Source organism: Rhododendron vialii, chromosome 6a (assembly GCF_030253575.1).
Source record: "Rhododendron vialii isolate Sample 1 chromosome 6a, ASM3025357v1".
Taxonomy (NCBI): Eukaryota; Viridiplantae; Streptophyta; class Magnoliopsida; order Ericales; family Ericaceae; genus Rhododendron; species Rhododendron vialii.
Genome location: NC_080562.1, coordinates 24301760 through 24435313, shown reverse-complemented (window position 1 = coordinate 24435313; position 133554 = coordinate 24301760). Strand labels below are relative to the sequence as shown.

At 37.8% G+C, this 133554-nt stretch overlaps 6 protein-coding genes and 2 long non-coding RNA genes across 9 annotated transcripts; 2 read left to right on the top strand and 6 right to left on the bottom strand.

Moving 5' to 3' along the window:
* Positions 1–40227: 40227 nt before the first annotated feature.
* Positions 40228–55723, bottom strand: LOC131329121 (nitrate regulatory gene2 protein). The gene is made up of 4 exons (XM_058362195.1): positions 53073–55723; positions 50256–50470; positions 49033–49256; positions 40228–41428 (listed from the first exon to the last, which is right to left on the bottom strand). Exons 1-4 carry the CDS (start codon positions 54907–54909, stop codon positions 40651–40653), a joined length of 3054 nt encoding a protein of 1017 aa, XP_058218178.1. The 5' UTR covers positions 54910–55723; the 3' UTR covers positions 40228–40650.
* A 15431-nt stretch (positions 55724–71154) lies between these two features.
* On the bottom strand, positions 71155–84708 carry LOC131329120 (probable L-ascorbate peroxidase 6, chloroplastic/mitochondrial). 2 transcript variants are annotated; one of them, XM_058362193.1, is made up of 12 exons: positions 84418–84708; positions 84154–84297; positions 80950–81070; positions 80773–80873; positions 80582–80669; positions 78606–78673; positions 78435–78521; positions 75189–75263; positions 75033–75110; positions 74844–74948; positions 71688–71762; positions 71155–71545 (listed from the first exon to the last, which is right to left on the bottom strand). In XM_058362193.1, exons 1-12 carry the CDS (start codon positions 84691–84693, stop codon positions 71540–71542), a joined length of 1224 nt encoding a protein of 407 aa, XP_058218176.1. In that variant the 5' UTR covers positions 84694–84708; the 3' UTR covers positions 71155–71539. The 2 variants fall into 2 exon arrangements, with proteins under 2 accessions (XP_058218176.1, XP_058218175.1); XM_058362192.1 differs by having other exon boundaries at positions 71155–71386.
* Positions 84709–94332: 9624 nt separating this feature from the next.
* On the top strand, positions 94333–96482 carry LOC131329119 (uncharacterized). The gene is made up of 2 exons (XR_009200635.1): positions 94333–94496; positions 96193–96482. It is a non-coding gene; the product is annotated as an uncharacterized LOC131329119 (long non-coding RNA).
* Positions 95480–98147, bottom strand: LOC131329116 (uncharacterized). The gene is made up of 3 exons (XM_058362190.1): positions 97854–98147; positions 96879–97441; positions 95480–96483 (listed from the first exon to the last, which is right to left on the bottom strand). The coding sequence occupies exons 1-3, from the start codon at positions 97986–97988 to the stop codon at positions 96039–96041; spliced, it is 1143 nt and encodes a 380-aa protein (XP_058218173.1). The 5' UTR covers positions 97989–98147; the 3' UTR covers positions 95480–96038.
* A 3492-nt stretch (positions 98148–101639) lies between these two features.
* Positions 101640–106166, top strand: LOC131329115 (aspartic proteinase Asp1-like). The gene is made up of 8 exons (XM_058362189.1): positions 101640–102061; positions 103256–103376; positions 103455–103681; positions 103860–104087; positions 104709–104847; positions 105151–105342; positions 105429–105501; positions 105721–106166. The coding sequence occupies exons 1-8, from the start codon at positions 101868–101870 to the stop codon at positions 105798–105800; spliced, it is 1254 nt and encodes a 417-aa protein (XP_058218172.1). The 5' UTR covers positions 101640–101867; the 3' UTR covers positions 105801–106166.
* On the bottom strand, positions 105902–109092 carry LOC131329118 (uncharacterized). The gene is made up of 4 exons (XM_058362191.1): positions 108937–109092; positions 108151–108344; positions 107024–107124; positions 105902–106916 (listed from the first exon to the last, which is right to left on the bottom strand). Exons 2-4 carry the CDS (start codon positions 108246–108248, stop codon positions 106411–106413), a joined length of 705 nt encoding a protein of 234 aa, XP_058218174.1. The 5' UTR covers positions 108249–108344; positions 108937–109092; the 3' UTR covers positions 105902–106410.
* Positions 109093–114340: 5248 nt separating this feature from the next.
* LOC131329114 (proteasome subunit beta type-3-A) lies at positions 114341–122112 on the bottom strand. Its single transcript, XM_058362188.1, has 7 exons — positions 121954–122112; positions 121649–121830; positions 121345–121452; positions 117444–117533; positions 116594–116678; positions 115742–115836; positions 114341–114714 (listed from the first exon to the last, which is right to left on the bottom strand). Exons 1-7 carry the CDS (start codon positions 121957–121959, stop codon positions 114666–114668), a joined length of 615 nt encoding a protein of 204 aa, XP_058218171.1. The 5' UTR covers positions 121960–122112; the 3' UTR covers positions 114341–114665.
* An 8201-nt stretch (positions 122113–130313) lies between these two features.
* LOC131329113 (uncharacterized) lies at positions 130314–130730 on the bottom strand. Its single transcript, XR_009200634.1, has 2 exons — positions 130508–130730; positions 130314–130474 (listed from the first exon to the last, which is right to left on the bottom strand). It is a non-coding gene; the product is annotated as an uncharacterized LOC131329113 (long non-coding RNA).
* Between the last annotated feature and the right edge of the window lie 2824 nt (positions 130731–133554).

Genomic DNA, 133554 nt, shown 5'->3' with positions numbered 1-133554 from the left:
TTACAAGAGGCTAGGTTGCCGAGCAGAGTGAAACACGAAACATTCATCATCTATAAGACAGATGCTGATCCCGTGGCCCACATACAACATTACCAGCAGGCAATGTTTATGCATGAAGAAGACGATGCAATTATGTGCAAGATGTTCCCATCGAGTTTGGGGAAGGTAGCTTTGTCTTGGTTCCATAAGTTGGGACCACGCTCCATCCAAACATGGGTGCAGTTGGCTGAAGAATTCACTACTCGGTTCTTAACGAGCAGAAGAGCTCCAAAAACTTTTGAGAGCCTCTCCTTTATGAAACAAGGCGAGGACGAGCCGATCAGGAGTTATGCAAAGAAATTCTGGGAGACTTTCGAAAGGTTGCAGTGAGGAGTACGTGATAGCCACGTTCAAAACCGGGTTGCCTGTTCGGGGAGAACTGCGTAAGTCCTTGAACATGAGTCTAGTGGGAACACTAGCAAAGTTAATGGAACGGATCGAGCAGCATGCCAAGAACGAGGATGACATACTACGGGAAGACGACAAAGTAGTTGCCTAGCAAGTCAAAGGCCCTACAAAGAAAGCAGATAAGCCAGAGCCCAAAACCTATCGAGAAAGGAAAGACTATGGGCAGGCTAAGAGAGAGCCGTACAAACAACCACCTGATCCCAAATCTTTCTTTTCTATTACCACGGTTTGGAAAGAGCCCATCTATAGGATTCTTTATCGAATAAAGAATCAGCCTTACTTCAAATGGCCCCCAAGTCTAGGTGGAGATAAAACTACGAAACGTGCTACGAATCAGCACTGCAGCTACCATAAGGATTGAGGCCACATGACTGAGGATTGTGAGATGTTTAAAAGGTACCTTGACGATTTGGTCTCACGAGGCTATCTCAAAGAATTTATCCAGGAAGATCCCAAGGATAAAGAGAAGGCAATGGAATTGGATTACGAGTAGAATCCAAAAGGCATAATCCATATGATATATGGATTGGCCGTGCCTTATACGAGGAATGAAGTGAGATTACTCCAAAGACAGATCAAATATGACCAACACGTAATGCAGCTAGGAAGAAGAGAGGGCGTGACGAAGAAACATGCAACAAGGGCATAGTTTTCACGGATAAGGATCTGGGAGGAGTCCAGGTACCTCACAATGATGCTTTAGTCATAACCCTACGAGTTGGGGAATATGACATGGAAAGAATCTTGGTGGATTCAGGGAGTTGCATCGAGGTGCTATATTACGATGCATTCAAGAAGTTGGGACTGACTCAAGCAAATTTGGTATAGTCAGTAACCCCCTGGTCAGATTCGGGGCAGGAGCAGTTTGGCCATTAGGAAAGGTAACTTTGCCTGTACGGGCTGGGACAGTGGTACTACAAACTGACTTCCTAGTGGTGAATGTGCCATCCTCCTATAACATGATTATAGGGAGAACATGGTTACACAAGATGAGGGCAGTCTCTTTCACCTTCCATCAAATGGTAAAGTTTCCAAGATCCAATGGGATTGAAAAGATCAAGGGTAACCAGAAGGTAGCTCAATAGTGCTTGGTGTCCATTGTAAAGAGAATCCAGCATGTCCATACGGTGGAAGTCCCGGATCAACCGACTATCGAGGACGTCGAAAAAGACCCAACAGAGAGGGTAATTGAGGGTTTGAAGAAAATACAGATCAACGAGACTGATCCAGAAAGGTATTTCCTCATTGGAGAATCATTACCGGCTGAGGAATAGGCTGAATTGGTAAATTTTCTAAAGACATACATTGACGTATTTGCCTAGATACCGGAGGAAATGCCCGGGGTGGATGCAGATGACATCTGCCACCATTTGAACATTGATCCATAACATAAGCCAGTCATTCAGAGGAAGAGAAGGGCAGCCGTGCAGCATGTTGACACTGTTATCGAAGAGGTAGATCGTTTGTTGAAGGCCAAGGCAATACGAGAGGTTTATTATCCAGAATGGTTATCCAACACAGTGGTAGTGAAAAAGAAGAATGGAAAATGGCGTGTCTATGTAGATTTTACAGACTTAAACAAAGCATGCCCAAAAGATAGCTTTCCTCTTCCCAGAATTGACCAGTTAGTATATGCCACTGTTGGATATGAGCGGATGAGCTTTCTCGACTTATGTCGAGGATATCATCAAATTGCTATGTTTGGGCCTGATCAGGACAAAACTTCTTTCATTACATCACGAGGGTTGTACTATTATAGTATCATGCCCTTTGGACTGAGGAATGCAGGGGCAACATACCAAAGACTGGCAACCATCATGTTCAAAAAGCTCCTTGGTAAGACCATGGAGGTTTACATTGATGATATGGTGGTAAAAAGTAAGACTCGCCAAGGACACATAGCAGATTTAAAGGAGGCCTTTGAAATCCTGAGGAAGTACAAACTAAAACTCAACGCCTCAAAATATGCATTTGGAGTAAGATCTGGAAAGTTCTTAGGTCACCTTGTAACCATGAGAGGGATTGAGGCAAACCCTGACCAAATAACGACCCTACAGAATTTGCAAAGTCCCAAAACCACAAAGGAAGTCCAGAGATTGACCGGAATGGCTGCAGCACTCAACAGATTTATCAGCAGATCAAGTGATAAGTGCAGACCCTTTTTTCAGTTGCTAAAAAAAAGGGAAGGATTTAAATGGGGAACAGAGTGCGAGCAAGCCTTTCAGGACCTAAAGAAGTATTTGGCCGAAGCCCCACTTCTGTCAACTCCACTACTTGGTGAGTCTTTAATTTTGTATCTGGCAGTTTCTGAACATGCTGTAAGTGCCGTCCTATTAAGGGATACAGGATCCGAGCAAATCCCAGTTTATTACGTAAGCAAAACATTGCTAAACGCAGAAATAAGGTATCTGCCCCTTGAGAAGCTGGTCCTAGCATTAAGGACAGCAACAAGAAAATTGCCACATTATTTTCAAAGTCATAAGGTTGTGGTTTATACTGAGTTCCCATTGAAGTCGCTGCTACGAAAAGCAGACTTCTCGGGAAGAATCTCAACTTGGTCCGTCGAGTTAAGCCAATACGATATTGATTATCAGCCACGCACGGCAATCAAAGGCCAAGTGTTGGCTGATTTTATGGCAGAATTCTCGCCTGCAGTAGCACCTTTGCCTCCTACGAGAAAGGAGCAGGTAGCAGGGCCACCAGCAAAGAAGAACCAGGCCCCAGCCGAACAGAATCCCCTAGAATGGAAGCTATTTGTTGACGGATCAGCATGTAACACGGGGTCAGGGATTGAGATTGTGCTCTTTCCCCCTGATGGAGTGATGTTGGAGCTGTCTGTTCGGCTAGGGTTCAGTGCATCAAATAATGTGGCAGAGTACGAGGCACTCCTAGCTGGATTAAGAAGTGCATGAACATTGAAAGTAAAACGGGTTAGGGTATATTGTGATTCACAGCTCGTGGTCAATCAACTATCCGGGGAATACGAAACCCGGAGTGAAAAGATGGCAGCCTATGTGCAGGCAACCAAAGACCTGCTTGATACCTTCGAAAGGGTATATATTGAACAGATAAGTTCTGGACAGAATGCTCACGCAAATTCATTAGCTTGGTTGGCTACAGCTGTACCAACTGAGTTTAAAAGGAAGGTGGCAGTAGAGTATCTGAGTGAGCCGAGCATTGGGAGAAATGTGGAGTTGGTCTTGGACGTGAACCAAGGACCAAGTTGGATGGACCCAATCGTAGAGTTTTTACGAGACGAAATACTCCCTTCTGACAAAAAGGAGACTCACAAGATAAGGACCAAATCTACTAGGTTTTGGCTGTCCCCAGAGAGAAAATTGTACAGGATGTCTTTTACAGGTCCCTATTTGCTTTGTGTGCATCCTGAGATGGTGCAAAAATTCCTACACGAAATTCATGAGGGAACCTGTGGAAGCCATGCTGGGGGCAGATTCATAGCCCACCGAGCAATTACCCAAGGTTATTGGTGGCCACACATGCAAGAAGATGCCAAGGTTTATGTGAAAATCTGTGAAAAGTGTCAGAAGTTCTCACCAATGATTCGGACACCAGCAGAAGACTTGGTGCCATTGACAAGTCCTTGGCCATTTGCCCAATGGGGTATGGACATCGTGGGTCCACTCCACAAAGCAACTGGCAATAGGAAATTTCTGTTGGTGGCAACGGATTACTTCACTAAGTGGATTAAGGCAGAACCATTGGCTAAGATCACTGAACCTATGATAGAAAGGTTCGTGTGGAAAAGTATTATTACTCGATTTGGGGTCCCTTATTCATTGATTACAGACAATGGGTCCCAGTTTCAGAAAAAGTTTAAAGCTTTTTGTGCCCAATATGGGATACGAAATTACTACTCAACCCGAGCCTACCCTCAGAGTAACGGGTAGGCAGAAGCTTCTAACAAAACCATTCTTGACGGGATCAAGAAAAGGTTAGATAAAGCAATGGAAAAGTGGCCAGATGAATTACCATTGTTACTATAGGCGCATCGAACGACGCCTAGAAGGTCTACGAGAGAGACCCCCTATTCATTAGCATATGGTACAGAGGCAGTTATACCCCTAGAAGTTGGCCTTCCAACCAATAGAACTACATTGGTTGAGAATGGGGGCAATGATAGGGCGCTTAAGATTGAGCTTGACCTTGCCGAGGAAAGGAGGGAAAGGGCTCTGGTTCATTTAGCCTCATATCAGGAGTAGCTGATAAAAAGCTACAACAAAAATGTCCACCCACGAGAGTTTGGTGTTGGAGACCTTGTACTTCGAAAGGTGCTCGGTAACACCAAGGTGGCCAACGAGGGCAAGTTAGGGGCCAATTGGGAAGGCCCGTATTGAGTGACCGAGATTGTGGGCATAGGGGCTTACAGATTGACAGATTTGGAAGGAAACCAAGTACCAAGGCCTTGGAATGTCCATAATTTAAAGAAGTTTTTTATTTAAAGGCCTCCAGTCTTTTAGGGCTGCATATCGTGATTATGTGGGAGTTACGAGTAAAATTCTTATGTTTTTATTACTTGTTAGTTGCAAGGGGTACGAATAACGCCTTCTTAAGTTTCAAAGATTATGAATAAAATCACTTTTTGCAGTATAATATTGCGTTCTTGGTATTTGTCCTAAGAATACGAACTACGGGCTTGGTTTCCCCCATTTGTATTGGGGAGCAGGGAACAGGCACCTATACACTAAGTACGAGAAACTTAAAACTGTTGAGTACGTGAAACTTAGCGAGTACAAGTATGAAACACTTGTATGGTTTGGAATTCATTTCAAGTACGAGAAACTTAGAAATATTTAAATACGAGAAACTTAGATACATACAAGTACGAAAAAACTTGGTTCGCATACGAAAACATGCTTGAACACTTGCAGTACATACAAGTATGAGAAACTGAGGATTGTATAAGTACGCAAAACTTACAATTTATTTAAGAGTACGAGCAACTTAAACATCATCTAAGTACGGGAAACTTAGATGTGCAGGATTACTGAGTACGAAACACTAGGCTAAATAAACATAACGAGCATATGTTTAAAGGGTCAATCATCAAAAACTTTGTTTGGATAATCTATTTGCATCCGAACACATGCAAACACATGTGGAAGTCGAGCAAAATGTATAGTTATGCTGCAAGAGGCCGAATACCTATGTTATCAAAAGTATAGAAAGTACGGGTGCCACGCAAGGCTCGAATATCACGGTCACAAAGGACCGGCCAAAATGTTTTAAAAAGTATTTTATGCAACCTTACCAAATCAATCCAAGTTCTGGACCTCTAAATGCGTTTCATCTGGGACCTCTCCACTGACTCCTGCGGTAGTATCACCTTCAGTTGCATTCTCCTCCAGGTTAATGGGCTCGATGGTTGAGTCTCAAACAGGTGATTGCACAGGGTGAGAGTCAATTGGCGTATCCTCTCCTGCATCAGCAAACTCTTCAATCTGCCGCTCAACGTCATCCTCTAGGGTCTCCTCGTGTTTTTGAGAGGCTGCAAAACGCCTGCTCGGTAGGTCATTCTCCACCCAGAGGACTGAGTCTTCGGCAGTGCCAACCTTTGTCAAATAGGCCTCCCAGCTGGCGACCCAGATTTGGTCTTGTATGGCTGGCATCTGCTCCACATAGCTGGCTGTAGCAGCATCGAACCCCTTCTGGTAACCTTCTTCATAAGCAGTTTGTTTGGTCCTGTCCATTTCTAACAAAGCCTGGTTGAGGCTGTCTTCAGCTGTTCCGAGTTTTCCTTTCGCCTTTTCAAAATCAGCCTTGGCTTTGTCTCTTTCTCTCTGTAGTCTTGAGATTGTACGGAGCAGCCTAGTGTTGTCGTTCAACAACCTAACCTCTCAGCATCTGCGTCTTGGAACTTCTCACCCAGTGTAATCATCTTTTGAATGAACTAAGAGATGTCCAAGAATAGTGACAATACTGTAATAGTGAACAAGGGGAACATGGAGCGTGCATAAAGTAATGATAATACTTTACCTTTATCCCACTGATGAGACCAGTGGAGATGAGCCGATCAGGTGGAGATCCAGACTCCTTCTGCATATCGACAGGCAGCAGAAGGCCTTGGGCAAGTACTAGTGCATGTTCCTCTCAGCTGCCGCATCCTTCCGTAAAATCTCCCCTTTCAAAGGCAATCGATCTGAATCCAGGCACCAACAAAGCATTCATGGTATTCTGGGCCCGCGGCCAATAGAATTTATAATCAAATCTAGCCTTGGAAGCATTCCCAAGCATGCATGATATCAAGCACAAGCGTCAGAATGAATCAAAAGCCTTGCATAGATTGTCAAATTTCGGCCAAAAACACTCAAGTCTAGCCTCACGATCATTCCAAGCATGAGGAAATTAGCCTTGGGAACATTCCCAAGCTTAAGAAGGATCAAGTATCAATCAAAGCCTTGCAAGGGCTACTAAATGTATAAATTCAGTCTAGTCGTGGAAGTATCCCAAGCATGTGGAATTCACTAGGGAACATTTGGAATCTAGCCTTGAGAACATCCCGAGCATGTGGACATCCCCGAACATATGGAATCTCAAGCAACCAGTATCAAGTCCACTTTGGAATTCTCCAAAAACTCTCCCACCTAATCAAGGATCTCCGATGTCTCTGATCACCGTACTCCAGAAGTACTCAGCTCCACGCCCTTAAATTCACTATCACAAGCATCTCTACGCTCGCTCCCTCAGTAGCTCTAAAAGCAGCTCTAGGCTCACTCAACACCGCATGCTCACTCAGCAGCTCCGAGCTCGTTACTATCAAGTCACTCAGCGGCTCCATGCCCATAAACTCACTGTTTGCACCATCAACAACTCTAAGCTCATCAGGCTATCTAGCAGTTCTATGCTCATGCTCGTTTAGCAGCTCTAAGCTTACCATCACTTAGCAGCTATAAGCTTGCTATCAACAGCTCACAACCAACAACTCGCCTATACTCATACCATATCAAGCCACTCTGCGGTTCTACGCCCACTATTTAGTGGCTCTAAGCCTGCGTTCACCACCTCAGCGGCTCCACGCTCGTATTCACCATCTCAGCGGCCCACGCTCGTATTCACCATCTCAGCGGCTCCACGTCCGTATTCATCGTCTCAGCGGCTCCATGCCCGTATCCACCACTCAGCGGCTCCATGCCCACTATCTCAACTGGCTCTATGCCGTAACGATTCTCAACAGGCTCTACGCCGCCCCAATCACCAAAATATCATCTGTTCTCAAGCTCATGCTTGAATGCTCAGAATCCAACATTTTGAATTCTCAAAGCTCTTCGAATACCCAACCACTGTGTACTGGATGCTCAAGTTCTACACTTGAATGCTCAAGCTCTACGCTTGAATGCCCAGCCACTGCGTACTGGATGCTCAAAGCCTGTACTTTGAATGCTTGGACTCTACCCTCCGAATGCTCGAGCTCTATGCTCTGAATGCTCAAGTCCAGAACTTCAAAGAAGCTCTATGCTTAAAACAAATACACACACACGGGCCCATGCACATAAGCATCAATTGCATCACCATTGTCACATCGAGTAAGTATCACTAACATATCTGCTCACACCTAACCAACCATCATCACATATACATATTTTGCATCTCTCTCACTTATGAAACAGGTCAATCCTACAGTCAACCGGCTCTACGCCTCGGTTTTATTGATCGGTCCAGTGCCTCGATCCTTTGGTTCTACGCCAAAAATTTATGATGGGAAAGCTCCATGCACAAACCTTCAGAATGCAATCGGCTCCGCGCTTTGGTTCTATCCCTACAAGCTCTAAGCATTGACTCCTTAGGCTCTCACCTTATGACTACAACCAGCTCCGTGCCTCGGTTCTCTCATCTCAAGCTCTGCGCTCTAGTTATTGGCCTTGTGCCCCCCATATCTCAAAACCGGTGTCCGATTCATCCCCAACAAATGGTTTGGATTCCACCCAATTACATCTATTCCATCAAGCTCATTCGCAATGATAAGCTACTTTACCGAGCTTCCCCCAGTCAAAGTAAGGATGATCGAGAAAAGCATACGACTCACCCACTTTGTATTGATCTGCCCCAAAATACTAAGGATGCTCTCCGCAAAAATTTCCCCAGCAACCCCGCGCTCCTTCAGCTATTTTCCGCCAAAATGCTGGCATTGCCCAGGTACGTTGCACTACGGCCTTTTATGCCCGAAGGTACGTCTTCTATTTCTAACCCTCCAAATTTTTTATTTTTCTTTTTGCCCTCCGAACTACGGTTGGTCTGAATTTCCTTTGTGGAATACATAGGCAGCCTTTCGGCCCGACCATAATTAAAACCTTTTTCAAAAACCCTTGGAATAGTGGTTGGCCCAAATTGAGTTGCTTTTACAGCTTTGACTCTTACTTAAACATGTCTCGCGATCTGTCTAAGTTTAGTCAAAGAGGGACATCTGTAGACACCCCAATTTGGCCTAACGATTATTTCAAGTCCCACCTTAGGGACCATCCCAATGATGATATGGATACAGTGATTGCTGATTGACTTCTCGTGAACTTTAGAACTTATGGTGAGAACTTCTAGCCACTTAGAGGACCCAATCCAGAGCCAAATAACCTTCCAGACAGAAATACCAAATCCTATGAGAATCTTTCTATCGGCCGTAACATTGATCTCACGGCCTCAACATCATTTCTTCACCCGTGAAGCCTATTACTTGAAAATCTCCCTGAGAGATCGATCACTCGGCCGCCAGGTCTATCCCTCAGCCGCAACATCAATTCCTCAGCCGCCAGATCGTCTATTTTTCAGATTCTGGAACGTTCTGTCAATCGTTTGATCCGTTCACGAAACCCTAGCAACCAAATTTTGATGCGTTCGGGCTACGCAAGGAGATTACCATGAGGAGGTAGAGTTGCCCTATTAATTCCAATTTCAATCGTGCAATGTAATTGGTTGGAGCGATGTCATTCGGTGCCTATAAAAAGGAGCCCTTAGGGCTCCGAAAATACAACAATTGATACACTCAATCACTCCCAAAAGCCAACAAAACTCTGCACATATACTCTCTCATACTCCCTCTACAAAAGCCCTAGACTTCCGAAGGCAGCTGCAATCCGACAATCAAACCCTAAAGTACAAACCCTAAACCTAGGGTTTCGAGAAGTAAAGTCAGTCAATCATCCCTAGTCCGAAGCAATCAAGCAACTACGGGATCAAGGTGGTGAGGCCCAGGGGCCTATGGTTTAATTTCTTTTATGTTTTTGTACTTTAATCATAGTATTTTGGTTTTCTATTAATCGTTTAAGTCTGGTGTGAGGAAGAACATCGGCTGGGTCTTCGATCCTTCGGCCTGTACATTGATCCAGAAGGATTCCTCGGCCGTGACATCCATTCACTGGCTGAGGGATCAATTCTCTGGGACAGTTTGTTTTCTATTTTGATGCATGTTTTTATTACTGTTTTGGCTCACCTTAACAACTGTTAAAAGTTAAATAACCAGATTATGTGTTTAAAATTAAATAAAGCAAATACTAATCATATGTCGAACGATTATGGGCCAGTTTCACGACTGGGCAAAGAAGGGTGCCTAACACCTTCCCCTTATTGTACTTTTGGCTCCCATACCCGGAATCTCTATCTCTTTTCCTAGTTTTTATAAACTAGATGGCGACTCTATTTTGATGATAACCGTTATCGTGTGGTGATGTTCCTAGCCATAGGAACATCCACGATTTTGGTTTATGAAGTGGAACCAAACAAGCATGATCAATTTGTATGGCGATGCCCCGTTTGGGAGGTGTCTACAATGGTATTGATACCAAAGGGCCAATAATCATTCTAGACGCAAGGGTATCGATACCATGCAAAAATGGTATCGCTACTAAGTCAATTCGAGCAGATTTTTTTGCAAATTTCAAAGGGTTCAACCACAACAATAACTATAACAACAACAACAATAGGCACGATTTAAGGCAAGAAAACACATCTTTCCCATACATTGAGAGGTAGAATCCCTACCTCGAGGTAGAAGAACAAAACCAACAAAAGTTACGAGACCTAGCTTTCCGAAATCGAAACCCGAACACAATATGACTCATCCGAACTTAAACCAACGAAATACGGACCACAATACGCATAGGGATGAAATATTGGAGGTAGTTTTGTGTGGGTTTTAGGTGATTTGTGTGGAGTTTGAGTGAGAGAACAAGAGAGATGGGGAGAGCCGAGAGAGGGAGAGAGGCGTGAGAGGTGGAAAGGAGAAAATGATTCTCTACTCTCTCACACTCCTATATATACTCGTATATCCACAAATCACACTTGCACCCTTTCATAATTAATTCTATCACTCTAGCCCTAAATCACATAAACATATCATATTTCCCATTTCCTTCAATTATAAAGATTAAAATTAAGTAAATTAAATACGGGTCTCTATAGTTTGTCAAAACACTGACACAAGCAAAGAATGACTACGCTGTCTTGGTTGCACTAGCAGAGAGGTGGCACGACACGTCCAACACCCTCCACCTGCCGTTGGGGGAGATGACTGTGACCCTTTTGGACTTTGCGGCCATCATAGGCCAAAGATTTGGAGGAGAGCCAATCCTATCTGACACGGGAATTTATAGAGACAAAGTGGCTCTAAGGTGGTTCTTGGGTATAGAGTGCCTGACCGGGACAAGGAGATGGTGAAGTACGCCTAGTTCGAGGAGTACTTGAAAAAAATCCCAACCACTCGACAGGAGGAGGAACAGATGGTAAGAGCCTACTTGCTGTACCTGTTTGGGGCATCCTTGTACCCGAACAGGCTCAACATGGTGCACTTGTCTTTTTTGCCAGCCTTGTGGGACCTTAGCAAAACGTCGCAGTTTGATTGGGGAGCAGTCGGCAGCTACTGGAGAGTGTGGGAGTTATGATTTCAGACTTGTGTAGTTCAATTTCAATACGTACTTGTACCCTTGATTTGTGTAAACTGTTATCTGATACTTTGACTGCTTGAAACCTTGGAGCTGTGGGACTATGAGGTCTTGAAGATGTACCCACCAGAGAACAAGTGTCCAAACATGAGAACTATCCCTCGTGCGATGATCTAGGGTCCTTTGCACAAAAGGTAGAAGAAGTCAAAGGGGAGCCTCCAGGCCTTCAAAGTTTACCTCGATGAGCTGTCGAGCACCTAAGTAATCTGAAACTCTGTTAGTAGATTTCACCTTGAATTGCTTTAATACTGTCACCGATGTCCTTTGTCTGGAATTTTTGATTGTGTTGATCGCAAGTGGAATGGAACCTATGGGGTGGAGAGGTGCCAAAGCCAGAGTACTTGGTGAGGAGCAGGGTAGTGACACCGAGCCGGGTGCTATTGGAGTAAGCTTTTGGGTGGCAGTGGTACTTGGGCGATCGAGTGACACGACAATCACTTGATTTGCTCGAGTTCTAGGTTCTAGGGCCACTTCCGCCTCGTGCTTCACACACAGATAAATACACGCTGGACAAGCTGCAACGATTCATGACGCTGGCAACTGACCTCAGCTCTCGTGAGTCCTGAGCGTGATTACACCATTTACCACAGAGGCAGCACTTAGCCAGACCACTAGGGGTGATGAACTATGGAGAGGCACTGGGCCAAGCCCTTATGGCAAAGGAGGAGAGGTGTGAGGCGGTTGACATACAAAGTGGAGAGCCTGCTCGCCCTAGACAAAGGAGAGGAGGTGCGACAAGAGGTGGACTTCCCCGGCTTTCTTGGACGGTGGGCATGAGCAACCCTCATGGAAAGCGTACCACGATCCAGCTTACCCTTGCCAGAGCAAAGCCTGAGCCAATGACCAGTCTGGTAAGATTTAGCTTTCATTTGTACCATTCGACTCCTTTGCAATTGTACTCGAACTGTATTCTGGTTCCCAAACCATGTATTTCAGGTGCCAGTGGAGTGGGCGATGGAGGCTGTGAGCTTGAGAAAACATTGTAGGAGAGCTCCTAAGAAGACATTGGTCCAAGTAATTGATAAAGGATCAGTTACATGTGAAATGACTAGTCCAGGCAGTCTGTTCGACGATGAGATAACCGAACAAGGAAAGAACTCCAATCAAGTGTTGGAGCGGTGGAAACACTCTAGAAAGGTCCAGAAGCAATGGTATTCCATTAAGGAATGAGATCCCGAGAATGTAGGATCTGGAAAAGATACCCAACGGGAATGGGATGTTCGGCCAATTATGGAAAAGATTTCTAAAAGGACTAAGGTAATGAACTAATAAAGGAACGAGAATCCAAGATATCATGGGTTTCCTATATGAGATAGGAATCCTAGGGCAATAGGGATGCTTAGGCAGCAAGCATCTATGAATCTATAAATACGAGATAAACCTAGAGGTAAAAGGTACACAATACGTTGCATTAATATGGTTCTCCTACTAATAATTAAGGATTTCTCTAGTACGTAATACTAATTTAAGCATCGGAGGGTCTTTGCCACGAGAGGCAAAGGTGCGCTCACCCCTTTTCTATTTTGCAGATTAGGGTTCTCGATGACGTGCTAGAGTTCCGGTGAAGAGGCACGAGAAGCCGTTACACTCTTGTGCTATTCAAAGCCTCTTTCGTTTTTCTCTACTTACAGTTTGTACTTTTGGATGGATTATGGGAAAGCTATTTGGGTATTATGATGTAACTTAGTGATGATTTTCCTTATGGAAGATTATTATTATTATGTTGAAAATCAATGGCGTGACAAGCTTGTTGTTTGGTTATATGTGTTGTGGCATGAGCATGATTACTTGATGCATGATCTTACTTGACTTGAGTTCAAAATTTTGGGACAAATTTTTTTAAGGAGGATAGATTGTAGAGACTCGGATAATTTTAATTATTGAAATGCTTATTAAATGTCTAATTGGGAAATATGGTTTATTTGGTGGTTAATTGGATTGGGATTGAAGTGGTAGAATGAAAACTTGAGGAAGTGTGTGTGTGTGATATAAAGATATAGTATATATATATATATATAGTGTGTGTGTGTGTGTGTGTAAGAGATAATTATATCTCCCATTTCCTCCCCCCCCCCCCCCCCCCTCTCTCTCTCTCTCCCTAGCCGTGTATCTCTCTCTTTCTTTCACTCAAAACTTCACTCCATCTCATAAGAACCTCAAGGATCAACCTCCCATCGGCCTTCCAATCACATCCTTGAGCTCGAAATTCCTTGGGTTAAGCTTGGAAGGAAGCTTTTCTCCGATTTTGAAGTTTGAGGAGGTTAAGGCTCGTTCAAATCACTTGGATCTTGGTTATTGTTGCAAGGTAGAGACTTCTTTACCTCTTTTATGTGTTTATATATCGATTAGGTGTAGAAATCGAGCCTTGATCATCTTTTTTTGCTCTCTTGAAAGGTGTCAAATTCTGCAGAAAATCGCCCAAAATTGCCTTGGAATCGATCCCCCATTTTCCTCTCTAGCCAGTAGACTCAGGGATTGATCCCTGGTCATGGGGGGATCGATCCCCCTCTCCTCTAGACAGCTTTGATGCTATTTTGTACTCCTTCGATTGTATCAATTCCCGATCACTTCTAAACCCTTTCAGACACCTCTTAACCTATTCCAAGTATGTTCAATTGACTTCCTTTGATTGTTTGATGTCATTCTTGATTCATTGGCCTTCCGTTTGTAGGGAACGAATAAGAACTTAACTAATTAAAACTTTGTTGAAATGCATCTTGTTGATTGATTAAATACTTGTAAATGTTTATGGCACATTGGTGGCATGTTAGTAGCATAGTTGGCATAACATATGATGTCTCATGTATGAATATAATGATGGGGAAATCTTAACTTGTATATTGATTAAGGAAGTAGTCGTGAGGGTCGTAAGTTGGGATAATGAGTCTCGTAGCGCAAGGGGTGGTAATACGGAGACTCAAGTGGGTCTCGTAACGCAAGGGGTGGTAATATGGTGATCCAAGTGGTTAGGATTCTCATAACACAAGGGGTGGCAATACAGTAACCCACGTGGTGTTATACTGTAACGCAAGGGGTGGAAATACAAACAATGGAGATTAGTAATAGTGAATTGTGTAGAAATCGTATAGTTGCTTGAGTTTTATGAACAATATGGCTAATAGTGATAATGGCATGTTTTGGAATAATCGAAATGAGTGATTGGCATACCTATGAGTTGATTGGTATCCATCGATTGAGTTATATCTTCATGTCTTCTTCCTTCTGCATTTATCATCATATTTGCATATAGAATTGGTAAAGATTTTCCTACTAGGCTAGTGTAGCTCAACCTTTCATTCTTTTCAGGTTCAAATGTCGAGCTATAGCATGCATGCATCATGTGTTGGAATGTGAAGACTTTTGGAAGCTAACTTCATTTAGTTACTTAATCATTTTGTAATGACTTTCTTCTGACAAAGATGAGTTTGTAACTAATTACTCTAGAATTCCTTTGACTAAATCGTTTGTAACAAATAACTTGCTTGCATTTGTAGTTAAGCTTATTTTGGGGCCGGTGTGCCAATGTTGTATATCCTTAAACTTAAGGACTTACTTTTGTAAAATTAAACAGGTGGGAACTCTTTTGAGAATTATTTACCTTATGCGAGGATCTTTTATTGAAATAGTTTATTTATTTATGTTAAAAATCGAGGGTGTGATAGCAATTCTGCTGCAGGTGCCTTTATTTTGACAAATTTCCTTTTTGAATGGAAAAAGGCCTTGGGGCTGCCGAGAGCAAGACAAAATATCAATTGACCTCCGAGTAGATTTCGTTGTGCTTAGAATAAGCTGTGAGTCGGTAGGCCTTGCAAGCATTTTGTTCTCTTTTTCATGCCTCAAATGTTTTAGGGCTTTATGCTCAACTTTGTAATTGAAGTAGTAGTTTAAAATGAAATCGAAAGATGAAAGGTTTTCCCCTTCTAATTCTCTGACGAAGCTTGTCTTGTTCTCCACCTTTTCCGACCTTTGATGTGCACCAAAATGTCAACCATGGGTCAAATTGATAGATTTAGACCGACCCTCAAGGAGAGGTTGCCTACGTATCCCTTTTCAAAGAATGAGGTCAGAACGTAGTTCAGGCCAAGGTTCTCTCGAGTGTTTTACCTCACCTTTTACGCTCTAACTTTTTCCTAATACTGCCGTCCAGGTTTTCGGCCTAGCAAGCTTTTCGACTATTGCCTATTTATTTTTGCCCAAACCGCCTTCATAGGTTTTCGGTCTAACAGGCTACTGTAACTTTTTCTTAGAACCGCCCACCCTTGGATTTCGGCCCAACGAGCTTTTCTCAAAGAAAAGTAGTGCTTGAGTTGATCTAGGTTTACCAAGGTATTGAATTTCATTGCCATCGAGATGGATGAGTTTGGCTGTACCCTCAGATAGGATGGTTTTGATAATGTAGGGCTCGGAGCGCTTTGGTTGAAACTTCTCGCATGGATCGAATATTGGAGCGTGGATCTTTTTTGTAATTGTATCCCCCTCTGCCAAGTCTCTAGACTTTACACCTGAATTGGATGCGCGGGTGATCCTTCGTTGATACCCTTGAACATAATATGAGGCTCGTAGCCTTCTGCTTCTTCTTTCTTGTTTGGCATCCAGTAGCAAGGAAATTCGATGCTCCACTATCTCAGGATCAATGCCAGACATGTCTTGAGGGTTTCAGGGATGGATGATGAGTGTTTGGGTGTGGGTAGTGTATGAAAGGGGCTGCTTGCTTACTCTTTCAATGGGTGGAAGAAGAGCAAACAAGAAGCCAAGGAAGAAAGGAGAAGAAAGACTTATGAGCTTTTATGTTGGTAACCCTTTGCATATAAATGCAAAGGGAGGTATTTATAGGGCAAGGAGTGAAGGAGAAGGGCTATAACCAGTTGGGTTTAAGGCTGGTTAGCCTTGAGAGGGAAGTCTCCATGCATTAAATGCATGGGACTAGTTTGATAGAAGTTGTAGGAGAGAGGGGGGAACATCTCCTACAAGAATATACCAACCAGACGAATGTACAGGATCTTAGGGGGCCCAAAAGTCTTGTGCACGTGGTTGAATAAAAGTGATTTGACTGGCTTTGACTAGCGTACGCCTGTAAAGAACCTGCATGCGCCAGTAAGAACCTGGTCAACGATCGATGACTGACACGTGGCAATTTTACCAGTGCATGCCGGTTGTGTACCAGCATATGCAAGCAAGGTTTTGCTGAGGCCTTTTGGTTCTAACTTGAAGGATTTGAAAGGGCTTTCAAGAATGCTCAAACGCACTAACATTCTTGGGGTGTTCTTGACCTTATTCATCATTGGGGAATCAAAAGACTGTAAGTAAACTAATCTGGATAATCCAAAATAAGGTGTCTACAGCCAAGAACTTTCGATCAAGGGAGCTTGGATCTGCTGTTCAAAGATTTCTCTCATGTGGATTGGACGGAGATGCTGAAGAGGCTGAAGTACTGAGGCTTGTGCCCGATACCCTCGAGGATCCTACCTCTCTCTTCGTAGATGCCAAAGGTAGCTATATAAAAATTGCATTTTCAAACCACGTTTAATTTGCATTGACGACACATCTAAGTCTGAGTCTGAGTCTGACACGAAGTATTTTGAGTTGTCTAAGTCTCGCTCTGAGTCGAAGTTTGTGCCTCTTGGCTCTCCACGTCGTAGCTTTTATTTCGAGTTTGAGTCTGTCGTACTTGGGAGCCCCGAGGTTTTTATGAAATGAATTATCCTACTTCTAAGTACTTTGCTGACTTTTATATTAACTGTGTCGATCTTGACGACAAAGGGACAGATTTTGATGGTAACATCCCCAAGGAAATGCGTTCCCTCGCTGAAAGGGAAAACGAGAGGTATGCTCATCCTATAAAAGAAGAAGTAATTTCAATAAACTTGGAAGATGAGATAGACCCCTGAATGGTTCAAATTGGTTCAGCGATGTCCCTAGAGGAGCATTGCGCCCATGTCAAACTTGCTCAAGGAGTTCGACACAGCGCCAGTCCCAGGGTAAGCCCAACAAGCCTCCGGGCTTGGGCAACCCCCACCACGAGGCAACCAAAAATAAAATTAACCATGAAGTATGTAAAAAATCTAAACATTAGCGCATAAAAAATAGACAAGGTCTTGGCCAAGTGGTGAGGCCATGTGTCTCCATTGAAAATAGGTAGTCTACTTTCCTTATTTTTTTACCCTCCAAGGGAGCCCCTTCATCTTTGTCTTTCCCTAGGACATCTTTTTTTTTATAAAAAAAAATTTGCTTAAGCCTCCTACTATTACTTATTTTTCATTTAATTTTTTCATGTGATTTCTACTATTAAAAGTAAAGAATTTGTTAAATTTTGTTGTAATAAATCTTTTTATGTTTCGGTCAAACTATTTTATTTTTATATTTCTTTTGATTACAATACTTCATATAGAGGTTAAAATGTCTATATTAGTAAATCTACTCATTTAATTTTAACTTTAATAGGCTTTTTTGCTAAAAAAGGATTTGTACTTCTTTAATTTTTCGAGAGTTAGTGTTATTAAGTTGTTCAAATTTCATTCAAATGTATTTTTCAATTGTGTGATTATAAGATTTTATTGGGAAGATGGTAGTTTCCAAATGGTATGTGGTTGCTTATCGAATATAGCTTAATATTCATATTACAATTGCTTCGGCAAAGAAGAGTTTTTCTTAGTTGAAGTAGGTAGAAACTTATAATCGGACATCCATGATTAAAATAGATTGGTTGTGATCTCCATTAAAATATGAGGACATGAATTAAAGTACGATGACTTAATCAAAGAAGTTGCTTCAAGAAATGCAAGGGAAAGTTTACTTTGAACCGGATCGTGGTAATCATACAGCAATACAACCGGGATTATATTTTAATTTTTTGATATACGTGCATTCGATCCTTTTTTATGGGTTGATACGACACTTGATCTTAGCCAAAAGGCCGAGAACAGATGCTACACTTGATGTTTTTTCTGATCGGTGATACTACACTTGATATTTTTTTTCTGATTGGTGCTACTACACTTGATTTTAGCCAAAAGGCCGAGAATAGATGCTACACTTATTTTCCCCTCTTTTCAACAAATTGCTCTAAAGTCCAAAAGAAGAGGTCCCAAAGCAGATTTAATCCAGCTTAAGTTTTAGTGATGTTTAAAGTCCATTAATGAAAATGTTTTGGAGTTTAAGGTCCGTGAAAAGACCAAATTGCCTTTAATGTGACAAGGGCCTTGTTTGGCTAACACAAAAAAAAAAAGTCTTTTTCATTTAAATTGACTTTAATGAGACAAGGGCCTTGTTTCGTTAACACAAAAATGTCTTCTTCTTCTTTTCTTTTTTTTAACCGTTGACTGCCGTTGACTAGTGTATCTGTTCACTTTTGGTATATCTGTTGGTTTTTTTTGTTTTTTTGACCGTTGACCGGTGTATCTGTTCATTTTTTGTGTATCGTTGATTTTTTATTTTTTTGACCGTTGACCGGCGTTGACGTTGACTGGTGTATCTGTTGATATATTTGTATTTGAAGTGGAGGTTGTGGTGGTAGAGGTGGTGGTGGAAGTGGAGGTTGTGGATCTGTTTTGGTATATCTAATGTTGATATATCTGTATCTCTTTTGTGCTGGTGTATCTGTTTTGGTGTGTTGGTATATCTATATCTGTTTTGTGTTGTGTTGGTGTATGTGTTTTGGTATATTTATATCTATTGTTAGTATATTTGTATCTATTTTGGTACATCTGCTATTGATATAACTATATTTGTTTTGTGTTGATGTATCTGTTGCGGTATATCTATTATATCTGTTTTGGTGTATCTGTATCAGATAGATCTGTATCTATTTTGTTTTAAAAAAAAGAGAGACTTTGTTGTGGCGGTGGTGGTGGCTGTGGAGTGGTGGTGGTAGACATGGTCGTGGTGGTGATAGACATAGACACCTTACCCTAACAAAATATTATATAAACACTTGACGTATTAAAAACACTCATCAATTAAACTCCTACCGTCAACCTCTGTCCAAAAATAAACGAAAAAGATGTTTCTTTCTCCAATTTTGCAAGAGAGAAGCTGGAGCAAACCCCAGCAGATATTGTTGGTATATTTGATATATTTGTATCTGTTTTGGTACATCTGCTATTGATATATATATATATATATATATGTGTGTGTGTGTGTGTGTGTGTGTGTGTGTGTGTGTGTGTGTGTATTGTTGAATATAGTCTAGATCAATAGTATCATTTTGCATTTTTTGTGGGTAACTTTCATTTTTACTAAGCCAACCGGCTGGTAACTGGATATCACTCCAAGAGATGGTTTTGGGTACTTGTATATTAGCATTAGTGCTACTTTGTATGAGTACAGTTTTATCCTTTGGACTTTTGACTAAGGCATGAATATTCAAATTAGTTTTCATACATTTATGATAAATACGGTAAATTAAGGCAATTGATTGACTTCCTTCGAGCATTTGAGTAATTGCTCCAGTAGTTTGAATATTTAAAGTTAAGACTTTCAAAATATTCTTATCTTTTAGACTAAGAGGTAAATCACGGTAACAGTTAAAATAAACTGGACCATTATGTAAGCTTGACTCCATTAATCCTAACAGACTATCACTATAGACTGTGAATCTACTATCTCTTAAAGATAATAAGACTAAAGAGTTTAGTCCTTTTCTTGTAAGGGGTTTAATGGCTACTTGTACTAATTCTACATGAATATAGCTATATCCTCTTTCGAGGTGTCATTTGACTGATTCTTTACTAAGAAGTGTGCATCTTTCTTCTTGTTTAGTAATAACATAAACCTGTTCTACAGTTTTTGCTACTTGATCAGTTCTAAAAGTATCTTCTAAAAAACTTGTTTTGTAAATTTCTTTTACTGGGATTTTGGGTATATTCCAATTTTCTAATTCTGTATCTAAATCTTGGTACTCATGTTCTTCTTGGTTGACTATGTCTGGAAATTCATATCTATAATCCATTTAGGAGCTGGCTGAAGAACTACACTTGAATAATCTATTCATTGTGTTTAATCCTAGAGATTTTTCTTTCAATATTTTAATCCTAGATTATCATGTTTAAGACCTATCTTGTATACACGCATACTCTAGTTTTAATCCTATCCTTCACAACTGCCTCACACTAGGACTTACAAAAACGGATAGATAACAACTTGGGTGGCCATTGACAGAATGCTCAAACGATGATAGCAGAATTAAAATATTAATTGAAAATTCAAGAGGAATAAAAACAACTTACAGATTACTTAATATTATTAAGAATTACTATTGGTTTATTATATTGGGGGTTTTTACCTTGTTGTACTAGAAGTTGTTTGAGTTTTTTAACATATTGTTGTTTTAACTCGGAATCTTCTATCCTACTGATTAGATCAATTAATAATTCTTCTTCTGGTAATTCTTTGGTAAGTACATTTATTTTTTTGCAGTAGTTATCAGCACATCCAATATCAATTTGATCATCACTTGGGCTATCATCAATAGAATGGTATTCTGAAGATTTAACAATTTCTTCTTCATTGTCTAAATTACTTAGATTTTCCATCCTAAAAATTTCTAAAATCTGTTGTTTATCTGTATCAGATATATTAAATTGACTGATTTTTGCTTTAACTTTACATTCATTTTTGTAATGTCTTTTTTTACCACAGTTGTGACATGTAATATTACTTTTGTCATATTTTACATCACTGGTTGTATTTTTCTTTTTATTCTTTTGACCTTTAGGTTTTTCGTAATATTTATCTTTATAGGATTGTGGTTTACTATCCCTAGAATACTTGTGATTTTTACTCTTGTTCTCAACTTTCTTATGATGTTTATGTTTTCTTCGTGATGGTGCTACTGGAGGTAGACCGTATTATTCACAAAAGTTTTCTAGCTCATACTTGGCTTTATTTTTATCTTTCTGAGCTTGTTTACTAATTTTCATATCAATACACATTCTTAATCCTTCTTTTTGAATGGTACTAATAATGTAACCATATGTGAATTTATCATATTCAATTACTCATATTGGTTGACTAAGAACATCTCTAATTTTATGAGCAAATAAATTAGGGAGTCCGTTAATAAATTTTTCTTTCCAAAATGACTTTGTACAATCATCTCTAAGCATTACTCTAGATATAAAAACATCTTTGTACCATCTAAAATCGCTTAGTGTTGGACAATGTAAATTACTTAATTGATCATGTATTCTAGAAGTAATGTTACTAGGTTTTCCAATGAAGTGTTTAATTATGGTATAGATAAGAGTGTTAACTCCATCCGGTGCTCCCATCCCAATATCATTATCAAAAATTGGGAGACCATTTTCATCAATTTAGATAGCATGTTTTATTTCTTTACGTGACTCGTTGGTGAGATATTTATCCCACCATGCTTTTAGCATTCCAGTAAACCCAGAAGTTAATAATTCAACAATTTGTAGTTGATTAAGGTCAGTGTTGCTCAAATAACTATTAGCAACCATTGATATGTGATTTAGTTTTTTTAGTATTTGGTGTTCACTCAAACCATCAATATTCCATTCATATAACTTATTTGGGGAAATAGAAAATTGATTAGTTAAATTATTTTCTTCATACTGTAGGTCAGGGGGGTTGGCCTAGAATACCAATTTTTGATGAGACTGATAGGATTTGTTGGGGGGTTGAAAAGACGATTTATCCCTTGGGCAGAAAATTGTTTTTGAAGTTGTGAAATTTCTTCATCAGAAGAAGCGGGTGAACTTTGACTAGAAGTACTAGTACCATGATCTTTTGTAATTGTGGTAACTTGGGGTGTTTCTGGTTCCGATTTGATAGTCAATTTTGTCAATATTTCTTCAATTTTTTAAATATTTTAATTCTGATTTATACTAATTCTTGATCTTTTTTCAGGAAGGTGTATAAGGGGTTTTTCTATACTTTTACTAGATGAGGGGATGCTACAAGATGATCCTTCCTCAATTTTAGTTTCAATTTTATCCAATTGTTTACTTATAGTCTTGAGACATTGATTAGTATAATTAATTTGTTCAACGATTTGTTTATACTCAGCTCTCTCATTTGGTAGTTTAAATGGAGATGCTGTTATAGATGATCCTTTGTAATCAATAATTATTGAATCTAAAGGAGGATGACTTGAAGTTATGATAGTGTTATCTGACTTTTTTTATTTCATTTTTGTAATAGTGTTGACTTTTTTATAGTAATGCTCTAAGTAATCGAAAAAATAAACTTGATTTCTGGTCTCTTCCATAAATCTTTCCCAATGAGCTATTTTTTCATATTGTTGACAATGTGTATATTTATTAGCATATTCTTTTCTTTTTTGTTTATTTTCTTTTGACTTAAATTCTAAGAATAATTTGTCAATATCAATATTAAAATCTTTATTGATGACAAATAAAGATGGATCAATAGGGTTTGAGGTTACTTCTTCAAAATCAGTTTGAGTTGGAGACCCTTGGGAGGTGTCTTCTTCAAATTTTAACTGTGTAGAATAACAAGGTTTACTGATTTGTGAACTTGATTCAACACCTTTTAGCTTAACTCTAGGATCAAGTAAATTTCTATCTTGCCTAGACATAGCGATTGAACTATTTGACCAGCTTAGTTCTTTAATTCTAAGAGAAGGATTTACTCTTTGTTGATCAAAACTTATCCTAACTGTACCATCTAGGTATTGTTGAATATAGTCTAGATCAATAGTATCATTTTGCATTTTTTGTGGGTAACTCTCATTTTCACTAAGCCAACTGGCTGGTAGTTGGATATCGCTCCAAGAGATGGTTTTGGGCACTTGTATATTAGCATTAGTGCTACTTTGTATGAGTACAGTTTTATCCTCTGGGCTTTTGACTAAGGCATGAATATTCAAATTAGTTTTCATACATTTATAATAAATACGATAAATTAAGGCAATTGATTGACTTCCTTCAAGCATTTGAGTAATTGCTCCAACAGTTTGAATATTTAAAGTTAAGGCTTTCAAAATATTCTTATCGTTTAGACTAAGAGGTAAATCAGGGTAACAGTTAAAATAAACTGGACCATTATGTAAGCTTGATTCCATTAATCCTAACAGACTATTTCTATAGACTGTGAATCTACTATCTCTTAGGGATAATAAGACTGAAGAGTTTAGTCCTTTTCTTGTAAGGGGTTTAATAGCTACTTGTACTAATCCTACATGAATATAGCTATATCCTCTTTCGAGGTGTCATTTGACTAATTCTTTACTAAGAAGTATGCATCTTTCTTCTTGTTTAGTAATAACATAAACCTGTTCTACAGTTTTTGCTACTTAATCAATTCTAAAAGTATCTTCTAAAAAATTTGATTTGTAAATTTCTTTTACTGGGATTTTGGGTATATTCCAATTTCCTAATTCTGTATCTAAATCTTGGTACTCATATTCTTCTTGATTGACTATGTCTGGAAATTCAGATAACGAAGCCATTGAGGAGCTGGCTGAAGAACTACACTTGAATAATCTATTCATTGTGTTTAATCCTAGAGATTTTTCTTTCAATATTTTAATCCTAGATTACCATGTTTAAAACCTATCCTGTATACACACATATCCTAGTTTTAATCATATCCTTCACAACTGCCTCACACTAGGACTTACAAAAACGGATAGATAACAACTTGGGTGGCCATTGACAGAATGCTCAAACAATGATAGCAGAATTAAAATACTAATTGAAAATTCAATAGGAATAAAAACAACTTACAGATTACTTAGTGTTTACTCCTTCAACTATATCCTACGTGGCTCTGATAACAAGAGGGGGTGGAAGCACAGACACAGTATGGAAGAACAAGAGAATCAAAGTATGACTAATTAAACGTGTGAATCGGTGGAAGACACAATCGGTTTACTTAAAAGGGAAAAGTGGAAACACCAATGAATACTAGCACAATGCTAGAATTGGAATTTTAAAAGCGCAAAAGCAAAAGCAAAGCACTATCAATTGCAATTGTCAAATATCCATATAGCATATTATAATTACTTATTAAAATAAATAAATGGAAAACATACTGATTACATATAGTATATTATAATCTATAAAGTATATTATATACTTAAACTATAACGTATAGTATATTATAATCTATAAAGTATAATATATATTAAACTATAAAGTATAATATATATTTAATAAAATAATATATATACTTATAACATATCTTTAATAAAATAATCTAAATTTAAGCATACAATAAGTAAGTAAGAAATCACTTACTGAATCTGTCCGATTTCAATTGCTGAATCAGGAAAGATACGTGATTGAAGGTTTACAAGTGGTTTAGTGGGTAGGAAAGCTGGAGTATTAACAAACTCAGCTCTTGACTAGGGTGATTACAAAAGAAGCAAAACTTCTGAAAATACTGACTTCTCTCTCTAAACTAAACTTCCTTCCTAACTTGACCTGTTTACTACATAATTCTCGGTTCCTTTTATAGAGTAAGGACCTGAGATTTCCAAATGCTGTGTGACTCAGCCATGTGACTAAAGCTAGTAACTTTTCTCTTTCGGTGGAGATGTGACTAAAGTAGGTGCTTGCTGTCTTCTGAAGATGCTGCCTGTCTCCACTTTCGGTGTTGAAATGACCAAAAGTAGGAAAGTTTCAAGAGTGCCAAAAATAGTGCTCTTGTCATTATGATTAGCTTTGACTAGAATATTATCCTTCCTTCATGTTGTCGATAGTTTGTAACTCCTCATATGTCAGATTATCCCAATAATCTTGCCCATTATCTTCACTGGTGATCTCTTGTCATTATCTTCACTGGTGATCTCTTGGTTAGACACCTGGTCTTCTCGATCTTCAAGTTGGTGACTTTGGTATTCTGTGACTAATTTTTGAAATTTGGTATAAAAAATGAATGGAACTTCTTGAATATGCTCAGTGGACCTGATTTTTGGATGGAGTCTTCACAAATTAATTTATAAATACTCTCAAGGAAATAATCATTATCCCCAAGATTATTTGCAATTGACTCGGCTCTGTGATGCTTGATCTGTGCTCTAAATGTCTTGGAACATGGCCAGGGACATTCATCTTGAATAAGTTCAATTGGTGGATGGACCCTACTGAAAGGCCAATTTGCCGAGAGATACATGATGTGCTGTGCTAGTATCACATTCCTTGTATCTGTCCATTCTGGCATTTTACTTCTAATCAATACTTGGCAACTCAATGCTCCATATTTTGCAAAGAGATTGTTGATACATACTGCCAATTTTCTGGTAACTCGATCAGTCTGTTCCGGAGAAGTGAAGATTATTTGCCTAAGGAACCTATAATCTAATAGGGTCATTGGACTGACTTGGATAATCTTCCCCTTATATAAAAGAACAAGGTCTTGAAAATACTGCATGTCAATACAGGCTTTGGGGACACTACAAATTAACTGACACGAGCAATCCATTCTTTCTAATGGGATTTCTTGGCATAATGGATTAGTTTTGGGGCAATTGACTCTATCTTGTTCTTTATAATAGTGGGTTTCCCAAGTGATGGATAATCCTAAAGGTGGTTGACTGGCTATATTAGTAAGGGTTTCAAATAGAAATTCTTGAAAATGGTGACCATCCTGTCTGGCTAGATGTTGAATATGGCTTACTATCTCTGATGGTAGTGAATTAGGGATGAGGGATAAGGATTTTGGTAAAGCCAAGGTTTTGAAGGTCTTCTTTTGAAAGGTTTCAAGCACATTCATGCTTTCATCATAATTTAGTAAGGATGACTGTCTTTTCTCTACTTTTACTAGTGAGGTAAAAGAGGTCATCTTTCTTTTTGACTGATGCTGTAATATATAAACTTCTGCTCTGAGCTAGTTATTCTCATTCATCTGATGGTGATACCTGTAATTTAAATCTATGAAATTGCAAGGCATTGTTTCATAATGCTCACAAGAAGGGAAGTTAGTATATAAACTACTACTGGTGCTGGCTAGGGATGGGTTTAAGGAAAGTCCACCCAAAGATCTAGGGAAAATAACTCCACTAGTCTGCTTATTCTTATTTTGCTCATTAAAATAAATACTCAAACTATTTAGGCTATCTAGAAATCTGCGATTATCCCCACGCACCTTCCAGAGGTTATCTAGGAAACATTGTTGGGTTTCATCAATGTTGTCTAAGTAATTTAGCTTTCTAAATTTTGCATTTGCTCCATCAAGAATCACTGGCAGGATGATTTTCCCAAATGGGATGACTTTCTGTTGATTTTGAGACATTTGTAAAATAATCAAATAAATCATTAGTAGGATAAATAGAACAGTTTTTTAATTGAGTTAATTCACATTGTTCTGGTGTGGATAAAAATTCAAAATTTATTTGCTGACCAAAAGATGTAGTGGTAATTTCATCACTAGTGGCTGTGAACGGATAAAGCAAGTAAATAAAAGGTATTCCTAAGATTACTTTATTAGTTAAGTTTTGGACTAAAACAATTGAGGTTTTGAAACAAACTTTATTTTGACAAACACAAACTTCAGGCAACTTATATCTAATTAGCATTTTACTACCATTTGCAGAGCTCAATCATTCAGTCATTTTTTGATAATATTGCCTTGGTATTATCCCTTCTTGGATACAATTTAAATCTGCTCCTGTATCGATAAGAGCAGTAACATCAATTTTATACTTTCCTATTATTAATTTGACACGAGCATGCCATTTTTGTATATTTATCCGATTTATTATGTTTAATCTTTTACTTTCTGGATCACTATTTGGGTGATCAATAACTTTTTCTTGACCAGAATATTATTCTGGATTACTAGTTTCATTATCTTCTGAGGATTCATCTGAAGATGGGTTGCCCATTTTAAATTTAACAAATCTTTTGCTTGGTTGTGGAAGTTGGTCTTTGATTTTTGTGATTTCTTTTTTAATAAGATCTATCTCTTGCTGTAGATCCTGTAAAGTAACTTCTTTATAAATTTTACTAAATCATTCTATAGTATTATTAAGACTTACTATATATATATATATATATATATATATATATATATATATATATATATATATATATATATATATATACATACATATATATATATGTATATATATATATATATATATGTATGTATCTATTTTGTGTTGGTGTATCTGTTGTGGTATATCTATTGTATCTGTCTTGGTGTATCTGTATCAGGTATATTTGTATCTGTTTTGTGTTGTGGTGGCGGTAGCGGTGGAGTGGTGGTGGTGGGGGTGGTGGTGGACATGATTATGGAACTGGAGTGGTGGAGTGGCTATGGAGGTGCTGGGGGGTGTGGTGGAAATGGTGGTGGTGGTGGAGTGGTGGTAGAGGTGGTGGTGGAAGTGGAGGTTGTGGTGGCATGGTGGTGGTGGCAGCGGCATCGTAGTGGTGGTGGTGGAGTCGTGGTGGTGGTGGTGGTGGTGGTGGTGGTGGAGATGGAGGTGGTGGCGTGGTGGTGACGGAGTGGTGGTGGAAGTGGATGTTGTGGTGGCATGATGGTGGTGGAAGTGGTGGTTGAGTAGTGGTGGTGATGGAGTGGCAGTGGTGGTGGAAGTGGAGGTTGTGGTGGCATGGTGGTGGTGGTGGTGGCGACAGCAGCGTGGTGGTGAAAGTGGTGGCTGAATGGTGAAGGTGGTGGTGGAGGTGGTGGTAATGGAGTGGTGGCATGGTGGTGGTGGAAGTGGAGGTTGTGGTGGCATCATAGTGGTGGTGGCGGCGTCGTAGTGGTGGTAGTGGAAGTGGAGGTTGTGGTGGCATGGTGGTGGTTGAGTGGTGGTGTTGGAGGTGGATGTGGTGGCGTGGTGGTGATGGAATCGAGGTAGAAGTGGTGGTAGAAGTGGAGATTGTGGCGGCATGGTCGCAGTGGTGGTGGCGTCATGGTAGTGGTGGTGGATATGGTGGTTGAGTGGTGGAGGTGGTGGTGGAAATGGAGGGTTTTGTGGCATGGTAGTGGTGGTGGTGGTGGAAGTGGTGGTGGTGGCGTGGAGGTAATGGAGTAGTGGTAGAAATGGTGGTGGAAGTGGAGGTTGTGGCGGCATGGTGGCATCGTGGTGGTGGTGGTAGAAGTGGTGGTTGGGTGGTGGAGGTAAAAATAAAAAATCAACAAATATAACAAAAATAAACAGATACACCAGTTAACACCGGTCAACGCTAGTCAACGGTCAAAATAAATAAAAATTAAAAAATCAACAGATACATCAATAATGAAGAGATACGCCGGTCAAAGCCTGACGACTTCCGAGGGTATATTTTTGAGAGATCGAGTGCCAATTGTCCTGGAGACTATAAGGGAAAAAGTAGATGGACTAATTGTGGCATAAACACCTAGACTATGTCCTACTCAATTTACCCCAATTTGATCTTCTTCTTTTTATCATATCGTACACTTGAAATTAGCAAAAAGGCCGAGAACGGATACTATAGTTGATCTTTTTTTTTTTTATCGGCGATTCTTCATTTGATCTTAGCGAAAAAGCCGAGAACAGATGCTACAAATTTTTTTTATCGACAATATTACAATTGATTATAGCCAAAAGTCCGAAAAAAGATGCTACACTTGATTTCTTTTCTGATCGGCAATAGTCCTACACTTGATCTTAGTCCAAAGGATGAGAATAGATGCTACACTTGATCTTTTTTTTGTTCGGCGATACAACACTTTATTTTAGCCAAAAGGTCGATGCAACATTTGAACTTTTTTTATAGTCGGTACTACACTTGAAAATAGCCAAAAGGCAGAGAAAATCTACACTAGAAATTTTTTTGTTATTGGGATACTACACTTCATTTGAGCCAAAGGGCTAATAACAAATGCTACACATGATCTTTTTTTGATCTACGATACTGCACTTGACATTAGCCAAAAAGTCGAGGACAGATGCTACACTTTATCCTTTTTTTTGATCAGCTATACTACACTTGACATTAACCAAAAGGCCGAGAATGTATACTACATTTGGTCTTTTTTTAATAGGTAATACTATACTACGTACACTTGACACTAACCAAAAGGCCGAGAACAGATAGTATACTTGATCTTTTTTTTAATTGGTGATACTACACTTGAACTTTTTTTATTGGCGATACTACACTTGATCTTAGCCAAAAGGCCGAGTACAAATACTACACTTAATCTTGTTTTAGAATCGCCGATACTACGCTTGATCATAGACAAAAGACCGAGAACAGATACTACACTTGATCTTCTTTTTTTTATCAGAGATACTACCCATGATCATAACGAAAGGCAGAGAACAGATACTACAGTTGATCTTTTTTTTAATTGGCGATACTACATTTGATCTTAGCGAAAACGCCAAGAACAGATGCTTAAAAAAAAAAATTTATTGACGAGATTACAATTGACTGTAGCCAAAAGTCTGAAAAATGCACTACGCTGGATTTTTTTTTTGATTGGCAATAGTCCTACACTTGATCTTGGCCAAAAAGATTAGAATAGATGCTACACTTAAATCTTTTTTTTTTTGTTGTTCGCGATACTACAATTTATTTTAGCAAAAAGGCCGTGAACAGATGGTACATTTGAACTTTTTTTTGATCGTCAGTACTACACTTGACAATAGCCAAAAGGCAGAGAATAGATGCTACACAAGGTTATACTTTTTGTTATTGGGATACTACACTTCATCTAAGCCAAAAGGCCAAGAACAAATGCCGCACATGATCTTTTTATTGATCGGCGATACTACACTTGATTAGCCAAAAGGCCAAAAACAGCCGAGAACATATGCTACACTTGATCCATTTTTATCAGCTATACTACACTTGACATTAACCAAAAGGCTAAGAACAGATGCTAAACTTGATTTTTTTTTTTTTGGATCGACGATGCTACTACACTTGATCTTTAGCCAAGCCCAAATGATGAGCACAGATGCTACACTTAAATTATTATTTTTTATTAGAGAGACTACACTTTGTTTTAGCCAAAAGCTCGAGAACAAATGCTACATTTGATCCTTTTTTTTTATCAGTGATACTACACTTGACAATAGCCACTCGATACTACACGGACAATAGCCAAGAGGTCGGGAGCATATGCGACACTTGATTCTTTTTTATAAGTGTGGGCACGCGCCCCAAAAATTCTCGGTTTCCGTTTTAAAATCGGGTGCGGCCCTCTTTGTAAAAGCGCGGCGAAACGCTTCGATTCAGAGTCGCCACTCGGGTTTTAGCGGTTATGCACCCAAGGAACCGAACTCGAAAACGTTTGCCACGTTTGTTTGATTTTTGAAAAAGGCGTAGACCGGTCCGTCGTCACCTTCAATATCTGAGGTTCGGGAGCCAGGTTACGAAAGGGGAAGGGTTTTATGGCACCCCTCTCGCCCAATCCGGAGATCGATCTCTACTCGGGCATTTTTGTAAAACTTTTGCATTTTTCTCTCATTAATCATTTTTTAGCCAATTAGGGAGGGGGAACAGTTAATGGGGATTAAAACTGTAACAAGTTGCAGTTATATGACAAAATGTTTATGGATGATGATTTGCTTTGCAATGATGAACATAGATTGAGAACAAGCACTGAGAGCAGCCTGAACAAGTTGGAGTACGCTGCCCTGAAGGGATGTGAGCAGGCCCCGCACCAGCATGCTCTGGCTGAGCCACTGCATTCTGATATGACTTGCGCACGCCACCGCAAAACTGGCATACTCCATTTATTTGGTCTCACAGCCTTTGTTTGCAATCCTCTGGGCTCTGGAAAGGGACCAGCGCACACCCAGGACAAACCACGTAATTCATATAGCAGAATACATACAGTTACAGACAGATAAAATGGCTTCAAGCCATGAAAGATAACAGAATATCCTAAAAACAGTGTGGGGACATAAAAGGAGGCCAAAGCTAAGCTTGATGCAAGGGCCAGCCACGGGATCCTGACAACACTGCCATACGCCAGTCATATGAGACCGTGCGCCAGTTAGCTTTCTTACCCAGTGCTTAGCTTTGCATCATCTAGACTCTGGAACATGACCAGAAGGATCCCAAAGGCCTTCTAAACAGATAAGGAGTAAGCCTTAACTATTACAGCTAAGCAGCTCTAAATATACAGAAAGCAGTAGACTGGTTATTAACATGCTAAGGTGATTGACAGAAATGTAAGCAAGTAGAAGCGATGATCAATGATCCCCACGCCAGTAGTGCACATACTGCCACGACTGGCGTACGGCATGATGTTACTGGCGTGCACCATTAATCATCTCACACGATTGTTATATTTTACCAGTTTAAGGCCAAGACTAGTATTGACTACTAGCCTGGACCTTACTGGTTCCCCTCAGGGGTCGAAAATAGAAAGAACCACAAAGGTGGTATACCTTTGATTGGAATGAATGGATGACTTGAGCTTTGATTTGGGGAGATAGAGATTGAATGGTGACAATGTGGGGAGTATATCAGTGGAGTGTGTGGCTGAAAGACTTCTTTTCTCTCCTCTTTCAATGGAGGAGAAGAGAGAGAAAAGGAGAAAGAAAAGGCTTTGGGCTCTTTATGTGGTTAACCCCTTGCAAATGAATGCAAATGAGGTATTTATAGGGGAGAGAGAGACTGAGATCAGTTGGGTTAAGGGGTAGTTTGGCTGGTTGGGTTAAGAGAGGGAGCCTCCCATGCATTAAATGCATAGGACTTGGCTTGATGGAGGGTGTAAGAGAGAGGGGGGACGTCCCTGCCGAGTGTAATCATCAGGGGGACTGTAGCCCACGTCAGGGTGGCACAAAAGTCTCGTCCATGTGGCTGAATAAAGTTGATTTGACTGGGCTTGACTGGCGTGCGCCGTGTATTGACCTGCGTGCGCCAGTGAGAACTGAGTCAACGGTCGATGACCGACACATGGCAGTTAACTGGCGTACGTCAGCACAGTACTGGCATAAGACAGTTTGGGTTTTGCTGGGGCCGTTTGGTTCTGATTTGAAGGGTTTGAAATGGGTTTGAATGAGGTTCGAAATGCTCAAAGCTCAAATACACCATCGTCCTCAGACTATTCTTGATCATAATCATCATTGGGGGAAATAAGAGACCGAAAAATAGCGTTATCTGGATGGTCCAGAATGGGGTGTCTACAATAAGCGATACTACATTTGACATTAGCAAACAGGCTGAGAACAGCGAAAATAGATACTACACGTGATCATTTTTGTGATTGATATATATATATCTATATATATATATATATATATATATATATATCTATATATATATATATATATATATATATATATATATATATATATATATATATATATATATATATATATATGTATATATATATATATAGCGGATCTAGGGACACCTATAAAAATATCTAAAAAAAACACCCCAAATCTCAATCTCATAGTTCCCGATCAAATTTTTATGACCCAAATCGTTCAATGTGTGCAGAATATGATTTTAAGGGTGCTTACGAGAAATTAGCAAAAAATATGGCCGGAAGTGCTTGTTTTGAGCAATTTTTAATTGAACTGTGCAATGAAAACTGCTAAGATCAAGCCCTTTCTGGTCTTTTTTTTTTTGTTGATTCACGCGAGGACTATTAAAATCACGTTCTGATCACATTGAGTGGATCGGATCATCAAAATTTGATCGAAAACTATGAGATATTTCTTTAGATGTTTTTATAGATGCCCTCGGAACCGCCCCGATATATATATATATATATACACACACACATACACACTAGCGAATGCCTGTGCCTGTTAAACAATGAGCAAATGGATCACCGGTATATATGCGCAGGACAAATTGAGGTGCAAAAAATATTCAAGCAGGTCAAAAATTTTCAAAATTCATAAATCACCCAACACACGTAATAAAAATTAAATAAAGTCAAAATGAATATATATTTGTAAAACTTAACGTAACAAATAAAATGTCATTATGAGATTCCCAATGTCTTAATAAAGCTCTTATCACGATGACCCTATTGTTCCTTTGTCAGTCCTCGACATTCCTACATAATTAAGATTTAAAATATGAACTGATTTATGTATAATCTAGGTATGACAATGAAATAAAAAGGACAACTTATCATGCCTACAATCTTTCTAATAGTTTATTACCTTTGAAAATGTCCAAACATTCTTCTAACCAATCAACTTTTAATACGAAAGTCACAACAGAGGCACAATGGTCAAGACACGCAACCTTTGGAGCAACAATAATAAACACGTATGAGCAGCGTCCATAATATTGAGAAACATAGTCTGTGAGCATTTGCACCCCATTATTCTAGCAAAACATCACAAATAAAGGAATTGCTATATTATTTTTAATTCTATACAGTGTGATTTATATCTAGCTTTTAAGTATTTACCTTTAACATTAATTTCTTCAGATCGATTGGATGCGACACATTGTAAGATAAATTCTGCCTTCGTATCCTTTAGCAAGAGCTCCATTGAGCCAATGGAGTCTTTCATGACCATCTTTACATTATACCTAAGATGCATATGAATAATTCAACCGCTTTGGATGTGTTACATCTAAGTTGTAGTACTCATTATAAAAATGAATACCTGGTTACGGTTTGGACATCTTCTTGTCCGCATTGATTACACACAACCCAGCCATACTGATCTTCAACTTGCTTAAATCATGTATTGCATAAATCAATCCATAGGTGTTCAACATATATTTTCTCGATGCGACCAATAACGCGATAATACTAGTGCTTGCCTATGCCTACGGCACTACCGACCCCGGTCCATGCCTACAGCACTACTCACCCCGATTGTAATTGAAATTACCCTTTGAATCTTGATAGTGGCTCAAAATTATACTAATTGCTGGAAATGAACCTTTTTTTTAATGACAAAGTTTTTTTTATTGATATGAAAAAAGGATTACCCCACGACAATTATCTACAACTCAACACAGAATTTTCTCGATAAAAAAGGAACATAATGTGCATAAACCTTACACAGAATGTGCATAAACCCAACTAAGAGATAAAAGAGCACAAACCAACTTGAAGTGAAAATCCTCAGAGCTCAGCGAAATGAGCCCCCAGAAATTAATACAGCAACCAAAATCAGTATTGATCCAAGCTACTAAGGTATTGTCCATAAGCCACAGCAAGCAAGCATTTTGGTACTGAATCATGTAAACACATCGGGTGTCCCTATAGATGAGAAAAGTTCATAAGAGCCTAAAGGCCACCGAAATGAGAAGCAATATAGTTCAATGAGAATAACACTTAGCCTAAGGGAAATAACCAAGAATACTATTTTAAACCACACCCCCCCCCCCCCCCCCCCCCCCCCCCCCCCCCTCAAATTCCCGTCACAGATATAGAATCGACTAATTCCTTTGATTCCCGTTGAGTTTGGAATTTGTTGTGTGTAGCCATATTGAGTTTGAAGTTTGCTGGGTGTAGCCATGGTGGATGAACTGCAGAGGAGAATTGATAGAAAAAAACCCACCAAACCAACACATAAGCAACCCATCGAAATAAATAGAATTACTTGCCAACTCTGGGGCCAAGAATGTGAGAGTGCTAAAACCATCAGCGTAATATACCCCAAATCTAAGCAAACCCACCAAGGATATAGTTCTCAAAAAAAAAAAAAAAACCTTGATTCCCGTCACAGCTATAGAATCAACTTTCTTTGATTCCCGTTGAGTTTGAAATTTGCTGTGTGTGGCTATATTGAGTTTGGAATTTGCTAGGTGTAGCCATGGTGGATGAACTGCAAAGGACAATTGATGCAGAGGAGAGAGGGGGGTGGGGGGGGATGTTGTTTTGAATTTGAGTGTGTTTCTTAATCTGAACCGGTGCCGTGATCTGATTTTTCTGATTATTTTATCTTAAATGGTCATAATGGTTTTTTGGCTCGAAAGTTTTCAATGAGCACCTTAGAGAGTCATGCAACGAACTAAAGAGTTTTAGGATGCTCGTTGGAAGGTCTTAGAGGCCAAAATCCATTATGACCAAGTAGGATAAAATGATCAAAAAATAAGATCTTCGCACCGGTTCAACCGGATTGAAAATTGGAACACTTAATTTTTTAATCATATAAACAATGACGGCGTTTTACCATTTGTATATTACTAAAAAATATAATTAAAAAATTAAGTGTTCCAATTTTCAGTCCGTTTGAACCAGTATGAAGATTTGATTTTTCTGATCATTTTATCATAAATGGTCATAATGAGTTTTTGGCTCTAAAGGCTTTCAATGGGCACCCTAAGAGAGTCATGCAACTAACTAAAGAATGTTAGGATGCTCATTAAACGGCATTAGAGACAAATTCATTATGACCAAGTAGGCTAAAATGATCAGAAAAATAAGATATTCGCACCGGTTTAAACGGATCGAAAACTGGAACACTTAATTTTTTAACTATATTTTTTACTAATATGTTAAAAAGTTTACGCATGTGTGCACGTGTGCTTGGGTGGGTGCATGTGTCGGCTGCCGAATGTGCCAAGTAGGACAAACATGCCACGTAGGACAAATACCCTTCTGTTTTATTAAGTAGATTGTACGTACGAAAAAATTCACAAATTCGAAGTGTAGGTATATAATGAAAAAAAATATTACTCCCTCCATCCCAAATTATTTGTCCGGTCCACAAAACGATAACTTAAAAATAATGCAATTTTTTCCAATTAAAAATTTAAACTTTTTTCATAAATTAAAAATACGCATTGATATCTAGTAAATTGTTGAAATTTTTTTTATTTTTTCTTGCAAAAATTGTATTATTTTTTACACTCCGTTTTGCGGACCGGACAATCATTTTGGGACGGAGGGAGTAACCATGAAATCATGTACGAAAAAATCTTACATTGGGCATAAACGCAAATTGGTTTATTTGAGTTCTCTTGGCATTTGAAATTATTAGTGTCTGTGGGAGTGAATCCATGAATGCGATTCCATACTACCAACTTCTGTGCATTTTTGTCTTCGGCAAATCTAAATTAGCACGTAATTTTTTAGAACAATTAATCGAACAAAATAATACTCATCTCAATTATATATTGTGGAGTATGCATCAACATATTAGTTTGATTCTCTCTATATCCAACTTAGTTCGGTTCATACAACATCCTTTAATCTAGCCAACAAAAAAAAGGTGCAAACTACTATGTGTACCATACTTACTACTAAGTCATTTAGTTTGCCTTTGGGGCACAAAAAAAGAAAAGTGGAAACATCTCTAACGCTTCACTTCGTCCCTTTCTCTTTCGGGCACATGAGAAAATGGCTCCATTTAACACTTTTTGATTCTCGATTTGAAGCCGTAGCTTGCTGGCTTTGCCTTGCCCTTGGGTTTGTCAACCAACCTATGGCCATCTTGATGCCCGATCTCTGGAACTAAAGGTAAGCTAAGGAAAGCCTTGTACGGTACAGAATAGAAGGAATAAACAACAAAGCAAAGCGAAGTAGGTAGGGATTTCCCCAGACCAGACTTTGTTTTGTACAGCTGCCTATTTAACGGTATTACTAACAATTCTCATAGTCTCTAATCTGATTTGAGAAGGGAATGAAAAGAAATCGAAAAGGTGAACGGTCAAATTGCATGCAATCGACGGCCAAAAGAGAGAAGCCAACTGCGGCACACTGACACTGACCATATCCTACCCTGATGACCAGAGTCATTTCCTTGTTTCTCCATCATATTGAACGGCACCAGAAGCATTTCCAATGAGATGCATTAGCAACGGTTCAGTGGGAGTAAGGTGATGTTGAAGTTGTGCCAGCCTAAGTTGAGGAATCAAACTCATCTATGACAATTACCATCTCCCTCAACTGATATACCGTATCCAACCAACATGACTCTCCCTTGAGTTACCAAAAAAAAATCCATGCAAACGGAAAGCGATAATGAAAAACAAAATCCATATGAAATCATTTGTTTACCAGTGATGGTGGGAGAGTGGTTAGCTTTGACCTCGGTGGTTCCCGCTACTCCGGTGAACGCAAAAAAGAAGAAGAAAAAACTGCTCTTTGTCGCTAACATAAACAAATGTCTTGCTGTCTCTATGTGGAAATGGTTAAGCTCCCATAATTCAGGTGCCTGTTGAGTCTCTCATGCTATCCAAATTACAATAGTTCAAGATCACTAAATTCGTCTGCCTCACCAATGCGAGACAATGTGGCAACTCCTATAGCAGGTGACTTCTTTTTAGATAGCATGAGATTAGGCCTGTCAATGGACCGGATCCGATCCGGATCCGGATCCGAATCCGATAACATCGATCCGATAATCCGAATCCGGTAATTCAATACGGATCCGGATCGGATCGGATTAAATCCGTTATCAATCCGAATCCGAACTTTTTTTTTTATAAAATTTTTTTAATTTTTTAAAAAAAATAGTAAAATTTTTATTTTGAAAAAAACAAAGTTTAAGAAGTTGTATTTTTATTTTTATTTTAATTTTTAATTTTTTTAATTTTTTTTCGGAAAATAATTTTTTTTTGAAAAAAAAAATTGTATTTTTTTGAAAAAAAAATTTTTTTTTTGCTAAAATTTTTGAAGTAAAAAAAGTTTCCGGATCGGATTCGGATTTTCGGATCGGATCCGGATTTTTCGGATTCGGATCCGGATTACCACTATGGGATTGTGTCTTATCGGATCCGAATCTGTCGGATCCGGATCGGATCTGGCCCATTGACAGGCCTACATGAGATGGTGACTTCACATATACTTGGTGATATAGAAAATAAAATCAGAGATGGTTACAATACCAAAGGTACAAAGAAAAATAGCCACATTACAGGTTAATCATATTTCAATACCAAACAAACAAAAATAACCAAAAATCAAATGCCAAACAAACTATCGTAATGACCAACAAAGATTGAGTCTCTTAACACAATCGAAGAAGGACCATTGCCAATCAGCCAAAACAAAGGCCAAAGATGGGTTCGAGATTGGTTACCTTAAGTCTTTTCATGTCGTCCCGGTTGAGTTTGAAAGAGCCTGTTTTGGATGTGGCTATGGTATCTTAAAACTTGTAGAGCAAAAATCATTTTGGATATAAAACACCATTTTGGATGCCCTGTTTCTTTCTAAACAATTTCTCATTCTGAGAAAGATTTTTTCTTTTCATCTCTTTCCCTATACCCTATAACACCATTTTGGATGCCCTGTTTCTTTTTAAACAATTTCTCATTCTGAGAAAGATTTTTTCTTTTCATCTCGTTCCTTACAAATTTTTCCAGAAAAACAAGCAGAATATAAAAGATGAGAAGGAATTTGATTTCCCCCAAATTCTCTTTCTTTATCTTTAAAGCCATAAAAAAAAATGTGTTGCAACAAACACTAATTCAACAATTAGGGTTACAAAATTGGAAAAAAGGGGAGCAACAGCATACCTGGACGAATGAGAGAGAGAACGCGAAATCAAAATAGAGAGCGGAGTGGCAATGGGTATGGGGGAGAAAGACGATTGAGAGAGTGAGGGAGGGGAAAGAGCATGTGGACTGGTGGAAGTCATCAGCGGCTTGGCGTTGGTGGGATTCGGAAGACAAAGACAGAGAGGTCATTGTTTGGTTGTGTGTGAGTGTGTGTGTGTGTGTGTGTGTGTGTGTGTGTGTGAGAGAGAGAGAGAGAGAGAGAGAGAGAGAGAGAGAGGATGATGTAGGCATGAGTATAAATCTAGAGCATTGGTTGTCTTTTGAATTCAAACACAACTCTATTTTATTATATAGATATAGGTAAAATTGTAAACTCAATTTGTCTCACCATGTGTTGGTCAATACTTTTGGGGATACCATGATAGTGGTGATTTTTTGATAGTGGAGTGGAGACCATGTGTTGGTAATATGATTTCGGGGCAACTATTCGTAACTCTGTATTTTCTCCCTTAACCCACTACATTTCGGTAAATAGTTGTTGAAAATCATATATAACATTTCAGTAAATAGCTGTTGAAAACAAGATTACATTTCGGTAACTACATGTCAAAAATATGTTCAATTTTCGGTAAACAACTGCCTAACATACATTTTTGGTAAATAGCTATTGAAAAAAATATTATATTCCGGTAATTGTATGCTGAAAATGTATCTCAATTTCGATAACTAACTGTCGAGTATAATTAAAAAAATTTAACGAGCTAAAGAAGAAAATACGCTCTCCTCCACCTACCGATAATTTTCCCTAAAAATTAGACCTCTCTTCCATTCTCCTCTCTTTGTCAAATCGGTTCGCCCATTCCGTTTTCTCACTCTCTGAAATTAATTACTGTACTTCTCTCTCTACATAATTCTTTCTTCAAAAGTTCCGTACGTGATGTATACAGAAATCGACTTTTCCAAAAAAACAAATTGGCTAACGAGATGAGCAAACAAGACTAAATTTGACCTCCACCTTTTCATTCCACCATCCCCAACTGACCACTCTCCAATTTCACCATACCCCAACAAGACCCAGAGAATATGGAAGAACCGAAGAAACAAATAACCCACAAATCAAATTGAATTATGGTCGCACGTTGTCTGGTTTTCAAATTTATGTATCTGGTTTTTCTGTGTCTATGCTTGGAACGCCTATAATATTAATTCTTCCCATCAAAACTTGTGTATGATTTCTTAAGTTTCATGCACGTTTCTACAACGGATTTAATTATTATTTTGTGATAACCGGTTGAGATGGATTATGTTAACACAAGACCTGTCATGCCGATGAAATTTACCCTTTATAAGTTGGGCTCTCTAACCCGCAATCATACAAAACGGCCATTGTTTAGCTTAACAAATAAAATTAGAGAGGACTTTCGGCTAAGTCAAGCAAAAATAAAAGAGATACCAAAATGCAAAAGGTGAGAGAGAGAGAGAGACCACACCAAGCTAGAACGCTCTTCAAGAAGAAAAAGGAGAAAGAAAAAAAACCCCAAAAGTAGACATCAATTGTACGAATGGCTACCTCTTTCTCAATATCAAAAATTTGAAATTTGTTATAATACAGCTACCTGTACAATCCAATGAACTAGAATGATATCAAACATACATATCTAGATTTTAAGCTGCTGTTTAAAAAAAAAATCTAGAACTTACGCTATCCAATCTACAAATAAAACGAACTCTGGACAAATTCCTACCTCCCCCCTCCAAATTATCTTACAACACAACCCCACCTATGTCAAAAGAACGCCTCTTCCTATTGCTGGTCATGTGTTGCCTAACTACTCACACTGTCATATAACACCCCACACAGGGTATCTCATCTCTAGGCAGCCCTTTTCTTTTCAAATTCTATGAAGGTACACATTTTTTTGTGTGCTTCTATAGTTTACAAATCGAATTCACTTACCCTATACCTGTTAACGCGCATTCTGGATCCTCACATGCTCATAAGCTTTCACCGCTTCTGATGTGAAGTTATCCAAGGCCCTAAAAATCGGAATCAAACCTGATCGTAAACTACTACTAGAAGCTGCACTATGAACCAACTTAATAGCCTCCTTATGTCGTGCTCTCCCCTCCTTCAGTTTCTCTCTCATTGAGTCCAAATCCACCTTCAGATCATCAGAAGCAACAATTGACACGCCCGTCTTGTCTGACATAGCATCTCGGTCCCGCCGCAATCTGCCACTCCCCATGCGAAGAATTCGGAGCCGTTTTTCAAGATCTTCTGATAAGTACTCCGTTTCTAGCCTTTGTTTTTGCTCCTCTTCTTGTTTCTCAATTAACTCTCGCAAGGTTGAAGCAAAACTACGCATTGCATTAGTCACACCAGTCCCTGTCTCCGATACAGACCCATTTGCTTGGGACCAATCATTGCAAATTACAAAAATCGGAGGAGCTCCAATTCGGCCTGGGGAAAAGGGAACGATTCCATCAGGGGTAACTTCAGGTTCTTGTAATAAGCACCTCAAAAGCCATCCGTTCAAGGACTCAATAAAGGATTTTTGAGACTTGATCCAGCTGCCAAATCGGCTGCTCCAAGCATGGAGTTCCCTTTCAAGTTCCATAGTGGCTCTCAAGTGTGAATCTCTTCTAGAACCACCGTTTGCAATAAAGCTTCGAGCTTTACTTTCCATGATTGCTTGGAACTGCCTGTGGTGACACTTGAGCATGGCCTTCCACATTCTTATTAATCTAAAGTCATAAGAAGTAAAACACATCAAGAAGGAAGCTATGCATTCGAAATACAAGGACTGAAAAGTCAAGTAAAAAAAATAAAAAGAAGCAAAAAGGTTAACTTCATAAATGGCCAACAAACAGACTCCTAGAGATAATGAAATGACGAGTTTGACCCAGTAGTACCGAGTCGACAGCCACTTTTCTTTGAAGTTTGCAAATGAAGAAAGCAACATCAAGCCACCTTACCAACATCTTTCTTTAGCAATCTTTTCGTAAGTATGCAGGTAAAATACTTATGCTTTTCGGAATAGTAATTAACTAAATTGGCAAGACAAGTAATTTTGTGTAATGCGCCATCACCAAATAGAAACAGCTATTGTTATCCATGAACAGAAATAGCAGTTGAGTATACCATGCTGCATAGGAGGTGTACCAAGTCTGTGTGATTCAACCCATCAAGGACATATCTCAGCAGCTAACCCATCAGGGTACCCCAACAATTTAAGGTTGTCACTCCGATCAAACATGGTTTTAAATAGCCAATAAGTATATAACCACACACAAACACTTACACACACTCACTCACTCACAATAGGGGTGGGTCCCACACATTGGAGCAGTGTGGGGGATCCACCCCTATTGTGATTTTTGTTTGTGCGGTGGTAGCATTGTTGTTAAATAGCAGTCGCTGTTGGTGTAACGATAACAGAGGGCGAGGATGCAGTTGTGGAGTGTACGGTCGAAGTTTAATGGTGGCAGCAACTCAGGGCATGAATTTCTTCTTTTCCGCAAGGTTGCGGGGTGTAACATTAGAACGCAATGGGTAGTGCTAAACACCCATACCGTTACATAACAGTTCCGACCAAGTTTAAAAACAATGGTATCCACCATAAACCAGGATTTCTTGTATTTAAAAACAATGGTATCCACCATAAACCAGGATTTCTTGTATTTAGCTTCGCTGACGACACCCTAATAGCATCTGAGTACCCAACAGGAGTGGGCTCAAAATGATCCTGCCTTGGAGGAGTTCCTCGTCACCAAAAATATGTGTAACTTGATATAACCCAAAGATAATCTCTGGAAATAATAGCAACACCCATGGAGCAATGGCTTGAACATTTGCAGGAACTATATTAGCTTAAACGAGAATACCATGCAGTTACTCACATTTTTCTTTTTCCTTTTCTAGTTTTAGGAGAAGCACTCGAATCAACTATCGTGAAAATTATAAATGCATAATGCCGATTGAAATTGTAAGTCCATCTCAAAACCAATTGGCAATAAGCGGAGAGGTCCCTCATGTTATTAAGTGATCAGATATTCCACTCCCAAGCAATGCGGGACTATATTTCCTTGACATTCCCCCTCACGTGCAGCCGCATTTAAGGTCTGTTACGTGTAGCCTCTTTTTGGGTCTATCATTGTGCAGCTTGCTAATCTATCAATGTGGGGTGTGGATTGTAAATTTTTTAAATGTGGGGTGGAAAACCAAGCGGAAATTTTATGTTCATCTCAAAACCAATCCTTCATGTTATTAAATGTTATTAAGTGATCAGGTCACTCCCAAGCAATGTAGGACTATATTTTCTTAACAATGCCAATCAAGTTGAAATTAGAATGATATTGATTAGTGTTCTGAACATTGGTTCTTACGTGTGTCCCATACATGACGAGATCCTATGCTGTTGATTTCAACCGATCAATAGTCATATCACTGACCCCTAGGAGCTAAGAAGCACGGATACAGACACAAGACACATACACAACATGACACGGACGCATGGATACATCCTCTTTTTCTCTTTTCTCCTCTCTTTAAACTTATTTTCTTCGATTGTTTCGTCATTCATGTTTTTTTGGTCTTTAGTCATTTTTATCAAAAAAATTATTTATTTTCACTTTTTGAATGTATATAGCATACCTCTATTCAAAAAGTAAAAAAGTTTGTTAAAATGTCAGAAAAATTGACTAAAGAGTAAAAAATACACAAACCTATACAACTTTTTTAATTCAAAAACTAACACCCAAACAAGGTGCTTTTTTCTTCAAAATATAGGACACATACACGTTGAGGATACGTTCTCTTACATATATCTAAATATATTGTTATTTAAAGATATCACTCTACCTATACGTCCCAAATTATATAAATACCATAAGTTGTGAAGAATCTAGTTGACAAGGACTTACGAAATCCTTTAAAAATAAGACATGAGCAAGATTACAAATCCTCAAGAAATTCTTAACAAATTCCAGCTGAATTTAAAATAATAAATTATAAGAATTACTATTTTCTACATTTTTATATCATAGTGATTCACTGATATGTCAAATTCAGCTATTGTTGATAGTCATATGTAAGAAAGGGTCCAAAATGTGTCGATAACATATCTAATTTTAGTCATAGACCCCCTCGGACACTTTGCATAATGAGTATTGGACACATGTCTGAATAATGAATTTCGTAATGGACACAGTTAAAGCATCCAATTCAAAACCAATTGATAACGAGTGGAAAGGCCACCGAGGCTCATATACTAGTTTTTGAAGGTCATAATTAACCAATGTGGGACAAGCTCTAACACTCCCCCGCAAGTTCGACCCTGACCCACACGTGGAGCGTAAACAACAGATCCATAACATAGGGGGTTACAACGAACAACCAAACAAGGTGCACTTAAGTCACAAATAACAAGGCAATCAATCAAGAGAGTCATGTCCAAAAGCCTCCGAAAGCCTAACTCTAACACCATGTTAAACAGTTAAAGCATCCTACTCAAACCTGTGAAGCATGGATACTCCGAAACTAGTCACGTATGAGTATCGGATATGCGAGAGATACGGATACGAGCCCGATACGCCTCAATATGTATCGGATACGGCAAATAAGTATCCGGCATTTAAATGAAAATTTTTTTAATTTCGGATACGTGAGGGATATGCGGGGGATACGGCAAGATACGTTTAAGGATACGGCGGGGATAAAATGAATTTTTTTAAAGAATCAAGTACAAACTAAAAGGGGAAAATTGTAATAATAGCATCACCAAAAATATAAAACCTATGAAATTATGCACATCAATAGATCATTCCTTAAACCTCGATACATTCCCAACCCTAGATCGCTTGAACCTTTGATACACAAGGTTCTCTCTGTTTTATGGGTGTGAGTTCTTATTATTTACATATACACTAAATTATATCCAATACATGCACTGGTATATAGATGTGTGTGTGTGTGTATATATATGAAATGTATTATATGTATACCTATTAGTCTATTACCTACTAATGTGTATTTTTTTTTTCTTTTTTACAAAATTCTAATCTTTTGGATGATCAGCTCCTACTCTTTTGACTTTTGACATTGACATGTGCTTAATGTTTGGCATTGGCAATTCAACTACTCTTTTATTTCTCATGGCTTCATTTTTATGCCGAGACTAATAGTTAAAAAAATGTATAATTTATACAGTCGTATCCCCGACATATCCATATCCTATTTTTTTCGGTTTTGCCGTATCGCCGTATCCGTATAGTATATGTATCCTGTATCTCGGCTTCATAGCTCAAAACCAATTGGCATGAGTTGAGAGGGGCCGAGAGGCTGCCTAGGCTCATATCCTAATTTTGGACATTATAATTAACCAATGTGAGACCAATGTCCCAGAAATCGCTAAGCTCCAGTCAAGCGAAAAAGGGGCGCCTAAGCAGCCGACTTTTAGAATATTGTGTGGGACAAGCTCTAACAGACACCAAAAAAAAGGATCGGACATGTGTCTGAGAGTGCATGAGGAATGTCGGTGTTTGGCACATGTCAGAAACAGACACGCCACCTTCTTTCCAGTGGCCTTAAATTCTTCGGAGATGGAGATTCTCTTAATAGAATACTAACAAAAACTGCACATATAGATTGTTGCAGCATTTAATTTGGCAAAAAAGAGGACTTGATGAAAAAATGCATAACAATTTCTTTCATGAGTTAAAAGCCACCAAATGGAGTGTGGGAATGACAAGACCCAAGAAATCATTGTTATTATCATTTATGTTAATAAATAACATAACTACGTCAAATCTCGGCAGATGAAGGTTGACAAAGTTTTTATTCATCATGTGGATTACAACATATGATTCTGAGTTTTGGAACCTGGCACAGCTAAACATACAAACACTGAATACATATGAACACACATAACACTAGTTGCTACCTCCCAGCCCGTGTACCTGATGTGAGCGTATCTCCTTCATATGTGTTTTCAAGTGGCAAAGTCAAAATTTAATTAGTTCTAGCACAACACATACTCGCAGTTGTGTACGATACCTACTCAATCGTATGAATAGTATCTGAATCATGAATAGCCCAATTCCCTAGTTAAGACTCCTGAACATCAGATCCAATTCGGCAACACATACTGAAGAGTTAAGAGGGGTCGAATAGGGTAGAGTTGTAAGATGTTGGAAACATGAACTGTACTACAATTTTACATCTAACCAAATTCAAGCATTTCTGTAACTAGTCCATCTTTATGGTTCAAATAACGCGCAACAGTATGCCTTCTAAGCAAACAGCCCAATACCACAGACAGACACAGTATCATACAGTTCCAGAGCAAGCATACCATATAGAACATTAAATATGCTGCAGAATTAAGGTTGAAGAAATTAGAATATGCAACGAGTAGTGTCTCAGTAATGATTTAAACGAGTTTATCAGTCATCGGCAACTAATATCCACAAATAATCATCTTCCTGAATTGGCCATGTCCTTTCTTTTTCATTAGTTAGAGGAGAACACACACATATGGTGATAGGAGGCTTAAACTCACTTGAATCACCTTGGTGCGTGCTCTCTCCCCAATGAAAAGGGCAAGGAAAGACAAAGCAAAACAAAACAAAGGGCTATCCCACATCAAAGGGTGAACCATTTCCCTTGTGAGATTCAAGGCACCAATTGCTTTTAGAACTAGGCCCTTTCGTGAGGTTCTTTCAAGTGGGTTTATGCCTTCCAAGTTCAAACTCCATGTGAGTGCATGCTCTAATAACCAATGAAAAGACTCTGCAATACAAAAGTTTATTATTTTGCTACTCCCAATCATGGTTTGTCAAAATCGTACGACACGATACGATTCGCGATTCGATTCACACAAAAACGATAGAATCTATAGGTGAATCAAGGTTTATACAGAATCGGTGGTGAATCGTACGATTCACAATTCGACTCGCGATTCGATTCACGATTCATGCAAAAACGATATGAATCTATAGGTGAATCAAGGTGTATCACAATTGTTGGGTTCAACTAATATGAAACCACATTTGCAATTCGCCTTAGTTTTTCTTATAGTAAACCAATAATATAAGATAATATACTGTTAAGTACGAAAATTCTTATTCCCATGCAAAATTTGTTAATATTGGTATATATTATGATTCAGATCATGTCAACCCCTTTTTTCTCATTCTACTTAAGGATTAAAATAGTCATTCTAAAGAGGCTTACAACTAAGATACGTTATACTGATGAGTTATGCCTTTTATTTTGGTAAAATGTTCATATTTTGTTATAGTGAGTCAATAGACGTGCTCAACGTCTTTAAAATGTTATAATTTTAATTTGCTAGATGGTAATTATACAAGTAACTATGAATATTATTGAGGATAATATCTATATGGATGCATTGTCCCATAAAACGATCTTTCTAATTCGTGTATCCTCCAAATAATAGACCGGGACAAGCTAGTTTAGTTTCGTACCTATGAGGCTGCAAACTTTTATTGTGTTTAAGCTAAGCTTTCATTTTTATAATGAATCTTTAACATCAATATGCACATATCCATTTTACTATTATGTACAAGTGTCTTTCCTACTAGACCATGTGATCATCAATTAATACCAGACAACAAACTTTAGACAACTTTAATATAGATTTAAGCTTAGATTTTTTAATAGGAAAATTCTAAAATCAGCCCAATTGGCTGACAATAGTAGGTGTGTGAATGTGTATTATAGGGTGTAAAAAGTACATAGAAATACGTGTTTTTCTTGTCTTCTAGTGCGCTTATCGTCAACCCAGTGGGCTGACAATAGCAAGACCGTTTTTAATATTACAATGTATCTTTATCATGTAGATGTGCAGATACATTTTCCAATGTATTTTCAAGATTTGGACCGAATCATGAATCGTTGATTTGATTCACGATTCAGAAAAGGGTCAATCCAATTGCTCCCAATACAAAAGTTACGCACATACTGTATTGTCATCATACTCCAATTGGGACATAAAGGGATTCCACGACATGCACCGCTACTAAACACAAATCCTAGTTTCATCCACAGAGGGAGAGAAAAGGTTGTTCCCCCTAAAAGATCAAATCCAATGTATTTTTTTTTTAAATTACCCGAAAGAAGTATACACATACTGATTTTTGCAGACAAATTGTGCATAGATCACGGTGTGGGCCCACTACAGGTCCCACACAAACGATACGAGCCGTTCATTAAATGTAAAATATATTTTCAAAGGCCTCCACGAAAAATCAGCTCAATCCGATACATATAAGGGCTCGATCCAATCATCTAACTTTTCATTATCTAGAAATCATAATGAAAAGTTAGATGATTGGATCGAGCACCTACAGGTATCGGACTGAGCCAATTTTTTACGGGAGCCTTGAAAAAATGTTTAACATCTAATGAACGACTCGGCTCTTTTGTGTGGGACCCTTAGTGGGCCCCACACCGTGATCCATGCATGATTTGTGTGCAGAAATCTATGTGTGTAGCATTACTAATACATCATACTAGACAGATTTTGGTTGGACTCACACTAATCAAAATCACCATAAATATGAGTGTGTGTGTGTGTGTGTGTGTAGAGTCCCCTTCTACTAAGGGATATCCCTCATTTTGTTAAAATGCAGACTTTCCATTTCTGGGTCATATTATGATGATCCAAACCGTTCAACTTATTTAAAACATGTTTTTAAGGGTACCCTCATAAAATTAGCTCAAAATATAACCGGGAAGTGCTTGATCCAAACAATTTTTCATAAAGCTTGACAGGAATTGTTCTATGTAAAAAATGTTTGAATCAAGCACTTCCCGATTATATTTTGAGCCGATTTTACACGAGTACCCTTAAAACATGTTTTAAACAAGTTGAACGGTTTGGATCATCAAAATATAACCCGGAAGGCTCCAAACACACACACACACACACACACACATATATATATATAGTATATACTATACATATATATTTTTTCACCGTTTCATAAATGTTTTCTTCGGTCGACTACCACGGATTGATCATGATTTTGTCAAGTTTGATGAACACAATATTCTCCCGCGATTGTGAGATCCGAGATCTTGCCATTAGGGTTTTCTTAAAAGTGATTTTGTTTTCTCATGAACTCAGAGATTCTCCAATTAAATCGACAGATTTAGCAAGTTTTGGGGGTTTACAGTTTTGGTTTCAAACTTTGGATTTCAATACCCAAATATGCAAAGTGCAATATTAAATGTCTGCATAAAAAGGTATAATTAACTTGAAGACAGGCACATCAAAAGGAAAACTTAGTTTGAATCGCATCGAAGGAGAGAAGCATGCACATACCCATAAATTAAATCAATGACTTGTGGCTGCAACTCCTCATCCCTCAATTTGTGTATCCTATTTGATATACCATCAACAGCTTTGATGCAAACATTTATTTTCGTCAGCAACTTCCTTATTGATGCCTGAGTCGCATCAATCTTACTAGATTCAGCTCCTCGTTCGTCCAACATTTTCAGCCTCTTGCATTGCTTTTCATAGATCAATCGAAGTTTTTCTTCATCCTAAATAGCGGCAAAACACATAAAAAGAATAAGCACGATAGTACATGAACTGCCATAATAAGAAAAACACACAAGTCCGCACCGGAAGGATTTTTAAAAAAAATGCAATCAAGCTAATTCTAATTTATCTTGGTTTCCAAAGTTTAAGGTCATATTATGGTCTCATAATCACATCTGAGAAAATTTTCAAACATAAAGTTGACAAACCAAACAATACTAGTTCATAAGAATCCTACTATACGAATATTCTGTCCATGATAGAAAATATCTGTTGGGAATTAGAAGTATGTGGCCATGGATCTCTTCCTCTGGAAGTCAGCATGCAACAAGTATGATTACCATGCTACAAGTCACCTCAAGGATTCACAAGATTAAATGATATGATACACTGGTTAATCAATTCAGAGCCTAACTCCTAGAATTGAGGGATCCTCCCACTAATGGTCCTGCCCAGAGCTGAAAGAAAAAACAGAGGACAATGCTCTTGCAGCTATTGAGGGCTTTACAGAAATATTTTGGCAGTCCTAACGCCTATACGTTCCAAAAGTGATTCACTTGTGAAGAAATCTCAACTACAATGCTTAAAGAAGCCTTTATCTGGCTCTTCAATAAACTCTCTAGCTCAGTTATATGTACCCAAGAAGAAATGAGTCCAGCAGTCAATTTTAAAGATAAAAGGAAAGGAAGAGATGTTTTAATATGACATGTTATTTTAATTCGCCAAGTATCCTTGCATTTGTACGTTCCTTCCCTGCACAAGCTAGGAGGACCAAAGCTATTCATACTCCGTAATTGGTAGCTGCTGCTTTCTTCTAAACTCCAACCAAAATTACCCTCATACTTGAGTTGCATGCTTATCAGATGAAAATCAAGCCAAACCAAACAGAAATAATACTATCATTGTAAACATGTAAATTCATTCGTCGTATTAAGAGAAAAGATTACACTTACTCAAAACTCTTACCCATGGTACGAAAAAACAAATTCTTTCATCAGTACCTTAACTTCCTTGTACAGTTTCTTCTCCCATTCATATAGCTTCTCCAGGGTAGATGAAAGGTCACTAGACTTCATGGTAGAGTTACTCCCCAAATCCCCATAGTAAGCTTTTGCCAGTTTCATTGTGCTAGTGGCTACCCTGACTGATTCCCTGGACAGTGGGCTCGAAGATGACAAGGAAGGTGCTTTCATACATGGAATCCCGGATAAAATCACTGCATGAAGACATAATAATACCAATAAAGTACCAAGGAGAACTTTGTTTGTGGTGACTGTGATAAAGAAAAATTAATCAGCTAATTTCAATTCATATCAACAATATATTCTAAGGGCAATTTTGTTTGTGGAGACTATGATAAAGACAAATTAGTTTCAATAGAATACCACAGCTAATTTTCTAGTCCAAGGATGAAGAAATCCATTAGTTAGACAAGGGTACCAATCAAAATCATGATAAAGGTAAAACTAAATTAGTAACATCATTTCAAGAAAGTAATCTTTCAATATCTTATCTTCTTTACATTTATCATGATTGTGGGTGAAGGGCCAATGGGGATGTTGAGGCCCAGGACCTAGTAAGTGTGGCCGCTTAACACCTGTAATTGAGGTGGAAAAGTTGAGGTCACCAGATTCGTCTGAGATAACTCAAGGCACCAGAGGTCGGAAGAAGAAAGCCATGGCAACTTATAGAGAGAGGGCGAATTCCATTAATAGCAAAGGATCAACTCGATGAATTTAGTAGATCCAAGGCAATGGGTATTAAGGTCCCAAGACTCTTTGTCAGAGATGCCGCCCGGACTATGTTGTAGTCTTGTTGACATGTGGCAGTCCCTCAATGGCCAACAATATATAAGGAGTACGAGGTACTAGGCCTAGTCCTCAGTGAACAATTGGTCATACAGAGTTGGTCGGTCAACACACAGGGCTAGTGTTATGATGTAGGGGAACCTATCATGGGACATCAAACCCCGAGGATGCAGAGATTTAGGTGGTAGGTGTCAATTGTCCCCAATCATAGTCCCCGGCAGCTAATTCAGCAATTGCAAATGGCTAGGCATGAAGTGTCACAGCCATCTTCAGTATATAGAGCAACTCAGAAAATAAGACAATACAAAAAAGGCAACCAGTAGAAGTAGGTGCAGTGGATCGAAGGGCATTTGAGACTGTCTTTGAACCCCAACAAAACAATCTATATCAAATCATAAAGAGGACAAAAACAAACACAAGAACACATGATATACGTGGTTTGACACACAAGACAATGTGGCTACATCCACAGGGGAAGGAAAGGGAAATCCATTGTGTGCAACAAAGATTACAAATGCTCCTCAATCGCCCTCTCAATTGTGGCACTTTGTTCTATCACATTTCACACTAAAAAAACATTGCAACGAACGCAAATAATATGTCTCAAGTCCCCGAGCGTCCGCAGGGAATTAACCACCACCCGGACAGAAAAAAAATCGAGAGTAAAAACATGCCTGTAGGGATGAGTGTTCAGACACCCCAATTTACATCCAGACTCTCCATGACTCCACCTTATTCATCCAAACATAAAGTCGCATTTGACTGCAAATCTCCACATTGGCTTGCATTCACATACCATCCTAAAGAAATAGATGCCGCTAACTACACCTCGTTAGCGGGTATGGGTGCTCCACCCTCCAACGCAATCACCATGGTAGTACATCAAGAAAGTCCAAGTAATGCTCGTACTTGTCTAGAGGAATTGGTTTGATCAACTTGTCAAATGCATTCTCACCAATATGAATCTTAAAAAAACATTGATCACTTGAAAAACAACCACTATTGAATCATGAGATACCGCACATCAATATGCTTTGTCTTTATGTGATAAACCTGATTCTTGGCTCAACACTTTGACCGTCACAATACAACAGCACATTGGCATCCATGAAAACAAGCTCACTAACCAACTAGGTATGAAGATCGTACAACAAAATGCCTTGAAAGCCAATTACATATGGAGATCCTACAGGTATTCCACCTAGATGCCACTAAAGAAGATCCCAAAGGTACCTCCCGTAGAACAATATTTCTTATATTCTCCTATGAGCCTCTCCATTCCTTGACTCATAACCAAAATATTTGTAAAAAATGTCCTAAAACTCACTCCAATCTTTGACTCAAACCTGTATGAGATTGAGTTTTGCAAAAAAACTTTTATCAAATCAAGACTCAAATATCTTAAGGCTGTTTCTTCCCTCTTAAATTGACAACAATGCTACTAATGAAGCTTTTACTCAAATTTATGCTTAGCTTTGAGATTGTCCATTACCAAATGAATTTTTTGTGCAAGTTTTTATGTAAATTTTTACTCATCTAAGTAAGGGTCGGACATGCTTTAAAGAGCCATCACTTCCAAGCAAACATCTCCAGTAACTTATAACCAAGTGGTAAGGGATATAAAGATGGCAAACACAAGAATATTATGAGATACAAACACATGAAAGATATGCCTTTCAAGAAAAAACACATGAATGATACTCCATGGCATTTCAAGTAACTCAGCAATCTATGCTAGTACAGATTAGGGGATGGATAGACAAGCTTTTATTGTTTCCGTTTTTGGAGGTATGTAATGCTATATTACTGCCAAAAAGTCCCCTTCAAATTCAATCTCTGTCACCTACTTCATGTTTTGATTGCCGCTTAAATTTTAAAGTCGTTATCACTTCGTAATCTCTTCTCAACAGCTTTAATTTCAAGTGGGAATAATTACTTATTGGTTTCTTAGATTTCCATAGCAGACAAATGGGGTGAGGCTCATGAAAACAACAACAGATGAGACAATACCTTTAAGTAGAGTGAACCTAGACTGATAAGGCAGCTTGCCAACCTCAAGCAACATGGCAACCTCCTTGCCGTAGCTAGAAGCCATCGCGAATTCATCTCTGATTTCAGCAACAACCTCCTGAATGTCTCTTGTTCCATGAGGAGAAAGTGTTGTCAAGCTACTCAACTTTGATGATTCACCATTATCATGTGTTGAGGGCCCCCCATCTACCTCAAAAGTCACTCCTTTCTTCCTCACAGACCCATCTTCCGGGCTGTTTGTTAAAATTGTATCTGGACTAGAATTTTCCTCTTTTACATCAACTGAATGAATTACCTCATCATATTGTGACGGTGCTTCCCTGGAATGGATACCTCTACGACTTTGAGTCCCCCCTTCACTACTACCATTACCATGTGATAACACCGTCTTTGAACTACTACTACCCTCACTATTCTCCTTATGCAATGGCACTGGCCTTGAATCGCTACTACTATGTCTTTGTTTATGTGATGGCACTGCCCTCGAAGTCCCCTCCCCTGAATAATTTTTCCTATTTTCTTGACTCGACTTCTTCCTACCCTTATAATGATGATGATGATGATGATGAACTGCCCTCCTAAATGTTTCAGGATCCGTTTCATCTTCCAAATCCGGAATCCCCTCTCTTTCTCTCACTTCATTCGAATCGGGACTGCTAGCAATAGACCCATACCCATCTTTTTGTCCATAAGAAGAAGAATAATAACCACTGTAACCACCACTATCAAACATATCAAAGGGGTTGAGAAAGTCCCAACCAGACACCTTGGGCGAAGGAGGTGGCGGCGGACCCGGCGGCGTACTTTGTTGCTGGTTTTGGGGGAACCCGAAAAACCCTCGACTCTGATCTGGATAAGAAGTTGGGAGAGGACTTGGTTGCTGATTCTGTAGGAACCCAAAGAACCCTGCACTCTGATCTGGATAAGAAGTTGGATAGGCAGAATTCATATCCATAGTATATGTAGAATAGGATGACCTGGATCTTTGCTCCGCTGCTGCCGGATCATAAATTACAGACTGAATCTGGGGCTTAGATCTCTTCATGTAATAAGCAGTACTAGTAGTATTGGTAGTTGAATAAGTAGGATTATACACCCCAAATTGACCACCACCCCAATCTGTCTGAGAAGGTGGGTAAACACCCCAACTACCTATCTCAGGCGGGGCATATGGATACGGGTCCCCCCAGCCTGTTTGAGGAGGTGGTGGATAATCATCATAATAATAGGAAGGGGGGTAACCTTGTTGTTGTTGTTCAATAATTTCTGGACTAAAACGCATATGGTTGCGGGAGGAATCCAGTTCAGAATCAGAACCCGACGAGGATAAATGCAAGTGGTGGCGGTCATCGTGGTGGTGGAGGCGGTCATCGTGGTCATCATCCTCGTCTTCGGACAAGTGAATGTGCGAGCCAGATCCGGAGTGAGATAGCGAGGTCGAAGAAGACGAAGTGTGTTTGTTGTGGTTGTTGTTTTCGTTTGTGTTTTTCTTCTTGCTGGTCTTGGGTAGTGTTAAGACAGGGGAAGCCGGGGGCGAGGGAAGGGCAAGCTCTTCGTCAACGAAGCAGCGGAGGGCGTCGCCGACTTCGTTTAGGCAGTAGAAGTAGGAGACGTGGGCGGCGGCGAGGGCGAAGCGGTGGTCCTTGGCGGCCTTGATCAGGGCCTTTCTCTCTCTGCACCGGACCACCAGTGGCAAGTCGTCTGCCTTGGACCCTCCGCACCCCATATCAAAAAACCCTAGTAGTAATTGTAGGAGTAGAAGTAATCCAAACAAACAACTAATAATAATCCAAACCCCACCTTGTGACTTCTTCATCACTCATCTCTGCACCTGCACGGACCAATGCACGACAAACGGAAGCATTGCGTGCGAAGCAGCGTCAGTAGTATTCAGGACAAAATTTATGGAGAGAGAGAGAGAGCTGGATACTACTCCGTGTATATTTGTATCTGCTATTGAATAATTGAACTTGGAAGGTGCAATTGAATTTGGGAAATTACTACTACTAATGCTAATTTGAATCAGTGAGATATGGAAAGAGATTTGGGAGGAGTTAAGTCTGAGCGTCGGTATTTGGGGAAAATTGACTCATTACCGTCCATGTAACGGAGAGTTGTTTGAATCGCTGGATCTGCGTGTGGAGAGAGAGAGAGAGAGAGAGAGAGAGAATTTAGTAGTACTTTGTGGGAGTTTGTTTGGAGAATAAAAAATTGGCTTCGAGATTTGTGACGTTGGAGAAGAGTCGTCTCTCTCTCTTTCTGCCGAAGCGATTTGAATTTTTTGGGGATTACATTAGTTTGCGATTTTTCTGTCTTTTTCTTTCAGAGCGTGTTGGGGGTGGTGTCAGAGATCAGATTTGCGAGAGAGAGAGAGAGAGAGAGAGAGAGAGAGAGAGAGAGAGGGGTTTTTAGGAGAGGGAGGGAGGGAGAGGGAGGGAGGGAAAGCTCGTGGAACCCGCCATGGGTTGGTGGATAACGGACAATGGTCATTAATTACCACCACCGTTGCCCATCATCAAAATCATCACTGTTGACCTGTCTCTCTCCTCTCTCTCTCTCTCCTCTCTCGATTCTGGTACTCGGAGGAAGGCATGCTGCTAGACTCATCATCGTCACGTCGTGGAAGCAGAGCAGGCATTGAAAACGTCGAGGTTGTAATAAATGTAGCAATCAAAAAGTCCTGTTTCTTCCTTTATCTCTCGAGTGAAAAATCTGACTTTTTGCCTAGGATCCATAGTTGAATATTTTGGACAAATTTCACTTATCTCCCCTGAGGTTTTTGATATATAGAGAAACCTCCCCTCATGTTTTTAAAATTGTACTTATCTCCCCTGTCAGTCTTATCGGGTAACGTCGATTAACGAAAACTGTTAATTTACATTTTCCCCCTTCATTGACCTCCCTTGAGGTTTATAATAATAAGGTACCTCTCCTGAAAAAAAAAAGCATATTCTTTTGTAATTTTTTACACTTTTTATTTCTTTATTCACTAGCAAGTCAAGAAAATTAATTGAATATTAAACTAATATATTATCAACTCTTAAAATTAGACCCACACGTGATTAATTTTTGTGAGAATAAATTGATATTTTTAAGATTTAATAACTTAAACAACATATTATATTAGTGCAAATTAAAAGTTTATGCACAAGAGTGTTTTTATTTTTATCTTGTTGAAATTTGTCTCACATCGGTTAATTAACACCTCGAAAACTAGTATATGAGCCTGGGCAGCCTCTCCTCTCATTGCAAATTGGTTTTGAGGTGGATATTTTAATATGGTATCAGAGTTAGGTTTTCAGAGGCTTTTCCCCTTTATATGTGTTATAATTGCATTTTGTTTCGTTGTGATCCATATTTTTTGGATTCTTTGTTAACCTTCTCCACGTGTGAGTCAGGGGCTACACGTGCAGGAGAGTGTTGGAATTTGTCCCACATCGATTAATTAACACCTCAAAAACTAGCATATGAGCCTCGGCGGCCTCTCCTCTCATTGCCAATTGATTTTGAGATGGATGCTTTAACACATCTAAAATGTGTTTCTCCATTGTCTCATTTTCTTCAGCCATGGCAACTAAATTGGCGCTAAAAAAGAATGGGTGATGTTTTCTCTTAGTTGAATCTTACAAACGGGGCCATAATACATTTTTAACCAACTACAAATTGAATAAGGACTTCAAATAATTGCATTGATTTGATTCAAGAATTTTGAAGAAATTTTTTTCAGGGATATGCTTGTTCCCATATTTTATGGGTAATAGAAAAAAAATAAATCAACAGGTGCGGAGAAAAGCATCCAAACTTACTTATATGGAGCCAAAACATCTCGAAAGAATAAATAAATAGCATTATTTTGGTATAAAAATACACCGTATGGGGTTGTAAAATAAAATTACATTAATTTAAAGTCATATATGCTAGATTTTTTTTTGTTATTCTTGGCCAAAAAATTTTTTGGAGCATCATAAAGAAGGAAAGAGACTCTAATTCCTTTGTGTTAATGCCTACAAATGTTTGTTGCTTAAAAAAATTCAAAAAACAATTAAGCTTTAAAATTAAAAAATATATATTTGTACATGCATATTTTTAACCAAATATATGTGTGTTTTTTATTTTAAAACCAAATTTATATATGTATAAAACTTTTGTAAGAAATTGTGATTGAGGATTAGAAGGGCATTTATCTCAAACTGTCACTCTAAAAGGGTAAAATGGGTATAAAAAAAATAGGCTTAGTTGGTGATGTCAGCGATTTCTGTTACTTAGTAATGGTCTTCCAACGGCATGGGGAAATCCACAAGCGACAACTAAAGCAAAAGGAAGGTCAATGCAATTTAAAAAACGTGAGGAGATGTTTTTGTATTTGTCAAAAACCTCAGGAGAGATAAGTGAAGTTTACCCCTTTTTTTATTAAACTTATATCTTTTTTTTATTGCTTCTCCATCTGAATGTAGACACATTTAAGGCTGTTGTTAAATCCACAACTCCATTTGTTGGAGCCACGACTAATATGTTGACTAGACATATTTACCCTTTTGAATCACATGGTCACTGTACTTCTTGCCTTCTCTCTCTACTCAATTGAAACTCTCTCCACTTTATCCCTTCCTAAACCAGATCACCCACTCTTTCCTCTCTTGGGTTTCTCTATATTCTAAGGAATTTATAATATCACTCTCCAAATTTATAATGTCACTCTCAAATAGGAGTGCGATTATCAATTTGGGAATTGGCATTATCAATCCCTATATGGAATTGATTTTGCCACTCCCCCCGAAGAGTGGTATTATAAATTTGGGAAGTAGCATTATCAATAGCCATATTTTACAATATCAGTCTCCCACGAATTTACTGTCCCCGGCAGAAAGATGATCTTGTTTTTACTTTATACAATGCCTAATTTGCAACACTCTGTCAGTGCCTGAAATGGGTCTTCTGATCTTCTTAACGAAGCTCTTCCCTTCAATTTCTTCCCACACCAAATCAACCTTTTTCTTTCATTAAGACCCTTTGGCCTCTTTTCTCTATAGCCATTTGTTAAACCTAATCTACTCTATTTTAGGAGGCGGGGAGGGGGATCAGTGTTTATGGGAGTCGAACTATGCCCATGTGCATGAAAGTATAAGGGATGTACCAACTGCACTCTACTCCACTTGAAAAAAATGGAGTGGCAAAAAAAGTAAGATTAAATTTCATTGACCTTCCTTGAGGTTTCTAATAAATGCAAAGACCTCCCTTGAGGTTCTGATAATTACACCACCCTCCATTGTTTTCCAAACTATTAGCAAGATTTTCCCATTCCGTTAAGTTTGCTCTAACGCCGGTAGTTAAGATAATAAATGACTGAAATACCCCTAGATATTTAGGTGTTCTAAAAAACTAAGTCTTGTTTTTTAAAATTGGATTTTAAACAATAAAAGAAAATTAGACTTTTGGTTATATGTAATATAATGTTTGTATTTATTGTATAACTTGTAGTTCTACAAATAATAGAATTTTTCCTTGTACAAATGATATAAATATCACTTAATGTTTCTCGTTCTACTTAAATATTTACTTTTCTTTTGTTTTATTCTATTATAGAGTTCGTATTGAAATAAAATTGCACTTTGGTCATATATATATTTTACTCAAAATTATATAGTAACTTGTGCATTTTGTTGAGTGAATTTTTTGGTCATCATATTTTATTTTTTAGACCACTCTCGTCGAGACGAATGATTAATTCAAAAATTATAGTGTGAATCTAACAAAAATTCAAAAAAAAAAAAAAGGGGAACAAAAATACCCCAAAAAAGACACACAAAAAAGTTAGGGAGAATGAAGCAATCATTACAAAAAATAAAAAGTTAGGTATACAAATGATTATACAAATTCAATCACATACAACCAAAATTATAGAGTCTAATTTTATTTTAATGTTAAAAACTCCAATTGAAAATAAAAATAAGAACAAGACTTATTTGTTGTTTTTTATCTGACAAGACTTAAATTTCTAGGGGTATTTCAGTCATTTATTAGCCTAAACAAATGGTGTTAGAGTAAACTTAACAGAATGGGAGAATCTTGCTAATAGTTTGTAAAGAAGGGGAGGGAAGTGCAATTATCAAAACCTCAGGAGAGGTCCCTATATTTGTCAAAAACTTCAAGGGAGGTTAGTGAAATTTACCCAAAAAGTAAATGAACTTTGCGTTTGCACTTACCCTTTTAGCTTTATATCAACACATAAACACTTTTTTTAATTTCGTACATAGAATTCAACAATACTCCTATAAGATTACGGAAGTTTATGGTCCCAACTGGCGGATTCAATGTGAGACCAGCTAGGCTACATGACCCAGCTGACTTCATAATAAATAATAAATATGTTTGTATTGCTATTGAAAATGACTATGACTGATGGTTTAGTGGCAAGAACTGATGCTTATATGGCAAAGGACACAGCCACGCAGGTTCAAAACTTGTAGCAAATTTTTTTGTTCCTTCTTACTGTTAAGCTTCTAAGAGCATCCACAATGTAATAATCAAAATCAAAAGGTTGTTAAAGTTAGCAATATTTGCTCAAAAAAGTGCTCACATTGTAATAACCAAACTTAGCAACCTCTTAGCAACTCATCAAATTTTGACCTTTGAATAACCAAACTTAACAACTTTTACCAATAACCAAAACTCAATAACCAAATTCAAAACTAAAAAATTAAAAAACACCTCACATTAGAATGAGACGAATAATTTGGTGTAGTCGGGTGCGTGATTGGAACTCGTTTGCAATTGGACATAGGTGCATTGCGTATTGTGAGGGTTTTTTTTTATAGGGATACAAAAATAACCAATGTGGAGATCAAGTTTGTTAGGTTTAATTATGAACTAAATGGATAATCAAATGCTGATGTGGCATATTTTGGTTATCGATTTTGATTATTCCCATTGCGGATGCTCTAACAGTTCTTCTTTCCGAAATTTTTCAAAGATTTCCTCTTTACTTCATTTTTAATACTCTAAAAGTTCTTCTCTCCATAATTTCTCAAAGATTTCTTGCGCAAATATATATACACAATATGTCTTACTGTGTTTGATATAGTTTCAATTTTTTTTTTCTTCCTGTAACTTAAAACTTATTTACTTTTTTTACCTTTTGAAAATCGATTATGTGTAATTATAGCATGCCATATATTTTTCGTTGAACTCTTAGCAAGTTTATTTTTTTATTGTTGTCCATTACATGATCTTAATTCAAACTTAACAACGTTACTTCAAAGGTTTAATTTTATTTGAGTGATTTTATAATTTTTAGTTATTGTAAAACATTATCGAGAGCCCATATTTGTACTCGAAATCTCTGGGCCAGTTTTGTACTCGAGAGGTGACCCATCTATGTCCTGGATCCACCACTGCTAGCGGATGTGGGTTTATGGTTTCCAAAATTAGTTGATGTGAACGCAAGCTATTCCGAATACCTGATTATCATAAAAAAGATTACGGTGGTTTGATAATGTCAAAGCAATTTTTAGGCCTATTTTGGCTAAATAATCCAAATGAATTATTTTTTTGTCCATGTTCAATTTTTTTTTTGTTTTGCATTTGTTAGTTTTGCGTCGATTTTTGTGGATTATTGCTTCATCGTAACGAGAGGAATCTAAAAAGTAAACAATTACGATAGATCCAATTTTTTTAATGCAGACAAAAATAAGCCAATAAAAAATTGACGCAAAACTAATAAATGCGAATAAATTTGAATAAGGACCAAAAAGTAATCCATTTGGATTATTTTGCCAAAATTAATAACTTTAAAATTTGTAGTGTATAAAAGATTTGTACTGTTGTACCATATGCTTAGTAGTTAGTACAACCTTCTCATATTATTTCAAAGTATTTAAGGTACGACTCAAAAAATCTTTTAACGTAACTTTTGAAGGCAGCTCCTTCCCAATTTGAATTCTATATTTTTGCTCTGATTCATTTTTTTTTGGGTACTTTTTTTGCTCTGATTCATAGTTGTAGCTCTGAGGATCTAATTTTCATGGGAGATTGGAGAAATTAGTTTTCCAATAATTAATGAGATACTATTTGTGTAGTAGCGTGGACTAACTGGGAAATTAGTTTTTATGATTTTTGGTCAGTCTATTTGGAGTTCGAAAAACCTTCTGGAGTTCTTTTTTACAAAAGAAAAAGAAAAGAAATCCCCTTTTGGACTTTAATTCTTGACGTCCTTTTCCATATAAAGCGTGTTTTAGGAGGGGATGATGCCTTATTATGAAAACGAGGCTCTCATTCAATGGGTTTTGACCATCTATTTTCTCTTCAACATATGAGAATGTTTTTGGGTTAAGTCAACAAGCACAAAAATCAGCCAAAAGTCGGATTTTTCAATATTATTCAAAAATTTTGAGTTTGAATAAAAAAATTTACTTTTTTGATTCCTCTTGTCGAGACGAATTAATAATCCACAAAAATTTATCGCGAAATTAACAAATGCAAAAAAAACTTGAATAAAAAAAAAACAAGTAGATTATTTAGCCAAAACAGAAGTATAAAAGTTCGATCAAATTAGGTTTTTGAGTGAATGATCTTTCTCTAAATATGTTACAAGTTAAAGGGTTTTGATATTTTCAATACTGTAAAATGGATCTGCAAAAAATCTAATCACCACGGAATTAGTAAGTGAACTGTGAAACAGAGAGAGAGAGAGAGATTATGCAATGTCCTTGGGACATAGCCACATGTGGGGACTATACACTTATCTTAGGTCCAGGACGTATTTTGATAATTAATATCCGCCAAGAACATGCTGAGAACATTTGTTAATGTTGAAAATATCCTTGGAGGGTATTAATTATCAAACACGTCCTTAACCGTCATTTTCCCTAATCAAAATTGGATAATCAAAAATTGTCACATCACCTTTTAATTATCCATTTAAAGGGTTGCTAAGGTTAGCAATGTAGATGGCCATAATGACATAATCAACATTGAATAATCAAAACTTGCCACATCACATTTTCAACTTGTAAAAATCTAAAAATTGTCACCATATAAAATAATTTTTTTAAATAGTTTTCAAACTAATAAAAACAGGTTATTAGAAATAGAAAAAAAAAATTGAAAACTTTTATTTTGAAAAAACACTTTTCCAAAAAAGTTTTAAAAAATAGTTTTTGAAAAAAGACAGTTTTTTTTAAATAACAGTTTTTGAAAAATAAAAGACAATTTAAAAAATAGTTTTTAATAAAAAAAACAATTTTTGAAAAACAGTTTAACTGTTTTTGCAAAAAAAAAAAAAAACTTCTTTTAAAAATATTTTTCTTAGAAACATTGTTGAGAGAGAGAGAGAGAGAGAGAGAAGGTTTTGGCAAAATATTGTTAGTTTTGATTATTCAATGGCCAAAATTTGATGTGTTGCTAAGAGATTATTAAGTTTGGTTATGCTACTGTTAGCACTTTTTTGGAAGAACATTGCTAACTTTAACAACCTTATGATTTTGGTATTCCACTGTAGATACTCTTACACTAAATGTGCGACGAAAAAGGGAAATCAAGTATAAGGTGTGTGACGGTGCGGCAAGGACACTGAATTTTTTTCCTTCACGGAGGGGTGCCTCCTCCCCGGTCAGATAGGGATGTGAAGAAGGGTATTTGTTTAGTTGGGTTTCTTCTTCTTCTTCTTCTTCTTTTTTTTGTGGGTTCCGCTGGGTTTAGGGGATTTGGAAGTTTGGTGGAGGGCTTTTGCTAGATTGGATGGCCAATCCTTAATACATCCAATAAAGACCTTTTAATATTTTATTAAATACAATACGGAGTAACATTTTTTTGTCAATAAGTTGGCCTAATTCTGGCCAACTACTTGGCCCGAGGGGAACACGAGAAATACCAATTCAATATTAGGGTTGAGTTTGACCCCACCAACCGCACCTTCTTTCCTTTTTGGTACATCCCAACCGCACCTTCGGCCGCAAGTTAACTTGCTGAAACCTCCCTAGCCACGATAGGATGGGAATATCGGACACGATCTACCATCCATTAATAAGATCAAAAATTCTACAATAACACCCAAATACACACCATTTTACAAAATACAAGGGTGCAGTGTGTGTGGGACCCTTGTATTTTGTGAGAGGGTGTGTATTTGGGTGTGTAAATTTGGGTGTGGTTGTAGCATCTCTCTAATAAGATTCGAACACAATGTGAAAGTAATAGATTTGGGTCGGCTACTATTGGACATAACCTGACAACCTGACAATACCAAAATCAGACAGAGCCAATACGGGATGAATTCACATAACTCGAGAAGGATACAGATAAATGTTTAATTGTCTATATTGATCCATCAACCTTAACGACACGACTTGAATGCAATACGACACAATGTTATGCCTATTATTTTAGTTCTAGTCTTCTACTACAATTTGTATTTATACTCATGTCATAGTTGTTGGTACTTTTTTATTTTGTAAAGAAAATGGTAAATATTAGTATAATTGATTTTCAAATTGGGTGGCGATAATGCCATGAAAACTTTCTTTAATGCCACGACAATGTTAAGTTGTCTTACAATAATACCCCTATTTCCTCTCTCTCTCTCTCTCTCTCTCTCTCTCTCTCTCTCTCTCTCTCTCTCTCTCTCTCTCTCTCCTGCTTCTGTAATCACTTTTTTTATTTGCTCGTTCTACTCTCTCACTCATCAATTCATTCTCGGTCGCCGACGATACCATCGCAAAGGGCAACGATTTGTGATTTGTCTTCATATCCTTTGACCCTTCTTGGATGTAGACCCATCTCGATCGCGCAGGTTAAGCCCAGATCGACACCCTCCTCCTTCGGTAATGACAACCATGATAGCAGTTGTTGATCAATGAAATCCTGCAGCACAGACATACCCATTACACAATTTATATTTTAAGATTGATTTATCTTCTTTTTTTGGATAAGCAAGATCGATTTATGTTACTATTTAATATTGTGAAAAGGAATCGAACACAACATCAAATATGACGATAGAGAGAGAAATGGCTGATTGCGTTTTCTATTAAGTAATTGGTTTTTACACAACGAAAATATGATGATGATCTCCGGTAATTATTTATTTGCATGTATGGTTCATAGAGGGGGATGTAATCAAATTATTGAAGGAGGTTTAATGAGGCATGGATTTTAATTCTATTTTTTTCGGTCAATAAAGAAGGATAACAGAATAGGGCGGTGGTGGAAATAGGGGCCTTATGGTGATGGAGGAGGATAAGAAGAAAATGAAGAAGAGAAGGTGGATCTGTGGAGGGTGATGGTGCTTGTCGGCAAGGGAAGTAGAGGATAGGAAAAGAAAAAAAAAAGATATACAAAGAGAGAGAGGGCGAAGAAGAAGAAAGAGTAATGATGAAAGTTAGCTTACCTGGAGGGTACAGCAGTCAATAGAGCACATCATGTCGTGGCACTAAAGAAAGTGTTTGTGGCATTATCACGGCCCTTGAAATTTACTTCTTGTTCTCCTTTAATGCAAGTATCATGATTAGTTAAAGTTGGTTATTTTTAATTTTTTAATTTATGTGAAATTCCTCTACATCAGTGCATTTTTGGCCTTTGGATCGCATAAAAAATTTAAAATCCCGAAATTTTTTCACACAATTTAATGACCCAAAATATACAGATATAGCGGTACACTGATTTTTCAGTATAAAGGATTTCAAGAGCTTTAATGTTGACTGTCAGTGCACGTGGTGTGTGTTTTTCTTAAGGGGCGCTGTAGAAGAAAATTGCTATTTCCCCCCCCCCCCCCCCCCCCCCATCCCCCGGCCCCACCTCCCTTTCCCAGATTACCCCCCCCCTCTCCCTCTCTCTCTCTCTCTCTCTCTCTCGCCCTTTTCTTTCTTTCCTCCCTTCCCACTTTGTTCTTTTCTCTTTTTTTTTTCCTTTTATTTCTGGTTTGGTTTTTTTTTCTTTTTCTTTTTTTCCAGTTTGAATTTTTTTTTTTTAATTATAGGTTCAAGTCTAATTCTAGACTTTGTAAAGTAATTGAGAGAAAAAAAAGTGTTTCAATTGATTATGTTTACCCGACTGTTTTATTTTTATTTTTTTGTCCTTTATAGATTAAAAAATATAGTTACGAAAATAAGTATTTCAATTTTCAATCCGTTTGAACCAATGCAAATATGTTATTTTTCTGATCATTTCATCCTAAATGGTCGTAATAAATTTTTGGCTCCAAGGCCTTTCAATGAACACCCTAAGAGAGTCCTTAAACTAAATAATAAGTCTTAGGGTGCTCGTTGAAAGGCCGTAAAGCAAAAAAATTCATTAAGATTACAATTAGTGTTCGGGAACTAATTACGAAATGTATTTTGCAAACGACATACTAATCCAGAATACAAATATTATATTTAGGATTACTTTTTTTTAACTATAGTACAATTTAATAATTTTGTTAACCATTATTTAGCATAGATCATCTTAACTGATTCAGTAGTATGTTGCTTCAAATTACTTTTCTACTCCATATGATTGCAAATGGCTGGTTTCTATTTTTTTTTAAAACTAAAATGAAAACGTTTTAGGGGCTTCGTAGAGGCTATTGTGCCAATGAAGACAGCAGAGCCCTCGGGCCCCCCTACTTTTTAATTTAAACGTTATAATGAATTTTTGAATTTAAGGCCTTTCAACAAACACCCTAAGGCTCATTATTTAGTTTCAAGACTCTTTTAAGGTGTCCATTGAAAGGCCTTGAAGTCAAAAATTTATTACGACCATTTAGGATGAAATGATCAGAAAAATAAAATCTTTGCACTGGTTCAAACGGATTGAAAATTGAAACACTTATTTTAGTAACTATATTTTTTAATCTATAAAGAACAAAAAAAGAAAAATAAAACAGTCGGATAAACATAATCAATTGAAACACTTTTTTTTCTCTCAATTACTTTACAAAGTCTAGAATTAGACTTGAACCTATTATTAAAAAGAAAAAAAAATTCAAACCGGAAAGAAAAAAAATAAAATAAAATGAAAAAAAAAAAATCAAAGCAGAAATAAAAGGAAAAAAAAAGGGAAAAGAACAAAGTGGGAAGGAAAGAAAGAAAGAAAAAGGAGAGAGAGAGAGAGAGAGAGAGAGAGAGGGGGTAATCTGGGAAAGGGGGGTGGGGCCGGGGGGGGGGGGGGGGGGGGGGCGGGGGTGTGTCAAGGGGTGGGGGGGGTGGAATAGCAGCCCTCCTGTAGAATTACCAAAGCTAGAAGTCTATGATTGACCATGCAACAGCCCTACAAGCCCAAACATTGACACTAAAGAATTGAGCCAATTGCATTTGAAAATTTTCAGCTTGGAAAGCGATCGTTACATTATACCCATCCAAGTCCTCTCCTCAACCAAGTACCTGCTCCCCATGTCTCTCTTGTTCTCTTCTCTCTCTACGACCTCTCCTGCATTAAGCAAGTACACCAACTAATAGGTAAAAATAGGTAAAAATGCTAATAAACAGTATAAATTTTATATTTTATCTACTCATATATTTTTCAACACTATATTAACATTATCTATTTTGACTATCACTTTCTAAAATAATACTCCCGCCGTATCTTTTTAAATGTTCTACTTCGTAACTCCAACTTATTAAAAAAATATCATCATTATACCTGTCACATCAATTTTTTCCTCCACTTTCTTCACTTACCCATCATCATTACACTTTTTACTCACTAACTTTTTAAAATGGAATCTACTTTTAGGAACAAAATAGACAATGTACCAAGTTTTACCCACTAACTTTACCAAATGGACACTTATTAAGGGACAGCTCAAAATAAAATACTGGACTATAATAAAGGGAAGGAGGGAGCACTATTTTTTTTCTTTCCATACTTCTAGATTTGATTTGTGAAGTGTGTGTGAGAGAGAGAAAGAGAAAGCAATAATAAAAAAATAGAAAGCTTGTGAATAGTTGATAGGTAAATTTACATAAGAACTATAGCAAAATATAGTTTAGCTTCAGATATTGCTTTTCTGATGTAAGAGAATTTTTTTGTTGAAGTTATCCATTTTACCTTAAAAGCAACAAGTAGAGAAGCTGATAAACTTGCTTTTAGAGTTTTGGGGACGGCAAAAGAGGGGGAGTTAGGATCTTTGAGTCTCCCCCTCTCGGTGAGGTTTTCTCCTCCTACTAGTTAGGTTCTATTCTTTCTCTGTTCAATCTCTCTTTCATCACTACCACCTTACCCAGACACGCCACCACCTAACCTAGATCTGCCGCCATCATCACCTTACCTAGACCCGCCGCTACCCAAACATGCTGCCACCACCTCCTACCCTAGACCCACTGTTATCATCGCCTATCCTAAATCCGCCGCCTTCATCGCCTATCCGAGATCCAGATGCAGCCGTACCCACTGCCACATTTCACCTACCACACCACAGCCGCCTCACTCTGCCCCAAATACTCGCACCGCCACGCCACCTAATAGGTCTTCCTCTAGCAATCGACCACTCCACCGTAGCCATGGAATGCCTCTCACCACCTACCAGTCCACTGCCTATTAATCTAAAGCCTCCACCCTCCTCCTCTCACATCTACAAATCTGTGCCTTTTGCCTTCCTCAGAAAACTTCGGAGTCCGTCAACGAGATTTGAAGATTGCACTTGTTGGTGGCGATTGATTGGTGGCTCTAGAGGGATGTATTTTAGTCTTTTTTTTTTGATCCTGGGCGTATTTTAGTTTATTTTATTGTTTTGACAAGTTTTGCTTTGGTATAGTGATGTTTGGTTGTCCCTGCGCAGACTAATCTTTGCCTGTTTCTTTGCTTAGTGGATGTCTACCCGGTCCCTATAGATAATCCGATGTTGAGGTCTCTATCCAACTTAGGGCTCCGAATTTGATTCTTATTTAGCCTTTGATCTCTTTTGGATTTCAATGAAAGCCTTTGAGGCCTTTTTTTGGGATAAAAAACTTAGGGCTCCGAATTTGGTTCTTGTTTAGCCTTTGGGCCCTTTTGGATTTCAATGAAAGCCTTAGAGGCCTTTTTTTGGGATAAAAAAGAGAGTCCTCTCCACAACATTGCACCTTTTTTTCCAAGCTCTTTTTTTCCAACGCGCTAACATTAGGAAAATTATCCTATGCAGATCAAACGTTAGATTGTGGTGCACAGTTCATATATAGCTAAAACTTTAAACAATTATAGCGGTGTTGTGCATATCCGATTTGAAAAAATTTATATTATTAAAATATATTCGGCGAGATCTTTCAAATAAGATCAATTTTGAAATCAAATTATGTACATGTCAAAAAAAAGCTATTTTATATCCCTTAATGAATAATTCACACTCCCTTTGGACAATTCACACTGCCCAAAGTGAAAGAATTCACCCCTTCAAATGAAGGATTTACACCCCTATAAGAAACAATTCATACGCCTTCTCATACACAATTTACACCCAGATACAACAATTTACACCCTACTATAATAAATAATTCACACCCCCTCTTATACATAATTCATACCCCTTATAATAAATAATTCACACTTTTTTTATAACAGGCAATTTACAACAACTTAAACTCCTATTTACACAATTTATATCTCTATACAAATAATTTGTGCCCCATATTATATACACTTCACACTCATATATATAACAATTCACACCCCCATTAATAGAAAGTTCACACCCAAAATATGCACACCAATTTAATTCACACCCCTGTACAACAATTCACACATTCTATAACAGACAATTTACACCCCTAATTTTCTTTTACAAATAATTTCACATTCAATATGTGTTTTGTTTGATAGAACTCGTCAAGTAGGTTCTAAAAATATAAATTTTACAAAAAAAGGATATATATATATAGTCCGGTTCCCTTAAGGGATCCCACACGGGACTCCCATTCCCAATCGAATTGGGACGATCCGAGCCGCTCAAAGTGATCAGAACATGATTTTAAAGGTACCCGCAAGAAATCAACAAAAAAAATGATCGAGAAGGGCTTGATCCGAGCAGTTTTTTATTGAACGGTTCAGTAAAAACTGCTCGGATCAAGCCCTTCCCGATCATTTTTTTTTGCTGATTTCTCGCGGGTACCCGTAAAATCACGTTCTGAACATATTGAGCGGCTCGGATCGTCGCAATTCGATCGGAAAAGGGGAGGTCTGCACGGTAGACTGGTAAGGGATCCCTCACTGGATCCGTGGTGTGTATATATATAACAAATATTGCATTTTAAAGTTTGTAATGTAAAAAGGTGTAATAATATATGCCCATATCAACATAAGTCCACGCGCTAGGGCCTATGCAAAAGAAAATTACAATAAAGGGCCTGCATGGGAAAAACTTCTAAAAGTGGGGCCGACTTTGAATTTTTTGAAAATTTTAAGCTAAATTTTCGGGATCAAAGTAAGCTAAGAGCATCTTTAGCAGCCTCCGGTCTTCCTCCTTTTCGCCCCTTAGACGAGGCAAACGCTGAAATCCCTCACCCAACTGACTCGCCTCCCACCTTGGCAAAACTCTGTTGGCTACTATAACTCGCCATAGCAAGTGTGGCTACTAGAACTCGCCATAGCAGGTGAGGTACTATAGCCTCGCCTGCTCCTCTCTCTCGCCGTCTCTGGCTCCAACAAAGGTAAGAACAGTCTCTTTCTCTCTCTGATCTGGCCGTTGTCGGCTGTGGTTGGAACACTTGCTTCTGCGAAGTTTCAGGAAAAAGGAATCAGATTTTTGAGTTCGATACGTGTGTATTGTTATCAAAATTTGTGTGCATTGTATACTCTCACCGGTCCATCCCTAGCCTTTAGGATTCAGTAGGGTCTGGATTGGGCCCAAGGTGTTGAGATTTTGGTTGCCAATATCAGTGCATTGAAATTTTTGTTTCTTGAAACCAAGTGTTTCGTGATTCAAATATGTATTTTGCTTAGGTTGTTGGGGTTTGTTTATTTGGCGGCTAGTCAAAGTGAAAAAGGGGCATTTTGCCTGGGTATTTTGTCTAGGATTGCCTGAGATGCTCTAAAAGATACACTAATTGGGTCAAACATCTACTGCACTTAGAGAATCTCCAACAGTATCCAAAACACCAAATTCTACATTGGCTAGCCACAAAATATATCCCCAACCTGACAGCCTAAGCAAAATGCCTATTCAAATCACAAAAATCACAAACTCCCCAAAATCCTAGTCCAAAGTTTCATTGAAAATCCCCCAACCACACATTTTCGGCCATGAGAAATAGGAGAACCAATCACTTGCATCTTCTACCTCCCACATTCCCAATCAACCTCATCCACTGCAGGCCACCCAAATCTGTATCCTTCAACTCCATGGCCGCCCAAATCAAGCTTCAAGTTCTTCACCTCCACCAAAATACACATTAGTTTAGACCAAACCCAGTTTTCCAAATAAAATCGACGATGACAATGATGCAACACACACAAAGCAAACCCATACAAGTCCACTACTTTACACTGTAAAAAAAAAGGATAAAAAAACCCAGACAAGTCCACTACTTTACACTGAAAAAAACGATAAAAAACGATCCACCTACATTGATCCAGAAATTTAATCAAATCGGACCCACACTAAAAAATTAAGCATGAATCAAACCTACACCAACTGCTGAAGCTTACGCGCAGAGAGAGAGAGAGAGAGAGAGTCGCCTACTGTGGAGACTCGCCTGTTGTGGAGAGTTACTGTAGCTAAGGGAGTTTTGCCGAGGAAGTAGGCAAGGCAATTGGGCGGAGCTTTTGAGGGTTTGGCTCGCCATTTTGCCGGAAAGGGCAAAGTGCCGAGGCAGTTGGAGACGCTCTTACCTTAAGCCGAATCTTATATGAAGTTAAATGATGGTAGTCGGAGGTTGATAATCTTATGGAAAGTACTTAGCGAGGTTGTTTCAAGTTAGCATAAGCCATATCCAAGAACAGAACCGGCCTTATTGGGTTAACCATTTTCCGGACCAGAATGGAACGCTTGTTTTGAAAAACCGAACCAACCCAATCCATAGAGGCCTAGTTGGTTGGACATGCGGCTTATTATTGGGTCTCCTGTGCACCCCTGTATCAAATACCACAATATAAAAGCAAAAAAAAAACCACAAAGTACTACAAACTGCTGAATGAGCTGAAACATTTAGCAATTCATTTTGAGAAATATATCCACGCCTACACACACAAAAAGATTACATCGCTACAAGAGATGCCAAAAATGCCAGAACCGCAACCCCAATCATGATATTCAGGAAATAGTTTGATTGGAGAGGCTTATCTGGGCTTCCCCCAAATCCTTCATACTCTGCCCGAATCTTTTGCTTCATAGCTTCTGATAGCTCTCTCTGCAATTCATATAGGCAACACTATTGAGTTTAAATTCAATCCTCACCTTCATTTAGACTTCCAAGTTTTAGATGTCAGTTCACACGATTTGATAATATCTTCATCTTGTGTTATTAAAACAAACGGCGGAAGAAAACAAGACACTGGTATTTTTAATCCTGCAGCAACCATAGAAAATAAACAATTTAAACCCTCAGCACATGAACAGATTTCATTCAGGAGTCTTTCAAGAAGAAAATGCCAACAATTGCGATTAACAAATAGTAGGCGGATAACATCAAAGTTATGTATGATTCTAACCTTCCCAGAAGAGTACTTGGCAGCAACAAACTTCTCTGGTGCAGCTTTCGCAGTGCCATCATCTATTGAGATTCCCTGTCACCAAATATACAACTAAGCTATTTGCTAAACCAAAATTTTCCTTTCTGGTAACAATATTCTCTGAGAAGGAAAATCAAAAGACACGGGTGGCAGTCTTAAGTATACAATTGACTGAATCAAATACAGTGAAAAGAAAGGCAAAAAGCGATAAAGTAGAACCCAGAGGCACGAGTAGAGATGACTGATAGATTCAAAGGCTTTGTTACTTCTTCCAATAAGTCAATAATAAGTAATTCAGAAGTTACTCAAAAACACCAAAGATATATTCGAGATTTGGATATGCATGAGTGAATTTTGATGGGTTCAATTCTTCTTGTCTGATGTTTTCTTTTCTTCTCCAAGTGTCCTTGTCCTCCCTCCTACTCTCTTTTTACTTTCTTTCGTCATTAACAGTATTTTTGTTTTGCTTATTAGAGGAAAAATAAAAAAGAGTAATCAATTCAGAAATCCTTTTTCTTTTCTTTTTTATTTGTATTTCTTTCTGCATTCATAGAACCCAAAATTTCTTGTACTAGTGTTTATCTTTTTGGGTGTCCCAAACTAGTTCTTGAAAATATTGAGATGAATAAGAATGGGTTTAAATGATAAAAACTTATGATTGAAGAGAGAAAAAAAATAGCAATAAATACCAAGCATATAGTACAAGCATTTTAAAAAATGAACATCTTGTACAACATAAGTTTAGAGGGGGGAGAAAGGGCATACTAGAGCCGTACTGACAGAACTACCCAACCCTGTACCATGACCATTTACTAATATTTTTTTGAACTGATATCTCGCGTGTACCCTTAAAAACATGTTTTAAACAAGTTAACGGTTTGTATTATCAAAATATGACCCAGATATGGAAGGTCCGCATATAAGTAAAATGAGGGATCCCTCTAGGAAGTGGACTAATATAAATCAGCTCAAAATATAACCAGGAAGTGCTTGATCCAAACAATTTTCCATAAAATAGTTCCTGTCAAGTTTTATGAAAAGCTGTTTTTTTTTTACAACACATTCAATTCATTTCATAACAATGCCCGAAGGTAATACAGATTTCATCAAAAAATACAAGAATGAGCCAAAACTCTCCAGACTTCGACACAGGCACCCCCTGCAGAAGCAAGATCGGCGAAATCGCCAAATGAGAACCAATCAAGGCCTAGATAGTAGAGAATCCAAACGGACCGGACCCCAACTCAAACTCGATGAGCGCATATGAAATCTGGACAGCGAGAGCCGTTCACCAGAGCAGAAGTCAGTAGCAGACCCCATCACCGACAACAGCACTCGGACAAACCTCAACAATCGCAAACAACCCCAACCTCGGACGATCCTCAATAGGCGCCGAATTATTCGCCCACCTCCTCTTCCACACCAGATTTGGGGAAGCCAAACTGGTACCAAACCGGACTGATTTGGGGGAAACCCAGATCAGCCGGTAGAAACCAAGCCAAACGGCCGGAAAAAAAGAAAGAAAACAAAACCTCAACTCCGGCCCCCACCTCGCCTTTATTCGCAACCCACCACCTACGCCCTCTGAACTGTCAGCCCCGCCACCAGATCTTGAGGTTGAGGAGGAGCCCGGACCAAACCAGACTCACAGGCCGCCGGCCGGAGTCAGGAAGCGAACTCAACAACACTCGAACCAAAACCAAAATCGGAGGAAAGTCTGAAAACAAACCCAGAGAAGAGAGTGGGGGAGAAAGATGGAGAGGAGGGGAAAAGGGAGGTGGAGCTTCGGGGGGAGGGGAGAGAGAGGCAGCGGCCCCCTCCCTCGGAGAAAACTAGATCTGGAAAAGGGGTGGGTTTTCTTGGGGAAAAGTAGAGAGAGAATGGATAAGGCTGCGGAACGGAGGGAATATTTTTTATTTGGATTAAGTATTTTCCGGTCATATTTTGAGCTGATTTCTGACGAGTACCATTAAAAACATGTTTGAAACAAGTTAAATGGTTTCGATCATCAAAATATGACCCGGAAATAGAACGTCCGCACAGTAAGAAAAATGAGGGATGTCTCAAAGGAAGCTCACTGCGTGCCTGTGTGTGTATATATATGTATATATATTCTTTTTTTGTATAAGTAAATAAATATATTAGAAACCAGACATTAAGGAAACGCCACCCATACACAAAAAAGGCCCTATACCAGAACAAAAGTATGAAAATGATCAATCCAATCTATGAATAGGTCAGGGGAAGAATTACATTCCCCCTAGTCCCAACTATACAAGCTATTAAACAGAAAACCCTTGATCCTAAACAAAGGATTAGCCACCCCTTCAAAACATCTCATGTTCCTCTCACGCCATATAATCCACAACAAACTAAGAGAGATCATGGCCCAAACACGCTTCCTTCTTTTTCCCACTCTAGCACCTCTCCATGAGATTAAGAGCTCCATGACATTCCTCGAGAAGGTTAAAGCTATTTAATCAAGCTTTGTTGGGTAAATGGATTTGGAGATTTGCATGTAAAAGGGAGAGATGGTGGAGGAAGGTGGTGGTAGCATTGCCATGCACAAAATATGTGCCGGGTAAGATAAAAATATAATTAGTATGTACTTAAACCATATATCACTATATTTTCCACTAGACTATTGCCATTAGTCTGGAGTCCAATAATATAGCGAAAACACACCCTAAGACATATTACAATATTAAAATGTAGCTAAAACATATATTAAAATGTAGTAATTACATTTTACTGTCCCCGGCACGTATTTTGTGTATGGCAACATTTTTTGGAGTATCCAGAGTCCCAAACTTCATTGAAAGCATTTCAATGATAAAAAAAAGAGGGTGTTAAGAAGAGAAAAGAAAAAGCCTTCCTAATGGTAAATTCATTTCATACATTTCTAAGTATCTTAAGCCTTTAACGATCCTGTCAAATATACATAAATACACACACCACCAACAACAAAAATATAGTATCATCGGAAACCAGTATGTATCTCGCAATTTAATGGCTAGTTTAGACAACAAATAACTTGGCTCCAAGATTGTTAAGCTTGTATAATGCTATAAATCCTAAACAGTAAAAATAATCCTCCAAAATTGGAAAGGACATGCATGGCTGAGGCTAACAAACCTCAGGAGGGTCAAATTTGGCTCCAAGATTGCTAAGATTAGCATGGGCCTCGGCATAGTCCTTGAAAAATGCATCCATATCTTCAGCATATTTCTCAGCATATACCTGCAGTAAACAAAGAAACTTAGATTGGCGCAGTGAACATTCTGTAAGATCACTCACTTCAAGTAGAACGTGCTTCTCTTTCACCTTAAACGATGGATCTTCAAAAATAACAGCATCAGTAGGCAAAACTAGTAAATCTTCATCCCTTTTTTCTTTAATATCCTGCATTTAGCAATCAAAATCAGTGAAAACTCGATATCTCTTTTGCTTCATGATAAACAAAGAAGTTGAAGAGCATACCTTGAAGTAAGAATTATCAAACTTCAGCCATTGTACTGTCCAAGACTGCCCTCCTGGTGCTCCTGGTCCGTCTTTCTATAATAGAATTGAAATTCTCCAATATCATTACACATACTGACAAACTATCACATTGCTGTGAAGATGCAAAACAACAAAGGCAAATTTTGAGTATTATTGCAGGGATTAACAACAAAAAGAGGATCCGCAGAAAGGAATGGCATTTGAGGCCATGAAGCAAGTCATAACTCCTAAGTTTATCAGCAACAGAAGAATCTACACCTACCTTATTACTTAACGAAGGGACTGAGACTTTGCTAAGTTCGTTTGTAGGGTTTAGTTCCTATCTTATTACTTAACAAAGGGACTGAGACTTTGCTAAGTTGGTTAGTAGGGTTTAGTTCGCCGGCCTACTATTGTTGACCCAAGTGTTACAAGATTATACAAAAAGTAATGCTTTTAAGTAATTAAACTCAATATCTGTTTTTAGCTGTTAATACAAAATAGTTACCATAGTTTTAATCAGAATCACCATGGGCAATGTTTGTAGTATATTGTTTAATTGATGTTATAAATGTGAAGTTATCCTACATAGTTTATGATCTCATATGTAGAGTCCGACTTACACACAAAAGATCAGATCATTGGATTCTCAGAATATAGGAATCTTTTCACAGTATTTGATAGAGATGGACACAACATCAGTAGGATCGTAGTATAATGTTCCAGTACAAGCACTTGTGTTGACACGGAAAATAGTATAGTTTTAACTCATTGTTTCGTACACTTTGTGTGTATTAAAAAGGATCACTTTGGAATAATGGTCTCTATACCGACTACAATAATTATCATGTCATAGTTACTATGATTGCTTAAGGTCTTACTGGAAATAATAAAAAGACACCCGCATTTAGCGTTGATCACCTAAAGTTGTAAATGTGTAAGATCTTTTTGAGGCAATAAGCCGTGAGTTGGGCGATCACATTACGTGTACGATTGATATCAATTACAGATTTAAGTCACTTCTCAGTACAGGGAGAGATCTATTCTTTAAAATGATAAAAAATACTTCCAAAATAAGAGACCTAGACTCCTATTTATAGACTCAAGGACCCTACTAACACCAGAGGACACTTAAAATGACACAACTACCCTCAATTCTACCACATCAGATTATAATTATTAGAAGAGTGATTCCACATTAACCCACAAGAATTCTTTCTAGCCCTGATTTTCTATTCATACCCACTTGAATTTTTTTGTCTAATCTTAAATATCCTTGTCTTCAATACATCTTATACTTAACTTTATCTCTACACCCATTGCCCCACCCTCATTGCACAACTTTGTTATCGCCAATTACCAAAAGCTTGCTCCGATTACCATTATCTCCCATTAATTCCAGAAAATCACAATCACCACAGGCACTATCTCAATCCCTCAGCCTAACCTATCCCTGGCAAAACCTGAACACAAACAAGCAGTAAAAACAATATTAGTGGGAGAAATAAAGTTGAAGTTCCCATTAAATTCCATCTAATGTAACCATACTCTAACCAAGCCTCCTCCCCAAATTGGTTTAATTTGCAATTACATCTTTTGTCAATTTCCCAACTTAACATTAATCCAGATTGTACATTGGATATCACTTTTATTTTCCGAAATATTTGCTTATCTAGGGAAAATATCACTCAAAGTTATGCTTTACTTAGTAGAGATAGCCGGATTCCATAACTCTTATGGGTTTGGGACAGTGGATATGGCGGTGGAGGTGCGGCATGGGACGGAACGCGGCTGATAATGGTGATTGTTGGTTAGGCATCGACAAACATTAAGTCTAGGGTTTGTTAAAGACGAGGGCACGTTGGGATCATAATAAATTGTGTGATTGGGGGTGTGGAGAAATTGGGTCTGGAGAGATTTTCTTTGGGTGCAAATAGAATCACTCTTTTTGAAACTAATAATTATAACTCAGTCGAATTAAGTTTCCCAAATCCCATAAGTAATCCAATCCTAATCCCTACCGTAGCCTATATATATGGGTCTTTGTAGCTCTCTAGATACAAAACTAATAGAGATGTACATAATTTTGGATTAAGATGCATAGAGTAGTACACAGATTGCATTTTTTTAGTCCACTCAATTTGATATCAGGCATAAGAAGATTACCGTAAATGATCGTGAGGTGCAATCAAGTTCAATCTACTAGTGCAAATTGGTCGTGTTTGATCTGTTAGACATTCCGTTCATGTTTTTGTCGGGATCAAATCAGATATTTCTCAAAGACTTTCTTGCGTAGTTGAGGTTTGTAATTTTTCAAGATCAAACGAGAGAGCTTGAATGTTTGAACCCTAATTCCACATTGTAGGATTTATCGATCAAGGAAAATTTTCATAGTATAATTTGTGGGTGATACCAACTGTTTTTCGGAATTCGTCCCAACAGTAAGACTGTTATCCGCTGTTGGAACTTGGATACAACATGTGCCTTCCCTACCATCAATATTGTATACAAGCATTGTATGCAGAAATCTATGCCGGAATATGAAATTGCATCAGTTGCAAAAAAGAAAATCAATTCATAGGAAAAACGAACCCATGCAAAAAGTTTATTTAGCATTACGTGCTTGTATCACCTGACCCTAAAAAAGCAGTTGTCGCTGTAATACATGTTTTCCTACAATATACATTGAGAGATATCCTAAAGGCTGAAACCATGACTCTTCTGATGTGATGAGGGCAAAAGAGGAAGCTCAAAAACAATCCCAATAAGGAGCTTCTGCCTCCCATGAGAAAAGATATTGGAGATCCGGTATCCACAATAATTCTTCCATCTATGGGTTTTAAATTAGTTGCTCTTGAGGAACATTTTATTATAAATCCGGCGATACCAATACCATGCAAAATGTTTGTCAAGGAAAGACCCTCCAATAAAATTTTGAAATGTCAGCATCCCCTCCTGCCGACTAAAGCAAAAGAGTAAACAACTGGCTCTTTATGGATATCAGGTTCAATAAACAAAGAAACAACGCCTAGAGACTAATGGACATTGACCGCACACATTATTGTGTAAACGTGTTTATGAAGCAACTAAAAGCTTAAGTAAACTAACCTATTGGCTATTACCAAAGTAAGAGATGATTCTAGCTACATATTGCAAGGAATTGATGCTTTCAAAATCAAATTGTTGTACATCAAATGTTACTTTGTACTCTGTATCCACGAAATCAGGTAAAGTTGATTTATGTACCGTGTACTTGGTCTCCTGCTTTCCCCAACCACTGCGTTCTGGTCTGGACCTTCCCAGTGTGTGCGCACCTGAGAGTGCAACTATTTCCTGCAAGCCAAGTAGCTTGATATTACACTACCACGCATTAACATGATATATGAAGATAAACCTCTACTTTTGTAGTTGTATAACCTTGTCATCCAATCCCATCCTGTAGAAAACATCACGCAGATGAGAAGCAGGAGTAGGGGGCCCAGCATCTGAAGAAGATATTTAAACATCAAAAGTATTCTCTACAAATGAAGAAACAAGTACATTGAGCATCAGGCCGCAAGAATGATGACTCTGAATCTGAAGAACCATGAAATCAAGACGGCCCAAAAGCACAGTAAAAAAAATCTAATGAAATAACAGAAGAAAGAAAATTTGGATTTCATTTTACTTTAGTTTTTGTGAATTTATACAAGTCATTATCAGCAGAAACCAAGAATCATGACACTTGACCCCTGAAATTTCTAACCGAGTGTTTTTTCCTTCTTATGCATGTGGTGAGTGGCGTAAGTGGGCATCATGCTTGGAGTGTTGAAGCACCAACTACCCATAAAACTTAAGATCAGCTCCAGCTGAGGTAACAAATTTGGTAATTTGTTGCATCTGACAGTTTTTAGGTGCTCCAGCAGAGGTAGCAAACACCAAACTAATTTAACCCAACCTTCAAATCCACCTTCTCTAGCTACAAATTTATTACCTCCCACCAACCTTCAAACACCAAATTTATAATATTCTATCCTTTCTGTATCCACCTTTTTCTTTCTCTCTTTTTAATGTTGGGTTTTGTGCGAAGCAAAATTTTACCTTGGATTTTGAAACTGAAAGTGAATAGTACAATTTTTTTTGAACAGCATGAATAGTACAATGTTACTGTTTTTTTTGAAAGTGAAAGTGAAACAATAGATCTTATCGTTTGAAACAAAGATGTGAAATTATTATTTATTTTAATCATTTTACACTTTTACCTATAAATACTACCTACTTGTTCTTGAGTTTTTTCACTACCAATTTTTTTGAACTTTTTTCACTCTTAAATCTTTTTTAATCCCAACATGAGTTCTATAAATGCTCTAGAAAGTGATTTTTCTATACCAAATCTACATGTATTGATGATGGACAATCTCAATTTGCTTTTCAATCCTTCGATGTGGATAACTCATTGGCAAGTGGTAAGGCTAAAAAAACAAGAGGTGACAATTTCTCTATGGTTGAATGAATGTCCAATTTACTGGTCAGTCGAAGTTAATTGAATTTTTAGGTGAGATGTCGTTAAAAATTGAAGAATAATAAATAAATGGCATAAACATAATATCCAAAAGAAATGGGGTCAATTTTTGTTAAAGATATAAAATGATAAAATAATCAAATTTGTAGAGTCCCCTGAAAACCCTTCAAATTTGTAAAAAGGTAGTAAAGTATAGTTTTGAAGGTAGTTTTTGTTACTTCTGTTGGAGATGCTCTTAGAGGACATCTGAGTAAGATTAGTATCAATCAGGGAATAATGCAGAAAAGCAATTATATAATGTGATTCTCCTTTTTTTTTTATCGGCAAAAGAAAATATATAAAGAAATTGATAAAGGTACATTGAGGGAAGGCAAGAGCTCTCAACACAAAGAAAGAGCTTGAGCAGGGAAAGGAAGAGAACAAAAAAAATATCCAATAGAAAATTGGATGAAAAAGAGCAATGCTTGATCCCAAAGAAAACCAAAAAAATTGAAAAGAAACATCACAAGACAAACCACCAAATGATTTTCCTGATAGACAATTAAGGACCCTCGGAATTTGGTCTATTTACAGGGAGTATTTGACCTAAGCCGCTAGGGATCCCCAAGGGGATGATCCAAACTACACTATATGCACATGAAAACATAACCTTATCTTAAAGCAGAGGAAGGCCCACGTTATAATGTCGTGCAGCGCATGGAACAAATTTCTAATAGGCTGCAGACATTCCACATTGAATCTGAGTCCCTAAATGAGATTCAGTTTCCAAGTCTTGAACCTTTATTTTCACATTGCCTTTCTAGGTTTATGTTATGCTTGTACTAATCTGCCCTGTACACGTAATGAAATTATTGGATCAACAAAAATGGATGGCAAGCAAATGTTATCTTACCCGGAAGCCTTCCTTCTTCTGGACATTGCTCAGGAGCTGACACATCCACTCTTCCGTACTTCATAGGGATTTTAGGGCCGCCAGCCTCCTGTAATTTTCATGAAACTGAACGCTGAAACCAGTTTCTTAGTGCGATAAAGATATTCTTTTCTTCTTCTTATTAACTATAATTTCTAAACCACTAAAATGACCTCGATTGCAGTAGCACTAGCCAACTGAAATAAATCTGCATATGTCACACCAGAATATTTCTCTTTGATAGGCTGGAGAAGTTTCAGTGCATTCAAAAGACCTATATCATCCGCTTGTTAGGCAACATTACTATAAACAAAAAAGCAAAAAAGTAAGATGATAAAGCAGACACGTACCGGCATTGGCTGCATGTTTCAGTTCAACTTCAAACCTAAGACTTCCATTAGCTCCCCCTCTTTGCGGCCATTCCTCAATGTCCTTATTATAAGTACCTGCATCATGCCATCCCAGACGCACCTGTCATCAATGAAAATTTTCAAATCCAATTTAACAATCATTAAGAAATATCTTTTTTGGTACATTTGAATTTTCCCAAAAAACACAACAAAAAAAAGGGAAAAAATAACCACAGTAGCAACAATGGGCAAAGAACAAAAGAAAACTAGCCCAAGACTAGATGACAACTTAAATAGGCCTGAAGACTGCCAAAAACCACAACTATGGAACAAGCAAGAACATTAATTGCATCTACATTAATTGAGAAAAAGATTACAGATGTGGCAGAGGGGCATACTGGAGTGAGCCTGCCTTCCACCTCAGGTCCTTCCCAAACATTACAGAAAATAGCTTAAGGCGCTCTACAACTATGAAATATCCTTGCATTCCTTTCCAGCCATGGTACACAGAAGCAGCAAGGGCCCATTTGTAAAGACTTGCAGGCTGCAGCTAGGTTTTTACCCTTCATATTTTTCAAGCACCTTTCTGATTCTGCAGACCAGTTAAGAGGGGCTCTATGCATTCTCAACCTTGCCAAACATTCGCCCAGACTATCTTAGAGTAAAGTACATTCAAAAAATAGGTGTTCATGGTTCTCAGCACTTAAGAGTTACGGCGCACAACAAGCACATGGGATCCACACCATCCAACCAGGCTATCCTTTTTAGAGGGTTTACAAAGACAGTATAACTGTAGGATGAAAGCCTGCCTGGGAAAAATTTTCTTTGAACCAAACAATTGAACACCAGAGCACTCCTGTGGTCCTGCCCACAGTTCTCAGAGCATTCCAACAGATAAAACAGAAAACTCACCACAAGTATTGAGAATCAAAGAGACAGAATCACCAGCAATTATAATGGTAAGAGTCATTCTCCATGATCAATTGTATAGCTATGTTTCTTTGCCGTGGCCACTTACATTCACCATTCCAGACAATGGAAGACACCTTAGTAAGAAGATATCTACCCAATTCAACTATAAAGAGAGAAGGGCAAAGTCCTGAAGAGAACTTGAAGAGTAAAACCAAAATAGAAGAGTGGTGTGGGCAGGGTGTCTCTTTTATATATATCTCTCTGTCCCTCTCAAGGCTGCCATCTTATGCCTTAGATTTTAGAGTGTAGAAAAACACAAAAGGAACTCTTTATCAGTCTCTCACTTTGACGAGTTGGTGTTGCATGCAAATTTGTGGTGCTCATAATCAAGCAACCAATCGTCTTGGTGGATATATTTTGCGAAAGAGATCGATAAATATCTTATTTACTTTATAACATTATTAAGAATTCTATGCACACACTAAAGATCTAATTGACCTCTTAATCTTCTCATCTTCTGTATCAAGTATCAACAATCTCATAAATCAGACAATGAAACTAACTGCCATACATAGAACACCCAGTGGTGCTTGCATTTACTGTACCAAATTATCTCTTTTTACTAATACTAAAAACTTAGCATTTTCGTATTTCCTTGCTTTGTCCAGATCCATAAACTAACTTGTCTGGGAAAAGATTTGTGCAATGCGCATATCATCCAACAGGTTTCTAGGCATATTAAAAGGATAGTTGGTATGGCAATTGTTTGTTCACAGACATGGCTCCTCATAGAAAGTGTCAGAACTGCAATGCTTACAACAAAAATCCATACGTCCTCGTACGCTGCAATGCTTACAACAAAAATCCATACGTCCTCGTACACTGCTATTATAAGTGAATTTTTATACGGGAATACTCTATTAATCCAATCATCCTCCCAATATCAGCATGTGTACATACATCCTTATACTGCTGCTTTTAAGATTGCAATACACCATTATATTATTCACTGGCTTGAGTATCAAGTGGATTATGTCTGCCTACTTCATTTTACTAGTTAATTTCTAAGAAAGCAGCAAGAAGTTAGAATGAGTTACTCTGGCAATGGACTTATATTTTCCCCTTATCCTGCTTGAACTTGAAACTAACAAGCAAAGCAAAGCAAAATACAAAAGAAAGAAAGTCAATATAAAGCCAACAAATCCATCCTCAAACTTGTTTCTGCGAGCTCCCAAATGCAACAAAATCCAAGGTCAATCAACCGAAGATCAATATTTTGGACACAACCACCTAACTTTATGGAAGAATAACATAGCAATCAACTGAAATAAAGACTTCTTCGGAAAAAACAAAAAGAAGTAAAATCTGGAAGAAAAGTAAATAAAATCTGGAGAAATGTACAAACGTGTAAAATATCTCTGTCGATGTTGAAATTGCTAGGAGTAGGTACATGTGATGGTCAGATATTAGACAATGATTAAGTTGTGGTATGCAATCATGACTCATGTCTTGCTGGTTTCAAAGTGATGGATTCTCTAATCTGCTTCCCTCGTTTATTCTATTGTACTATATCTGTTCTGTTAGACGCTATCTGATCTATTGGATGCTAATTGTGCTGCAATGACAGAAGGTCCTCTTTAGCAAATAACACCTATCCAAGGAAACCTCATGGATTACCGTCGAAACCAATTGGGTTTAGCTTTCGCCTCTAGTAAACGTTCAATGTATGGCATATGTTACAGAGGCAGACACCATGGCTTTGATGCAATATGGACATCTCTATACCAATTAAGTTTCAAACATCAATTTCCAAATTATTCGTAGTTCAGTTACTTTAGCACGGTTGCTTCTTCACCTATTGGATCCTCGTTGAGGACTAAACTCATGCCCTCAACCAGTTCTGCTGATTATTTGTTCGATTAATAGTGGGTGTTTCTCTATATGAGCTACTTAGTTTACTAGGTCCGGATAGGATAACCTTTCGTCTTCTCATAAAGAAGTACATGAATGGAATGAACAAGATGGTTAGAACATACTATAGTTAGAGAAGAATAATTCAGGAGAATGGTATTCAGGATCATATCTAGCGCAAATAACATGGTGGATTCAGATGGAATGAGGTGAGATGGAAATTGATATGATTTTAACTCCAAGAGGGACAACTGAGTAATTAACTGAAACAAAAGGCGATTCAGAGCGTACGACAGAACATGGATGGACTAGCATGACTCCAACGTCAACAAAACAGATTAGGTTAACAATATAGGAGTATATCTAGTTGGATATAGGTACCATGATGGGATGGCAGAAGGCAGTTTTGAGAAGGTCCTTGATATCATCTCTAGCAGCCTTGAGTTGATCGGGATCGGAAGCAAAGCCCTTCGGAGAGGCCACTGTGTTGTAACTGCCAGTAGCCCCAGGAAACGGCGACCTTCTCTGAATTGAAAGGGAACAAAAATTTAAGAGAGAGAGAACCTGAATACGAGCCATAATTTGATTGTGTGTATTTGTAGAGAGAGAGAGAGAGAGAGAGAGAGAGAGAGAGAGAGAGAGAACCTGGCGAAGGAAGAGATGAGAGAGAAGGGGAGATGATCGGAGACATTTGAGAGAAGAAGAAGAGGAGGAGGAGGAGAGAAAGGAGGGAGGAGATGGAGTAGAGAGAGAAATCCTGGCTTTGGTGGCCAAAGGGAGAAGGCGAGAGGAGGCGGCGCTACCAAGAGAAGACATTGATGATGGGAGAAGGAGACGCTCGGCCATTCGATTCCTAGTGAGAGCAACAGTGTGGCATTGCCAATAATAATGCGCCGCGAAATTACTCCACTGTGTGGACATGGGTTCACAATGATTTTATACGGCCTTTTTTTTCTTTTTTACGGCCTTTTTTTCTTTTTTAACAGGAGTGCCAAAAGCAGGCCAACAACTACAGTTGTCGGGCAAAGAACGAGTCCATGATACGACCGTAGAGATCCCTAGGAAAAACAGCTCATCCCAAACTAAAAACAAACCCGGACGACAATACACTAGCGAGCCTACAAATGCCACGAGCAATAGACGTCATTCCGAGGCGAGCCCCTGCTACCACGACCAGGGACGGAGTCAGGAATTTTAGTTAATAGAGTCAAAAATTATATTCATATCAATATATTTTGAAAAATAATATTAGCACTCCAAAAACTGATGCAGACGCTCTAAAATCAGTCTAATTCCAAAGTCATTTTTCTTTGTTTTTTGGAGTGTCTGCATCAATTTTTGGAGTGCCAATATCATTTCCCTATATTTTTTCTACTAACAAGTCCAAAAATAACTAAATTAAAAAGTTAATTAAAAGATCGATATGCACTAATAATTCATTTTTGCCTCATGTATAATTGGTTATTATACATAATAATCTCATTTCTAACACTATCAACTCATGAAAAGAAGAGAACACTTGGGATTTCTATATACTTGAAACAAGTTGGGGTAGTTTAGAGATTTTTTGTGGGGTCAAAATAACTAAATTATACTTATTCTTATTAAAATTTGGGATCAAATTGGTAAAAATGGGGTAAAAATTATACACGTCCCGACTAAAATTTGGCAATCAGTGGAGTCAGCCGCCCTCTCTTGTACCCATGTGACTCCGCCTCTGGCCACGACGAGCTTTGGATGCAGGAAAGCGAGCGCTGGCAAACCGTCAAACCTCGCGACGGATATCAACCCAAGGACAAACAAGCAATTGAAAAATGGAAGAAAAATTAATCCTCCACCACCATCACCCACCAAATTTGGGGAAACCAAACTCGACAAAACACCGAATAGGGAAAATCCACCGGGAGAGAAAACAAAACAGGAAAAGAAAAAACCCCCAAAACCCAAACCTCATTCCATATTAACCTCGTCGCTTATTATCGCACGTCTGTTGACACCCAATTTTGCCCCACCACTCTCAAATTCAAGTTCAAAACAACATTGCGCGGCGCCTACTTCACCATATCAGAACAAGAATTTTGACCATGTTGGATCCCAATCGAACATCGTTATCAGTTAGGGAGCATTCCATGAAGTGTCGGCAACAACGTCAACACATGTAGCCTTTAAAAAGAAGAAGAAGAAAGCAGTGCGTGGAAATGGATTGGTTCTAACGGATATGAGGTCATTTTATGGCCAAGGAAAAGACAAGGAAATTCAAATTTCTAAGACTTCGTTTGTTTCGATGTATAATATTTTGAACGTGGAGAATATTGAAATTGAACATAGAGAAATTTGAGAGTATTGGAACTGAATGTGGGTCAAGACTGACGATCGATGAAATTGAGCAGTAGGAATTGCAGTAGAAGGCAGCGGGTTCATTTTGGAAAAAAACTTACGGAAGATTTAAGGATAAGTTATTTTCATCCAACTGATGAAAAATGTTTTACATGTAAAATATTTTTCTAATTTTTTACACAACTAAATACTGAAAAATAGATAAAATATTTTACCGAAAAATATTTTATGCCCAAACAAACTGAGCCTAAAACCAAACTTCACTGTGGGTATACAACTTCACCGTGGGAATAAACTAGAAAGGTTTTGTGGGAATAAACTGAGCCGAACATGGATCAGTTTTTACCAAGGGGAGTTATGGCAGTTTTGTCCATTTCCCTTTGAAATGTCAAACTAGTGCATCTATTGGCCAACTTGCAACAAGGTGTCATGCACGTGGAAGACAGAAGTGGCATGACATGGCTTTGGCAAGCTTGGACAAAAAAAATGGATCAGAGCTCTCCCACTCTGTTTTGATCCGAAAAAGAAAAAAGGAAGTCAAAGCCTTCTCTCTCTATCCAAAAACATAACACATCTCTCTTTCCATTCCAAGCAGCAAGCTAAAAGGCCAAGAGCAAAACTCTCATCTTCTCACCCACATAAAATATCCTTATTCCTCCAGAAAGAAAACCAAAAAAAAAATCCCTTTCCCGAAACACAAAAAAATCCCTCTATATCTACCACAAAACCTTTCGTCTCCAGTCAAAAAACCAAAAAAACACATCTCTCCACATTTCCGAGGCCGAAGCCCTCAGTTTAGATTCGAGAAAAAATTCTCCATCCCCACAAGTTTATTGTATGTCAGAATTACACGACAACGATTATATAACTAAGAATAAGTACGGATCGAATTCTGTGTTATTTCTAGTTATATTTTTGTCTAGTTTAATTTCTAAGCACACCTCTGTAAAAATCCACCGCACAAGGCGAAGATGTAATCCTACGTGGGGGTATTTCCCCCTTTCAATTCAAATTTTTAGTTTAACTCAAATGTTTTATTTTGGAATTCTCATACATGCATGTGAGAGATGTGTTGTTAAGGTGTGACACATTGATGTATCCCTAGCATTTCTCTACAATATCACAATGATGTTCTTTCACTTAAAACCGTAAATAAGGTTACATTGTTCGGATTATCATTTTGCACTCTTATTTCAGTATAAATGAAAAGAAGATCGTCGTGTAGAATTAAATAAATGAGGTGCTCTTTTCGTGTATATAAGGATGGCGTTGAAACTTCAAAGTACCCACCGTTTGTCGGTGATAATGTAGCCACAATCGAGTCCCGGTGATTCCGGGATTCCACATCTTAAAACATGAAAAGAGAACCAACTGTCATTTAATCAATCAATAGCTCCATTGTATGCATTTTTCAAGAATAATTACTTGAAAAATGTCAACTTTGAAAAATTAAGTACCGAGAGGATGATGTGGGGTGCTTAACACTTTTCTCACACATAACAGTAATTCCCCGAACTCATCTCTATTTTCACAAACCCTTGAATGATAGTCAATTATAAGCCATGTTTGAAAGAAGAATTTGCTCAAACGGAATTACTTTAAAAGCAAAGTTAAAGCCATTTTCTTAAATAAATAAATAAATTTAGCGGGTGACCTAACACACCCGAACTCAATGTTTGGTGGTGACTCTATTTTCAAACAACAGTTTGAGTCACAGCTGCAAACTCAAAATTCACAATCGTCGCAATTAAAAGTCAATATTTTGGAAGCGTTGCTTTTTGCCATAAAAAGTGGGTTAGGTGATCGCCGGTAAAAATCGGGACGCGACAACGTCACATTTGAAGAGGACAATGAGGAAAGACGGATTAGAGCAAGGTCACCTCCATCGGATCGAGCTGCTAGAGTCCTACCTTCACTGCTTTTTGGTTTGGGGAGGAGAGAGAGAGAGAGATTATTTATATGGTTATGTTTGGTTGTCTGTAATCTTTCCTAGTGATTCGATACCCGGGTGAATTGATTAAGTATTCTACGATGTCGGATTGAGTTAATTTTTTTAATAATAATTCAAACATTATTTTCAACAAAATAAACGATACCAATCATCATTCGTGTGGGGCCTTAGTGGGCCCACTAAAATTTTGGTACATAATCTATACATGGAATTCTCTACCATTAGACATTTCTATTTGAAAACTTTCTAGACTGAAAATTATTTTTATTATGGATTAAGCATTCTCATAGAATATGGGAGGGATCAGATTCCTACTTGTTTAGAAATGCGTTTCATGGTTGAATATGTCAATAGAAATTACATTTTCATTCTAGTCCATTCCAAACATATGAATCGTGAAAATATGGCTTCACATTTTCATTCCCTACTTTTGAAACTATTACTAAAATTCACCCTTCTGTTACTTGAATGTTAGTTCAACGAAGAGAGCTTGCTAATGGTATCTAATGGCATAATAAAAAATGGATGGCCAAAAAATTACCACATCACTTTTGATTATCTACATCTACATCTACACCTACACTTCTTATCTTATATTATTATTATTATATATTATATAATATAAAAGGGGGAATTGTTTGTCTATCGACGCTTATATTATTATTATCATCATCTTATCTTATATTATTATATTATAATATAACATATTATAAAATGGATGACCAAAATTGCCGCATCAATTTTGATTATCAATTTTGGTCATCTATCTACGCTTCTTTTATAAAAGGGGAACTGTTTGTTGACTTTTTAAATTTCCAAAATGCCTTTGCTCTATTTTTCCCCACAAAGCAATCCAGCTCACGCTTCTTCACGGAAACGACACCTCCAAAAGAATAAAGTGGCAAAATAACCACATGGCCATCACAAATCCAACTGCAACCCAACTCTGGGTGGTTCTCTCTCCGGAAAGGGTTGACGGTGGGTTCTGCTTCAACTTCACCAATAATTTTTTTTTATTTTTTTGGTCTACACTTCCCCACTGGATTATTATCGATGTTTTCAGCTTCTTTTCGATGAGGGCAACATAACCCTCATGCAAAGTTAAATAGAGTGCTTTCATGCGATTTTGCCTATGATGTGTATTTTTTTATCGGCATTTGCCTACCATGTGTTTGATACAATGTTCCAATGACAATAACAGAACTCAACATCACACACCCATACATCAAAGAATTATTTGAATCTGACTACAGTGTATATGTCCCTATAGTTTGTTGAATCATTGTTCTCCTCATTATATATGAACTATAATTCACGATAACTACTTTTGAATGCTCTTGCCTTTGAACAATTATGCTTTGAGGATTTATCATTTCTATTATCATCCTAGATGCGTTTCATCCTTTTTCATGTTCCTTTTTCTCATCAGTATTCTTCATTGTCTTGTTAATGTTGTAATCGATAAAGCATTTTCCTCTTCTGCAATTGAATTTTTCATTAGTTTAGCAACTTCAAGTTTGCGTTGGATGACCTCTCGCATGGAAGATTAAATTGTTGCACTAATTGGCCTTCCATAAATAAGCCCGAAAACTATCAGAAGTTTGTGTTGTGTTGGATGATTTCTAGCATGGAAGATTAAGTTGTTGTACTTATTGGCCTCCCATAAGTAAGCCAGAACACTATCAGAAGTCAAATAAAGACCGTCATACATAACAGCGCAAACTAAATATTCCATCAAATAATTTGTACCACTGCATTGTAGATTGCTAACCGAGTTTCATTCTTCAATAGAATAGATTACCGTAATTGCGTATCTTTTATTTGTGATGCTATTCACACCTACTTATGTTGTTGGTTCAACTTCTTGGAATTTTGAAATGGACATATTTTTGTGGAGGGGACAGGATCAAAGTTTCTGCAAAAGCGCGAATTGGACAGGACCCGGGATAGGATTGGTTGTTTGGTGAAAGACTTCGATTGTTTACCTTCAAGTTTTCCGTTTTCATCTCTTGCTTGTCCATGTACAGATGAGATGCATCGTCAGATTTTGTCACTATGTCACTACAAAAATGCTACTGGTACAGCAGCTGCGTACAGATCCCCTTTACGCCCACCTCGGGTCCCGCAAAGATGATGCTAAATTTTGAAGCAAAGTTGGATGATTCGTAAACACCCTTCCCGATATCGGATTGAGGTGATTTTTTTCAGGGACCTTAAACGGCATATTTTGAACAAAATGAGCGGCTCCGATCATCTTTGCAGGACCCAAGGCGGGCACAAAGGGGATCTGTACGCAGCTGCTGTACCAGTAGCACTACTCTTGTCACTATCAAACTATTGGCTGACTCAAATTAGAATTGCGTTGTTTTGATTTGTGGCAGGAGTTTTGGGTTAGAAACAAGGCAGTGAATACCATTCCGTACCGGCCTGTACGTACCGAATTTTCAAGTAACCAGTACCATGACCCTTCAATACCTTCATGGTCTCAATACCGGGCCTTACCGGTCGGTACTAGCTAATCCGGATGATCTCGACTGATATGAGTTTACCGGTGATTTTGTCCGGTATTTTGCAAAAATTGGCCGCCTTTCAATTTCTGGCGAAAGGGACATGGGAAGGGTGGTTGGGGAGGGAGAGACGGGAGGAGGGGGAGGATTCGGGAGGGCCCCAGCTATCGGAGTTGAAGCGGACGTAGCCTTCATTGAACCCACCAGCCATCATTTTGTTTTTCCGATCTTTGGTCAGATGATTCCGATCTCTAAATTCTCTGGTGAGATGACTGGGAAGCGCTAGAGAGATAGTATGAGATGACAGAGGGAGGCGATGGGAGGATAAGTGAAACCGTGTTAGATTATGGAGTGTGTGGGATTTCTGATGTCACGAATTTAGACCTGATGGGTATGTATAATGGCAGAATGTGTCTTTGGGCTTGGGTTGAGCCTCGGAGTCTTTTATGGGTCTCATTAGGACTACTTAGATTTTTCTTTCCCATTTTGTTGTCGTATTTTCTTTTATGGGCCTTATTTTATGATGAAGAATCGCATGGTATTGGGAAATTTTTTGAGCTGTAATTATATATAGTAAATTAGAGGCCGCCTCTGTTTTTTAGGTTCGGTTTGAACCCAACCCTAAAATATTTTCCCGAACCTGCACAAGCTCGGTTATTTACATCCTGACTATTATACCCTCAATCCAACCACGCTCCTTCAAAACCAGAGCCACGATCTTCCCACGAATCCCAGCGATGCCAATCTCTCCCTCTCTACCTCTTCCTCTCCAACGCCAACCTTCCTCTCTGACGGATCCTTTGTCGTCGACCAGTCCTGCTACGTTCAATTCGACGAACGCTGAAAAATTGCCATCCATGGCAGACGCAGCTCCAAACGTGGCTGAATAGCGCGATTCTCCGACAAGACAGCCACCTCCAACACGGCGGCAGCGACGTGAGACTTCGCTGTCCTCACCTAAGAAACCGGCCCCAACCTCGACGGCCCCAACCAGATCCCCGCCATCGTTGACGTCATCATCGCCTCTGAGAAGCACATCAACAACCACCACCACGACTACTAGCTACTCCCTCCTCTAGATCGACCCTCGCGCTGCCCAAAGCTCCGACCTCGAGCTTGTCAAGAAGCACTACGCTGTCTCGCCTTAATTCCACCCCGACAAGAACCGCTTCGGCATCTCCGACGCCACCTTCCGCCTCGTCGCCAAGGCCTGGGTGGTGCTCTCCGACTCCGTCAAGAAGCTCAGCTTTGACAACAAGCTGAAATTTCTACTCCAAGGTCAATCCGGTCCCCACCGTCATGAAGAAGAACAATGTATGTAAACAGTGAATGAAAGTGATTTTCTAATATGAGCAAGCCACATACGCTCTTCTCTTTTCTTTTCTTTTATATGAACAATATGTGAACAGTGATTTTCACATAGCCCCAATTATTAGCAAGCCCAACATGCACAATGATTTTCTAATGAACATCTTGATCTGTTCACATAATCGAAAATACACAATTCATTCATATGAACGGACTATGAGAACTACGTAATGGATTATGTGAACTGTGTATGGACTATATAGAATGCTGTGAGAACTGTGTATTTTTCTATGAAAATTGTATAATTTCTATGAAAATTGTGTATTTTTTTTATGCGAATTGTCTATGAGAATTGTATTTTTTCTATGAGAATTGTGATTTTTCTGTGAGAACTATCTATGAGAACTGTGTATTTTCTATGAGAACAGTGTATTGTTCATGAGAATCGTCATTGAGAACTGTGTTTTTTTTTATGAAAACTATGTATTTTTCTATGAAATCTGTGTATTGTCTATGAGAACTGTCTATAAGAACTATGTATTTTCTATGAGAATTGTGTATTTTAGTGTGTGGGGAGGCTATTTGAATTGTGTATTTTCCAGTTCTCATAGTTCAACTCACATAGCCGAGCAATTATTATAAAACTGACTATGAGAATTGGCAATTCTCAGAGCTAGTTCACATAGCCAAGGGTATTTTTCCCCAAAGTTATTTGAGCAATTGAATTGTAATCAGTGTATAGCAAGGCTTTGGCGCACATAAAGCTAACTAAAAATTCAATTCTAAATCAATTTATTACCTATGTGAACTATTACTTTTTTAAGACATGGCGGTGAGAATATTTATAACTGTATTTAATTTTGATTACCTTTTTTGCTTTTGTTCAATTCTTGTTCATGTGTGTATTTCTATGAGAACTGTGTATTTTTCTATGAGAACTATGTGTTGTTCATGAGAACTGCGTGTTATTCATTAGAACTGTGTATTTTTCTATGAGAACTGCGTATTTTTCTATGAGAACTGTGTGTTGTTCATGAGAACTGTCTATGAGAACTGTGTATCTTCTATGAGAATTGTGTATTTTCTATGAGAACTCCCTATAAGAACTGTGTATTTTATATGAGAACTGTGTTTTTTCTATGAAAACTATATTTTTTTCTATGAGAATTGTTATTATCCATGAGAACTGTGTTTTTTTCTATAAGAACTATGTATTTTAGCATGTGGTGAGACTATTTGAACTGTGTATTTTCTATGAGAACTATATATATTTTATGAAAATTATGTATTTTAGTGTGTGGTAAGACTATGTGAACTGTGTATTTTTCAGTTCACATAGCCAGTTCATATAGTCCAGTTCTCATAACCAGTTCACAAAGCTAGTTCTCTATGAGAACATTCACTTCTCATAGCCAATTCTCATAGAAGTGACTATGAAAACTAGCAATTCTCATAGAACTGACTATGAGAATTGACAGTTCTCATAGCCAGTTCATATAACTAAGGGTATTTTTGTCCGAAACAGTTTTCATAGGGACAGTTCTCATAGAAATAGTTCTCATAGAAACAGTTCTCATAGAATTTTCTCATAGCAAATGGTATTTTTTTAATATTTCATAATTTCATATTCAATATGGATCTTGTTTAGTAGATATCGTTGAGTAGGTTCCAAAAATATAATTTTTTTAAAAAATGAATATCTACAACAAAAGATATGACTTTTTGAAATTTAAACCATGTTTTAATGGTGCACCAGTGCTCATGGAGCATTGGATAATTTTTCTAAACTAGATGCTCTCTAGTTCTATGCGCTGATGAGCGTGAAGGGGCAAGGTTGGAATAAAAAATATAAATAATTGTACAGGACTAAATGAAGACCGAGCCTAAATTTTTGGGCCGGCCTAAAAATTCCCCAATTATATATGATGATAGTTGCGGTAAATCCGAAATAATACCCGGTATCTGTTCTGTGAGACCCAGTTCTTATTTAAAAAGAGAAGAAAGGAATTAATCCTATTAAAAGGGGATTTATTTTTATGTGGCCGTTGATATTATTTTACATAATGGGTGTTGATTTTGTGAGGGAGTGCACGTGAGGATTTTGTGTGTTGGAGTGCGGGATGTGTGTTTAGTTGTTGGGTTGTGGAATGGATGAGGAAGAAGGAAAAAAACAAACAATGGACACTTGTTCACCAAATGGGCACCTAATGGGATGACCGAGTATATTCTATTAAAGGAATAAAAACAAGGAGAAGAGGGGAGGAGGAATGGGAGAAAAGGGTTAAAAAGAAAGGAGAGGGGATATACTTCACCGGGGGGAGTGAGGTGTGGAGTAGATGTGAGGAGAGGCAAAAGGTAAGTTGAGGAGAGAAGGATTAACAGGAGGCATATACGAAAAATTATGTAAATATAATTCTTTTTGACAAAAGATGATTTTAATTTTGTTATCATCCGGGTTATTACATGTTTGATACCAGTATGTATCATCCTAGTAGGAAAACCGGTACACTGTCCAGTACGGTATTTAGAACCTTAGTTAGAAACAAAAAGCTTGTTAGTAATATGGTCCTATGATGCTAATTGCTGGCTAAATCAATTTCAAACTTGACGGCACGCCAACTGTGGTGATGGTCGGACGCGGGGGGCTGCTGTGCCCATTTATGGGCCCACTCCGGTCTCGCTCTGATGATCGGAAGCGTTCACTTCGTAGAGCTCGTCGAGTATAACAACTATGCAAAAAATCAGCTTAATTGAATATCATTAAGTGCCTGATCGGAACCCATATAACTCTCGGTCCATGGGTTACAATGGATTTGATCCAGTGTTTCGGATCCATTCTTTTCAAGATAAAAAGGTTTCGATCAGGCACTTAATGATATCCAATTAAGCTGATTGTTTGCACAGTTGTTGTACTCGACGAGCTCTACAAAGTGAATGCTTCCGATCATCGGAGCGAGACCGGAGTGGGCCCCGAATTCGGTAACAGCAGCCCGCTGCTGCCCCTAGGGGGACAGCAGCCCCCCAGCTCCCGGTGATGGTAAGCTCCTCTCTTTTGCCATCCATTTAATCAAAGGAGTTCTACTATTAGACCATTGGACAATATGTTTTTCCTGTTGGATAGGTCCAATAGATAACTGAATATTGAATACATCTTATAGATCTTCTCATTAACTCATTAACATGATTGATTATTATTCCAGATTGTTCATTTCCGTTACATTTCTTCAAAAGTTCATTCCAAATAGTTGGTGGAATTGCTATTTTAAAGTTAAAAAAAAGGAGCGTCTTATTTCTCGTGGTACCATAATCTCAAATTATGAGGTGTATTTAGTCTACAAGGTACGATTCCTTTTTTGTTCCTTAAGGAGAGTATGAGAGAGCTGTTTTCTCTCTTATGTGAAATTAAATATGAGTTTTGATTGCTTGAGGATTTCACTAGAATTTTTTTTTTGTATGATTATATCTGTGCAAAGCAAGAGTGGATTTGTCTAAGTCTATAGTTGAACAAAGCAAGAGGTTTGTCTTTGTTTGGGTATTTTCTTGAGCTTCTATTTCACTTAAGCAGTTAAGCGAATTCCCCTTCCTGATGCACTCTTGCCAAGACATGGTTAGTTTTGAACAAAGTAAGAGTGGATTTGTCTAAGTCTGTAGTTGATAAAAGCAAGAGTGGGTTTGTCTTTGTTTTGGTACTTTCTTGAGCTTCTATTTCACTTAAGCGAATTCCCTTTCCCAATGTACTTGTGCCAAGACATCTTTGTTTGGTTTGGATTTTGAGGAAGGTTTTTGGGATAATGAATGGAGAGATAGATAGAAAAATGAGAGTAATAATTGAGGATAAAACTTGTTGAAGACCGTGCGGTGAAAGAGGGGTTGAGTCTAGAGACCCCAAACCGAACACAGTCACTCTAAGTCTATAGTCGAACAAAGCAAGAGTGGGTTTGTCTAAGTCTGTACTTGAACAAAGCTAGAACAGGTTTGTCTAAGTCTACGGTTTGAACAAAGCAAGAATATGTTACATTTGTCATATTACTGTTTGAGATAGTGGTGTTCTAGGTTTACCAGGCCTACTGTCTTTCATTAGTATTGGGCCTCCACTGACCACGTTTCCTCTGCATGTTGCATTACTGGTAGAAAAACGACCTAACGGATCACACATACAATGATCAACAAGAATCTTTCAATATACTCAAAACAGTGGCTTTTTGTACGTCAGTCAATTCTGCTGGAAACTGAACTAGGAATTGTATTCTTAAGTTTCCTCTGTTTCCTTGCTCTATTGACTTGGGCATTCCCTGACCTGAAATGATCTTTTCATAGCCAGGTTGAATGATGTCCTCAAATGTCAAGCTCATCTTCTCCCCGCCTAATAAAGGGACTGAAATTGTGCAACCAGTTAGAGATTTTACAAGAGGTACTTCTATTGCCAGCTCTAAATCGTCGCCATCTCTCCGAAACAAGGGGTGCCTTTTTTCTGCAATCACGAAGATTATGTCAGCCCGATCAATTCCCGGTGTCTCCTTCCCCAATCCTTCGAATGTGATTTTCGTTCCTTTCCTCCATCCTGGCTTCACTTTGATGGTTAGCGTTTCCTCCTCTTCTACTATTTTCCTGTAAGAAAGACAAAGCACGAAACCATTATAGTGAGAAACTGCAGATTAATGGGTGAGTGAGGTCAGGTACCTGAACAAAGCCTAAGATGATTTCAACCTTATATTCAATCTACTCGTTTTGCAATTTTGTACTATGAAAAAGCTGAATCACTGGCCAAAAACGCAAAATAACATTGCCAATTGCCATGATTTCAAATTAACAGATAATATGATTTACAAATTTTTACTTAGTTTGCAAGATAGCATTCACCATATGTTTGGTAATTGTCTTCTTCATATCTTCTTTTTTTTTTTAAATATTATACTTAGGAAATTTTTCGAAACTTGTTTTGGAAACATTTGGCCAAACAAGTTGTCGTTGTTTTGCACACAGTAAATGAAAAGAGTACTAACCCATCATTTGTCACGACATCTCTTGTGATGACGATCCTCTTGGTGCAGCCGAAACACAACTCCTCAAGCGTGCATTCGAGGGTTTGTTCAATAGGCGGAGGTTTCATTAAACCGTTCGAGTTAGAATACATGATGGGTGTAGAGCTCTTTCGGCTTGTACTCTTAGAGAGAGAACCTCCTGCCGGGGATGCATTTGCGAAACCCTTCCAGCTTGAACTCCTAGAGAGAGAATCTTCTTCACTTCTATGATCCTCGTTTTTTCGGCTCATACTTCTCAAGAAACCATTAGCGACCGACGCTGGGGTTAGCGTTCGGCTCCTCTGGCTTGCACTTCTTGATAGACAAGGGTTTCTAGAAAGGGAAGGATTTCTTGAGAGAGACTTACGGCCTGATGAGCTCCTTAACGAGGAAGAAGGCACGGACGTAACGTAATTCCCAATGCTACGATTCTTGAAGAGACCTCTACAGGATGCAAATTCATCACCCTGTGTCCCGTCAACATTGTATTCGACATTATGGACCCCGTTCATGGCTTTTCCTTCATGTTCTTTGTCATTCAAGGCCTGAATGAAGTCATGGAGAAATTTGATAGCTTCTTGTTTTGTCTATTATGTTGTTGGTAGAAAGAAAAAAGAATGTACCATTTCTGTTTTTCGTGAATTGGACATGACCAACAACCAAAAGTTTGATTTTCCTTTTCATCTCTACGCTAAAATTGTCTTCGACGACAATGAAATCCAAAATGTCTAGAGTGTCGTGAAAAAATGGTTGCTTTTCAAGAAGCAAGTTTTCCGTGTTCTCCGAACATCGAAAACTTGTCGGGACATTTCTTTCGAATGCCTTTGACCTCAGAGAAAATCCAATAATTGCTTTTCCTTTGCGCTCTTTACCGTATGCAAATTGAGATTTCTAATCCACGGTTTGTGGAGATCTACAAATGTGGGCATTATTCACAAACGCATGCGTTCATTGTACCTTGTGTGTTAGGTCAACGGATTTGAATGTATCTTCAATTTCTGGTATGCTTTTGTTAGGAGATGAATTCTTCTCAGGATGCCGCTTCGAGATGAGTGATCTTATAGCTTTGCAGAAAGCTCCAATGCCAAACATGTTACGGACTCCCTGCTACGGTGACCTGCAATATGAGAGAGAGAGAGAGAGAGAGAGAGAGAGAGAGAGAGAGAGAGAGAGAATTATGTTGGTTATTCGCAGGCTCTTGGTTAGGCAAAAACTTGAGCGTCTTGTTAGGCATTTTATTAGCCGAATTAGTTAAAAAGAGATGAATCTATTTTTGGTTGTTATCATGTTACTTTTCCTACATCTATTTCTTGTTATTTAATTTGGTGCGTGCATGGTCGATGGGACCTTTCGTATCCCACCCTTTTACCCAAATTTATCAATATCCGAGGACAAAGCCCCTCTCTCCACTGCTTGTACAAATGCTTTTAGAACTTTTAAGCTCCAGATTTTTTTTTTTCAGTGATGGTCTTCGCTGATTTCTTCCTTTTCTTAATCTTTGAAAATCGATATTCTTTCCTTTCAACTGCTGATAGCGTCTTCTCTTAGAAATATAGCTTCGGCAGAACAACTGCATGGATTTAGGGAGATGTACGATTTTCCTTATTCGATTAGGATTTGTGTTGTGGGGGTCAATGAACCAACGCCGATGATCGGAAAAACCTTCATGCCCTTGACGCTATTGTTGGAGGTGGAGTAAGGTTCCTTCTCCGCTACGCCAGAATTTTCTATGGAATAGCCCCTTAAAGGACCTCAGAATTTATATCGCGTAATGGCGGCATGGAAGTGCTAAATGGTGTTCTTGGTACAGGCTCCAGGATATATGTCATTGCTATGTCTTGAAGAAAACCCCTAGTTAGGATGCTGCCCTTAGTGGCCGATGGAAGTCGACCAATTAGTACCATCTTCAAGCTGGAACCAAGGGCTTCAATCTTGTCCAGGTTGTTCCTTCTTTTAGGAAGAACCTGGATGTCATTAGGGTAGAAATTTATGGTGACTGAAAATTTGCCCCGAAGGCCAAACGTTCTTGGTTGCATTCATCGAAGGGAGTCAGTTCCAGGTGATGAGCTTTTCGTCTTAATCTTTCATGTCGTTTATCTAATCTTTTTTTTTTTTTGTTAAGTTCGTTTATCTAAACTTTGTCCTCTCATATCCTCATTTTCATTCTTGTATTCATCTCAACCAAAATGAACGCTAAAAGTACTCTATTTTCCAGGAGCTTTGCGCCCTTGCAGAAGTTGAGAGGGCATTAGTGTATATGAGAACAACTGAACAAAGAGGATTTGGCCAACCCGCTTACATTCCGCTAAGTTATTTCCGGACAAAGGAGACTTTTACGGCCTTCAGGCTAGGGAATCGTAAGGACTAGTTCCAAGAAGTTAAGGCTGTTCATTAAGCCCCCTAGTTGCCTCTGTTAGGATTATGCTGAGTTTGCTACCGGTACTGAGGTGGTTGCTATACCGGTCTTCCCACGAAAGCTATTGGGTCCTCCTCCAACCGTCCCAAGGATCCCTTCACTGAGCACATTTTAGAGGAACAAGTTGGAGGTTCTGCTGAGGAACATGATGATTTGGACTGTGGTAGGGCGATGAAGAAGAATAAGAAACACTAGAGGAAGGAGAATGAGAAAAGGAAAACGAGGCAGATCGAGACCGATGCTGCTGCTTCAGCAGCTCCTCCTCTCATTGCTCCAATAGAAGTGAGCTCAAATTGTCCAACCCTTCAGCAATTTCAGCAGCTGCTGGACTCTAATGCCTACTTTGGTGATACCTTGCTTTTCCCTCGTAGGATTGTACTCAAATTGTCCAACCCTTGAGCAGTTTCAGCAGCAGCTGGACTCTAATGCCTACTTTGGTGATACCTTGCTTTTCATCGGGTGGAGATGAAACTTCCTACCAAGTAACTCTGTTTAAAGTAATGATTTTAGATTTTTGTTATATGAAATTTGATTTCAATGCTTCCTACCTATTTTGTGTGTGCATTATATATTTCAAATACAAATGGTTATTATAGTTTGCGATTCAAATGATTGCTATAGGTTATGCCCGTAAAGCAAATCGTATTATTAGATGATCCGTGCATTGACACCTGTCATACTAGACAGTTCTTGAAATACAATAGTTTTTGTGGATTGGCAAATCATAAATATTTTCTTGGCGATTATTGATAAAGATTGTGCAAGTCCTATCCCCTCAATAGTGAACCGAATTTATACATAGTTATGTGATGAGCGTAGATTCAAAATCATGGATTTTTCTCTCAAACTTTTCATAAACTCCAGATTAGTTAGTCATTGCTTCTTTCATCCAACCAAACATGGATCTCCTTTTTCTTGAATTAATCTAGTCGAAACTATATTAACTCAAGCCCCCTTTGGCCTAACTTTTTTGGAGCTTTTTGGCGCCATCATTTTGAATGTTCTCTCTTAATTCTTACTATGAATCAATTTTTATGACATTATTCATCTTGATGAGAGAAATCGATAAAGTATACAAATCCCCATCAAAGTTGAAAAAGTTGATATAAGACGATGAAAATGACCCAAATACTGACTTTGATCTTTTGGGATATTTCCGTTCTCTTATATGAAAATACTAATTTTTTAGGCATTTTTGTTATCTTATATGAATTTGTTTCAACTTTCATGGAAATTTTCATACTTTTTCGATTCCTCTCGTCAAAACGAACGAGAAAATGTACAAATTTCACTCAGATGTTATAAGAATCGAGAGAACTCAACCAAAAGACGGAATTAATTAAAAAGTCTTAAAAAAAATAAGGCCATCTCCACCCGGTAAGAAAGCCAAGCAAGCCGATGAACGAATGGAATTTGATTCTTCTAGGGCCGGCCTTATTCTTTCAATCCCTATGGATCATAACTAGATACTACTTGTCACTACTCTCTTGATTAGTTATTGGTGCGTTTTGTAGCCTTTTTAATTTTTCAGTTTTTTGTTTTTAAGAGACTAGAAGTAGAAACAGATTTAGTAATATTTGTGTTTTTCAAAAAAAATAAAAAAAATAGCGTTTGGTAACTTTTTTGTTTTCAATTTTTGTTTTTACTTTTTTGAAAACTAATGAAGAAAACTTCTTTGGTAACAAGTTTTTACTTTTTTGTTTTTCATAAACTTTTGTAGAGTTTTTGTAAACTATGGAAACTACAAAAATGTGTTCTCCCTAGTTTTTTTTTTTTTTTTTGAAAAACACAAATATTACCAAACGTATTTCTTGTTTTTATTTTTATGAAAAATAAACTTGTTTCTACTTCTAGTTTCTTAAAAACAAAAAACTGAAAAAGGTTACCAAACGTACCCGGGAAAACACTTTTTTTGTAGTTTCCATAGTTTACAAAAATTCAAAAAAAAAAGTTTATGAAAAACAAAAAACTTGTTATCAAACAAGTTTTCTTCGTTAGTTTTCAAAAAGGTAACAACAACCAAAAAAAAAAAAAACTGACCACAAAAAGATTACCAAATGCCTAAGTTTTAATAAATATTGTAGTGATCACATTGTTGAGTTATTATTCCATGCACCCCGGACATTACTTATCGGTGTCCCAAACTGTTTTCTATTACAATTGTGTGATTCACACACTTTATATTAAAAACTACACAAATGTGCAGAGAAAGAGTTTAGAGTTGCGGTGTCCTGGGGCCATTGAATAATTTTTCATAAACTAGCAGCTCAGTACGAACCTACCCCTGAAGTTCCGTTTACCCGCGCTAAACGAAGCTTCCATAATCCAAGCATCTCTCTCTCTCTCTCTCTCTCTCAACCGCGTAGATACGATTAAGAGTAGACCCTGTCAAGAACACAAAGAGTAGACTCTATCAAGAACACAAGAGTTGGTGAACTTTACAAGTCGACTTCTTCAAGATCCTGCGTCTCTACAACCATTTCCTGATCAGAATCGGAGGCATATCTTGTCATCTGATCACCCCTTCGAATTCATCAATAACGTATCTAGTAAGGATGGGTGAGAGAAAGAAAGAAACGTCATCATCAATGTTGGCGATTTACTCGGCTCTGTTCTTAATTCTGACGTTTCTAGTCAGTTTCTCCGCTGCCAGAGAGCTTCAAAGTCAAACGAAAGAGCAGACCCGTTCGCCCAATCGCCTTGGATCCTCCCTGGTTTTTCCCGTTCAGGGAGATGTTTATCCTAATGGGTATGCATGCGACGCTCAATTGGGTATTTTCTATTTAATGTATTATTTGTTGCATATGGGAGTATATTTGTACGACACGTTTATTTTCTATTTTAATTTGTTGTATAGATTTTGAGTTTGGGAATGAATTACGCAATTGAGTTGTTGGGGATTCCTAGGTTTTGCTCCGGATTAACTGTTTTTTCCCTGTTCGCCATTTCGTCTATATCTGGTTTCCTCAATTTTCCAGAGAAAATTTACGACCCGTGTTTTTTCAATTGGTGAGTTATTTTGCACCTGTATTTTTGGTTTTAGTTTTAGTTTTTTTTTGGGAAAAAGAAAATTTGCCTCTGGACATTGCTCCATTTGGTTACAGTCCCAAGAGGGATAGTAAAGTTTCCCGACTTCCCGTAGTTTCTTTTTCTTGGCAAATGAACAACTAATCCTGTTTTCCTACAGAGTTCCGTCGTAAAAATGAACCCTCACTTCACTTTACAACATTCCTAGCAACTAAAACCTAAGATTCGCACTTTTGAATTTAGTCCTGCCTAGTTGATAGAGGTCCAGAAACTTAGCTCATTTAATGACTGAACTGAACACTCATTTTTCAGTAAAAAATTACCCAGTTTGTAGACATGAATAAGCTTGTAGAATACTTTCAGGCTTCCAAAAAACACATCTCAGTCATATACTCCTAGAATTCACTGAATTTGTGTTACTTGGGCACCTTGGATATGGTTTTGTATCTGTAGCTACAATATCTGAAAAGTATTCATACGCATACATTTATTTGCTTGAATGGTATCATAATTATCATTGTTAGTTTGTGCATTATGTATGCATACCCGTACCGAAATCTATTTTTGTGTTTCCCATCTAGTTTGGGTGCATTGCAAATAACCTATTATCTGAATTGCATTCTCAACTCATCAACAGTTGCACCTACTCTCAATTTCGTTATTTCCACTTTGATTACTTTCAATCTTTTTAAGGATTTGTTCAGTAACTTATTACTATTGATTATCGAGATAGAGAATGAGTCTACCTTCAAACTACATACTAACCGACGCGAAATTGCTCAGAATTGTATATCCCTTCGCTTCCATCCATTGAATGAGATTCATAGTTTTCCACCCTGATTCTGGAAATCAGGGTGCTGTTTTTTTTTTTTTTTTTTTTTATGCTTTATAATTCACGGTGTTGTTGCATATGCAGGTTTTTTTATGCTACCATATACATAGGGAACCCTCCCAAACGCTATTATCTTGACATTGACACTGGCAGTAATCTTACTTGGGTACAATGTGCAGCTGGACCTAGGGCCAAGTTGCTCAAGGTAATCAATTTTTTTTTTCTGCCTGCATATGTTGGTTAATCTGAATACCTAATTTAGTTATCTTTTCCTTATTCTCAGGCCCCTAACAATCCCTACAAGCCAAACAATAATGCCTTGTCTTGCAAGGACCCCTTATGCGCATTTGTTGACCAACCAAAAAATTTCCCGTGTGAAGCCTCAAATGATCAATGTGATTACGAAGTTCATTATGCTGACTACGGATCATCTCTTGGTGTGCTGGTTCGAGACTCCTTTACCCTCAAACTCACTAACGGGTCGACTTTTAAACCTACGCTGGCCTTTGGGTACGGAATTTCATTTCCTTATTCTGAAACAGTTTTCAACTAAAATTCAATGTGTAGTCAAACCTGCTAAAGATATTAACAAATGAACACACGTTTCTTTCAGTTTAGTGTGATTTATCATTTTTTTTTTTGTACTTCTTTTCAACTGAATAATAATTGAGGGAACATTTTTCTGTAGGTGTGGATACGATCAAGAATTTTCTGGTCAGTTTCCTTCACCATATGTCGATGGAGTGCTTGGCCTTGCCAATGGAAAATCAAGCCTTGTGTCACAGCTACTCGGTTTTGGTCTAACACAGAATGTTATTGGCCATTGTTTAGGAGGACAAGGGAAGGGGTTTCTTTTCTTTGGAGATGATTTCTTGCCTTCTGGACTTTTTTGGGCACCAAAGATTCCCAATTCATTGTGAGTAATGGCTCTCGTTGAACTATTCTTGTCATTTATGTTGCGTAGACTATGTCAAATGCATTATGTACTTGTTCAGAAACTAGGGAACTTTGTAAGGGGTGGTAGTCAAAACATGAGATTTACAAAAGTTGATTATGAGAATCAGAATCCCAAAGAATCAAAATTGGAGCTTCTTAAAGTCATCTTTTAAACAACTTCAAAGTTATTTTGTGGCTCAAAAGCAGAATCTCTGGCAACACACTGGCTCCGCTTTCGAGGCATCGGAATCTGAAATTATTCCTCCAAAAGATGTCACAAAAACCTACATGCCAAGTATGAGTGGTTGGACTTCAACTCAACAAGCATATTTAGTTACTCAAGTTTGCCATGCGAAGATGCTTAGAAGTCCCGTGTAATGCATGAAATGCTCTATTTTACCTCGTAAATAGTATTTTCCCTAGAGAATAAAACAAGCATCTTGAAAATAGAGAAATTTCACCATGTTGACATGCCCTCGCCATACAGATTATGTAATTCTTTGCATCGACACATAATTGCACTCGACGCCCTTGCCAGAGTTGCTGTAACGTAGATTTGCCATGGCTTTGTTTGGACCATCTTACCAGTGAACTATTTCAGGAACTACTACATGACAGGGCCGGTGGACCTCCTCTTTGGTGGGAAGACTTTGGTTGCCAAGGGCCTTTATGTAGTTTTTGACAGCGGGAGTACTTACACTTACCTCAATCCTCAAGCTTACCAAGACACACTCGCTCTGGCAAGTTGCATGTTCATCATTTGTTTCAGTTATAGAAGTTGATTTTGCTAAAAAATGTGATCTTAAAAAACATCTAAACGTTGATCTAAAAAAGTTAGAATATTAGGTAATTTTGAGTTTTTGAATTAAAGCGAAGACTAGATGAAACCTGAAAAGTGGAACAAATCACCGTATGTTTTTTAACTATAACTGCTTAGGCACATGAATTCAAGTAAGCTGTAAATTAGTTGAAACAAACAGACTACAATCAAGTGCCCCCTGTCGTCTTTGTGAAAACTCACTTTTAATGACTCCTAATTTCAGGTTAAGACAGCACTGCTGAAGAAGCCATTAAGTCCAGTCAAGGATGGAAGCCTCCCCATATGTTGGAAAGGGGTGAAACCGTTTCGAAGCATTGATGCAGTAAAGAACAACTTCAGTCCGTTGGCATTGAGCTTTACAAATACCAAGAATGTTGCTTTCTTATTGCCGCCTGAATCTTATCTCGTCATCACTGTGAGCACCTCTTGAGACCATTTTATGTTTGATTCGGAGTCAAAAGACAAAGCGATAATACTTTAAAGATCTGATTTTCCTTGCAGTCTCATGGCAATGTGTGCTTGGGGATTTTGAATGGAGCTGATGCACATTTAGGAAGCTTAAACATAATTGGGGGTAAGAAATACTGAGGCTGTGTTGGCTCATGGATTTGCGGAGGATTTACCATGGGAAAGGATAATGAAAGAAATAAATCCAGTTTCTTGTCTTAACCATCTTCTGATCTTTTCCTTTACGTGTTCCTTGCCCTTCATGAATTCCTCCTCAAATATCAGATAGATGGAAGTTTGTTTCTGCTTCATGACCATTTTGTTCTTCTCATTCATTACTTCGCAGATATTTCTATGCAAGACAAATTGGTGGTTTATGACAATGACAGAGAGAGGATTGGTTGGACTTCTTATAATTGCAACTAGCTCCCCAAGCCTTGGACTTTCTTTTTTTTTTTTTATAGGTAATTACCTTCCTTTTCAATTTCAACATGGGTCTATTCTCTTGCTTGTATTTCTTTTTCGTGGGGTTGTGGGTCACTGTTATAATGAAGTTTTTTTTTTCCCAGCCTTTGTGCAGCCAAGTTGAGTAATATTAGCACAGGCCATTGGCTTCATTTTGATGTTTCCAGAGAAGAGGTTGATAGGATATAAGGCTAGAAAGGAAGATAATTAGGAGTATAGAAATTGGCTTGATGGCTTGCTGCTGTAATCAACTTGTTGAATTGTGAGAGAGAAGAGATTGATGGTTGTAAATTCCAAGTCTGCTGATATATTCATCGTTCAGCAAAATATCAAAATCAGTACGTCAGCAAAGTCACTTTGAGAGGAGATTAAAAAGGGAAAAATGTAGAATGATGCTTATGGTGCATGGATTCAGTCTCACAAACCACCCGTGTGTTACAGCCGACCCAGTACCTACACCCATAACCGGCCTTGATCTAATGCCATTGACGCAGCCGCCACAGTCAAATTATATGAGTTTTTTTTTTTTTGGGTAAATTATATGAGTTTTGTATATTCCTTCATAAAACTTTCACTTCTTCCTCCCCATCCGACGACTTGAGCCCTTGTTATCACCACGCTTTTGTGCAAACTTCGATGTTCTAGTCACTCTAATATCATGAACGTTTTTTCCTTGATTACCGTACTTGGCTCCATTTCTCTTATTCACACAAAATCCATCCCTTCTAATCCCAACTGTCACCCTGTGACTCCTAGCTCTTAATGATCTTCTCAAGTGTTCTCTTCGGTAATCCCTCCAATGCCTAGACAGTGATTTTCCAGGCTTATGATCTCGAAATCTTCTGTCTTTGGTGGCTTCTTCTTCACCATCGCTACTACTCGTACAGAACCGTTCGATGTCCCTTTTGTGCTTTCTGTGTCTTCGCTTGAGTTTTGGAAGCTTGTAACAGAGGAAAGTGCACCCAAATTCAACAATGGAAAAGAATGTAGCAAAGCTTGCCCATGCCATTTTGCAGAGGGTCTGGCAGACGCATTGGCATATGCCCAATTTGTATAATGAGTAGAAGAACAAGAGAACTGCATCATTGTGATCGAAGGAATTAAAAGCAGTAGGTGAAATTAGATGAAACTGGAATTCAATTTGTGTAATGACTAGATGAGCACTTAGAACCATGGAAACTCACCGAAGTAGAGAAGAACTGATACCACGGCTAACTTCAGCAAATGAGCAACGCAGAAATTTTCGATGTAACAAATAAAATCCCATGTTGACCCACATATTGAGCTGAACCATCAAAAATGGAAGAAATTTGTCAATATGTGACTATCGTTTAAGCTCGTGGGATCCACATTGTCGCGTCCTCTTCTTCAAAAATGCTACTTGCACAACCGTTGTATTGGTTGTGTGCGTAATTCTGACCGTCCAGATGTATTTAGACGGTTTAGATTTTATAAAAACTCTTCCAAGGAAAAGTTCAACTTTTACGGGGAAGAGTTTGAGCAAATCTTGGCTATTTATTACAGTAATGGATGGCTAGAGATTGGTTGTGTTCTTTTCATACAAAGACTAAAAAAATTCCACATCATCCTCCTCTAACATGTCCCATTACACTCTCATCTTCTTCCTCAAAGTCTAATATTCTTTCCCGGTGGCAAAGCTAAAACTCTAAGCAAGTTGAGGAGTCTAAATAATACATTCATTGACTGCACAAAAACTTATGTCTTGCATGTATCTGCACATAATCTTTAGAATGTTTCTATCTATAACTACATGTCTGAAATTTTCTTGGCAGAAAATTGACCAGTACATCAATCTATTGCTTTTCACTTAATCAAATGACGTATTGATGAATTACAGTTATTATTGGACCCATTAAGCTAGATGCTTATTGTCCGACCTCGGTCAACAAATATTGAAGAAATTCAAATTCAAGAGGTTATTTAATAACATCAAGGACAAAGTGATAGAGAGCAGGGGAAGCTACAAATTTAAAAAGAAAAATTGATATATAGAATAATCTACAGAATACTATCGGCCCATCTGGTGTTTTTGGGCCCCCTCAGGTTTTTGGGGCATTCTTCGTAAAGGGCTTCCATAGGATAGGTGTTTATCCATGCATCACCCGAAACTACCCTTGTTAGTGCATTTCTTAAAATGTAATGCACATAAAATCGAACAACTCTAAATTGGTGCAGTTAATTAAAGTTTGGCACAGTCATTACATGGACCACATAACTGTAAAAATACATAAATACAAGTCATTTTAATGGAAAGAAAAGGAGGATAACCAATAATAAGGATCAAGTTTACCTGCAAGATTTTCCAGAAAGAAAATCTAGTGGAGAACCAAACAGTTTATTGATAACTGTACCAAGTCCTGAAACAAAAGAGCTGATAACATTCCCCATTAAGTTGGCTGAGTAATTTCAGCTCTGCCAAAGAGAGTAGCTAGGAGTACCCCAACAGGAACCAGAGACGACGATGCTCTCCTCTTGTTTTCCGTCCTAAAAACAAAAAACAAATGCAGAGAAAACAACACATTATGATTCCCCATTAACATTTCTTTCCTCATTGCTCCTTGAAGCCAGGTACCTCATGATTAGACTGGATAATACTTGGTAGATGCAGAACTGGAAATGACCATCCAAGGATTGGAGATTTAGCCTAAAACTGTAGGCAGGGTTTTGTGAGTGAGCTTGGGCCTATGACAGTGTTTTAGTGGGTCAAAATTAGAGCATATTACACCCATGAGTTTACTTCAATCATACTCGTTCCGTGTGGGAATGCAAATACTCTATATGTTTGCTTTGTACAAGTGCATGAAGTCCATCTTCTGTAGTAATACATCCTACTGATCAATAGGATATGCTTAATTCCCTGGGCCTGGGCTGGGGTTTCCAAATTGATGGACATGAAAGAAGAATCCACATCCAAATGTTTTGTCAGATGGGTCTCGAATGTTTTGGACACCATCATCAGAGAAGAAAGCCAGTACCCCTAGAGCATTGAATTAATACTACTTCCACACAAAGGCACTAAACATAAAACACGCACACAAACAAACACACACACACACACAGAGGGAGAGGGATGTACCGTTTTCAGGATTAGGATCGAAAAGATCTCTGTAAAATTAAAGCGTTAGGCGTGGTTGATTGACAGACTTTGAGATTGAGAAGGACGAGAGAGAGAGAGAGAGGTTTTTCTTTCGTTCTAATAGAAGTTTGAAATTTGTAACTGACACTGTGACATGCACGCTACATTTAAAAATGGGTTAAATTTTGTTCAACACCCCCTGAGGTTCTCCCTAATTACGGATGCCCCCTGAAGTATGATAAATGACAATGAGACCACTGTGGTTTCCATGTGTGTTACATGAATGATGAATACCCAAATCGACAATTGTCTATCCAGACAGAGCAGTGCTATGTGCACAGCAGCTTATACACAGCAGCTGTACACAGATGCCATTTTCTCCCGGCTCGAGTCGCACAAAGATGATCGGAGCCGCTCATTTTGTTCTAAATATGTCGTTTAAAGTCTCTGTAAAAAATGAGCTTCGTTCGATATCATTAGAGGCGTTAACAAAACACCCAAATTCTGTAGTGATTTTGGGTGTTTTGTTAACGCCTCTAACGATATCGAACGAAGCTCATTTTTTACAGAGACCTTAAACGACATATTTAGAACAAAATGAGCGGTTCCGATCATCTTTGTGCGACCCGAGCCGGGAGAAAATGGCATCTGTGCACAGCTGCTGTGCACATAGCTTTTCTGATTCAGATAATAATGAAATGAGCCAAAAGTTACTTATTCTCTTAAAAGGTGTATAAAAATTGAGGAAACTATAAACTCTTACCTATGTTGATTCAAATGACTTTATTTACCCATTGAAAGAGCTATTTTGATTATATGTATAAAAAAAATAGAGGATAAATTTTATTAATAGCTCTTTATTTTTTAACTCGTGATAAACTATTTTGGTCACAAAAGTATTATTTTTTGTTCCAAAAAATTGAGAATTGAGAGCCTTTTATTATATATTTTGTCGTCACAAAGGGTGAATTTTTCTATATAAGTCACTTTTGGCTGATTCCATCACATGTTTGGTCAAACAGTTGTTGGTTGGAATATCGGTGAAATGAACATTGAAATAACAGGAGGTTTATAGTCATTTTTCATGCGTTATGGGGGCATCTATTATTAAGGAAAGCCTCCTGGATCGTCAGTGAAATTTAGCATTGAAAATTTTACGCCGATAACGGCTTTATTCAATCATCGTCATAGCTGAGTTTGGTTACACTTGTTTCGCCAAAGAGTCGATTGGTTTTTTCGATGTTGTGGTGATCTTGTAGTTAAGGTTTCATCGATATTTTTTGAATTAGTCCTTCATATTGATGAGCAGAAACTAAAAAATTGAATAAAGGCTCCATTTGTTTGGACGTAAAATATTTTCCGGTAAAATGTTTTACCTATTTTTCGGTATTTGGTTGTGTAAAAAATGAGGAAAATATTTTACATGTAAAACATTTTCCATCAATTGGATGAAAATAACTTACCCTTAAATCTTCTGTAAGTTATTTTCCGAAATGAACCCGCTGCCTTCTATTGTAATTCTCACTGCTCAATTTTTTCGATTGTCAGTCTTGACCCATGTTCAATTTTAATAATCTCATATCTCTCCACCGTTTAAACTCTGCATCTTCCTCTCTACACTATTTTGTTGATTTCCGAAAATATTTTCAAGTGCCAACCAAACACCAGAAAATAAAAGTTTGAAGTTTGTTTTCTGAAAAAACATTTTACATGGAAAACATTTTACATTGTAAAATATTTTATATTGAAACAAACGGAGCCAAAATTATGACCAAAATCCATAGGACGTTCAATAGAGAAAAAGAAAAATACCAAAACAACACCCAATACACAAAAGTTCACGTTAATCTAGTACAAAACTTTAACAGGAAAAAAAATGACATATAAGAGAATACCAAAAAAGATCCAAAAAGTTAGTCCATGCGCAGACTACCTTAAACAAAATGGGTATAACGAGGCAATGGAAGCTACGTCTGGAGTCACTATCCAAAGTTATGTTTTTATTTTTATTTTTAATGTTAAATAGATTAATATTTGAATTTTTTTGGGATAAAATACATTTTTTATTTTGCGAGAAGAGAAAGGCTTAAAATTCGTATTAAGTAATTGTTGCTAAATAAAGAAGAGAATACATTTTTTTCTTTTTATGTATGCATTTTGTATTGAGTAATTTTATGTGTTCTTAGCAACTCCAACCCATCTCTCTCTTTCTCCATTTTGGAGACTCAAAAAAATACTCCATATTTTATTCAAAAAGCAATTTTAGAGAATCAACAATTTCAATCTCAATTCTCCATTTTTCACCTCTAAAATTTCCCACCATCAAAAAAAGAACAGTACTCCCAGATATCAGACACCTATCTCCGACCCATTACTCTGTTTTGGCATGTTGCCACACCCAACCATTTCACTTTAAAGAGTAGTTAAGGATAAATAAGACTTAAGTTTCTAGCACTAGTAATCCAGAAAAATCACCATTTTGGTATTGGCTTAAAGTTGCTAGGGTCACCATGTTTGATTATGGTTAGACGTGCTGGGCCTGGACGGGTAGACCTACACAAAACGGGATGCTTGTAAGAACGCAGTGCACAATTTGCCACGCTTGGATATCTAATCCATGACCGGATCCGCCCTTCTTGTTGGACTTGTCGAATAGTATATCCAAGCAAAAAATCCAAATTGATTCAACATCCATAGCCACATCGTTGGAATATGAAAGTGTTCTAATAAGGTTGTTTTTGTAGTCTGATCAACTTGAATTTTTGTGTGGACATTTTAATGAGTTCTACAAGATAAACGATTCGGATCATCAAGTACACATCTGGACATGACAAATGCACAATACAATCCCAAACGAGAATGCAGAGAAGCTGTGACCAAAAGAAGGCTACAATTATTTTTTAGGGCGAGTATTTTGGGATGTACTATTAACTCTATCAGTAGTGCTAATGACAGATTTTTCACGCACAGATGTGCAGATTGTAATGTGGGGTCCATTACGGGTCTCACACAAACGATCCAAGCCGTTTATTAAATTTAAAACACGTTTTCAAAGGCCTCCGTGAAAAATCAACTCAATCCGCTACCTATAAGTGCTCAATTCAATCATCTACTTTTCATTCAGGTTTAGGATCTTAAAACTGAATGAAAAATTAGATGATTAGATCGAGCACTTATAGGTAGCAGATTGAGCTGATTTCTCTCATAAACCCTTGAAAACATGTTTTAAATTTAATGAACTGCTCGAATCGTTTGTGTGGGACCCGTAGTGGGCCCCACAGCACAATCTGCGCAAAATCTATGTGGACAAACTTATTGTTACTCTATTCAGATTATATATATTTATAGTCTGGTTCCCATAAGGGATCCCGCACGGGCTTACCGTGCGGGACTCCCATTTCCCGATCGAATTGGGACGATCCGAGCCGCTCAAAGTGATCAGAACGTGATTTTAAGGGTACCCGCAAGAAATCAGCAAAAAAAATGATCGGAAAGGTTTGAACAATGGGGTTTGGAGCGTTTGGGGTTTTTGTTTTCTGTTTGTTTTTCGTTAGCTTTCTACTAGCTGATTTGGGTTTCCCTCAAATCAATTTGGTTTGGTACCAGTTTGGTTTTCCCAAATCTGGTGTGGAAGAGGAGGTGGGCGAATAATCCGGCGCCTATTGAGGATCGTTCGAAGTTGGGTTTGTTTGTGATTGTTGGTGGGTTGAGGTTTGTCCGGTTGCTGTTTTCGGTGAAGGGGTTTGCTCCGGTGAACGGCTCTTTTTACAGTGAACGACTCTTGCTCCGGTGAACGGCTCTTGCCGTCCAGATTTCATATGTGATTCTTGGGTTTGAGTTGGGGTCCAGTCCGTTTGGGATTCTCTACTATTTAGACTTAGATTGGTTCTCATCTGGCAACTTTGCCGGTTTTGCTTCTACAAAGGGTGCTTGTGTCGAAATCTGGGTAGTTTTGACTCATTCTTGTATCTTTTGATAAAATTTGTATTGCCTTCGGGCTTTGTTATGTAATGAATTGAATGTGTTAAAAGAAACTTCTGAAGTTCCAGAGTGTACTTTTGTTCCATAGGAAGCGCTCGGGCACAATTTTCCTACGCACCTTCTGTAGGGGTTCGATTTAGGAGGAGGGACCTTGGCCTGAACTAGTACTTCTCTTCCGCTGCTCTGTTCCTCCGCCGCTGAACCTGCAACAAGTCACTAAGGCTGGAATAGCCTAGTGACCCTCCGACGATCAAGTTAGATGTAAGGAGAGTTGTTTTTAGGTCTAGGGTTAGGGAAAGATGGCATACCTCTCAAAGATGAGTATCCCTTTGTATTTATAGACCTAGGTTAACTTGGGCTCCAAGCCAACACGTGGAGATCAAGCTTAGGTAACCGCCTCGGGTGACGTCATAGATGACGCACCGGATAAGACGGTTACGAAGCACATGGCCAGACCTGGCCTAGATGATTCTTTCCGCCACGTGTCGCTCTTGGTCCCTTCTTGGTGCGCTACTCTTTCAAGAGATCTTAACGGAATGCTTGTTCTTCGGTAATACCCGAAGCGCCAACAGGAGACTTGACACCGAGCGAGTTCAGAGGAGTATACACGGTCACACCTGATATGAGACTACGGTTAATGGTAGTCCGGTTAGATAACCGAGGTAATCGCCGAAGCCCCCACACCTTCGCTTCTGCTATCTCTACTTCGGATTATGACACAAGGACACAGCTTCGCTGTAGTCCCAGTGCACAGATCGCTGTGTCCGGATCTCTACTCAATGAGCCAACCCATTTCATCTCGTATGGCTCGTCGGATAAAATGTCCACTTAAAGACTACAACGCACAGATCGCTGTGTCCGGATCTGTACTCAATTATCCGACCCATTTCATCTTGTATGGCTGGTCGGATAAAAATGTCCACTTAAAGCTTCAAGTTGATCGTACATCCGCAACTTTGTAGAAGCACTTTTACATAGAAAATAGACGAGTCTAATATTTTATTTTATTTTGACGAGCAAGATCTTTTTTTTGCATGACTGAAAAAAGAAGTATTCCAACAAGGTAGCTGTGGTTGTACGATCGACTTGAATTTTCACGGACATTCTATCCAGCAAGCCCTACAAGATAGACAATTCGGATCATCGAATAGAGATCCGTTGCACAGCAAACCACGCGCTGCAATCCCACCTCGGTCTCAACAGGACTCCAATCCAAGAGCGTGCAATAAAAAGAAATGCGAATTGGCCGGTGAAAAAAACTTTGATGCATAAGTCAAAAGAACTATCTATATATGTGTAGCCAAGATTTGTGTCACTCATATTTTTCGTCTCCTCCCCTAATCAAAACCGGCGCGCCATATGCATTTGATAAAATTCGAAAGAAGAAAATCACATACTTTCAGATAAAAAGCTCGAGGTAAAATAGACACACTAAAAGGCTGTCCATTTATCCTATAAAACTGGGCCTTCTCCCAAAAGAAACATCAAACTGGTACACAATTACAAAACACAGAAGAAAATCTAACTCTCCAGCATAACCATAAGATAATTTGAAACCAGGCGAATCCAATTATAAATTACTATCAGAGTACAGTATCAGGCCGCACAAAGAAAGTGAAGGGGACAGTGGAAAAAAATGGGATTCCACGAAGAAAGCGGAGAAATTCCTGCATCATCAAATTGATATTCAGTTAAAATACGCAAAGGGGACAGTGAAAAGAATTGGGCTTCAACTGTACTGGAACTGGTCAATCCATCCTTCCCTTTAGAATCCTCTCTGTTACTTCTGTTGGTGTGCTGCAGCAAATACAAACAAATAAACAAGTTAGCTAGTGATTATCACTTCCCAGTGCACTGGTAGAAAAGGGACTGGACAACAGTTGAATAGCAAGAAATTCAGCAACAGAAGATAAATAGCAATAATAGAAAAATGCATGGTTGTGCATGCATGAGAGAGAGAGAGAGAGAGAGAGAGAGAGAGAGAGAGAGAGAGAGAAGAAGAAGAAGAAGAAGAAGAAGAAGAAGAAGAAGAGAGAAGATAAGCAATGCGCTCCATTTGGTCTAGAATTTCAAAGTTCTCAAACATGGACTAACACAATTCTCATCAAAGAGAGAACTTCTGCATACTTCAGGGTAGAATTACACTAAGCACATCTAAATTCTATTGCACTCACTGTCTTCCCTCTATGCTGTGAATGAAATATTGCTGCACTTCCTCTCTTTACAATAACAGTTAAACCTGAATCCTATGATCAGTTAGGGTTAAATTGCCTATAGCAAGAATAAAACATATCCTAACCTTTTCCTACAATTTTCCCCAAGAACTAACCAAAAGGAGGTTCAGTGATAATCCATGAACGAAAAATATCAAAGAAATAAAGAGGGGGATGAGTTTGTGATGAACCAGAAACACAATGGTGCTAACATCAGCCGTTCCCCTTTCTGATGGGACTAGGGCCTTTATTTGTTTGAACCAGAAACACAATGGTCCAAGGTTTTGGTGTTTTTTACCCTTGTTTCTTCTGATTATGCCCTTCAGGATATAGTACTCTTTTACCTTTTATAAATGCTCATTTACCAATGAAAAACATTAGTTCATCAAATTCAAATGTAAATGAAATATTGAATATTAAGTCTAGCAGAACTTATCGTCAAAAAAATCAAGATGCAAAGTTCGGGCAAGTAACAACAGCAAACCATGAGATGAAGTCTAAGATGCTTAATTTACTCTCATGCTCAGTATCACCACCAGTAAAGAAAATGTACAAGGCTTTCAAGAATTGAGTATAAAATCAAAACATATAAGCAGTTCATTGAGGCTTACACAACATAGACATGTCCTCCCCAACCACTCAGGCAATCACGATCTACAGATGATAGAAGTGCTTGAGATATTGTCTCAAAGAGTTCCTCAGGTTCCTGAATGATAATTAAACAAAGAGTCAAAGGCGCAGTTAAGAGCATAAGATTCAAGTTGAGCAGTGAAATAAGGAATATAAACCAAATAGATTTGTTACTTTCCCCGTGATGGGAGAGATCAATATAATCATATAAACAAGGATGAGCAGAAACGAGTTCAGACTCATGGCTTCAACTCGTCAAACAAAAAAATATTTGAAAACGCCAACCATCCCCGAAGAAAGGGAAAAAAGTGACAACAATAATTGTTAATGGGAAAAAGAGGAAAACATGTAATTAAGCTCTGTATACTGGTCCTTCACATACATGCATTTGATTTTCGTTATATTATATCATCCAACATTATAAAGGAATGTTTCCAGAAATCAAACAAAACTAAGCCTTGTATTCCGACTCCCACTCCCTTGGAGGTTGATTAATCAGTACACCCAGTTTAGACTAACGACTGAGAGGAGAGAATAGATAGGCTACAAACCTAACTTCTAACATCGTATGCACCAAGTGGCTGCCCTAAAATTTGAACACATAACCTCAAGTTCCAAGACAAAGCTTTAAAAAGTTCTGCTTCTTCAAAATGAGTGTTTCATAGATCTGAATGGCAATATGCAACTATTCTTGCTGCTATGTAATCTACGAATTATATACAACAACACAGCTTCAAATGTCACTTCTTTTTTTGTCTAATTCAAGTCCAGATTGAAAATTAAATTGGCATGTCATATGACAAAATACTTCGAGGTTCAAAGATGCAACAAACCATGTCAGGCTTGAACATTGCCTCACAGGCACCATAGAGAGACTCGGAGGCCGTGCCAGCAACGACAAAATCTTTTGCAAGCTCCCTGATTCATGAAACAAGGAAAGCAACAAGCAAAAACTGCATTAAATCATGCTAACGAAGACACCAGAATTGACAGGTGGACAGACAGCCTCACTTTTGTTAAATTTTGAAACATCAGAAAATATCAAAATACACATTGGTGAGTTGAAATTGACTAAAAGTATCGAATGCGTCCGAAAAGGATAAATCACTTAAGGCATCACACTTCTTGATGTATCCAGTGACTTTGAACACGCGTTAAATTACAACCACAACATGGAGAGCATTAAGGAAAAGGATAATCATTTAAGGTTTTGCGCTCTTTAATGTATACAGTGATTTTGAGCATACATTAAATACAACCCTTGTACAAAAGCACTCAATTTTTTTTGAACATCTGTGAACTTCTAACAATTTAATTTCACAGAAAAAAGAGTCCAGTAATTTCAGAAGATTGACAGATTTTCAAGTCAAGTTTCAAAAATTGCTATATACCAACATTTCACAACATCACATATTGTGTCGAAGAACAAAGTGAGGAAAACAACTAGAGGTGTGACCCTTAGTGACAGTGCTCAAGCACAGAGGTGATCTAAGCTCGTGAAAGATTAGACGCATAGAAGACTAGACAAACTAGACATCAATGTATCCTCGACATTTTAGTCTAAGAAAAGTGGGGGGGAAAACCCCCAAAAAATAAAGCAAGAAAACAAGAAGCCTCTGGGAAGTTGTAGTGTATTGATGGTTCAGAAACAATGGATAAAACAAGAGAAGAAAGTATACACACTTGGCTCCAATTGAATCCATGGTGCAAATAAAGGGCTTGTCTTCATCACCCAATCCAGCAATCACAGGCTGGCAGAAATATGGACCAAACCTACACCCAAACAATTTTATGCTTTCACAAACTACACATATCAGAACCAAGAATAAGACAAAACACAAAACTAAAAAGTGAAGAAAAACATAGAATGCATCCCTTCATTGATGCCAATAATTTTGTATTGGAATTGTAATGCACAAAAAATTCACACTAAAAAGGAAGAGAAAAAAAAAGCAGGAGAAAAATTCCAGACTACTCTTTGGCTTGCCTAGCACATTCTGTAACACACAATACTGTTGCCTCAGTACTTATACGCCAGCCAATTGGCGCTTGTCAGATACTACACCTTTTTGTCAATTAATTCTTCTTGTTTTCAAAATGTTTGTTGTCATCTATGAACCACCGATGCACCAAAGTAGTTGTTGTATATTCATTTCAGACACGTCGGGACACCGGCCCGCCGCTCAGTCACAGAGATACGTATGGGATACATCATGTGTTTCCCATTAATTGTATTAAATTTACTTTGAGCAGGGGACACGCTGGGAACAAGTGTGTCTCAAGCAAAAGTGTGAAACAAGTATGGAGGCACGATGGAGGGCCACACACATTATAACAATTTGCCAAGAAAAGTTGTCACTCGTGCCTTGTGTATTGTTTATTTGATGATCATGCATTAATTACACAGAATTTGTATTTTGTATCAAGTTCATTGTTTCCATTATTAGATAATATAAAAAGCCCAATGGATCCGTTAGTTTCTATTTAGCTTTGAATGTTTATACATACAATACTTGCTAAGAGCTTCCAAAACATACGAAAAATCTGTTATTTATTTATTTTATTTTATCTTTGGCATGTCTCCCACCTTGTCTGTGTCTCCATTTTTTGTTTTGTCATCGTGTCCGTATCCGTATTTGTGTTGATATCTATGTTCGTATTGCTTATATTGCTATTGTGCACTGATAGGCAAAAGAAAGTAAAAAAGACATGTGGTTCTTTAACCTACACGGTTGTATATTGAAAACATAAAATCATAGCATGCATCAATGAAGGCAACAGAAGCACTTGCTAAAGAAGCTGACATTGATGACAGAAGTGAGGACAATGACATATTGCATGGATAACGATCAAGGAAGAAGAAGGATCAGAGGGCCATGCGCGTGCGGTATATATTATCTCCTCTCTATCTTTTGATGCTTTGCAATGTAGACAACTATTGTGTTACTGGAGACAGTTGTTCTACTTGGGTGCTACTACTGTTGCTATGTTTCCTTACTTTGTGGGTTGTTCAAAGCATTAGCTATTTTTCTTACTATGTTGTTTTATGTCCTAGCCTCGTAGGTTGTGCATGGCATTAGACATCATTTTCTACTACGCTTACTGTATTTTGCATATTTATACCCATCCATGTGGGTTGTGCATGGATTTGTTACTATCCCACCCCGACAGGTTGTGCCGGGGAGAATGCACTTTTCTTTTCTTTTTCTTTTTCTTTTTCTTTTTTCTTTTGTTTCCTGGGGTATGCCCCTTGCAAACTTGTACATTTGCTAATGTCTTGTTCGGTTGGGTTTTTGGAAAAAAATTTCCAATTCCAAAAACACTCATTACCCCTACTTTCAATAATTACTCTCATTTCTCTCTACTCATTACCCCTATCTCCAATCATTATTCTCATTTCTCTCTCTATCTCTCTCCACTCATTACCCCTATCTCCAATTATTACCATAATTTCTCTCTCCACTCATTACCCCAAAAACCAAACCCAAAAATTTTCAAATCTCCATCCGAACAAGGCATTAACCTCTTTTATATTTCAAGCTAATTTACGCAAAATAATAATAATAATAATAATAATAGTACTCGCACACATATTTTAACATGACGAGAACGTGTCAAGCATGTTTGTGTCTAAACCAATGTCTACCATGTAGCAATACAATATGAAAAGCATGGATACATGCCCGTGATTCTTGGGCCTAAAGGATGGAATCATATACACATCAACATGAATATTCAACAATGTCCATTTGTCACTAAACTTCAAGATTTGACATATCCAACACTAGAGACACACCCAACCACCCATTATACATGTCGTAGTCCATGTAACGAGGCTAAATATTTAGAAATTGTTGTTAAGTTACCAATTGTCTCAAAAGCTTAAGTTGTGAGGAAATGGGGAATCCCACTACTTGACGTGGAGATGTAAATATCCTTTCATATTCCGAAAGAATGCAAAAGTACGAAAGATAATGCTGATGGATATAGGGAATCAATGCAAATAGAGATATTTGACCCCAAGCCCTCTCCCATGTTAAGTTACCAATTGTCCTAAAAGTTTAAGCTATTAGGAAATGGGCCCAACAACATATAACAAGCTATCCAACAATTGCCAGCTCACATACTGTGGTACATTTCACAACCAATTACAATGGGATTAATGCTAAATCACATCGCTATTCTATCGTGCGGCGCCATCCACCAAAACATGTTCTTAAGCCAGAATACCTACTTGCATGTATATCCCCATTTTTTTGAATAAGCACAGTAAGATACATATAAACATAAGAGATAAAAGTAGTAACTTTAATGGAATGCTACCCAATTACAAAGGAACAAAACAAGGTTAGTTAGGTAACAACGAAAACACAAAAGGGGGCAAGACCCAAAGAGGCTCATCCTAATTACAGCAAAGAATCTCTATCCAGCACCCAACTCGAGTAATACAATGGTCTTTAAGCCTAGTAATAGGTTCCTCCAGGCCATAAAAGATCTTCAAATCACTTTAACCAAATCATTCACACCAAGCACAAAGGCGCAAGCAACCAAGCATTCCCTTGATTTTTCCGAACCTGGTCCCCATTCAACCCAAGATGCACAGACATGTCCCCAGCCGGGCGGAGGCACTAAGGGACATTTGGGGTCAAGTGAACCCACTCACTTTGATTTTCCACAAGAACATTTGATAGTTTGCAACCAACTTTTGCTATTTTGACCCCACAAATAATCTCTAAATTGCCCCAACTTGTTTTAAATGCATAGAAATCCCAAGCGTTCTCTTCTTTTCGAGAGTTGATAGAGCTACGAATGAGACTATCATGCATTAGTTTATAAATATAATAAGTCTTTTGGAACCAATTATGAGGCAAAATTTGTATAGGGCCTTTTTCTGGTGGTGGCCTTTTTGTATTCGGGCAGCATTCCCTTAATGCCACGTTTCTAATATAATTACTTACTTATCAAAAAAAAAAATTTGAGGCAAAATTGAATTATTAGTGCATATCGATCTTAGAATTAACCTCTTAATTTGGTTATTTTTGGACTAGTGCGTAGAAAAAAAAAATTGCATATGAAAATCTAATTCTTGACCCCACTAACCAAAATTCCTGGTCCACCCCAGCGGACCCCAGGCCTACTTATTGAGTACACGGACATGCACAAACACATCCCAGAGACATGTCCGACACGCTAAAAGATGTGTCAGTATTTTCTTAAATCTCTTGGATCAGAAACATTTTTGCGTGGATATGTTTTGGAATCGTAAAAGGGACAAGTGTAGACACATTTCGACTTGTAAAGGACACATGAAGCACAGGTTTCCTGTTGGCTTACTGTTACGTTTCTGAGTATTACGTCAGCCTGTCTACTGTTCGGTTAATGGTATTACAAACACAAACAAAAAAAGCAATCACAAACACTATCTTTGGGATTACATCAGTCTAGAAAAAGCAATCACGAAGACTGGAGGCCCTGCTCTAGCTTTGAATTCTGGACTACGGCCTCCAGACTCCGGTCTAGAATCAATCACAAACACGAAAAGCAATAATATACACATGTAAGGAAACATGTACACTCTACCAACCTCTTCTCATAAAGAACGGCAGAAACAAGGCTAGCAAAGGTTTGGGGCTTCATATCCCTCTCTTCTCGAAGCTGATACAACTTGTGCCGAAACACAAGCCGCTGATACCTTCAGAAGTCAAATAGAACCATAGTACCAGTTAAAAAGTATACTACTGGAGTAATAAGTATCAAAACACAGTGGTAACCAAAAGTCATTTTCCTGCTAATAGTACTACTACATGCGGATGCCATTGTGAGAATAGATGCAACAAAAATAAGATAGAGATAGAGATAGAGAGTAGCAGCGCAGTACTTATACATACAGAGTCTGAGCGTCGGTGGCTAGTCCGGCTAGACCAATGAAAAGCTTATCGTGGATCTTGTAGATTTTCTGAAAATCAGTGGCGATGGTCTGGAGCTGAACTCCCAAACGGCGATCACTGGCGATGGCGAAGCAATTCTTTCCGACCATCGCTACTAGGGCACTTCCGTTGTACTCGAAGATCTACAAATCAAAATATAATAATTAAAAAAAAAAACTAGGGTTTCTGGGAAGGACCATTCATTACCCCATCCACATGCCTATGCCTATGTACACAGAGAGCGAGAGACTGGAGAAGAGACATACCGACATTGGAGGAGATTATTGAAGAATTAGTTGAGGTTTGGGGGGTTTGGAACAGAAGATTCCAGCAATTGGGATTGCGAAAGTGGAGAGCTATGTTGCTCTTTCGCCGAGTGATGACCGACTTGGACGACAATCAAGTTTTGGTGAAAACTAGGCAAATTTTTCCGTCGGTTTTTTTTTTTAAAAATTTTTCATAGGTACACTGTAGCAATTTTCAAACCCATTAAGAGCATCCATAATGTAATAATCAAAATTAAAAAGTTGCTAAAATTAGCAATGTTTGCTCAAAAAAATGCTCACATTGTAATAACCAAACTTAGCAACCTCTTAGCAACTCATCAAATTTTGACATTTGAATAACCAAACTTAACAACTTTTACCAATAACCAAAACTCAATAACCAAACCCAATAACCAAATTCAAAATTAAAAAATTAAAAAACACCTCACATTAGAATCGTCTCATCGATACGAATAATTTGGTGTGGTCGGGTGCGTGATTGGAACTCGTTTGCAATTTGACATAGATGCATTGCGTATTGTGGGGATTTTTTTTATAGGGATACAAAAACAATCAATGTGGAGATCAAGTTTGTTAGGTTTGATTATGAACTAAATGGATAATTAAATGCTGACGTGACACATTTTGATTATCGATTTTGATTATTCCCATTGCGGATGCTCTAAGTCCACTTCTAAATTCTAAAACCTCCTAAATCCACTAACCTATTAGTAAAGATATAATAACCCTGTTAGGTCTAATATACCCCTGTTTTTTAAAAACTTTTTGCTCATTTTTTCAACCATTTCAAAAACATCAATTTGAAATTTCCTGAAATTTCTTCCGATTCCTGAAATTTCTCCCCATTTTAAAACTTATAAAAACCCACCCCCATCCCCCCCTCCCCCCTCATCCCATTTTCATCTGTTTCATCTCTTTTCAGAAGAAAGACCCAGTTCCCAACCTAGCCAATCGGTTCGTCTTCAACCACTCGATCGGCGAGAAGTACTCGTTCGTCGTCGCCGTCCTCAAGCACTTAAATACCAGCGTCGCTATCGTCAAGCACTCGATTGCCGTCGTCACTCCAACAATGAGATCAACGGATGAAAAACAGAGATCAACCCACGTCCCAGACTTCCTTCGTCGTCGATCGTCGACCTAGCCCAAGGTACGATTGTTGCAAATATTCGTCGTCGATCGTCGCCCTTCGTCGCTGACATCGCACTCCTCCCCGCCGTCGTCCTTCGTCGTCGATCGTCGCCCTTCGTCACTTTTACATATATGTATATATAGTTTCTGATTTATATAACATTATATATGATCTACTGTCTCGTAAGACATTTTATATGATGTTCTGTTGCTTTTACATATATGTATATATAGTTTCTGATTTATATAACGTTATATACGATATACTGTCTCGTGAGACATTATATATGATGTTCTGTCGCTTTTGCATATATGTATATATAGTTTCTGATTTATATAACGTTATATATGATCTACTATCTCATGAGACATTATATATGATGTTCTGTTCAACAAATATATAGGGTTATATATGGTTATATCAATGTTGGTAACTGAGTCCAGTTCAAGGTATATATAGGAACTCATTAGCAAAGCACAATTGAACAGTTAATAATATATAAGTTAGGGTTTTGATTGCGAGTAGATATGATTATATCAAACTTTGATCATTATATGTTCTACTGTATTGAATTGGTCCGCGCAGCGGCCTTACTAACTTATTATTTGTGCAGTTGTTCAAGGGGTGAAGAGTATTAAGTTACATGTGAAATCGACTGTGAAGAATGCGACGGCAACAAAGGGAAATAAGTTACAATATCTCATCTTCTTTTTTTTCCCATTTTTTTTAGAGTTAGAAAGGACAGAATCTCATGTATAACGTTATAAGGCTATATGTTTATTTTTTGTCAAACTTATTACGTTTTTTTTGTGTGTATTTATTTATGTGGCAAAGTAATACACATATAAAGTTCTTTGTTTGTTTTTGCATTGTAAACATATATAATATTATTTATATACGGTTATCAGAAGTTAGTCAATGAAGTCGTTGCGCGAACCAATTCAATAAAGTAAAACATATAACGTTATATGTGAGTTTCTATGCTGTGAAACTCAAAAAAAATAGAACATATAACATTATATGAAAGCTGCTGACTTGTGTACCTCCCAACAAAAAAAGAACATTTATTGTTACTCGAAGCAAGTCATTGAGGCCGCTGCGCGGACCAATTCAATAAAGTAAAAATATAATGTTATATGAGAGTTTTTGTGCAGCGAAACTCCAAAAAAATTATAAAACATATACCATTTTATATTAATATATGTACGTTCAGATGTAAACGTGAAATGTTATATGTTCTTGTATTATAATAAAAAAAGATTTCAAAAACTCATATAACGTTAAATGCGAGCCGATAAATGAGTATATAACGTAAAATGTAAATATCGCACGTTAAATGAGAACTGATGAACGAGTATATAACGTTATATATGTACAATTACGTTATATATAGTGTATCAGAAAATGAGAAATTTCTGTCGCTTTATTCCAACGTAACTGTTGGGATTTCAAACGTAGAACGGATAATAGGCTAAAAATATGGGATTTGAATGGAAAGGGTAATCTTCTCTCTCTCTCTCTCTCTCTCGTTTGGACTCTGTTTACCTTTTGGATATGGGAACAACGTGAATATGAGAGATTTTATAGGAGTGGGATATAAGAGATTTTATAGGAGTAAGATATATCAGATTAACAGTTTTTAAAGGTACGGGTATTTTGGTCCTAAACTAATTCCTTTTTTAATTGAATTGGACTTAAGGCCTCACCAAAACCTAATTAGTGGACTAGAGGGGTTATGAAATTTAAAAAATTAGAGGCCGGTCCTCTTTTTTAGGTTTGGTTTGGTCCCAACCCTATATATTTTCTACCGAAGCTAGATGGCTCAGTTACGTTACTACAAGACTTTTTTGCCCCTGTTCCACTCCACAGTAAATGTAAAATTGAAACCCCTCCTCTCTCTCTCTCTCTCTAAACCACTGTCACCAACACCTCTCTCTCGCTCTCCCTCCACCGATGGAGCAGCGCCAACCACGGTCGCCGTCTCCTCTCCGACTAGAATTCGCGTTCTTGCCGCCGTCGGATAAGTCAACGATTTCAACAGAGTTGCCACCGTCTCCTCTCTGATGAGAATTCGTGTTCTTGGATGGGCGAATCGAGAAGGTAATCTAAAAACATATCCAGTTGCTGCTGCTCTGCAACGACCGTATCTCTGCGACTTTCCTCATTGTGCTCTTCATCCTCCGGAATACGCACCCAATTGAACCGCTCACTTGCACGCCGCCATTCCTTGAAACGGAATATGAAATCTTTGAACCAAATGAAGAGGTATCAATGACAGGATTAATTGCTACGAAAAGAGGTATCTTTGAATTGGTTCCTGATGATCAATCGGATAGAAAATGGGGTGGTGATGATGGGCAGCGGAGGCTCAAGATGATGGGCTCCGGCCGATTGACGGCGGTGGTGATCGATTGATGCAGCGGTAGTGATCGATGTCATACGTTTATATTTCTCCATATGGCCGGAGCTGCAAAATTTGCAAATTTAACAAAAATTGGACATGGAGCCTTCAATGGTGAGTTTTTATTCACCAATCAGAAATGAATACAAATTGAGATCCCCTTTGTGCTCTGTTCTTAGGCAAGAGTAAAGACGCACAAAGCTTAACAATCTAACTCATACGTTTTTTTTTTCTTTCAATTTTTGTTCGTGTGTATTGCTCATCAGAACTGTGTACTTTTTATGAAAATTGTGTATTTTTTTTATGAGAACTGTCTATGAGAATTGTGTATTTCCTATGAGAACTGTGGATTTTTCTATGAGAACTGTGTATTTTCTATAAGAACTGTCTATGAGAATTGTGTATTTTCAATAAGAACTGTGAATTTTTCTATGAGAACTGTGTATTTTCAACGAGAACGGTGAATTTTTCTATGAGAACTGTGTATTTTTCTATGAGAATTGTGTATTTCTATGTGAACTGTCTACGAGAACAGACTGAATGTATGGCCAATGAAAATCTTATGGGTATGTGCGTGGAAGTTTTGTGGTTTGTGAAAACTGTGTACGTACATGGAGCTTTATGGTTTGTGGACATTGAAAAGTTTTGTTTTTTTTCAATTTTTGTTCGAGTGTGTATTTTTTATGAGAACTGTATATTTTTTGATGAGAATTGTGTATTATTTACGAGAACTGTTTATGAGAATTGAGTATTTTCTATGAGAACTGTTTATTTTCTATAAAAATTGTGTATTGTCTATAAGAACTATCTATGAGAATTATGTATTTTCAGCCTTATTTTTTTATTACTATTACTGCACTTGGTTGGATTTTAGCTAAGTACTACGAATTTGTTCAATTTTTTGGTACTTCGAAAAATTGTTCAATTTTTGTTCGTGTGTGTATTTTCTATGAGAATTGTGTTTTTTCCTATGAGAATTGTGTATTTTCTATAAGATTTGTGTATTTGTCTATGAGAACTGTCTATACGAATTATGTATTTTTCATGAGAACTGTGTATTTTCTATGAGAATATTATATTTTTCTATGAAAACTGTATATTTTCTATTGGAACATTGTTTTTTTTATGAGAATTGTCTATAAGATTTGTGTATTTTTCTAAGAGAACAGTGTATTTTTTATGAGAACTGTGTATTATCCATGACAACTATCTATGAGAACTGTGTATTTTCTATGAGAATTGAGTATTATTCATGAGAATTGTGTATTTTCTATAACAACTATGTATTTTAGTGCGTGATTAGGCTATTTAAACTATATATTTTTCAATTCACATGGCCATTTTACATAGTTCTCATAGAACTGATTATGAGAATTGACAGTTCTCATAGCCAATTCACATAGAGAAGGGTATTTTTTTCGAAACAGTTCTCATAAAGACATTTCTCATAGGGATAGTTCTCATAGAAATAGTTTTCATAGACAGTTCTCATGGAGGCAATTCTCATAGAAACAGTTCTCATAGAGAGTTCTCATAGCAAAATGTATTTTTTTAATCTTACATAATTTTATATTCAATATAGATCTTGTTTAGTAGATATCGTCAAGCAGGTTCCAAAAATAAATTTTTTAAAAAAAATGAATATCTACAACAAAAGATATGACTTTTTGAAATTTAAATAATGTTTTAATGGTGCACTAATGCTTATGGAGCATTGGATAATTTTTCTATACTACATGCTCTCTAGTTCCATGCGCTGATGCGCGTGATGGGACATGGTTGGAATAAAAAATACAAATAATTGTTCAGGACTAAAGTAAGTCCGAAGCTAATTTTTAGGACCGGCCTAAAAATTCCCCTATGAAATTTAGAAGTGAATTTAGTGGGTTACAAATATGCTATAGTGGACTTTCCAACAAATTTTTTTTTTTTTATGGGTAGATTCTTTTTTATTTTTACTACTGGAGTATTAGATTTGGACAAAACTTTAACGTTTGACAAAAAGTCCAGAAAAACTAAAGTGGGCCCCAAGAGCATCTCGTACTCAATTTTGTAAAATTCTTCATTTTGAAGAATCATCAAAACAATATATATATATATATATATATATATATATATATATATATATATATATAGAGTCATTTTCAAATAAGGTGGTCCTTATTTTAGTTAAAATAAGGACCTCTCCATTTCTTCCATTTTCCGTTTGAATTTTGATGATCGAAGCCGCTCAATGTGTTCAGAACGTGATTTTAAGGGTATCGGCGAGGAATCGGCAAAAAAAAAGACCAGGAAGGTCTTCATTCGAGCAGTTTTAATTTGAACCGTTTGATAAAAAATAAACAAAAACTGCTTGGATGAAGCCCTTTCCGATCTTTTTTTTTGCTGATTTCTTTCATGTACTCATAAAATCACGCTCTGAACACATTGAACGGCTCGGATCATCGAAATTCGATCGAGAAAGGGAGGTCCTTATTTTATTAAGTTAAGGTGGTCCTTAGGAAAAGGGGACTCTATATATATATATATATATATATATATATATATATATATATATAAAACTCAAAATATAAACTTGAAGAATACAACTATTTACCTAAACTCCAGTTATCATTCTTCATTTCTTTAAAATTTCATCAATTTCTCTCCAAACCCTTTTAACCTTCCCTCCAAAATTTAAAATTTCTTGTTAGATATATTGATGATTGGTCTAATTTTAAAAAGAAGCGTGAATCTCTTTTATAGTTATATGAATTTTATGATAAATAATTATAATATATTAAACTATAAGCATTTTAAAGCCTATAAATAAAAAAAAAATGATTTTCACACTCCCTTTTTACAATTCGCACTTCTTTTTTTGTCTTTATTCACTTGATTACTATCTTGTCATTTTCTCAATACACTTTTCACACATCTAAGAGCAATATTGTAGATTCGTGTAGATTAAAAATAAAAAAAAGAGTTTAAATTATAAAAAGGGGAGTGTAAAAATAAATTTTCAAAACAAAAATGAAGAAGGTTTTTCATATTTTGAAGACCTCAAATGAAATATGGTTGGAGGAGGGAAATTCTTCAAAATGAAGATTTGAATAACCAAAATGAAGATTCGAAGCATGGTAGGAGAGGTAGTATCAAGGAGCACTACTTGTTTTTTTATTAAATTGATCATTAGCCATTTTTATTTATTTATGGATAGCTGGTTTATTTAAAGATGTTGATTGAACGTACTTTTCATCATAAAATAAACACAAAGGTGAGTGATGGCTTCAATGCCTTTTTCACTTTTTTTGCTTTCGAGTGTATCAATTTGTTGACAAATTTTGTTCGGTAAATTATATATTTGCAATAAGTTAAATGTGATTATAAAACAAGAAATTGAAGAATGAGAGTGATTTCTGCACTCTCCTTTTTACTAATCACAATCTTCTTTCATGTTTTTTTGTGTGTGAAGTTACCAAAAAAAAAAACCAAAATAACCTTTCAAAATGTTTTTTTTTTGTACAAAATTTAAGGACATTTGAATAATTATTGTGGTTAATAAAAAGTGGGATGCAGAAATAACTCCTTAGAAGAATCGCTACCCTATTTTTATCTCTCGTTTTTTAAGACAATAATTACCCAACAAGATAAATTTTTTATTTTTTCATGATATATTCAACCAGGAAACACAAAACACTGTATTCCAGTTGGGAAATAGAAAAAAGTTTTATGAGGCCATATTTTTTTTTGGTCACGCAGAAATTGAGGCCATATTGGTATTTTTATTAGGAGAGACTAAAATAACTGTACATGTTCTCCATTCATGTAAACAGAGTGAAAGACGTGGTGTGAGAGCAGCCCAAAACCAATTCCCTCAGTCCCTTTTCACAAACGTCTCTCTCTCCCTAAATAACTGTACATGTTCTTCATTTTTTGAGAGATTTTTCAGTACCGAGCGGGTATATCTTACTTGGTATCATTCGGCGCATCCGAGCCATCCGATACACTTTTAGACGGCTCGGATTGAAATCCTCTTTCTCTTTTTATTTCAACACTTTTTCTTTACTTTTTCTCTCTCCAGATTTGAACCGTTCAAATATGGAATGAACGGCTCGAATGCGCGAGCACGGGTAACCGCCCGGCACTGAATTTTTTTTCCCATTTTTTAACAGGCCCACGAACGTCACTCGTGCGCGCTCCTCTCTCTGTGTCTCCATAAACGGACTATGCTCTCTCCATAAACGGACTACGCTCCTCCCTCTCTCTAGATTCTCTCTCTCTCTATTAACGGATTACGCTCCTCTCTCTTTCCAATACAGATTCGTTCTCAACGTATCTCTCTCTCTCTCTCTCAAGTCTAAACTGATTACCCCCCCCTCTCCCTCTAAACCGATTACAGAGTTCAGAACCTCTCTCTCTCTCGTGCTCCTCTCTTTCTCTCTCAAAGCCGATTCTCAAACCCTTTCACAAACCCCTCTCTCTACGTTAAAAAACCCCTATCTCTCCCTAAATGGCGACATTACAGATTCTTCTCGTTCAGAATCATCTGTGCTCTTTTAGGGTTTTCGCTCGAATCACACCTGCTCACAAATCCTAGGGTTCTTCGTGTCCTAATTTTCTCTCCAGAAAATGGCAGGAAATAATGGAATCTCAGACGACGATTTTTCTTCACTCCACGATAATGTGGATTTCGGAAACATTCGTTACGAAATCTGTTGCACTCACGTATTTTTTCCTTTATCCTCGCTCGTTTTGTGCAGATGAACTCGATGCTGAAGAGGACGAGAGAGAACCCGTCGACGGTGACGCCGTCAACATCGACGAAGATGAGTGATTTCAATGTATTGCTGTTTATTGGTCTTTGTACATGTTCTCCATATATGTACACGGAGTGGAGGACGTGGTGAGAGAGCAGTGGGACTGCACCGCCCAAAACCGATCCCTCAATCCCTTTCACAAACCCCTCTCTCTCTCTCTCTCGCTCATTCCTCTCTCTCTTCTCTCTATCTATAAATCGTGACAATCCAGATTCTTCTCGTTCAGAAGCATCTGTCATTAGGGTTTTGCTCGAATCGCAACTGCCCACGAATACTAAGGTCCCCTAATTTTCTCTTCAGAAAATGGCCAGAAACAACCGAAGCCAGACGACGAAGGCAAAAACCCCACTCTCACTCCACGAAAATGTGGATTTCCGAAACATTCGCTACGAAATATGAGGCACTCACTTTTTTTTCTCTTCCCTCGTTTCGTGCAGATGAACTCGATGCTAAAGAGGACGAGAGAGAACGGGTTGATGGAGAGTCAGTGATGCCGTCAACGACGACCAAGATGAGGAAGGCGGTATTATGGCCTTCTCTTCTGCTTTTTTGTTTTGTTTTTCCCACTGTATACTCTTGTTTGTGCCGTCTCTTCGTTCTAGTTTGTCTACATCAACGGCCACAACTCATTGACATTGGCCGTATAACAGTTCAAAGTAAATATTGTTTTGAAGACAGTGCAAGGATCCTTGTGTTACGAAAATATAGCCAGGTTCTTTGATGCATTATTGCATATTTTTGCATCATATTCTCGATTGATTTCCCTTTACACTTGCAATTTTCCAACTTAATGTTGGAATCATGGTGATATAGGAACCAGTTTGGAACAAGTGTTAGTGATTCTGCAACAAAACATAAGGATTTGGTTTGGTTGAAATCTATCAACTCACGGATACTTCTACGAGCGAGTCATGTTCCTGTCCTAATCGAATCGGATACCGATACTCCTCGGTTTCTCATACATGCGTACCTCTGATGCTTGAAATTAAATTTCTTCAAATTTATGAAGTATTGGAATCTATTTGAATAATCTTAAGTTTATGTTTTCCTTTTTATTTGAATGAACAGATACTGTAATTTACGCATTCAAACTGTTACGAAGCTTAGATTGTAATATTTGAACCGTAGAATAAGAGTGTCAACTGTCAAGGTCTCTGTAAGTAAAATATTTCTGACATAAAAAGAATAATTGTCTAATATTTTCGTTACCTTTTAATACAAGAACTAATAATACTATAGCATTATATTGTAAAGTATCTTGGCAGCTTTTGCAGTTTCGTCATTGGCATATCCAAAAAAACTGCTTCAATGTTGTTCTGGAGTAGAACCTCATCCTCAGCAATTGTTGTCAGATCTGTTTTTTTTTTTTTTTTGAAATTTACCATTTGACAAACATCCAAGTGAAGCTGAAGAGTCATAACAGCTGGGTGCATTTTATGCATAGTAAATTTGTATATCCTCCACTTTGCCTTTGGTGGCGATACCCATCTTGCTGTTTGGAATTGTTCAATTTCGTCAATGTTGCTGCGGAAAACATTATTGACAAATTAGTTATGTTTTGTAACTAAAAAATCATTGCTTATAAACTGAATATAGTATTGACTGGCCTTAAGCATGTTAATTTGTGTGCAACATCATTTCCAGTTAAGCTTTCAGAACAAATCACACTTACAACAACTGCTAACCACTGCTTTACCTCTTCTCCTTCAACTTCTTCTTCAGTTGCCCCTTGATAGGAAAACCTAAGCCATTAGTTTGTTCTTTCTACATCTGCTTTCTGCGTGGTTGGTGCTGAAACTACAACTTGCTGGTATGTATAACCATGTTTTGGTTTTCTTACCATAACATTTGATGAAGAGTGCATTTAATATCCTTGAAAGTTTTAATACAGCATCATCTTTCTTTTGCTCAACTAACTACTACTTTGCAATACATTTTGTCGCACCAATTATTGAATGATTCACATATCACACATGAATTTGGAAGATGTTACTGGCACAAGTAGAGTATGTGTTTGAAACTTATACAATGGATACAATTAAGTATTTGTTTGGCATCAATATAATCTGGAATTAATTCTATCCATATCCTATCACTTGGCCAAATATCCTACTTTTTTAGGTTTTTTCTTTTCGACATATGGTGTATCATATCATATTGTGCCGTATCTGTATCCTGTCATGTGGTCGATGCTTCACAAGTTCAAATGTTTTGTTCATCTTTTGTGCCTTTCATTGCAGAAGGGATTAGTATCCTGAACCATCATTCCATTTTTATGCTTTTGGGTGTGTTTGCTTGACAATGGTACTGGAATAACTAATCTGGACTTTTAAATTTCCTGAAAAACCGTTGATATCCAACATATATGTGCTTCTATTATATGACATTTCAGTATTTTATGTGATGAGGTAGGATTTTTTAGATTTTAGTTCGCATTCATTTGATTTCTACTCGCTTTGTTAGGTGCTTTTCCTTATATCTTTTTAATTGTTTGTGTTTGTGTGGCGTTTTGCTGAGGATTGTGAGCGCAAATTATTCTATTTTATTGTTGGGCTTCTCCTATAAGAGTTGAATGTATATGATCCTATAAAACAGTGCAGAAGTCTTTGAACTTCTTTTACCAATTCCAACGGTTATATGGTGATATCTTTTCCTAGAATTTGGCTTTTACTCCTGTTCAATTAAAGGAAAGAGGAATTTGAGAGCAATGTTGTGGTTGCTTTGGGTTAACTATTGTTAGACTTGCAGTAAGAATTTAATGCATTGTTGTCTTGTAACTACATGGGCAATTAGTTTTGGGTAAAACGTTTTCACCGAAAAAGTTTGTGCAAATCAAATTGAGCCTTCAAAACTTAAATTTTCCGTAGCTTCTTTTGTGTCCTACTGTCTACCTTGTGGCATATGCTTGATTATAGCATCAGTTGGTTGCAATTGCTTCACCCTTTATCTTATTTTAAGGTTTTGTTTTCCATATCTAAATGCTCGAAGTTAATAGTTTACAGAAAGGTGCAAGGTTATGTGCTTCAAAAGTAATCTTTTGGTTATGTGCCTCTCTATGGACATGCTTTTAGAGACAAGTGTAACCCATTCTTTAAGGTGAACCTCCGACATTGCTACTATGTGTAGGTTATACTATTCCATTGGCTATTAAAAATGTTTGCGTTGATTTGCTCTTTTATTGTAATAGGTCATGCAAAACAAAGTAGAGATGGCAAGAAAAGGAATGGCATTTCTTTTTAGTTCACTTTGTT

Bases quoted from the DNA above. Each gene is read 5' to 3' on its own strand.
- LOC131329121 (XM_058362195.1), bottom strand. From the start codon at position 54,909: ATGAAGAAGTCACAAGGTGGGGTTTGGATTATTATTAGTTGTTTGTTT. The intron at 49,257-50,255 runs GTACTGATGAAA...GCCGCTATTTAG, and splicing joins AACTGTACAAGGAAGTTAAG to GATGAAGAAAAACTTCGATT. The intron at 41,429-49,032 runs GTATGTGCATGC...TTATGACTTTAG, and splicing joins GTCATTGATTTAATTTATGG to ATTAATAAGAATGTGGAAGG.
- LOC131329118 (XM_058362191.1), bottom strand. From the start codon at position 108,248: ATGGGGAATGTTATCAGCTCTTTTGTTTCAGGACTTGGTACAGTTATC. The intron at 107,125-108,150 runs GTAAACTTGATC...TTGATGGTTCAG, and splicing joins CTTTCTGGAAAATCTTGCAG to CTCAATATGTGGGTCAACAT. The intron at 106,917-107,023 runs GTGAGTTTCCAT...ACAATGATGCAG, and splicing joins ATCAGTTCTTCTCTACTTCG to TTCTCTTGTTCTTCTACTCA.
- LOC131329114 (XM_058362188.1), bottom strand. The intron at 117,534-121,344 runs GTTGGTAGAGTG...GTTTGGGTGTAG, and splicing joins GCCGTTCTTTATGAGAAGAG to GTTTGGTCCATATTTCTGCC. The intron at 115,837-116,593 runs GTTTGTTGCATC...ATTATCATTCAG, and splicing joins CAATGTTCAAGCCTGACATG to GAACCTGAGGAACTCTTTGA.
- LOC131329120 (XM_058362192.1), bottom strand. From the start codon at position 84,693: ATGTCCACACAGTGGAGTAATTTCGCGGCGCATTATTATTGGCAATGC. The intron at 75,264-78,434 runs GTACATAAATCA...ATTCTATTATAG, and splicing joins AGCAGGAGACCAAGTACACG to AAAGACGGACCAGGAGCACC. The intron at 71,763-74,843 runs GTTTGTTAGCCT...ATTTGGTGACAG, and splicing joins CCAAATTTGACCCTCCTGAG to GGAATCTCAATAGATGATGG.
- LOC131329115 (XM_058362189.1), top strand. From the start codon at position 101,868: ATGGGTGAGAGAAAGAAAGAAACGTCATCATCAATGTTGGCGATTTAC. The intron at 103,682-103,859 runs GTACGGAATTTC...ATTTTTCTGTAG, and splicing joins AAACCTACGCTGGCCTTTGG to GTGTGGATACGATCAAGAAT. The intron at 104,088-104,708 runs GTGAGTAATGGC...GAACTATTTCAG, and splicing joins CCAAAGATTCCCAATTCATT to GAACTACTACATGACAGGGC.
- LOC131329116 (XM_058362190.1), bottom strand. From the start codon at position 97,988: ATGTTTGGCATTGGAGCTTTCTGCAAAGCTATAAGATCACTCATCTCG. The intron at 97,442-97,853 runs GTACAATGAACG...GACTTCATTCAG, and splicing joins CCGTTGACCTAACACACAAG to GCCTTGAATGACAAAGAACA. The intron at 96,484-96,878 runs GTTAGTACTCTT...TCTTTCTTACAG, and splicing joins GATGTCGTGACAAATGATGG to GAAAATAGTAGAAGAGGAGG.